The sequence below is a fragment of the Capra hircus genome, chromosome 11 (assembly GCF_001704415.2).
Source record: "Capra hircus breed San Clemente chromosome 11, ASM170441v1, whole genome shotgun sequence".
Taxonomy (NCBI): Eukaryota; Metazoa; Chordata; class Mammalia; order Artiodactyla; family Bovidae; genus Capra; species Capra hircus.
The window spans coordinates 104,871,564-105,010,808 of NC_030818.1; the positions used below are offsets into that span (position 1 = coordinate 104,871,564).

The 139,245-nt window shown below is 59.4% G+C and overlaps 1 protein-coding gene across 2 annotated transcripts; it reads right to left on the reverse strand.

Annotated features, from left to right (window-relative positions):
* On the reverse strand, positions 31,791-70,545 carry OLFM1 (olfactomedin 1). 2 transcript variants are annotated; one of them, XM_018056196.1, is made up of 6 exons: positions 70,154-70,545; positions 56,137-56,286; positions 49,644-49,799; positions 47,114-47,333; positions 39,940-40,046; positions 31,791-33,557 (listed from the first exon to the last, which is right to left on the reverse strand). In XM_018056196.1, exons 1-6 carry the CDS (start codon positions 70,217-70,219, stop codon positions 32,883-32,885), a joined length of 1,374 nt encoding a protein of 457 aa, XP_017911685.1. In that variant the 5' UTR covers positions 70,220-70,545; the 3' UTR covers positions 31,791-32,882. The 2 variants fall into 2 exon arrangements, with proteins under 2 accessions (XP_017911685.1, XP_017911684.1); XM_018056195.1 differs by lacking the exon at positions 70,154-70,545 and adding an exon at positions 58,154-58,404.

Sequence of the window (139,245 nt, forward strand, 5' to 3'; positions counted from 1 at the left end):
TGGCCGCTGCAGCTGTGTGTGTTCCTGAGAAGGGCTGAGCGCCTGCCTCCCCCAGGAAAGCTGTGTTGTGACATTCCTGACGGGCCCACTAGCAGCCACGGGAAAACATAATTAGCATGTCAGAGAGGGTTCAGCTTGTCAAAACTATTAATCCTTGAATTCCATCACCCACCCAGGCGGTGGGCAGGATTCAAGCGACGGTGGCCCTGTGGGAACATGGGCTGCGGTGCACGGCCCTGGGGGGCGTCTGGCCCCCGCCCACCCCCTGGCCAGTGCCTGGGGGGCCTTTCTGAGGACACCCTTGCTGGGGAGGGGTGAAGGGTGGACGTGATGGAGGGGCTCCCCGACCAGCAGCTGGGGAGAGACTGCAGGCTCTGCCTGTCCCTTGGTGGGTGTTCGAGAGCCACCTGGCAAGACCTCAGAGTGCTGGGCTCAGGGGCACCAGGAACAGGGTTGTCACCACCTAAGACCACGCCAGCTGAAGCCCAGTCCTGCCTTGAGCTAGTGCTTGTAAGCTTCACTGTGTACGCAGATGCCCAGGTGTTAAACGCCGTTCTGCTTGTCCATGGGCTCGCAGGACTGAGGGTGCCTCTCAGGCCTCAGTCCACTCGCCTCCAAAACAGCAGCCGTCATGCCCATCGCATCCACGTCTGAGGATTCGGCAAGAATGGACGTCCAAGGCCCGGGGCCCCTGCGACAACGGTTGTGTTAAGGGGACGTGCCTGGCTGGGCTGGGACTAGGGGCTCAGACGGGCACCCGTGGGAGGAGAGGCAGCCTGTCCGGGTGTTCCTCTGGCCCGGCGCTGACCAGGCACGTGGAGCAGCTTCTCAGATGCTCCTCCTGGCAGCCGGCACCGTCTCAGGTTCCGGCCCAGCAGCCTGAGGCTCAGGGGCCTTCGGGGGCGGGGGCGGTGGGAGCCAGGCCAGCTCATGTGCTACGGAAGGGCGGCCGGGGTGGCCCCTTTGTCTCCTGCTGGAGTCTGCGTGCAGCCCAGTGGCACCACTCCCGGCCCCCACGGCCCCACGCGCGCCTCTGCTCTGGCCCCCACCTGTGGGCTGGCGCCGGGGCCGCTCAGGCCGGGAGGATGGGCAGGGCTGGCGAGGGTGTGAGGGGCCATGCTCCTGAGGACAGATGGGTGGACACCTCTGAGGCCTCTGGGGGCCAGTGCCCAGCCCTGGCCGGCGGCCTCTTGGGCCAAGTGCACCACGGCGCCCGGCGAAAGAGCTCCTCCATCCCAGGCTGGGGGGCCAGGGGCATGTGTGCAGATCCCCGACAGGGTCCCGCACCACCTCTGTGCACCATCCCGTCCAGCTCTGAGTCTGACTCCAGGCCTGCAGCTCAGAGCTGGGGCCTCAGCCCCGGGCCTCTCCGTGGCTGCCTCCCTGACTTCCTGCTCAGCCTGCGCCCACCCGCCCACGGTCCTTCCAGCCCCTCACCAGCTGTTCCCACAGGCCACAGAGCCAGAGAAGGGGGTAGCCCGGCCCCAGGTGCTGAGGCAGGCAGGGAAGCTTCTGAGGCGTCGCCAGACAAATGAGAAGCGTGGCCCCCCCGCCATTTCTCCCCCGAACAAATGAGCTGCCTCCCGGCGGCCCGAGGGAGATCTGTCTCTCTCCCAGCCGGGCGGCCGCCAAGCTCTCGACACACGAATCCGTCTCCATCTAGGGGCACACACCTAAATTTATAGACCTCTGTGACACACCCCCTCCTGGGAACATCCGTTAGCAGCGATAAACATGGGCTCCCGCTTTGGAGACAAATGCCCGGGTGTGGAATTCAAAGCCACGGCAGTGGAGTCACAGGCAGACCTGGAAAGACAGCAGCACTCAGCACATCCAAGCCCACCAGGTCTGGCCCAGCTTCTCCAGCCCCATCTGTGGTTACTTAGCAACCGTGCTGGCCTGACCACCCATCGCAGGCTCAGAGGCCCTGGGCGAGCCAGGTGAAGAAGGTGGGAGTGGTCATGGGAGGTGGTAGCCTGAGCCTCAGGCCCCCCGATCCCCCACTTTCTGGCTGGGAGCCTGGGGCTGAGGAGGAGGATGGTGGAAGCGCTTCTCAAGACGCTGGCTACAGCCTCGCACGCCCAAAGGAGGTGGGAAGTCAGCCCACGGGGCTCCCAGTGATGCCTGGGAGATGCCCTTTGCCCCTTCCCGCCTTGTCAGGCTGCTCACGGGCCCCAAGAGCCTTGGGGACTGAGGCATGAATTCCTGAACCCTGGCCTCTTCCTTGGGCTTTGCAGACCCTCTGGAGGGGCTCAGGCTCCGTGGCGCCCTGGGGGACGTCAGCCTGGACCACTTGGGGAGGCCCCCAGATGGAGGAGAGCAGCTGTGCCCTGGCTTCTCTGAGCTGGGGGCCAGCAACCCAGGAACCTCGCTCCCCCTGACCTGGCCTCACTGCCCCACGCCCGCTGAGTGTCCCACAGGCAGGCACCTCCTCCCAGCACCCCCACGGCAGAGAGGCATTCAGGAGGCACAGCAGCCCCAGATCGGGGTCTGTCTGCCTCTCCTGAGCCTGTCCCGCTACAGCCAAGCCCAGGGTTTGCACTTCGAACCATCCTTTTCTCACCGGGACGTTAGCATTACCTGGTTCACTGGCACGGTTCTGACTAGGAGAGGTGGGTCTGCCCGAGGTGTGAGTTGGGGGCAGAGCCAGGGTGTGGACGCAGGACCACTCTGCCACTCCCCACCCCCACCCCGGACCCTCGGCTCCCGTCCCAGCTGCCACAGCACTGCTGACCCTGAGGGGCTCTCGCCAGGCTTCCAGGCCACAGACTAAAGCCTTCACCAGGATGGTGCTGGTGAGGCAGGCGGCACACGGCCGGCACCCGCCTCTGGTGGGAGGGGCACTGCCGAGCCTCGCAGCCTCTCCTGAGGAGCCTCCAGAACAGGCTGCCTGGGTGCCTGTCCCTGCCCGGAGCAGCTCTCGAGGAGTCTGTCGGCCTCTGGCAGGCCTCTCTGCGCCATCTTGATGGCAAGCGGGCTTCTGGGCTGGAGAGAGACTGCCTTCATCACCAGGATGTAAGGATGAGCTCCTTGGCAGACATCTGGACGCCCAAAGGCCATCTGGAGAAAGTTACCACGGGCCTGGACCCCTTCCTCAGTCCCCTCCCTCTTTTTAAAAAACATTTGTTTTGCTGTGCTGGGTCTTAGTTGCAGCATGTGGGACCTAGTTCCCTGACCAGGGATCGAACCCAGGCCCCCTGCATTGGGAGAGTGGAGTGTTCGCCACTGTACCATCAGGGAAGTCCCTCCCGAGTCCTCTCACAGGCCCAAGGCCCAGAGCTCTCAGTGGAGCCCTGTCTGAGGACAGGACACAGCCAGCCTCCTGGGCTGAATGAACAGCAGGAGCTGGTGTTCCCAGAGCTCAGGAGGCTCCACCCCTCCTCACACCTGCTTCCTACACGGCTCTGTGCCCACGTGGCCTGGGGAGGGAAGACGCAGCTCTGTGCACACGTGGCCTGGTGCCAGAGAGCACGGCTCTGTGCACATGTGGCCTAAGGAGGGAAGACACGGCTCTGTGCACACATGGCCTGGTCCTGGAGGGGCCACTTAGCCTCCAGTTTCCCCACTTCTGTCCCTTGCTTCCACACAAGCAGGTCTCAGACCTCCGTCATATTGCCCAGCTCAGGGACACCCTCCTCTTGAGGGGGGACCATTTCCCCATTCCACATGTCAGCCTGGGTTTCAGAATCAGAAGCGATGGCCAAGCCCCTCCCCTACAGGCTTGGCAGGTGGCTCTCAGATGGCCTTGTTGGCCAGCAAAGAAGCTGTCCTGTGCTGTGGCCCCAGGCGACCTCTTCCGCCCTACCAGCCTGCCCTGCCCGTCAAGCTGTGCTCCAGACGCACCAGAACACTGTTGGGAGAATCACATTTCTAGTTGAGTTGTGAGGTGTGTGTGTATGCGTGTGTGTGTGTATGAAAGAGCCTGGTTGGTTTGGGTTTTTTTTTTTTTTCTCGCATTTTCCGATTACCACCTTGGAAAACAAAGTAGAAACTGCTATGAGCACCTATTATAGCAAGACAAACATGATTCAGACTGCAGCGGCTGAGTCCTGTGTTTGCCTCCTGGCTCTGCTGCCCATCGACTCTGCAGCCTGGAGCTGGGGCTCATGCTTCCTGAGCCTCAGCCTTCTGATCTGTGAAATCGGGATGTGGTAACAGTGACTTCAGGGTAGTGGTGACAACTACATGGGATGAAGCACGGACGCGTTTGGCACGGCCCTGGCCTGGGTTTGTGCTTCTGAAGCAGCTGTTACTTGCGTTATTTTCATGAGGCATCTTGTTAGACAAAGAGAGAAAGAGGGAAGGGAGGGGATGGGGGTGGTGGGAGGGAGCTACCGTATCTCCAACTTGGTGGCGCAGCGGCAGAGAGCCGCCTGCCGATGCCCGAGATGCAGGAAATTCAGGCTCCATCCCTGGGTCGGGGAAGTGCCCTGCAGGAGGAAACGGCTACCCGCCCCAGCATCCTTGCCTGGAGAGTCCCACGGACAGAGGAGTCTGGTGGGCTACAGTCCAAGGGGTCTCAAAGAGTCAGACACGGCTGGACACGCAGGCAAGGAAGAGCCAAGCCCCCACTTTGTCTCAAATCCTGGAATGGGCTTTGAGCAGGATCCGAGCTCCAGTCCTCTCAAAGAGTCATGTCTTGAAGGCTGCATCCCTGAATGTGGGAGCTGAGATCGGACCCACAGGAGTTTCTAGCGCTTGCTCTGAGAGGCCTCAGGCGACTCTTTGCGCTGCTGCTGCCCCGGGCTGTGTCCGGGGTCTGGGGGCTGTGGGAGCCGCCCCAGTGACTGTCAGAGGGAGTCGGGGAGGCAGGCGGGGCGGGGAAGGTGCTGGACCCTCAGATGCGCCCCGGGACCCGAGGTGGACACGCCCCACTGTTCTCAGGGCTCCTGCCTGACTCTTTTAAAGCCGGCTCTCCCTCCTCCCAGGCGGCTGCTGGCACTTGGTAATTTTCAAGGGATGAAGAGACTGGTACTTTCCCAGAGAGGCAGGGAAAGGCCCATCCGGGGAGGGGGTGGGAGACGCATAGGGTCTTGTGGGGACTCAGCCACCAGGTAAAGAAGCATGGGCTGTGATGTGGGCAGGATGATGCAGCCACAGCCCTCCAGGGCTGCGTGCAGGCTCTGCACCCGGGGACCTGCGTGCAGGACCCCGCCCCCGAGGGCCTGCCCAGAGACCACCAGGACCTCCTACGACAGCCAACAAGGGAAGGAGCTGCCCAGAGTTGGGGTTCCTTACCAACTCAACAGTGCGTGCTCTGTGCCCCGAACCACCTCCCCAGGGTTAGGCGCCTCCCCGCCAGCCCTCCTGGCCTGTGTCCAGTTCTGTCTCGTGAGGCTGGAGCCAGCCCTGCGGCTTGCCTCCTCAGCACCCTCTTCCCTCCCTCCTTAGAAACTGTTTGCTTGGCACAACCACATGCTTAGCTGTAGATATTCCCAGCCACACGCCCCAGAGGCCAGGGTGGCTCTTGAGACCCGCTACCTATGTAAACTCAAGTCTGGCAGGTGGGGCGCCTGGAAAACTCACTGTTTTCTTGATCGTAGGAGGCTGATTCAGACACATCCCTTCTGCCCTTCACCCGTCTCCTTTCCTCCAGCCTAAGATGTGAATGAGGTCTGGGGCTGCGGCAGTCATTTTGTGACCAAGAGGCTGAGCGGGTCCCTGACGTCACTGTGGGGTACAGACGGCAGGCCCCAGGTGGCGCTAGTGGGAAAGAACCTTCCTGCAGTGTAGGAGACACAGGAGATGGGGTTCGATCCCTGGGTCGGGAAGATTCCCTGGAGGAGGAAACGGCACCCCGCTCCAGCATTCTTGCTGGGAAATCCCATGCACATAAGAACCTAGCGGGTGGCAGTCTATGGGGCTGCGGAACTCAGGCACGACTGAGCGGCTGAACACACACACGTGGCAGGGACGAAGAGCCTGAATCTGGATAAGTCGCCACAGTCAGGCTTCTGCGACCCAGCTCAGTGTCAGCTCCGCCTGGTCCCCACCTCACTAAAGCTTTAATGAAGGAGTCTCCTGAAGCAAAGTCTCTTGGTCTGTGTGTGATGAAGCCTTGGGAAATGAATTAAGATTGAACTGTTCCCCCTGCCAGTTCTTGGCCCGGTTCTTCTTGTAGATGGAAGGATGAGACGGCCAGTTTAGCTCTGGGCCGTGGAGCTCAGTGCAGCCTGCAAGGGAACCCAGTCTCCTTCATGGAAACAGCAGATTCGATGTTTGGCCTGGAAATTGAAGGGAAATCTCTGTATGTTCAGCTGGGAGCTGCCTGCATCACAATTGCCTGGGGAGGCTGTTGGGGTCCTGGGCCCCCTAGACTTTCCTAGTAGGGACCCCTGGAGCCTGGGGGAGGGGGAGGAGGCACCTGCTTTTAGAACAAGCCTCTCCCCCCCGCAGCTGAGTCCTTGCCCCTCCGCAGGGGCGAGTCCTTGAGCTGGTCTCCCCTCTTCACTCATTTGGGAAACACTGCTCCGGGCTCCCTCTGAGCCTCCCCTCCGTGGGCCGGACCCCTCTAGCCCAGGGCGCCTCCCATCTCAAGATTTCTCCAACCATCAAGGAAAGCGCAAGCTCGGCCTGGAAGAAGCTGCCGTTAATGACACAAGTGCGGCCACTGCAGTCCCGCAACCCGCAGCCGTCCATCTTTCCTCCCCGCCACCCGCCGGTCCACACGGCCGTCCACCGCCGCCGGGCCCCGGGCCTCACGCGGAGCCCTGCACCCTGTGCCCTCCGCCCTGTGAGACCACGTCTGTGTCTGTGAGCCAGCACACCGGCCCCTCCCCGGGCCTCCTCATGGCGTGTGCACGTGTGTGTGTGTGCACACGTGTACGCGAGCCCCCCACCCCGGCCTTCCCTGGGCCCTCCTCATGGGCGTGTGCACGTGTGTGTGTGGGTGTGTGCGCATGCACACGTGTATGCGAGCCCCGCACCCCAGCCTTCTCTGGGCCCTCCTCATGGGCGTGTGCACGTGTGTGTGTGGGTGTGTGCGCGTGCACACGTGTACGAGAGCCCCCCACCCCAGCCTTCCCCGGCCTCCGCACCTAAGCAGCGTGCTAGATGTGAAGTCGATTCAGGACACAATTCCTGGGCGTCAGCAGTCACCCCGCGAACAGTCTCTGCTTCTCTTCCAGGTGTTTAGCCGGGAGCCGGACACGTCACATCCCTCGTGTCTCAGGAGCCGCTCAACAGCGCTGGGAGGCAGGGCCTCGCTGTCACGCCTTCAGAGGCTGAGAAGAGGCTTGGGCTGGGGGGGGGGGGCCTGCCTCCTCCCAGCTGGTGGGGGAGGGGCTGAGATTGAGCCGGGGGTCTCCTGACAACTCCCCCACACCCCGGGGGCCCTCTCATTGGCCCCTGGCTCAGCTGAGCAGCCCGGGGCTCACGGCCGGGCACTGAGGAGCCCGGGGGGGCCTGGGTTTCTTGGGCTGCATTTTACGCAGATGCTGCCCCCACCCCAGCCTGATATCCGGCGCACCCCAGCCTGAGCCTGGATTCACACTCGGGCTGTGCCTGGGCCGCCGCGTTACCCTGCCCCCAAGGCGGTTTCTTGAGGCCACCGAGAGGAGCTGGGGACTGGGGACAGGAGAGGGTGACCAGCAGGGCTGGCAGCTGGGGGCGGGCTGAGGGCCCGGGAGCTGGCGTGCGTGACCCCCTCCCCCAACCGCACCCGGAGACGCCTCCCCATGGCCGCTCAGCTGGGGACACCAGGAAGGCGTGGAGGCTGGCGGGGGCCCGGCCCCTGCTCCCCCAGGGACAGGTGGGAATTATCCAGAAGCGGGACCTGCCCCGAGGGGAACCTCGGCCCGAGTGTGGAGGTGCTGACGGTCCTGTCGTCCGAGTGGGTATGACCACACCCCAGGGGCTGCCCCCAAACCCACGGGCGGAGCTTCCCTGGGGCTGCGCCTTGCAGGAGCCACACGTGGAGGGATTAGCTAAGTGAACAAACACTGAGCCCCTGGCCTGGTGCTCGGAGGGGAGGGGTCCCTGCCCTCGGGTCCCGGCTCCAGGGCTGCAGGCCTGGGGGGGGCACAGGCGGTCGTGGGGACGTTTCTGCTGGCCCCCATGGTGTCATCACCACGGGCCTGCACTGTCCCCATTCCCCTGGCCCCACGGTTGGCACTTCCTGGGTCTCTGTGGGTGGAGGGGCCGCGTGACAGCTTCTGACCAGCGAGCTCGGAGCGGGACGGGGTGTGGCACTTCCAGGCTGAGCATTCAGTTTCCGGAGCAGGACGCTCTGGGGCCAGCCTGTCCCCAGGGGGCGGCTTGGCCAGCCTGCCTCGTGTGCGGCCAGAGCCTGGGGCTGACCACATGGCCGCGCAAGCACACGGGCCCCACGCCTCCCTTTATTCAGCAGCACAGACTGTCGGGCTCTCCTGGCCAATCCAGGTGCCGGAGGCCCGACCCGTGGTCCCTCTCGATGCTGTGGGTTGCAGAAATCTTGGAGGATGGGTTTGGGAACCCCAAACCTGCCACCTGAGGGAGAGGGAGAGGGTGTTGGAGGTGGGGGTCTAGGGGGGGCCCCCCACCTTCTCTGCCCGCCGTGGGCATGTGCTGACGCTTGTGACTCCTGAGATGCGGGTTCTCCGCGACCCTGTCCCCCTTCTGCGTGCCCCTCCCAGGCCTGCCCCGGACGCCGGGTGCCCCCCCGCCACTGGCAGAGCTGCTCAGCGCCCGGTCCGGGGCCAGGTGGCCGGTACCCACGGGAGACACGAGGCTGGCCCAGCCGCCCAGGTGGCTGTCACGTGGCCAGAGGACCAGCTGGCGTGGGGCCCGGGAAGCGGGGGGGAGTTCACAGCTCTGATTCATAGCCCCGCCCGTCCCAGGACCTGGGTAGGTCTCAGGCCTGGAGGCGCAGCTGGCCTGGGGGGCGGTGTGGACAGGCTCCTCTCACCTGCAGAGCCAGCTTCTCCTTCTCCCAGACAGAGGCAGAGGTGAAGGTGTCTGCTCCCCATGAATCTTCGTGAGAGAGCGCCCTGGGCTGATGTAATTAAGCCCGTGCATCTGGTTGCCATAGCGTTTCTGCCAGCGCTGTGCCCATCAGCCGCAGAAGTGGGTCACACGTTACCTCCTCCTCATTTGTGAACTTCTGTAAAATAAAGATAAATCCGATCCAAGAGTGCGCCCCGCTCGCGGCTGTGAACTTGCCCCCCCGGCTGCTTCCTCCCGCCCCCCGTCCCTGCCCTCCTGTGTCCCCTCTGGGCGCCAGGTCATCTTTGCTCCGAGGCCTGAGCCTCTCCACAGTGGAGGCTTAGGCGGCAGCCGTAGGCTGTCCTGGAGGGCCAAGGGAGACAGCGCGCAGCCGCCTGAGTGGTCTGCGGAGCTGCCTTGCGATGAGTGGGCGCCGTGGTGGGGAGGCGCGTCCCGCCTGTAAACATCCACGCTGAACCTTCACCAGCCTGGGGCAGGGGGCCCAGAAGGGTGCCCTGGTCTGTCATCACACCCTGCCTGGGGTGGCCCGGAGCACAGCGCCACTGTTCACAGAACGCCTGCCTGCGCCAGACCCAGAGGACGCGGAAACGACTGGGCGGGAGCGGCGCCTGGCGGAGGCGCTAAAATGGGGAGGAAGAGCGCGCTGTGGTGGAGGCTGCAGCCCGAAGCTGTGCCCTCCCCGCCCGGGCCCCCGCCTGCGGCCTGACTCGTAGGGTCTGCAGCCGGCCATCAGCTGGGACCAAACCCTTAGAAGAGGAGGCCGGGGGACAGGAGGCCGTGCGAGGAGGGAGCCTCCAGCCAGGGGACCCAGGGCGCTCGCGGCTGGAAGGATCCTTCTGGGGAGCCCCCAGGGAAGCACGGCCCTGCCACGCCTTGGTCCTGGACTAGTGGGCCCAGGGCCGGAGAGAACACAGCGCTGCGTCTTCAACCGCCCGCTGTGGGGACGGGTCGTGGCAGCCCAGGACAGTCACCCGCCCCAACACACATCGGGTGTGCCTCCCAAGAGCTGGGCTGATGGCTAGGGCATCTCAGTGGGTCAGGAAGGGGCTGCCCAGAGCTGGGGGCCAGGGTCTGGGATGCACACCGTTAAACTTCTCTCTTTTTCTGCGTTTCTAGCATCTCTGACCCCTGTGGGAGGAAGGTGCCGGCTTGGGAGTCACAAGACGGATGCAGAGCATGAATCCAGGGAGCAGGCGAAGGCACGGCCTGCCCTCCAGGGGCCCTGGGCGTGCGGAGACTGCAGCAGGAGGCCCCAGGGAAGCCCAGGCTTGGCCCTCTCCCAGGGGTCCCGGCGACACTCAGTGACAACACGGGGTGGCTGCGGGCCTGGGGGGAGGCAGTGAGTGAGACCCCCCACCTTGCTCCTGTGCAAAGCTTTCCATCTGGTGTGTGGGGTTGGGGGTGAATTAACAGGAGAAGAATCGGGGAAGACCACGCTGGGAGCCACCGGCGGGGAGGCAGGCGGTGAGAGTGTATAGGGTGGGGGGTGGGGGGCACGCGGCCTCCGAGGAGGGGACGTCAGGCCGGAATCTGATGACGGGAGCCAGCCCCTCTGAATCCGGGAACGGAGATCCCCCAAGGAGGGGCATTCCAGGAGGAGGAGTCCCCCCACCGCCCCCAGGGGGGCGCTCAGATGGACAAAGCCGGCGGGCAGGAGGGCGCCGGGCAGAGCCGAGGGGCATCGGGGTGCCGGGCAGGGCCGGGGTGCATCCGGTGTGCTAAGGAAGATGGGGGCGTGTGCAGCCTGGTGTCAGGGGTGGAGGTCAGGGAGCAGAGGGAGGCAGTGGGGAACTCCCAGCCCCATTGGCTCACGTCCAGGATTGAAGGTGGAACTAGGGGGGGACCCGCATGGATTTGGAGACTGCTTGAGAGCCGAGTGGACACCACTTCACGTTGGCTGGAATCAATGATGGGGAGAGGAGTCTCCACCCAGCACCTCCCGGGATGGTGGCCCGAGCGGTGGGGCAAGTGTGGTGGCCGGGGGTCTTTGGGGATGGGGGCCCTGTGAAGCGCAGACATCAGTGGGCAGCTGAGGTGAGGGCCTGCAGTGAGGGGGAAAGCTGGGCTGGACAGGGTGAGTGGGCCCCGGCAGACCCCAGCTCATGGTGGGCGCCCAGCAGACCGCAGCCAGCCTGCCACCTGACTCCCCCCAGCTGGAGGGGGTGTGGCAGGAGGGGAGGCAGGCAGGGGGCAATGCTCAGCCTGGAACTGGGGAGGCTCCAGAGAGGACAGAGGCCTCCGGGCCAGCCTGTGGCCCAGGGACATGCTGGCTGGTCACGGGGGGCCAGCGGGAGGCAGAGGCCCCCATCCGGCGTCCCCAGGACCGCCCTCTGGGCCCCGGTTGGAGCCTGGGGACCTGACATGGATGAGCCACACTGTCAGCCCTCCGGGGCCCTGGCAACCGCCCGCCCCCGGGACAGGAAGTTACATCAGCCTGGGGTCCAGCTCACGTTTGCCCTTGCTCCCGAGGCCCCAGCATGCTGCCTCCTGCCGGCATGTGTTTGCCACTGGCTGCCTCCCAGCTCGGTAGCAGGAAGGTCGGGTTCCCCGTGAGTGACCTTGGGGAACCACGGGGCTGCCGTGGCAATGTGGCCTGGAGAGCCTTCCGGAAACACAAGTGAGTTTGTCTCCAGGGAGACACCCAGCACGCCTCATCTTGGGGCTCTCTCTGTGTGGGCGGGGCTGGGGGGATCCTGAGACACCCAGTCCAGGGTGAACTGTCCGCTGTCAGCACGCCTCCAGGCCGGCTCACTGGGCCTGCCTGGCAGTGGGAGACACGGGCAACCACCCCCCACCTTGAGTTGTGGGCCTCCCTGGATTCCTTGATCACCAGACAGGGTCCCCCCCTTGGCTGGACTAAAGAGGCTTTTGTAGGAGCTCGGGCTGGATCTGGTGGAGGGGAAAACACCCCTGCATGTGCCAGTCCATTCATGAACTTCATCTGATGCCCTCTGGGTGCCCAAGGCTGTGCCATTCCAGGGGTGGGTGCTGAGGGGTGAGATGGGCCCTGAGCACCTTCGTGGGAGGCCAGGGAGTGTCCACGGGGTAGCTGGAGGGTGGTTTGGGATGGACGGAGCAGGAGGCATGAGTGTGAGGTGGGAGTCAGGACAGGAGGCAGCTTGGCAGGGGTTGGGTCAAGTCTCCCAACTCCCTATGTGGCGTCCTCACCCCGGGAGCAGAGGTCACCTCATCTGGAAACAGGGTCTTTGCAGCTGTGACCGCCTGTGGCATCTCCCTTCGTCCCCTTCCAGATTCTGGGCTCAGTGTGCGGGGCCTTGGCTGAGGCTGGATATCAGTCCCAGCGGAGCTCAGCTTCACAGACTCGGAGAGGGCGTCTGCAGGACAGCACAGTCCTCAGAGCTCCTGGTGATGAGACACTGTGCTCCAGACGAGGCCTGGGACCTAAACGCGACATCGCCAAGGACCAGCTGAGCAAAACACTGGCTCTCTGATCCTCCTTTTTCTCTTCCGCAGAAGACTCCCTTTCCTCCAGGAGACGGTGGAGTCTAACACACCGATGAGAGTGAAAACTCGGCTACAAAGTGAGGTGTGTGTGTATGTGTGTTCAATTGTGTCCAACTCTTTACAACCCATGGACTGTAGCCCGCCAGGTTCCTCTGTCCATGGGATTCTCTAAGCAAGAGTAATGGAAAGGGCGGCCAGACCCTCCTCCAGGGGATCTTCCCAACCCAGGGACCAAACCCACATCTCTTGTGTCTCCTGCATTCGAAGGCAGATTCTATACCAACTGTGCCACCTGGGAAGCTCAAAATGAGATGCTACACTTAAATATAAAATACGTGGTATGGCCATTGTTAAGAGAATCTAGGAAGACACACACACACACACACGCACACACACACACGCACACACTGCATTTTGTCCTTACGGCCCCACCTTTCAGTCCCCTCATTGCCTCAGAGTCAGAGGGGCCCTTGCCAGTGACCCAAGCTGCACTCGCCAGACTGGGGCCTGATCCCACGGTGCTGGGCCTGTGTGAGCACGTGAACGTTGTTTATCATCCTACAAAGTCCATTTCACTCAGGGATCTGCAGGGAAGGGGGTGGAAACATTGCTTTACTAACACAGCAGACACCGATCTATTACGGAATAGAATTTACAGCACCCTGTCATCTGGAGATAATGAGACTTCAAAGGGCTACTGGACCGGGTCTGGCCACTTCAGGCCACGTCCCTACAGGCTGCGTCCTCCTCTGCCTGCAGGAGCCTTGATGGCAGAGCCTGGAAGACCAAACACCCCAGTCTTCAGCAGAGAAAACGTTTCCCGGCCTCCCTCGCATGACAGACAGTCTGGTGGCTGAGTAACCACCACTGGGACAGATGCGTGTGCCCCATGTCACCTCCAGAAACAGTCCCTAAAAGGCAGCTTGGTAAGTAGCCTGTGACCCCTTTCTCTGTGACTCCTTTGTTCCATCCTCCATCCTGTTGACTGGAACAGAAATGTGATGGCTTGAGCTCAAGCTGTTATTTCAGGCCATGAAGACAAAGGCCACACCCTAGGGAAGGCAGACTGGATGCCAGAAAGGTCTGGGTCCTTGAGGCAGAGCTGCCAAACCATCCCTGGGTTGCCCAAGCATAGTCCTAATGGAGAGACTCTCCTTGTAGTTGCCAGAACAAAAGCCCACCAGTCAGAGCATGACATCAAGGGGGAGAATGGCTGGGGCGTGGGGAGGAGAGTGTGAGGGGCTGAGGCTGGGAGGTGGTCAGGGACGGGGGTCCCTCTTGCCTCCTCTCTGCAAAGGCACCAGTCCTCAGGAGGGGATTCCATGCTGGTCGTCTGCACCTGTCTGTGACGTCAGCAGAAGTCCTGTGATGATCACCCCAAGCTGAAGGAGAGGGTCTGTCCCCTGGGGAAGGGCTCCAGACACCACCAAGGTGAAGTCTTTGAGGTGGGGTGTCTTTCTGCCTGAGCCCCATCACTGGCAGGACTAGGGGAGCCCCAGGCGCAAGGTCTGGGCAGAATCCTGGGCTCCAGGCTCTAGGGTACCCCTCAGGGATTATATGAAGTGCACCCCTCCTGATATCTGTCCCCGCTAGCTGGGCTGTGTGGGGACCACTTTCCAGGTACAGAGGGGCTCTCAGGTCCCCTGATGCTGTGGCTTGCGAGGCCCTCCCCCTGGGAGGTAGTGGAGGGCATCTCCTCTCATGCTGAGGAGGCTTGGTAGACAGGACCTGTGGGATCTGGGCCGGAGGTGGGGCTCTGGATGGATCAAGGGAGCAGAGACCAAGCGTCACTGTCTCATCCTGTCTGCCGCGTGTCTGCTCCAGGTCCCCCACTGGACGGGGCTCTGGGAGGAGGGGCCCCACCCAGCGTCACCGTCTCATCCTGTCTGCCACGTGTCTGCTCCAGGTAGAGGGCCTTGATTCTGTCTGGGCTCAGCTCCCAGCAGTCTGTCCCAGATGAGTGCCCGCAAGAATTTGCTGAGGGAGCCACTCAAAGTCGCCCCTGTCTCCTTTGCTCAGATCTGGGTTCTAACCATCCCTGCCTGCCTCCTGCAACCTGGCCTTACCCGTGAATTCACTTGCTTCATGGAACACCAGTGTCTGCCAACGCACCACCACGGTGTGGCTCAGCTGGCTACCCCCTGCCCCCCAGACCATGTCTAGGCCAGACTGAAAGCTCTGAGGGTCAGACTTGGCCAAGGGTGCCCCTGGCAGGGAGCAGATTCCTGGCTCAGACATGCTCCCTACATGGGCTGTAGATGAAGGAGGGACGGTGCTGGAAACCCTAGTTCTGTCCCCCCGGGCCCCCCAGGACTCGCCAGGCCCCCTGAGTTTTCTCCTCCTTCCTCTTCCACTGGGGGAGGGGGTCCGGGCTCCTCCCTGCCCGGGGTCTCACAGTCTGTATCATGAGGGGCCGCCCTGTGATCCCAGCCCCCTTCGGAGAGCTTGGCCAGGCCTGGGGTGGGGTGGGTGCCGGCCATGGGGGTCAAACCCCCCGGGCTGATTCACGGTCCTCGGGGAGCCGCTCGCTGCTGGTTACGGCAGGTTTTTTCCTCTCCTCTGCGGCGGCCTCTTCCTCCCTGGCAGTAAGTTAATTAGCTCTCTGTTTTCCAAACAGCAAGCGTGACTCAGCACTTTCGCACGGGGAGGGGGTGTGTCTAGGTCTGTCGCTAACCCCCCAGGTGTCTTTTAGCCCAGTCCTGCGGGAAATCAGATGCTGGGGTCAGAACAGGGGTTAGTGGGTGGTTTCCAGGGCTTCGGGCTTCCTGGTCCTGCACGGTTGGGTCTGACCTGCCTGCTGGCCGGCTCTGAGCTGGGGTGGGGCCCGCGGATGCCAGAGGCTTCTCCCCCTCAGGAGCTCAGGCCCCAGCAGTTGCTGGAGTTCAAGAACAAGGCCGTCAGCTCTGCAGATATTTCAGTCTCAGGACTGAAAGGCCATCGGAGCTCTCCTGGGGCTCCTGGGGGGCCGGTGGGGTGTCAAGGGCCGCCTTCTCTGCAGCCACGCGGGCTGGGGGGCCAGGGCACCGTTCCTCCCCCCAGCTCTTTCCCCTCCTCGTTGTCTCTCCTTCCCTCAACCCTGCCCCCATCTCCACCCCCCACAAACACCCCTGTTTCTCCGTCTGTGCCAGGCCTGTCCTGGGCTCGGGGGACACTGCGGGGGAGGGGTGCCTGTGGCTCCAGCCCTCGCGGACCTTAGCAGGGGGGCATAGAGGAGACCAGCTGCCCGCGGCGGGGGAGGCGCTCTGGGGCCCGTGGGAGGGGCTGGGCCCTCCCTCCCCACCTCCGACCCCTGCACTGGGGTCCTCCAGTGGTGTCCTCACGTTGGTGTCCCAGCAGCACAGGGGCGACCCAGCACAGGGTCTGCTAGGAGGACAGGGGACCCCAGCACCCAGACCCGCAGGGGCCCCTCCCTGCCTGCCTCCCTCGGCCTCCCCAGGGCTCACCCCTTTTTCCCTGGAAGCGCCTGCTCCCCACCAGGTGCGGGAGCCGCTGTGGCTCTGGCAGGCGCAGCCTGGGCGTCCCTTCCTGGGGAGCAGTCAGAGGCGGTGTCCGAGCCGGGCGTTTCTGTGCCTCTGGACAGAGCCCCCCTTCCCTCCTCCACCCCTCATGGTCCATCTCTCTCTGCAACAGCCCCTGGACCTGCGTGGGCAGCGGGGACGGGCTGAAGGGGGCTGCACGAGTGTGCCGGAGCCACAATAACAATCCACGCGAACTCAGTGCTTCAGTCACAGGACGCGTGAGCCTTAAATCCAGGAGGTTCTCGGGGCAGTCCGCTGCTCGAGCCCCCAGCTCTGGAGGCGCCTGCGGTCCTCGGCTCCGGCCCTTTCTCCATCTCTGGGCTGGCAGCATGTTCCTTCTTTGACCTTGGCCTCTGACCTCACGCCTGCTCTCCGCCCTGACCTCCTCCCGCCTCCAGCAGGAACCCTGGGGATGGCACTGGGCCCATGGGCATCTTCCGGCATCGCCTCCAGCTCCAAACCCTGCCCTGGGCCCCGTCTGCAGAGCCCCTTCCGTATGTGGGTTCCCTGGTCACAGGCCCTGGGCATCAGGACGTGGGTCTCTGTGGGGGGAGGGCTGTCACTCTGTCCCCCAGAGAGTCACCACCTGACCCCGGTCACCCCAGCTCTGGCTCGGCCTGGAAAAGGCGCCCCTGGGCCTGAACAACCCCCTGGCAGAGGCTCGGTGGGGCCTGATCCTCATTAGGGCCTGACGAGGCCGACCACCAGCGCCGATAAGCTGGAGGCACGGGGCTCCTTCATTACCGGCTGCAAAACCTAATTATGGATGTGGAATAAATTACGTGTTAACATGGAGATGAGTCCCCGCTTCTCCTGCCATCGTTAAGCAGCTAGATAATAAGGCCAGATGCTCGGAGATGGGAGACAGGCTGGCGACGGCGGCGTCAGCACTGCCAGGCGGAGGCGAGCGAGGCAGGGGCGCTTCTCCCCCTGGAGCGGGCCCCGGGCCCATCACCCCACCAGGCCTGTCCGGTTGGTTTTCCGGCTCTTCCTGGGGGCTGCGGCCTCCCAGCGGGGCCCGGCTTCCTGCCACCTTCCAGGCCTGGCTCTGGGCCGGCTCCAGCTGCTCCCTCCTTTCCTGGTCTGGGTTCCTGGAGAAGCAGCCGGAGTCCGCTGGCCTGTGCTCCTGCTGCGGGGGCCCTGGGGCGAGCCCCTCCCCAGCTTGTCTGCCAGGCCGGGCGGGGGGCGCCCCCGGCCCCGGCTCCCGCTGGACCCCCTTTTATTGGGGTTTCAGGAGCCGCTGACCTTCCATTTTCCGTGGTGGAAACCAGGGCGGTGGTCTCAGGCTGCCCGCTTCACAGCCTCGCCCCGTGGGCCCTGGCGCCGCCTCCTTGAGGACCGGGTGCGGCCCAGTCCCTGCCCACTGGAGGTCCAGCCCTTGGCGGGGGACACCCTCAGATGGGAACCTGGAACACGCCAGCGCGCTCGCCTGCACCCGGGGGGCGCACGGAGGCACCTGGCTCAGGGTGGAGGGTGTGGCCGAGGGAGGCCCACAGCCAGGGTCTGAGGACACTGCGCTCTTCCCTCCGATGCTCTGCCCCAGGCCAGCTGCCTGGTGTCCTTAAGAAACCCGAGTCTTCTCTGGAGGGGCTGCCTATGACTGCTTACCCAGCGTGTGAGTGCTGCGTTGGAGTCAGTCACTCCTGGCCCCGCTTTAGGGATGTGGGTGGGGGTGGGGGTCTGCTGAAGCTGTCCATGGGGGTTTGTGACATGCATGAAGATGGACTGCCCTAGCAGCACACACACGTGCACACACACACACGTGCACACGGTGGCCGAGCCTGGCTCTGGCCGGAGTTGGGGTCCGACCCTCCCTGCCAGCCCGGGTGGGCCTCTCCACCGTGGCGGTGCAGACAGAGGCTCAGAGACTTTCTGAACCCAGAGCAGTGTCTCCCAAGTGTGGTCCCAGATCCAACTTTATTTCAGCAGCCGTGGCTGGTCCCCATCACCGCTGTTTCCTGCTTCCCCAGAACCCAGGAAGCTACATGGCCCAGGATCCCCTGCGCTGGGGCTGGGGCCTCGGGCTGAGCGAGGTCAGGGTCAGCCACAGGGCGTGGGCATGCCTTCCCCTCCTGAGAAGACCCTGAGGCTCAGGAAGGGAGGGACAGCGATCCTGGCTCCCTGTGGCGAGGAAGGGAGAGAAGGCGGGGAACCTGGGCCCAAAGGCCACTGCCCTTCCTCGTTAAGTGTCAGAAAGACCGATACAGCCTGTAGGTCGGGAAGATGCTCTGGAGGAGGAAAGGGAGTCCCATGGACAGAGGAGCCGGGTGGGCTACAATCCACGGGGTCGCGCAGAGTCCACGGGGACACATCGGTCTGTCCTCGGGTCGGAGGCTCGGCTGCTTCACACGAGGGGTCCCTTTCCTGGAAATAATCATCCAGGAGGTGGGTCCTCGAAGCTTGGAAACGCCAGTGCTTCCCGGTCCCTGGGGCTCAGCCACAGGGGGCTGTCTCCTCTGCCTTTTAAAGACGCCAGGTAGGCAGGTGCCCTTTGGAAAATCCACCTCCCCTCCCCAGGCTCTGCCCTCTGGCAGCCTCAGGGACATCTGGGATGATTTCCCTCCCCATTTAGAGCTCAACCATTTACATCCCGAAAGGAGACCAGGCTCCAGGGCCGCTCATCCCCCTGATTTATAAAGTCAGCGATTCGCGGAGCTCGCCGGCCAGTGTTTATCCCCTTTTATACGCGCAATCCATTTGATGACTGAAGGAGCGACAGAAACATCGGCAAGCCCAGCATCTCAGTCGATACAGTCCGACTCCGCTGACTTTGAGACCAGGCTGAAAGGTCATCTCGGGGTGTGCGCTCTGGCCGCGGGGAGCCGCAATGCTGAAGTTGTGGAAAAACGGTCTGGCTCTGTACTCTAGCGGATGGTCCCAGGGTGCGGCCGTGCCTCTCGGAGGAGGCCCAGTGCCAGGGAACCAGCGCCACCCAGACGGGTGCTGCAGCCTGCAGGTTCCCCCTTAACAAACCGAGCGGTGAGGCTGCCAGAGACTCAGATTTACACCCTCAGGGGCTGGGAGGGAGGCAGAGGTCATCGCCTTTGCGCGTCTGCCTGACACCCGGCCTCTGCTTGCATGCTGCCAGCGCTGGGGAGCTCAGCACTGGGAAAACTCCTCTGACACCAGGTGACACCCACCCCCGAACCCCTCGCTGAGCTGCCCCTGGTGGCTCCACCTCTGAAGGCTGAAGCCTTCCACACTCAGAAGTGAGGAGGGTCCTGAGGCTGGAGGCTGCCAGCCCGGCCCCTGCCCGAGTCCCTGGGCCTGTCCGCTGTGTTTCTCAGCTGCCTCCTTCAGGTCCACACCCCTCTCTCCTCTCCCTGTCCTAGCTCTGGGCCTCGGACCCCTTCCGCACACCTGATGCGACCCCTTCCCCCACCGGAACCCGCCCTGGTCTCCACGATCCTTCAGTGAAGGCTTGAACCAGGGCCGGCCGGCTGCAGCCCTGGGGAGAGCCGGTGCCCGCGGATGGAGCCCTGGACGTCAGATCGGAAGGACCTGCCATCTTGGAGCTCAGAAAGGGAGTGAGGCTGACAGAGCCACGGCCTGGCCTGGGCCCAGCGACCCTGCCCGGGCTGGGGTGACCCGACCGTCAGCTCTGGGTCCCGGGCACAGCCGTGCCTCCACTGCCCGGGGCTTCAGTGCCCGCCCCACAGCTCTGCTGTTGGTTCTCACAGGCGATGCCCGTCTCGGGGCAAACAGGGGCCCTAGCAGGAACGAGCTAGGAACTGGAATGAGCTGGAACGAGCCGTGGGTGGGGGCGGCTGTGCAGTGACGGGGTCACGTATTCCAAGGCCCCCGTCCCGCTGCCGGGGCGATTTGTCCAGAGGCACGTTGGTGAGGTCAGGACTGGGCCGTATGGGGGTGCGGGGAGGGGTCGGAGACACAGTCTGGGGTCAGGGTGGGTACGTGTCTGGGGGGCTCAGGAGAGCAAACTGGAAATCCAACTGGATCCATTCCAAGCTGATCTCCTGGGCACCTGTGACGTGCCGGCCCTGAAGCCAGCCTCAGAGACGGGGTGGTGGGAGTGTCTGAAGGGGCTTTTTCCTCCTGGAGGCCAAACGGGGGCCTGGGAGGCGGGCGCCAGCCTGCAGAGCAGCGCAGGCTGAACCTGAGGAAACAGCTTATGAGACTTGTTTTCCAGACAACCGGTTGCTTCTGATCAAATAGTGTTCCCCCAGCTCACTGCTGAGCCTTCCCTGGTGGCTCAGCAGTAGAGAATCTGCCTGCAACGCAGGAGACGTGGGTTCGACCCCTGGGTCGGGAAGATCTCCTGGAGAAGGGAATGGCGACCCCCTCCGGTATTCTCGCCTGGAGAATCCCACGGACAGAGGAGTCTGGCTGACTGCAAACCATGGGGTCAAAAGAGAGTCGGGCACGACTGAGTGACTAAATGCGAAGTTACCATCAACTTGGTCTCAGGATCAACCTTCAGAGTCTTTCCAAACCAGGATCTATTTTCTGCTTTTCTATCTGTACACGTTGCCTCGGTTGGTTCTTCGTTTCATTCTGTGGCTCCGAATAATTCACACCCTCCAAACTGCTTCTGGCTCTGACTGCTGGGCGGCTGCAGTGGGTGGGGGTGAGGGGAGGTGGAGAGTGGGACGGAGCCCCCGCCTCCTCTCGAGGTCCCTGGGGCTCTGAGCGTTTACTGACCGAGCAGGACTGGAGGGGACATGACATGCCTCCGCAGCTCCTGGAGGAACTCAGGGCGTCCTGGGTCCGTCTATATCTCTCTGTGGGACGAGACACGCCTCCGCAGCCCCTAGTGGAACTCAGGGCGTCCTGGGTCCGTCTCTTCCTTCCTGCGTCGTGGGGGCGTCCTGGGTCTGTCTGTATCTCTCTGTGTTGGAGCCCAGCTTGGAGATCTGAGAAGCAGAGAGTGGATGTGCAGAGACCCCTATCTGAGAGTCTTGAAGCATCATCACTGGATGGATGTCCCCTGGTCCACGATCCCCTGCTCAACCGGATGGGCGTGCCCCGAGGGGTGTGCACCCCTCTCTTCGTTCCCAGGGGTTCTGCACCCAGGGCACACTCCCTGGAGGTCTGGCAGGATTGGCTCTGTTGGAGTGGAGGAATGACTCCGCCCAGACCTTGGCTTGCGTTTGGGAAGCCCATTGCCGAGGTGAGCAGCACGGTCCTGTCCCAGATCCTCACGTGTGCTCGGAGCACACAGATCAATCACTCAGCACCTACTGTGTGCAGGCCCAGCGCTCGGCCCTGAGGACACATGCAGGGGGATATCCCCATGCTCTCATCTGTGGAGGCAGGAGAGACAGACGGACACCCCAGCCGGCGTCTGACACAGACACCCCAGCGTCTGACAGATACACCCCAGCCGGCGTCTGACGCACACACCACAGCCGGCGTCTAACACATACACCATAGCCAGCGACTAACACATACACCCCAGCCGGCGTCTGACAGATACACCCCAGCCGGCGTCTGACACACACACCCCAGTCGGCGTCTAACACATACACCCCAGCAGTGGGCTCACTGGCGGGTGGAGAAGCCCTTGGCCAGGTGAACATCGGGGCCAGTGCCCAGGAGGGAACAGTCAGCGGGAGGGCTCGAGGCTTCAGGCGCGTGCCCGGGAGAGGGCCGCCTGCAGACCGCCACGGGCAGTGTCCGCTCCTGTGCTTGGCCCATCGTCTGCGGTCCGGATGGCTGCGCCATGAGCACAGTGGGGGTCTACACGGCACGCCGCCTGCGGGGGCTGCCCTGGCTGCTCCCACCTGAGCCACCCAGCCTGGGCCATGGGGACTGCGGTGATGCCCAGCTCAGGTCACGAACTCAAGGGCCGGCCCGGAGCCCTGCACCTTGGGCTCTGAGGAGAGGTGGCCGGCCAGCTGCCCCAGCGCCCTGCCCCCTGGTCCCCCCACTGCACGGTCCCAGCCCCGGCCCCAGCCTCCGTGTCCGGGGCCCTGCCTGCGTCCATAGGCCTGGCGGCTCAGAGGTCCCTCGGGATGACGCAAGGGTGGGTCCTGTGGGGCCAGGGGTGTGGCCGCCCCTGCGCTGGAGCAGGGATTTGACTAGACCGCTCGACCTCCAGCATCTACCGCCTGTCCGCTGTCCCCGGCTTCTCCCTTGGTGGGGGTTCCGTGACTGTTTGGTTCCTTTGTGCAGATGGCTCCTGCGAGAGCCTGTGCCGGCGGGAGAGCCGGGGCGCGGGGGCCTGGGAGCAGGACGGCGGGAGAGCGGGGGCGCGGGGGCCTGGGAGCAGGACGCTTCTCACCCAGCAAGCCGCCTTCAGGCGACTCCAGCCGTGCACTTGTAGAGCCACCGAGGCCTGGAGAGTCTGCTTGAGTCTGCCACAGGTAGGCCCAGTGTCCGAGACTCGGAGCCTCCTGACGCCTTCCGGACCTGTCTCCGTCTCCCCTCTGCTGGACCCAGAATGCCTTGAGGGCTGGGCGTCCGCATGGAGCTCCAGCGGCAACTGAATTAAGGGCTCATCACCCAGGGCGCTCACGCCAGCCTTCCGGGACTAGCTGGTGCCGGTGGACGGCGGCCTCCTGGGAGCTAGCACCCGAGGAGCTTCTCCGCTGGGCGTCACACCTGAAGCTCCTTGATTCGCAGGCCCGGCCTGGAGCCGCTGAGCTGCAGGAAGGCTTGAAAGGAGCATCTCCTTTCTCGGCTCTTCCTGAGGCCGTCAGCTCCTCTGAGTGTCCCAACGTCTTCTCTCTCAGGACCTGCCGCTGCCAACATAGAGGCAACCCCGGCGCCCATGTAGGTGAGATGAGCCCCGAGAGGAGACCCCGTCTGGCTGTTTGCAGGAGGCAGTGGTGGGACCCTGGAGCTGGACTGCGCGGTGACGCAGCGGGAGGGTGGGCACCTTCCCGGTCCCTGGTCCTGGGGCAGCCTGGTGGTGGGCTGGGGCTGCTGCTGGCAAAGGCCTTGCTGTTCAGGAGGTCCTCGAGGGCCGCTGGTGGGAGAAGGTGCTGGGGATGGGGGAGGCTCGCGGGGAGGGCAGGGAGGTCCTTCAGGAATAGCCTGAGGCTCAGTAAGCAAAAATGAAACAGAGAAAAACGCGCCCAGCAACGTCATCCCGACAACCTTATTTTCCAGCCCATACCGGGAAGGGAAAGACACGTAAGGAAATCGCTGTTTTTTCCGGAGTCGCTGCTGGAGCCGCCTCTGCTGTCACGGCCCTCTCTCCCCGGGGCCGGACTGAGGAAATAAGAACCAGCTAGGGGTAAGGGGCAGCTTGCGTCCCCCCAGCAATCCTGGGGACTCGGGCCCATTAGCAGAGAATGCGTGTGATCCCACTGACCTCGCCAGATACGGCTCTCCATTCGGCAGGAACCCGGGCCCCGATGCCCTCGCAGGTCGGCCACTGAGCTGAGCCCGGCTGTCCAGGCGGGCCCTGGTCTGCATGAGCTCGATGCCTTCCAGGAGGAGCAAAGGGCTGAGCGGCCATCTGATGAGGACATCGGTTTCCTGCAGAGGGGGGTGGGGTTAAGAGGGCTGCCGGCTCTTTGCCTCAAGGCTGGAGCCCCTGGTCTTCCCACATGAAGCCTGGTGCTTCCGCCGGCCTCAGTGGAGCGTCACAGACAGGGCCGCCTGCTTGGGAGCCCGGAGGTGCTTCCTCCACAACCCCCCATCCCGCCCCAGACTGCAGCCCAGGTCCTGTGACGTCACCGCCCAGCTGTGCCCTCCCTCCGAGCTGGGAGGCCTGGACCAGGGCAGGTGGGGTGCTGTCTCCGGTGGAAGCAGTAACGTGAAAGTGCAGTGAAAGTGTTAGTCACTCAGTCGTGTCTGAGTCTTTGCGACCCCGTGGACTCCAGGCTCCTCTGTCCAGGGGATTTTCCAGGCAAGAATACTGGAGTGGGTTGCCATGCCCTTCTCTAGGGGGTTTTCCCAACCCAGGTATCGAACTCAGGTCTCCTGCGTCGCAGGCAGATTCTTTACCATCTGAGTCACCAAAGTGGAGATGGAACCTTGAAGGAGCCACCAAGGGGCTCGCAGGCTGGCCTGCTGACCTGCAGCTGCTCTGAGACCGCTTGGAATTAGTCAGTGAGTGCAGGTGCGTGCAGGTGTGTGCAGGTGCGTGTAGGTGTGTGAAGGTGTGTGAAGGTGTGTGTAATTGCGTGCAGATGTGCAGGCGTGTGTAGGTCGTGCAGGTGCGTGTAGGTGTGTGTAGGTGTGTGAAGGTGTGTGAAGGTGTGTGTAATTGCGTGCAGATGTGCAGGTGTGTGTAGGTCGTGCCGGTGTGTGTAGGTGTGTGCAGGTGCGTGCAGGTGTGTGCACGTGGGAGGCAGTAGGATGCAGGGCACACCAAGGAAAGGCCCGGCACCCCGCCCCAGCCTCCCCTAGCGAGGAGGAGCAGAGATGATGCCAACCTCCACCTTTCTTGGCCAGGGCCCCGCCTCCCTCCGCCAGGGCCCCGCCTCCCTCCGCTGCCTTGCTGGGTGCCTGTTGCACTGCCTTACCAGCCCCGAGGCCTGGGCTGCGAGGCGAGCCTGGATCCTTGCGGGCGCACCGTTCTGGCACCTTTCGCTGCCTGCTGTGTGATGAATAAGCGTCTAGTGACTCACCAGCTGGAGGACAGGCTGTGTGTGCCGACGGCCAGCGAGGGCAGGGAGAGAAGTGGGGGGGACGCAGCGCCCCAGTTCCACCTCCGGTCAGCCCCTGGGGTGGGCAGCCAGATGGCTGAGCAGAGGCACCACGTGGGGTGAGGGTTTCCCAGGGACCCTTCGGAGGGCCGGACCTCACCTTGTGCCCACATCCTGGCAGCGTCTCCAGATAGAGAAGAAGAGCTTCACAGAGACGCAGCCTCCCCGAACCGCTTTAATCTTTGCTGATCTGACAAGATCAGTAAAAGCAGAAAGTCCCGCTCCGATTGGACAGTCGTCCCTGGGGCGAGCCTTCGCAAACATGGAGATTAGACGTCCTTGTACACAAACCTTCGGAAAAGCACTTTAAAAGGCAAGGGAATAAGCGGCCACGTCATAGAGCCCATGAATATTCACCTATAGGCAAATTTATGGAAATTTATGTAAATAGTCGAATTTTCAGTGACAGGATCAAACACAGGAAGAGCAAAGCCAAGAAATGGGGTCTAAGTACACGGGGCCCTCAGCCTAGGGTTCAGCTGGGGGTGGGGGGGAAGTTGGGCAATTTAATAACGTGTTGGGACAGCTGGGAAGGCTTTCGGAAAACAGTAAAAGTATGGGTGTGAGAGTTGGATCATAAAGAAAGCAGAGTGCTGAAGAACTGGTGCTTTTGAATGTGGTGCTGGGGAAGACTCTTGAGAGTTGCTTTGACTGCAAGGAAATCAAAGCAATCCATTCTAAAGGAAATAAACCCTGAATATTCATTGGAAGGACTGATGCTGAAGCTCCAATACTTGGGCCACCTGATGCAAAGAGCCCACTCATCGGAAAAGACCATGATGATGGGAAAGATTGAAAGCGGGAGGAGAAGGGGAGGCAAAGGATGAGGTGGTTGGATGGCATCACTGATTCAGTGGACATGAATTTGAGCAAAGTGACATGGTGGAGGATGGAGGAGCCTGGCATGTTGCTGTCCATGGGGTGGACCTGGGGGGGCTTCCCTGGAGGCTCAGATGGTAAAGAATCCGCCTGCAATGCAAGAGACCCAGATTAGATCCCTGGGTCGGGAGGAACTCCTGGAGAAGAGAATGGCTGCCCACTCCAGTATTCTTGCCTGGAGAATCCCATGGACAGAGAAGTCCGGTGGGTTATGGTCTGTGGGGTTGCAAAGAGTCAGACACAGCTGAGTGACTGAACATTTTGACTTCATTTTTTCAAAACGGGACCTGCCTTCACACAAGCCCCGAAGGTACCCGCAGCAGAGGAAAGTGAGTCCATTAGTTACAATAGCCTTACTGTGACTCAGAGACAAAGGCTTCAGAAGGGAAAGTGACAATTCCAACTACATTTACAAAAAGCCCACTGTAACCCAAATCAAGGCTGACAGACCACGTGATATTTGCAACCCCCTGAAACACAAAGGCCGACTTCCCGCACAGATGAGGAGCTCCCAACATTCGTGTAGGAGAAAATTCTCAGCAGCTGAGTAGAAAAACAGTGGGCAAAAGATATGAACTGAGAGTTCCCAGACAAATTAAGAAAATATATTTATTTATTCAGCTGCGCCGGGTCTTAGTTGCGGCACGTGAGATCCAGCTCCACGACAGGGACGGAACCCGGGCCCCCCGCACTGAGCGTGTGGGGTCTCGGCCCCTGGACCCCCAGGTAAATGTTGCCAGTGGCCTTGAGACAAGTGAGAGATGCCACCCTGAGTCTTCATAAGAGAAGCGAAAATTCAAAGCGCTCGGAGACACCACGTCTTACCTCCCAGGCTGAAAGTCTCCGAAAGGTTTCCCAAGCACCCCAGGAGGAAGCCTGCACTCTCGCGCTTTGCTAGGAGGAAGGCAAAGTGGCGCGGCCTCCGGGGAAGGGAAGTCACCAACATCGGGCAGAATAACAGAAGCGTTTGCCCTCAGATCCTTTATTCCAAAGACACAGCACATACAATATGCAATGTGATTTTACACAAGGTCATTTGAAACGAATGGTTCTTAAGAACAGACTCTAAGAAACAACCCACATACCCACCATGGGGTGCCAAGACACACACCTTGCGGCATCTGCATGTCGGGATACACACGTCGGTGAAGACGAAGAGTCCACGTCCCTAACATCACCTCCAGGGGGAAGTATGTGACGACAGCGAGAGGCAGAGTCACACACCAGCGGGGCTTGCACACCAACACTCGCCTCTCCTGGCTGTTGGGCTCAAAGGACTCGACCTCATTCTTATAGCCTGTGAACATAATGTCTAACAGTAGATTTATTAACGCCAAACCCTGCTTACAGGAGACCCTTTTAGAGACAGTACACCCCCAGGAAATGAAACGGCGATGGTTCCCATGAGAGCCGCTCCTCAGCACCGCAGACCTGGGCCACCGAGGAGGGGGCAGCTTACCTGCTGGTGAGCAGACTGCCTCCTTCACACCTGGAGGGTGCTGCTCGGCCTGGGCCTGCTGACACAGGGCCCCAGAGGGAGCAAGCCGATTCGAGCTCCTGAGCCGGGGACGTCGCCTCGCTTCTCCCGGGCCGGCAGCCCCCAGATCACGCTTCTCTCGGGCAAAGGCCACACCAGCACAGGTGTTTGGATGAGGACTGGACCCCAGCCCCCTCCCTCCCATTCCAGCCTCTCGGGCCTGCTGCGGGGTAGGTGGGGGGGGGGGTCCTTTCCCTTGAGCCTGGAGAAACCGCTCGCTGCCCACGGGCCGGGCCCAGCGGTGACCCAACCACTGCCCACCTTCTCCAGGGACCCTCAGGTCTTCTGACGTGTCCCGTGTTGGCCTGGACTGTACTGTGGCTGTGGGTGCCCTTCGTGGGTCGGAAGCTCAGTCCTGAGCGACTTTGTATCCGAGGATGGGGAACCTGGCGTCTCTCCTACACCTGGCGTGAGGTGTCAGCCGCCAACTGGCACTGCCAAGAGCGTTGTCAGCGACTGACGGACAGGGCACCTGGTGTCCGCCTGGGCTGCTGCGGCTGCTGACCTTCGACACCTCCCTGAAGGGGGTTCAGGGCGGCGGGGGCGCTCTATGCCCCAGGGACACTGGCGGAAGAGGTCTGCAGACGGCTGGATATTTTCAGGAACTGATTTCATGACACCAGTCCTGACATCTCCTCATATCTGCTGCTGCTGCTGAGTCGCTTCAGTCATGTCCGACTCTGTGCGACCCCATAGACGGCAGCCCACCAGGCTCCCCTGTCCCTGGGATGCTCCAGGCAAGAACACTGGAGTGGGTTGCCATTTCCTTCTCCACTGCACGAAAGTGAAAAGTGAAAGGGAAGTCGCTCAGTCGTGTCCGACTCTTAGTGACCCCATGGACTGCAGCCCACCAGGCTCCTCCGTCCATGGGATTCTCCAGGCGAGAGCACTGGAGTGGGGTGCCATCGCCTTCTCCTCATATCTAGAGAAGCGCTAAACCCCTTCCTGGTGACACCAGCTCCTCGTGACGAACAGAAAAGTCTTTGTAAAATAAGCGCTCGGCTGTGTGGAACTCCCTTCGTCACCCAAACCTTATCTGTTGGCCCCCCACGGCCTCTGCGGAGCAGTCTCTCAGCGCGCTCTGAGCTCCGGTCTGGGCTGCAGCCCCCATGTGGCCCCCATTGAGCCCGAGCTTCCACTCCCACGCTGCGCGTCTTCTTTAGTGGACAGAGGCCAAGAGGTGCGGGGAGCCAGTGTCAACCTCGGCTTCTGAGTGGCATCGGGGCCCAATCTTTACCACTTAATCTGGAAACAGGATTAGGTTAGATGTTCCAATTAGAAACAGTCACTACCCCCTAGCCCCGGCAGGTTCAGCTACCTGAGGCAGCTTCACCTTCTTTCCCCTTCTCCCGGGCGGAGCTTGGCCTCGGTCTGGAGACCCCGGGCTTCCCCTCAAAAACCACGAGATGCCTGCTTCCTGGTCTCTTGTGAGAGCTTGGCCACCCTCATCTCTCGCCCCCTGGAAGCTGCACGGGCATCGTAACTCCGGGAGCCAGAGGTGAATTCCATGGGCAGCTGTGTGGGGTCAGCCATCACAGGCCTCCCGCAGGAAGAACTCTGCAGAAACCAGGAATATTCCAGGCCCCTCCAGCTGCACCCAGGCCTGGGCGTCTCACGCTCTGGCCTCCAGTCCCTCCTGAGGAACTGCTGGGTTTTGATTCTGGGCCAAACTTTTAATAAAGAAAATTCATCTACAGATGTTCTGCCATCAGCCAATATATTCAGTTATTGGAAGCCGGGAGATTTAGTGGCAAGCCGGTTGTTTTATTTGCTCTCTGGATGAAACCATTTTTCTTGCGTATTTAATATCCTGGAGGAATATTTTCCCCGGCAAACGCTCAGAGGGAGACAGCAGATCCATTCTGAAGCCACAGGGTCGTTATTCTGCCTCCTGGTGACTCGGAGCAGGCATTTGAGCGTTTGTTGTCTCCTGCGTCATTAAGGAGAAATTAGGATGAGATCGGCCTGTAATTGCAGCTGTAATCACCTAACAATCCTGGCCTGATTGTCCCCACGCAGACTCCCGCCGAGGAATACAGTCGGTGGCCGCTTAGACTGTCTCACTGAAGCTGGGGCTTTTCTATGACGAGCCAGCCCCAGGCTCTCTGGCAGAGGACTCTGCGTGGCTCCCCCAGAGGTAACTTGCAAGCATGAATGGAGAAGGGCCTCCCACTTCTAAACGTTTTAATTGCAGCTCGTCCTGCGGTGGTGGAGCACTTCCAGCCGATGAGACTCTAATTAAGCTCAGGCATCTCCTACCCTCCCCACCTCATTAGGGGTCAGGGCATCTGGTGAAGGAAACCCAGTCACATCAACGAGAGAGCAGGAAAGGATTTGGGGGATTATTTTGTCTTGGGCTTGATGAATAAAAATGCCCAAATCTCACAAACGTCAGATTTCACTTTCTTGGGCTCCAAAATCAAAGCAGACAGACTGCAGCCTCAAAATTAAAAGACGCTTGCTCCTTGGGAGGAAAAATATGACCAAACTACACAGCAGATTAAAAAAGCAGAGACTTCACTTTGCCAGCAAAGGTCCACATAGTCAAGGCTGTGGTGTTTCCAGTATCATGTACGAATGTGAGAGCTGGACTATAAAGAGAGCTGAGCGCCCAAGAATTGAGGCTTTCCAACCGTGGTGCTGGAGAAGACTCTTGGGAGACCTTTGGACAGCAAGGAGATCCAACAAGTCCATCCTAAAGGAAATCAGTCCTGAATACTCACTGGAAGGACTGATGCTGAAGCTGAAGCTCCAATACTTTGGCCACCTGATGCGAAGAGCTGACTCAATGGAAAAGACCCTGATGCTGGGAAAGATTGAAGGCGGGAGGAGAAGGAGACAACAGAGGATGAGATGGTTGGATGGCGTCACCGACTCAATGGACATGAGTTTGAGTAAGCTCCAGGGGATAGTGAAAGGCAGGGAGGCCTGGAGTGTGGGGTCCATGGGGTCCACAGTCCATGGGGTTGTGGGGAGTCAGATGCAACTTCATAACTAAACAACAACAAGCCTCCCAGAATGTGTTAGGTGTAAGAGACTCACAGACTGGGAGGAAGGGCAGCCGGAGCCCGGGACGAAGGGAGGGCACAAAGGGACACAGAGAAGCGATGCCCTGCCTGGGGATGGGGAGTGAGAAGCTTCTGGAAGGCGGAACCCTGAGCTGGGGAGGGGAGGACGGATGTTGGGGGCGCAGGCAAAGGTGTTGAGGTTAGCCTGGAGGTGGCCTGCTTCGTGGGTCTCACGGGTGGGCAGAGGGGGAGGCTGCGGGGCGCTGGGCTCAGAGGGGACCTGAGCCAGGAGGAGGAGGCCTGTCCACCCACAGTGCAGTGTGTGGTTGTGAGCCGAGGGCCCAGTGCGCGTGGAGACGTGGTCCTGGGGCGGGGAGGGTGAAGTGGTCCCCGACCGTTTGAGGCTTCACCCCTCCCGCAGGCTGCCCTGATGGCCAGCACCCCCACCCCACACTTTTCCTGGGTCCTCTGACTCCGTCTCTCCCCTCCCCGTGGTCCAGGGCCCACCCGATTTCTCATGGGGGCGCTGACCTCGATCCAGGGAAATGCCCAGGAGACCCCGCCAGCAGGTGAGCCCCGGCCGGGGGTCATGCCTTTCCTCCTCGGCGTGTCCCTCACCAGCGGGCTCAGGGGTTGAGCCGTGCGCCTCTGCCCTCCGTCTCATCTCACATTCTCCTGACCACGGGCCAGAGCCCAGGGGCATCGCTGTGACCGGCAGGACCTGGCCCCACACCCCCGCGGTCTCCTTGCCCAACCGGCTCCCCGTCTCATCTTGGCAGCTCCAGACTCTGAGGGGGCCCGCGGACGGGGCTGGACGTTCCTGGATGCCCTCGTGCCGACTCCGAGGGCACGTCGGCTGGGCCCAGCTTGCGGGGGGCACACACCAGGCCCACACCACTGGCCTGCCGTCCACCCTGCCAAGGAGGCCAGCGGCCTCGAGCAGAGCAGAGGGTGGGGGCCGGGATGGAAGGCCAGCCCCTGCCTTGACCGCTAGTGCTGAGGCCGGCCCTGAACTCTGGCCCGTGTCTCCTGTGGGCCCTTCAGGTGGCGCTGGTTGTCAAGAACCTGCCTGCCACTGCAGGAGACGTAAGAGGCCTGGGTTCGATCCCTGGGTCGGGAAGATCCCCTGGAGGAGGGCATGGCAACCCCCTCCAGTGTTTTTGCCTGGAGCATCCCAGGGACGGAGGAGCCACAGTCCGTGGGGTCGCAGAGTCAGACACGCCTGAAGCGGCTTGGCATGCACGCAGCACGTGCCTCCTCTGGCCACGCGAATCCCCAGGGCACTGCAGAACAGCCCTGTCCTGTGCAGACCTCAGGTCCCCTCAGAAATGGGGCCCGGCTTGGCAGCTGCAGGCCTGGCCATGTGACCTGGGCTCCCCCGAAGTGTGAGGGTCTCTGTCTCAAGGGAGCCCAGGTGGGGCTGGCCACTCGTCTCCTGGACCCCCTGTCCTCCTAGTGAGCCAACTGGCTGGAGGGGGCCTGGCTTCACCTTCGCCCACTTCTCAGCAGGGTCTTTGCAGACGCCTCCTGCCACGCTGGAAGTGGGTGCTTGTCCCAAGTTTCTTCCCAAGGCAACTTGGAAGAGCCTGGCTGGATGGAGTGGGTGGGACTCCCAGTGGGGCTATCCTTGGACTGAGACTCACCCTAGGGGTAGGAACCTCCAGGGCGATTCTCGAATTCTGACTTTTGGGGGAGGGCGGATGCCGAGGGACCCCGTGGGCCTTGTGTCCCAACCACGCCCCAACCTCCTCCCCCAAGAGGGACGCTCATACTGGAACCCGGCCTCAAGGATCCGGAAGCCTTGGTCATTTTCAAAACCTTCTGAGATGACAAACGAAGCAAGAAGGTCTCCTGATACTTTTATTGTTCCTTAATCGGATAGCACAAAGTTTCCCTCTTTTTTACTTAAAAAATGCACTTTCCGCACACTGCTGCCCACAGGAGCACTTCTTTCCCTTTGGAAACCAGAGTTTCCCGAGAGGAGCCCTTCCCCGTGGTTGCACTATTTAAGGTAATTTAACGAGAAGAGGGTATTTCCTTTAATGATTATCAACCTCGATCATGTCTACTAGGGTGAACACTGATGTGTGTTTTTTTTTCTTTTGAGAAACAAAAACCATCCACTTATTAATCCAAACTACGGCACTGCACTTACAACACCCACGGCATCAACTAAAGAGACAGGTCACCACCTCAGGGGAGCAACAGACGGACACCACACAATGGAGCTACGGGGCACGGGGTCTGGGCGGCGGGGCACGGGGTCTGGGCGGCGGGGCACGGGGTCTGGGCGGCGGGGCACGGGGTCTGGGCGGCGGGGCCCTGCGCCTGTCCACGCAGGCCGGCCGCCGCTCTGGGGCAGACGCGGGCCCACGGGCTTCTCGGAGTCTCGGCTCGGTTCATCTAAGACACAACACACGGTTGAGGACGGCGGTGGTGACGGGATGCAGCTACAGAGCCTACGTCGCCCCTCCGTCGCCGAGCACAGCCCGGGCGGGGGTGGGGGGGCGCTTCAGTGAGACACGACACTCACGTCCATCGAGCTGACCATGATCTACGGACAAGTCCATGCGATCCTAACAGCAGGCTGTTCTCGGTGAGAGCTGGCCAACAGTCATCGCCTTATATCTTGAGTATATTGACCAGAAAGGGGGACCGGGTGGGGGGACCGGGGAGCCCCGGGGCTGTGGTTCCAGCCGTCGATACGGGGAATGTCAGTTCTGTCCACGGCGGGCGCCCTCCGGCTGGAGCTGCAGAGACGTGGGGGCGCCGCCTCCCCGCCCCCTCCCCGCCCCCGAGACGCCGGAGTCCACGTTGCTGACGCGCTTTCAGAAGGAGCCTTGCTCGTCTCCCCCAGGTCGCCTCGCAGCTGTCCCACAGGCGCTTCCGGGCGGGTGAGGGCGCGGGGCCGCGGCCCCCGGGGGCCGGGGCGGGACTAGAGCTCGTCGGAGCGGATGACGTGGAAGAGCGTGACGTTGTAGAGGACCTGGTGGCCGTTGTTCCAGGCGTACAGGGCGCGGTCCTTGGGGTTGTAGTCCAGCATGGAGATGTGGGAGTACTTGTTCTGGAAGGGGATGTCGATGTACTCGTAGGCGGAAGCGTTGGTCTGGTAGGCGTAGTGGACCTTGGTGCCGCCCGAGTAGCCGTTGGTGACGTAGAGCGTGCCGCAGATGATGAAGGCCTCGCCGGCGCTGCGCTTCGGGTAGCTGGTGTTCCAGGTCTGCAGCGCCTGCAGGGACACGGGGTCCAGCCTGCTGATGACGATGTTGCCGGCGTTCTGGTTGGTGGCGTAGACGGCCCACAGCCCGCTCTCGTCCACCATGAGGTCGATGTCCGAGTGGCCGCCCCAGGCGTAGTGGTACATGTTGTTGTAGCCTGCGTAGTCCAGGCTGCGCGTCTTGAGGATGGTCTCCGTCTTCAGGTCGAAGCGGATGATGATGTGGCTCTGGAACTTGTTGAAGTAGATGGAGCCGTTGTAGACCACCTGCCCTGTGCCGGACCAGGGGTGCGGGAGGCGGTGGGACGTGAAATTGTCCGTGGTCATGAAGTCCAGCATGGATTTGTACTCGCGGACGAAGCGGTTGTTGTGGTAGCCGTCCATGTACCAGACCTGCGGGGACAGCGGACCGGTCAGTGGTGCTGAAGGAGGGGGACCCCCCACCCCGGGAAGGCACCACCTCCCGGACTGGGGATCTGGAGACTTGGTGCCCAGGGAGAGAGCAGACGAAATGAGGTCACGCCCCTCCTCCACACCCACGGGGTGCTTCCGCAGGGGCCACCTCCCCATCGGGAAGGGAGCGTCCAGTCTGGGGAAGGACACCATGTGCATGAACGTGGGACCCACAGCCTGGCTGCGGGCGTGGCCGGCAGGCGCCCTCTGCTGTTCCCGCCAGGCGGGTGGTGGCAGAACCCACTAGAGGTCCCCGAGAGCGTCTGTCTGGGTACCCCTGGGCTGTGGGCCATCTGACTGCTCCCTGCTCTCCCGGGCGAGGGTGCACAGCAGGTGGTCCGTCTCGTCCGGGAAGGCTGGCCCCCATCAGCACGGGACATCGCCCTCCACAGGACACTGGGTGGAGGGCATGGCCGCCTGGCCCACGCGAGGACGCATGCCCACAGCGCCAGCCAGTCGGTGAGGCTGACCATTCTCAAGGTCACCAGGAAGGGCGACACCGGGCGCCCTGGGGGCACGTGCGTCAGGCCTCTCCTTCCGTGCCGGCCTCACAGCGGGCCGGCCTGACTCACCGGCCGGTGGGGGGACGTCATTAGTCTGGCAGGAGGGACGCTGTGTGTACAGCCACGCCCAGTCCCAGGCAAGCGCCTCTCCCTGAGGAACCCGGCTCCCCGGGCTCTGAGCGCAGTCCAACCACGGCAGCAAGCCCAGCGAGGCCCGAGTCAGGGGTGCGGAGGAAGAGCCTCCCATGATCGCTTAAACGCCGGTTGACTCGAAAACTGTCTAGACTTTGTACAAAACGCTTTAGTCATTTTCAACCAATCTGGGAGCAAATTAGAAAGCGATGCAGTTAGTCAGAGGAAAATCTGCCAGGCAATGCCATTCCCGGTGCATCTGTCTGGCAATAAGACAGCTGCTTTATCCGTCAAGGGCTCCGCTGGCTGCAGGGGAGATTAAGGATGTGGGAGCTTTCAGACGTGGTTTTACACATGCGTTAAATATTTTAAAAAACAACCAAAAAATGCACCCTTGCTCCTGAGACACCCATTCAATGCTTAGAGACAGATGTGCTTTCTGTTTTTAACAAGATTCAAATAAACCAAGAGCTGGGTCTCATCTGAGGCTGTTCATTGCCTTTGGGCTGTAGGAGCAGCCCTCAGTGCTGTGGGTTAGAGGGGTGCGGGGCTGGGTGGGGTCCGTGCTGTGGGTTAGAGGGGGCGCAGGGCTGGGTGGGGGTCAGTGCTGTGGGCTGCGGGTTAGAGGGGGCGCGGGGCTGGATGGGGGTCAGTGCTGTGGGCTGCGGGTTAGAGGGGGCGCGGGGCTGGATGGGGGTCAGTGCTGTGGGCTGCGGGTTAGAGGGGGCGCGGGGCTGGATGGGGGTCAGTGCTGTGGGCTGCGGGTTAGAGGGGGCGCGGGGCTGGGTGGGGGTCAGTGCTGTGGGCTGCGGGTTAGAGGGGGCGTGGGGCTGGGTGGGGGTCAGTGCTGTGGGCTGCGGGTTAGAGGGGGCGCGGGGCTGGGTGGGGGTCAGTGCTGTGGGCTGCGGGTTAGAGGGGCGCGGGGCTGGGTGGGGTCCGTGCTGTGGGTTAGAGGGGGCGCGGGGCTGGGTGGGGTCCGTGTTGTGGGTTAGAGGGGGTGCGGGGCTGGGTGGGGTCCATGCTGTGGGCTGCGGGTTGGAGGGGGCGCGGGGCTGGGTGGGGGTCAGTGCTGTGGGCTGTGGGTTAGAGGGGCACGCGGGGCTGGGTGGGGTCCATGCTGTGGGTTAGAGGGGGCACGGGGCTGGGTGGGGGGGTCAGTGCTGTGGGCTGTGGGTTAGAGGGGCATGCGGGGCTGGGTGGGGGTCAGGGAGGGGGCCAGAAGTGCACAGGTGACGGGCGGGCACTCCTCTCACACTGCGCCTCCTCTTGGTTGCCTCCCGGATGGGGAGCTCACTGCTTCTCTCAAGACTGAGCTCAAGTGACAGCCCCTCTGCACCTTCTCCTGAGCCCCCATCACAGCTCTTTGAATATGCTCCCTTCTCCGCTGTCCCCATGAGTGGTGCAGAACTTGGTTGGGTTCATGCGTCCCTGGACGTCCATCCTGTGGGCAGAGCTGGGTGAAGTCAGCATCCAAGTTTTAAGGACTTTTAAACTATAAAGAAAGCTGAGTGCCAAAGAATTGATGCTTTTGAGCTGTGGTGCTGGAGAAGACTCTTGAGAGTCCCTTGGACTGCAAGGAGATCCAACTGGTCCATCCTAAAGGAGATCAGTCCTGGGTGTTCACTGGAAGGACTGGTGCTGAAGGTGAAACTCCAGTACTTTGGCCACCTGATGGGAAGAGCTGACTCATTGGAAAAGACTCTGATGCTAGGAAAGATTGAAGGCGGGAGGAGAAGGGGTTGACAGAGGACGTGATGGTTGGATGGCATCACCAACTCAATGGACATGAATTTGAGCAAGCTCCAGGAGCTGGTGAAGGACAGGGAAGCCTGGCGTGCTGCAGTCCATGGGGTCACAAAGAGTTGGACATGACTGAGTGACCGAACAACAACTCTTTTAGTTTTGGTACTTAATTCCCATCAGACCAGTTGGTGTATAATTGTTTCGGTAATTAATGATAAGCAGAATATCTTTTGACATGTTAAACTGTTTTGAATTATTTCTACAACATTAACTTTTCAAGTAATTGTCTTGTTTCCGTATCTTAATTTTAAATATTTTGAGATCAAGAATGATGTCTATTTTCTTTCAGTTTCACTGATTGTGATTAACAAATTGACAACTTACATATATTCCTAAAATGTATAAAGGTAGTATTCAGATGGAAGGCAAGAGATCCCATGAAAAGTTTATAGGATGATTCTAACCTGTTTGCGTTTTTCTTTACATTTAGAACCACAGAAAATAAAAGGTCATGAAATGTACTGCCTGTGACCATAGCTGAAAAAATAAAAAGAAGTATACGGGCCGGTCACTGCTGAGAAAATGGCTGCTTCTGGGCTGGGTGGAGGACCGCGGGAGCCCGGCATCCGACTGGCGCTTAGCACAGGCGCTAACCTGCTTCTAACAGCTCAGCACAAAGGCAGGGGGACAGGAAAGCCCCCTCGAGGGCTCCTGGGGGGCCCAAGGCAATTCCCCACCCCCACTGTTCGCCGCAGCCCCTCTTATCTCACCCCTGTGGCCTGCACTGAAGCTGACATTGATTTATTTTTTGGAGCGAGTTACTGGTCTCCTGTGTGTGTGTTTGTGTGTGTGTATGTGTGTGATCAAAATCAGACAGAGAAGGAAAAGATCAAAACACAACACAGCAGTGTCCTCCGGATCACTGGCCAGACCTGGGGATGCATCGCTGTGAGCTGGCGGCTGTGCTGAGCTTACGGCTTGAGGCAGGGCTGCCAACTGCCCAGCGTCATGGAGGGGCCCCAGCGCGCCCTGCCAGGAGCAGTTGCCCTCCCCAAGGAGCCGGCTCCCACCAAGGCCTCTTCCCACCTTCCCGCCTGCCCTCCGTCCATCACCAGGGCCCCCTTCCTGGAGGGTAATCAAACTCATCAAGCAGAAAAGAGATATCTAATTTCCAAAAGCCTCCCTCACCACATTGATGGCTTTGTGAACCGATGTCTTCGATAAGGGGGCTTCTAGGAGCCCGGATACTTGGTACCTGAGACAAGATAATTTGACAAGTACTCACTACAAAAAAAGCCAACTTATGGGAAAAGATCTTGATTGCTGGGAAAGATTGAAGACAGGAGGAGAAGGGGACGACAGAGGGTGAGACGGTTGGATGGCATCACTGACTCAATGGACATGAATTTGAACAAATTCCGGGAGACAGTGGAGGACAGAGAAGCCTGGCATGGCTGCAGTCCATGGGGTTGAAAGAGTCGGACACAACTGAGCAACTGAACACCACCACACAAAATAAAACTGACATTGACCTGGGGACCAAGAGGAACACCACCTGTGGTGTCAGTTGGGGTAGAATCCTCCAGACTGGAGTTCGTCCTCTGCAGCACCAAAGTCACTGGTTCTGGCTCACGGACCCCAATAGGTCTGCTGGGTCACAGGGTATGTGTGACCCAGCAGGAGGTGGGGAGAGGGCATTGGAGGGGAGGGTGAGTTGGGAGACAGCCTGAACCTCAGAGGTTAATAAACGGTTAATAAAATCATTAACCAGCCTTTCCTGAGACCTTGGGCAGCTCACGTGAGGCTTCTGGCCCTGGTTTTCCCATCAGCATAGGGGAGACAGATGATCTCCGGCTGGAGGGCAGCTGCGGGACTCAGCGAGGCCAGGCACGGGACCGCAGCTGAAGGCTGGGCACAGCCGTCGCTGCGTCCGGGAAACCACTGCTTCCTCTCGTATTCCAACATGTGCACACGACGCGCTCTGCCGGCCCGCGGCACACACGGCCCGCCCTCGGGGTCCGCCGCCATCACCTTGTTTCCACGTCGGCATTACTGATATTTCCACCCACGTCTGTGACAAGGGCACACTCCTAACCGAATTCAGAACCACGGCGGCATTTTCGGGGAGGCGGGGGAGGGGCAGAGGATGAAATTGAAGGATAGGGTAACATTCGGCCAATTAAATCGTTCACTGGTGATTGACTGGTAATTCATTGGCCAATTAAGCTGTTAGAAAACGTCCAAGCACCAGCTCCCTGTCACGACTCAGAAAATAGAATGAAAACGAACATCGCCCCCAGAATCCCGACTCGGTCGTTTCCCAGGTTTGCAGCCTGTAGCCGGCCCCGCCCCCCAGAGCCCCGCGCCTGTGCCCCCAGGGATGAGGTGTGGGAAGGGGCTGCTGAGGAGGTGGTGGGGAAGGTGGAGGTTGTTGCATAAAAAAGATGCACAGGCCGCTAGGAAGCGGGAAATGGTCCCTCAGGCGTCTCCCCCAGAAGGAGGACTGTGCCAGAGGCACCGTGCAGATTCCGGACTGAAACAGAAGCCGTCATGCCCTCTAAAGGGGGCGGGGCCGTACAGAATCCAAAGGGGCGGGGCCGGGGAGGTAGAGCGTCCAAAGGGGCGGGGCCGGGGAGGTAGAGCGTCTAAAGGGGGCGGGGCCTGGGAGGTACAGCAGCTGAAGGGGCGGGGCCGGGGAGGTGCAGCGTCTAAAGGGGCGGGGCCGGGGAGGAAGAGCGTCTAAAGGGGCGGGGCCAGGGAGGTAGAGCTTCTAGAGGGGCGGGGCCGGGGAGGTAGAGCGTCTAAAGGGGGCGGAGCCTGGGAGGTACAGCAGCTGAAGGGGCGGGGCCGGGGAGGTGCATCGTCTAAAGGGGCGGGGCCGGGGAAGCAGAGCGTCTAAAGGGGCGGGGCCAGGGAGGTAGAGCTTTCAGAGGGGCGGGGCCGGGGAGGTAGAGCGTCGAAAGGGGGCGGGGCCTGGGAGGTACAGCAGGTGAAGGGGCGGGGCTGGGGAGGTGCAGCGTCTAAAGGGGGCGGGGCCCGGGAGGTACAAAGATCAAGTTTCAAGATTCCTTCCCTTTAAAAATCCTCCAGACCAGGCTTAGAGGAGCTCACATTTCTAACCTCCTTTCTCAGTCTGCCTGCGAAGACTTCTAAACGTCTTGTAGGCAAGGGGCCAGATAAGAAAGGCCCCGGGCTGCTGGATGGTTCACTCTGGGTGTCAGCGGTTAGGCTGGTGGGCCACCAAAGGACAGGGAAGCCACAGCGCCTCCCCTGCCAGGAGAACCAGAGCCCGGGACGTGCGGGAACTCCCCGCGGTGGAGGAAGGCTCCCCCACGCTGCGGTTAGGGTCGCCGTCCGGGCTGAGGCAGCCCTCTGCTCCCCACACCCCGAAGGGACTCCAAACACAGAACTCGGCTGCCCCCTCCCCGCACCCCCGCATCCCCATCAAGACAAATGTGGCGCTTGCTCGCCTCTCTCCTTTTATGAGGTTTTCACCCAGGGGGAACAGTCTAGAAAAAAAAGAGCAGGCTTTTTTCCTAAATCAAAAGAGGACATGAGTTTCTATCAGCCATGAAAGGAATGGCAAATGAAACACAAATGAGGAGTCATTAAAACAAGAAGGCCCGGCCACGCTCTTCTTGAGGGGAGCGGGGGCAGGGCTGAGACTGGGAGGTTTCAGCCCAGAGGGCTCCCTCGGCTCCCAGGGGCACAGCGGCGCCTGGGGAGGGGGTCACAGGCCTCCCCACCCCACACCATCCCTGCCACGGTCATCCTCACATAAGACCCGCCCTGCAGTCTTTGACTCGGGGTTAGCACAGGGCCCTCAGCAAGGGACCCAGGCCGCTCCCCCAAGCCCCCGGAACCCCCGCCCCCTTACTAAGGAGCACCAAACTTCGTTCATCCACAGACTCCACAGACCCAGGCCAGACCGAGGAGTCACTTACCCTGTTATCACCTTCTGGGGCCAGGGGGTCGGTCATCCAGGAGCCAAACCTGGAGCCGGAGGTCTTGACGGTCACAGGGTCACTTATGCCGGTCAGCTTGCCACACGCTGGAAGAGAGGGCCCGGTGCAGGAGGGTGAGTGCCTCGCCCGACCACCACGCCCCCATCGCTCGGCTGTGACCAGGCGCGCCCGCCCTGCTCTTCCCGGGACAACCCCAGCCCCAAATGGCAGAGAGCAACTGAGGCCAGGGCGGGTGGGGAGAGGGGGGCACAGCCCTCCAGGTCTCGGGCAGGGGTGGGATGCCAGAACTACATCTCTGGGGTGGGGGTGTGGGCTGGCCTTGCTCAGGCGCCGTCTTCTCCTCTGGGAAGTGGGGGCAGCAGCAGCTGCACCTCCCAAGGCTGTTGGAGAAAGTCTACCCGAGCCCGGGTGCCAAAAGGAAGGTGCCGGACGGTCAGAACCAGACCGGGAGAAGGCTGGCTGCTCCTTCCTGCTGGAGGGCCTGCGAGCTTCCCCACAGGGCGACAGCTCCTTACTGCCTGGAGGAGGCGCCCGGGGGCAGGGGGCTGGAGTGTGAAGACATGACACATGGGGGTGACTGCGCCCTGGGCATGCCCTCAGCGCCCTCCTGTCACACAGATGGAGGCTGGAGGCTGACCGACCGGCTGGGATGTCCTTGGGGTCACCCTGCCGCTCGGGCAGGGCTGAGCTGAAAGCCCGCACTCCTAGGCATCCAGCAGAAATCCCCCTCCTGCCACCTGGACGCCAACCTGCGCACATGGCCCTGAAGTCTTCAGGAAAAAGTGAACTCAGGTGGCCTCACAAGGACAGAAGGTTCCTGAGCCACTGAAGCCCAGGGGCTCCTGGGCGCAGGCACGCGGGGTCCTTGCCATCTGCAATGACCTCCTTTTCCTCCAGGCCTGGCCTGCATGAGGCCCACTCTGCTACACTGCCGCCGTATTAGCAGACGCACAGGTCAGTCTGCCAAGCTCGCGTGTTTTCAGAAGATCGCCTGTGACTTAACCCGGGGGACTGTGGTGTAGCCAGGGGTCGTCCCACCAGGTGAGGTGGGACCAGCCTCGGGAGCTGGTCCCAGGGGGAGGCCCACACCCACTGCTGCAGTGTCTGGGGGGCCTCCCACTTTCTCCTTAAAATAAAGCGGGGTGAGTACATCCATAAACATCACTGAACCAGACTGGAGAGATGGGCCCCCCCCACCGCCAACATCCCGTCTCGGTGTCCTGACAGCTTGCATCTGGGCACTGCAGAGGCTCTGGGCAGGGATCAGGGACCGACTGCAAGCAGAAGAAACGCAGCTTTACCCCCAAATTCCGTCAAGTCACGCGGCCCCGCTCCCCAGGCTGCTGCCTCTGGCCCAGATTTGAGAAAGAAACTCAACTATTTTTACTTGTCCATCTCTTCCCAGGATCTATTTTGCCTGTTCCCCTTTCAGGAGTAATTCTGAATTTGCCTTTTTAAATACTGTCCCCTCAGGGCCCTGGCCCTCGCTGGCCTCACAGGGAGGTGAGTCTGCAGACAGGCCGAGGTCACTGCAGAGAGCAAGTCGGCCCAGCCCTATACACACCCCCATCTGTGGAGGACAGACGGACGTTACATCCAGTTTAGCCCGCATCTACAGCGCCCAGAAGTGAGGAGAAAGTAAGTGGGTCCTTGGAAGTCTCGAGAGAGAGTGTGCTCTTCCCTGAGAGCCGCAAAGGTCTGGAGTCCTCCCCACTGCTGAGCCGGGACAGTGGTCCCATCGGCCCCTGGAAGGAGAAGTCTCAAGGCACCATGACCAACCCCAGGGCACCACGGTTCTGCCCCGGGGGGACGCCCGCTGGCACTCATCACAGCGCACCTCCCAGCGAGATGTCCCTCTCACCAATCCTCTGCCCCACCTTCGCTGGCCACACCCGGCCTGGAACGCGCTCCCCCAAAGGGGTGCACTCCCCGGAAGGGGACAGACTCCCCCGAAGGGGACGGACAGCCATCCTCTACAGCACAGAGGGTGAGCACGGCGGGTGGGCCCCCAGCATGGCCCGTTGCTGGCCCAGTTCTTGGCTCCCCTGCGGCTGTGCCTGGGCCGAGCCCCCAGCGGGACAGCCAGACCACCCCCCTTCTTCCCTGGCCACCTACACTGATGCCGCTGCAGGGCCTGCCTCCTTCTGGACCGTACCCACCCCGCCTCTCAACCCAGGTGGGGCCCGCACACCCCTGGACGTAGACCTGGGCGTCTGGGTCTCACCGGCCCGAGAGGACACCCCGGGATGCCCGTCCCCCACAAGGCTCAGCCTGGAGCTGTCCAAACTGAATGGATGAATGACTGACTCGCCTCTCAGGAGCTGAGAGGGATAACTGTGCGCCTGCCAGAGTCCCCCTCCTTCCCCGGCAGAGGGACCATAAACGTGGGCCACTTCTGAGTGTGCCCTTCTTATCCGTCAGGAGGACACCCTCCTCAGAGGCGGGCGTGGGATGAGCCCAGGAACCAGCCGTCATGAGTCATGTGCCAGGGAAGGCCGTGGGCACAGGCTCACACTGAGATGGCGGCCAAGTCCAGGCGGGGCTGCCCTGGGCGGTCCTGCTGGTCTGGCCCCCCGTGGCTGCAGAGAGGGGGAGCCAGTGGTGGGGGCGTCCGCGGCGGCGCAAGCCCTGCCCCACCCTGGGCGAGGTCTCCTCTGGCCCCTCGGAGGGAGCCTTACAGTCACGGGGAAGGATGGGCGGAGCAGGGCCCCGCCGGCCAGGGGGCCCGCTTGCCCAGCTCCTGGTTACAGGCTGGCTCTGCTCTCCTCCGGGGCTGCAGGCCGCCTGCCCTGCTTGAGTCACGGAGTTATTTTTGGTTCTCCATCCAGACTGCTTCTGCCAAGACCTGGGGAACTGACAGGATCTAAAAAAGCCCCACGGCAGAGCCGCGAGGCCGAGTCTTGGCACATTCAGTTCACGGAAGTGTCCCTCACCTGTCAGGAGCGTTCGGGCTTCGGGCAGGGGGTGGAGGGTTGGGAAGGGGGCAGGCTTGGAAAGCCAGGCAGGGTCAGCAGCTGCGTCTCAGAGGAGGCTGGTGCAGGGGCACAGCACCCCCAGCTGGGGCCCCTGAGAGCCAGGACGGTCTCGGGGGGGTGCCTGACCCCAGCAGCCCCTCTGCTGAAACCCTCGGGGGCCTGCTCGTCCTAGAAGGACGTCACTTCTGAACATGCGCGTGGTCTCCGAGGGGCGCCTGAGCAGGCCCCGGGTGCCGTGCCCACCCAGGAATCGGGCCAGAGGCCAGACTGAGGGGCTGATGGCCGAGCGGCAGGCGGACAGGTCCCCAGACGGCCCATCGGGTCCGTCTCCCCCAGTCCCAGCTTTTATCCCGCGCAGACTGGGAAGAGTGGAGCTGGCAGAGCTGGCCACGCTGGGCCCTCAGACAGACAGGTCCCTGCGGACAGACCACCTGGGCGGGGCTGCCTCCCTGCACATGAGCCCCGAGGGGCCGCCTGTCTCTCCTCCGCACCCAGCAGGGCTGGAGTGCCGGGAGACCTCTCACCACGGGAATCCGGAGCTGCCCCGGAAGGAACCCAGTTGGGGGGGGACACCGGCCTGCATGGACCCCACTGAGGTCACTGCCCTGAGCAGCGCTTGAACTTGGGTTCCCCCCGTCCTCGCCATTCTAGTCAGTCCCCTGCACAGTGAGACACCCTGAACTCCCCTCTCAAAGCTGCATGTAAATCCTCGTGTGCTCATTTACCCTCTGTCCCTGGCTCTGTCCAGGCCCCTGGGGAGGAGGCAAGGGCCCCTCTCTCCGTCTCCTTGACCTTTGACTCAGGACGGATGGTCTGACTGGGGGCAGCCCTGAAATTAGCTAGCTCCTCTTATTTTGGGCTTCCCGGGTGGTGCTAGTGGTAAAGAGCCCGCCTGCTGATTCAGGAGACGTAAGAAACTCAGGTTCGATCCCTGGGTCGGGAAGATTCCCTGGAGAAGGGCATGGCAGCCCACTCCAGTATTCTTGCCTGGAGAGTCCCCATGGGCAGAGGAGCCTGGGGGGCCACAGCCCAAGGGGTCACAGACAGTTGGACGTGACTGAGAGTGCACACACGCACCTCTCATCTTACAGACAGGAGAATCCTGGCGCTGACGGGACACGGGGCGAGTGGCGCTCTGTGCTGGATCTCGAGTCTCTGGCTGCAGCTGGTTTAGCCGCCGTGGTGTCTGACTGCAGGCTGTCTGGGGCCGGGGCAGGGGTGGGGGGGGGGTGGGTATGCGGTGAAAGCTTGAGGGCAGGGCTGCCAGGCATCCCTGCCTGGGAACCAAATGACTCCTGAGAGACACCGAGCCCAGGGTCCAGTTCCCGAAATCAGAGTTTCAGATTCAAGTTCTGGCTGGGCCATTAGGAAAAACACCCAATCCCATTGAGAGAAGGATTTAAAAATGGAAACAGAAAACCAATGGGACCAGCAGCCCTTGTTCTTTTTTTTTTTTTTCCCTCCCCTGTGCATGTTCTGGGCTCAGGAACTGTCAGCAACATTGATGTGGAAAGGAGAGACCTATTTAAGAGGACTTTGGGAAACTGCAGGGAGACCCTCATCCCCAGCCTCACAGCACGAGGGTCACTGAGATGCTCTTCACTAGAGCAAGAGGCTTGCAGGCAGAATGAGACCCAGGGCCAAAGGGCGAGGTGGAGGGGGGCAGGGTGTGGGGTGGGCAGGGGGCCGGGGGAGAACTGCTGGCCCCTGCCTGAGACGCTGTGTCTCCAGGAGTCCTGCCCACCCAAGATGGCACTGTGTGGGCAGCTGGCTTACTTGTGCTATGCTCAGAGGCTGCCTCCCAGCAAGGCAAACAGCCTGCTAAGAGGGCACCTACTTGTACCTAAAATAAAGACTAAATGAAGCGGCCACAGGATAGTAGCTGGGGTTTAAGCCGCCGAGCTTGAGTGAAGGCTAGGGTGTGGGCGAGGCTGCAGCTGAACCTACAGCCTGTGGTCGGCCCTCCGCCTGCCTCCCTGCCGGCCATCTGTCTCATACTCTGTCTACCTGCCAACCACACTATCCCTTACGACCTCCTCACCTGCCCTCGTGTGCTTCCACCATCTCCTCCGTGCCGGGCTCGCTGCACAATCCGTGACGTGAACTCACACACAGCGACCCCAGGGCACAGGGACTCTGCCTTCGTTGTATAGATGGAGGGGAGGTTGGAACCGGAAGTGGTCAGTGCCCTGGTTGAGCCACACGGCCACCGAGTGGCACTTCCTGCCTCAGGATGCCAACAGGCGGGGCCCTCGGCTGCTGCCCTCCTGAATCGCCTGCCAAGCGCTGGTTAGAGACAGATCCCCACCCCCGCCCCCGCTGCCACTGGCTCAGCACGTCCATCTCCGGGCCAAGGTCTTTCTGAAGAAGGAATTAAGCACAGAAGCGGCTGCACTCCACGGTGGAGAGCAGGGCTCCGGGGGCCTCTTCGTCCTCTCTCCTCACTCCCGAGAGGACCATTTCAGCGGCCCGAGGGCAGCCACGTGAAAGCCCCAAGATCGCTAGCCTGAAAAATGAATTCAGCCGGCTTCTAAAAATAGGCCGAGTTTGGAGGGGAAGGCCACCCGCCTGGGACAGGCAGCCTTCTCCTGGAAAGGCGCCTGGCGCCTCCTCAGCGTAACTTCTCTCCGAATTCCCACCTTACTGCTTGGTCCGTTAATCAGAAAATGTGGAGGGTTAATCTTGGTTTCTGACTGGTCTACGTGGCCTGTCTACCAGGGAATGAAAACAGTCCTGTGCGGAAATGAGTAACAAGAGAGAAGTGCCGGGGAAGTGTCTGGAGGGTCTGGAGGGTGGGATGGGAGCGTAGCGCCTTCACAGGCAGGAGCCAGACAGTGCCCGCCAGAGGTCACCACACAGCCCGTAACCACTGAGAAGCCCGACACCCAGCAATACGCCAAACACTCCTGCTGCCTCCTGGACGCTGATGTGGGAAGGGCGGGTGGAGACCGTCCAGCCCAGACCCGTCCTGAAACTGTCCCAGGTCACCCGGCCCCGGACACACCAGGACTTGGGCACCAGGCACCACATGTGAAAAACAGTAGCACAGAATCCCTCACAAGACGCGGACGAGTGCACACACCACAGCGGACTCCTTCCAAGCCTCCAGCATCGCTCACCGCCCTCGCTGGGCCTGGGGGACTTTCCTAGGGCACCTAGAACAGCGTTAAAAATAACCCAGACATGGGAACCTGTTCACACAAAAGGTTGGCTGACTCTGTCTCCTTGCCCTTTGAACGTTTTCTGTCTCCCACCTAATAGCACTGGGTTGTTTTTTTTTTAAAGTACTTGTTCTTTTGGGATGTTTTAAGTTTAAAATACGGCATTTGTAGCGTGCAGGGGGCGGGGGGTAGGGGATGAAAAGAGGACCAAGTGAAGCGCCAGATAAAACCTGAAGGAAACTCGTGCATAAAGCAGAATCACGCTGTTACTCTAAAAAGTAAACAATAAGAAAATGAACCACCTTTGCGTTAGAAAACAGTGAGTGAGAAGGGCCAGCCAATCTTTCCTAAGAAAACCTAAAAATGGAATTGGGATTTAACATGTGCTATATCAAAATGGACTCCGACGTGGACATTAAGATTTGCTAAATTAACCAGAAAGTTGATAAGGTGATGGGTATCTACCACAGACAAGACTCGGAAGGAGCCTCGGGGCCACCGGCTCCCAGCCCCGCCCCCTCCAGGTGCCAGAGGGATCCCCTCGCTTGTTAGGAATGGCGAGCCTTCCGCCTCGATGCGATGGAATTTTCTGCATGGTTCGGTTTCTCAGGGAGCTGTGTCAGCCCTCTCCTGAAAGCTGGAGGGGATGAGATGTGCTTCCAGCTCTGTGAAACTCGTGTCCTAAAAAGCCAGCCAACACACAGGGACCCAAGCGCACACACACGCGTGCACACACACTCTCTTCAGATGCTATGTAACATCTAACATCAATTTTCCAGATGTGCAGCTCAGTGGGGTCTGTGAGCTGGCCTCTGCACGGGATTGGACAAGGCCCTAGGACAGGCGCGGCCTACACTCCTCAGCTACCTGTCCAGGCAACCCTACCCAGGGGCCCTAACCCAGCCACCGCTGGGGAAGCCAGGCGGGCGCTGTCCAGTTCAGCACCACTCCCTGAGCCTGAGTGAGCCAGCGGCAGGTGGGCGGTGCAGTGCCCCGCCCGCAGGGTTCTGGGCCTACCTAGTTTTTGCATGCACGCACGGAGCCTCTCTTCAAGATTGGACACTCTGCTCTGCAGTTCATCGTAGTCATAGGCGCCAATTTCCTCTTGCAGCTCGTTAAGCACTGCCGTCAGATTCTGGACCTCCTCCTTAAACTGCAATACCAATTTGGCATCGGCCTTGTACTCCTCCAACACAGGTATCAAAGGCCTAAGTTCATCCATTTTCGCTTTTATCGCCTGCAAGGTTAAAATAAGCTGGGTTCAGTGCGATGCGTGCAAAAACTTCTAACACCCTGCCTTGGCCTGGCTTCTCCCTAGGTGAGGGAAAATGTCCACACTCCCGCTTTCTTTATAGATTGATTTATTCTGGTCCACAGGAGTTAGAAGAGTATATTAAACAGTCTTCAGAACACCAACATATTTGGGAAAGGTCTTTATTGTCAGTTTAGAATGCAACATCTTATGGTTACATGCTTTAAGTCACATACACAAAGTATCTCTTTTTTTGTTTGTTTTTGTTTTTTCAAAAAATGCATTGACAAGGGTTCAAACTATTCATGAAATGCATCTACAGCCACATGCGAAAGAGATCCTGGTTGTGCTCAAGGTTCCTTAGGGGCAGGTGCTAAGTAACGGGAAATAACAGTAAAAATGCAGGCTGCAAAAAAGCTCTCTGGGTCTCTGTCATGGTTACATGGGAGTGGACTGCTTCTTCAGTCTGCAGCATTGAAAAAACTCTTTTAAGTTAGCCCTGCAAGCAAGAAAATGAAAACTGTTGAAGAGCTAGCTTACTAGCCTGCCTGAAACAGACAGCCATTAACAGACAAATATTTTCACCGTCACTTAAAAAAAAATCACGCTTCAAGGCTAGAGTCAGTCCAGACAAACTGCTTTCACAGTCATTTAGGTGCCCTCACAGGAACTGCTGCTGCAAGTGTTCAAGGCAATTAAAGTGTGGTCAGAGGCAAGGGTGGCCTGTCTCCCCCCCGCCCCTCAGAGCCATAGCATTCAAGATCTGAGGACTAGGAGAGCATGCTTGCAAGGAGGAGCTAGCCCACAGATGCTGGGACATCCCTAGAGCAATCTGAGTCCACCCCCGGAAGAGAGTGCTCGCCTGATGAGGAGAGACAGAGGCTCTTCTGGGTCAGGCAGGTCGAAACCTCTTTCTGAGATAGTTCACGGTGACATGCCAGAAGCAAGGACTGGCCCACCTGAGCCCAGCAAGAGGGACTCCTCAACAGGGTCAAGCTGCTATTATTTCATTTACCGTACAGATTTATAGCTTCATTAGCTTGCCATTTCGTCTATATAATGTATGGCTTTTACAAGCGAATTAGTTCTTGCAGCACGCAGGGAGAGCATCAAAGGAAAACATTAGCATAAAAAGGCCGGAAGACCCAGAGCATCAGCAGTTTGCAGTCCAGCGGGGCTGTGTAATTTGACCCGTTCACTTACATCTGGGCTTGGTTTCTAATTAACATGCATGTATGCCTTAATTAAGGTGCATATCGTTTGTCAATTTAATGATTTTGAAGCTGAGTAAACTCTAGGTGTATATATACATATTTGTACATATGTATATATAATTTTAGGTCAAACCAACTCTGGCTCTAACAGTGGAGTTATGTGGAGGAAACAAGAGTAACTGGGAGGTGAGAAAGATGCTGGTGTCTCTCTGCCTTCCCTGCAAATCTACAGCGAGCCTTGCTGCTGCTAAATTAGGTCAGATGTGAAGAACTGCCCTGAGCGATCCCTGCTCAGAAATGGCTCTAATCAATTAAGCTAATCCTTGGCTAATGTGATTCACCTGCAGCAGCTGTGGGTCGGGAAGGACCAATCATGTCCCTTCCCAGCTAATCTGTGACTTGGCTGGAGAAGCTGGGGCCTGGGGTCCTGGCCTGGGAAGCTAATAGGTGTGAAAACCGCTTCTCAACTCTGTCCCTTTCAAGGTGAATTTCCTCCAAACCAGGGCAAGGGTAGGTGGCCTCTCTACTTCCAAGGAAGGCTGCCATTGGCAAGAAGAAGAGCAATCCTTGCTGGGGTCCTCCCTGGGTTCAAACTGCTATTCTGGAGGGAAAGTGGGAGCAGGAGCGGGAATCACAGTCTCAGAGGAGGGGAGGGGGCAAGGAGGAGGGGAGGGGAGATAGGGGAGGGGAGAAAAGGGGGGAGGGGAGAGAGGGGGGAGGGGAGAGGTGGAGGGGAGAGATGGGGAGGGGAGAAAGGGGGAGGGGAGGGGGGGGGAGGGGAGAGATGGGGAGGGAGAGATGGGGGAGGGGAGAAAAGGGGGGAGGGGAGAAAGGGGGAGGGGAGGGGGGAGGGGAGAGATGGGGGAGGGGAGAAAGGGGGAGGGGAGAGAGGGGGAGGGGAGAGATGGGGAGGGGGGAGGGGAAGAATAGGGGAGGAGGAGAGGTAGAAGAGGGAGGGGGAGAGGGAAGGAAGGAGGGAGGGAGGAGGGGGAGGGGAGGGAGGGGGGAGGGAGAGATGGGGGAGGGAGGGGAGGGAGGAGGGGGAGGGAGGGGAGGGGGGGCCGCGGGAGCCGCACGGTACCTTGAACTGCCTGGCCAGGTGCTGCCTGTGGCTCTCCTCCACCTGTCTGAACTTGGACTCCAGCCCCTTCATCTGGCTCTCCATCTTCTCCACGTACTGCAAGTCCCTCTGGGTCCGCCGGTCCAGGACCTCTATGGACTGCGACATGTTCTGCACCTGCCAGAAGGCAACAAAGAGGTTCAGGGAAGGCGTGCACGGCGGGTGCCCAAGATGGCATTTGCCAGCGCCGGGAGCCAGAGGCGGCCTGGGCCTGGCTTGACTCGTCTGTCAGGAGTATCGGGCTGTTATGAGCAAGAACCCCGGAACAGAGCAAACAGTCTGGCCAACACTTCCTCTGCCATCTTCCAGGATGTGTTCTTACAACCAGGGTGCAGGGGCCTCTGGCTCCCTGTTGGTCAAAGCTCCAGGCTTACGGCTTTGGGTGGCTTTTTCCTTCGGGGGGACAGGCGATTGCGTCTATTCTGCGGGGGATGAAATCCATCAGGCACAATCGCCAACAAACGTGAACAGCAGGCGGGGCTCCTCTGCCTCCAGGCACAGCTCTCTCCCCCTGAACCCCAGGGTGTCCCGCTGAGAGGGCTGAGGGCACGGCTCGGTGCTCGGCGCAGGGGACGGGCTGCCTGCTCCCGCGTCTCACACACCATCCAGCACACCCCACGGTATCAGGCACATGGCTGCTCCGCAAACATGCACATTCAGAACACAAAGTCAGGGATCACTCACTCAGCAAAGGAAGAACCGCCGTTCCACATCTTTACAGGCAGATCTGAATTGAGTCTAGCCTCGAGATGAAACTTTAATATTCAACAGGGTTCCAGAGAGCTTAAAAGAAAAGCTACTGCCAGAGCATTCTATTTTCAGGAAACTGGCTTGCCCTTCTGCGCCCATGCATTCAGGGTGGCGGGGAGGAGGAAAGCGGTGCACAGTTGCTGTCTGGGTCACTTTCTCAGAATTGAATCCAATCACTAGCGGGAAGATAACTCCATAATCGCAAATCTTCATTTCTGATTTTATGTTTTTTCCTGAATTTGCAGATACCCGCCCTTTTCGGAACAAAATCGTTTGGGGTGTGAGGCTCAGCTTTGCCTGGTCAGTAAAAGAAGTCCCCCCACCAAATAAAAGACCAAGAGGCTTCTCAGTGGGAAGAACTGACGCCGCTCAACTTGGCGCTGAAGAATGCCTGGGGTTCTATGGCTTGTTACTTGAGAGTGACACACAAGAATTCGGTTTAAAATTTCAGGTTTATAACACACAGCACGTAGATGACTATGACGCCCTCTGACCCTTTCTCTTTAGATGCTTCGGGGGGAACTGAAATATATTTGCTCTACTGCCTCAGGCTTCCTGTCCCCCATCTCCCCCGACCCCAGCGGTCTGTTCTGTTCTGTCTCTTTGAGTAACTGTGGACTTCTGAGGAAATCTGTATTTCCTTTATCCTTCCAGGCCCAGCCCAACTGCCACCTCCTCCAGGGAGGCCTCCTTAATGTGCCAAGCCAGAAGTGGCCACACACCACTTGGAAACACTGTCACCTTGTTGGCACCAGGCCTGCACAGCAGCCACTCACATCCCTGTCTCAGCCACCAGGAGGGAGGTGTAAGGGCCTCGTTCACACCTGTTACCAGCACACAGGGTCCAGCCTCTAAGGCGCGGCCACAGCGGGAGGAGGGAACAGAAATGGCAGCTGCAGTCAAGACCGCTGCTCCCCCTCCCTCTCCTGGGTGGACTCTTGAAGCCACAGCAGAACCCACAAGGCTGCTGACTAGACTCTGCTGCACAGAAATGGCCAGGCCCTCGCTGGCTTCAGCCTGGCCTTCTCAGGCCACACATAGCCCTCCCGGCTGTTCAAATGCCAGAGAAGGGTGCTGTTAACGTGTCTGTGTGTGTGTTAGTCGGTCAGTCAAGTCTGACTCTTTGCGACCCCACGGACTGTAGCCTGCTAGGCTCCTCTGTCCATGGAATTCCCCAGGCAAGAACACTGGAGTGGATTGCCATTCCCTTCTCCAGAGGAACTTCCCGACCCAGGGATCGAACCTGGGTCTCCTACATCACAGGCAGGTTCTTTACTGTCTGAGCTACGGGAAAGTCCTGTCTTAATGAATTTAAATGGTTTTAAATCAAATTTTAAATTTGGGAAACACATTTTAAAGATGTCAAGCTACTCATCTGCCCTATAGAGCCCTCCTGCCCACTGCCAGTCCTTCCCAGGCTGGGCGAGCGCCTCCCTTTCCCTCCAATCAGAGCAGATGATCCAGCCCCAGGTGGCAGTCAGGCCCCTGGGCCTCAGACCCGCAGTCTGGAGGCCCTCCACTGAGCGCGCCCATCCCCCCCTCGTAGGACGTGTCCCCAGAGGCCAACTGAGGAGCTCAGGGTCACATGGCTGCCAACGGCACAGGGTACCCCTTCCCCATCCCGCCTAAGGTGGCCACAGGGGCTGAGACGGGCAGGGCGGCAGCAACCCGAGGGGCAGACACCTCTGGCCTGGAGGGGACCCCGCCCACTAGTGTTTATGGGACATTTCTTGGTCTCAGGCACTGGGCTCTGGATCTCATCTGATCTTTACAAAACCCTGGGAGGCAGGCGCTATTTCAAGTCTCATCACAGAGGAGAACAAGGCTCAGAGAAGTTAAGTGACTTGGCAACTGCCACACAGCAGACAGCCACCAGGCAGGGCCTTGACTGGCTCCAGAGCCCACTCTCTCAAATTCTGGGCCTTGAGCTTCTTCACAGACAACAGGGCCTGAGGCTCTAATGCAGGGGGGTGGGCCGGGGGCTGCGATCAGGGGACACTGGGGTCAGGCTCCTCCGAGACTGCAGGCCTCAGCAAAGCAGCAGCAAGGCTCCCCTTTCGGAAGATCTGGGGTGGATTTTAACAGGACCCCAGTCCCAGGGAGAGAACAGACGCTCAGAAGGAAAGAGGAGGAGGGGTGGGAGGCCCCCCACACACTGAGGACGGCTTCTGCTTCAGAGCACAGTGCCTGCCAGGACACTGTACAATCGGGCTCTAAATTTTTCAGCAGCTGTGCTGGGCAGACACACGGGCAGGAGGCGCCTCTGAGGCCAGGGTTCCCAGCAGGGCTCGAGCGGCCGCCCGCCAGCCCCCACGGCCCCTCAGAGCTCCACTCCCTCTTCCACAATCATGAATAATTAAAGGCCCAATTAGGCTCTGGTCTAGTTTGCTGGTAATAAATGTGTGTGAAACCTGTTACATGCATTTTTGTTTAATTCTTTTACCGTGACTTACTGGGGTGGCTGAAGATGGTGGAGCAAAGCGCACGGGGTCTTCGAGGGCAGCCAGCCTCCTGCCCGGGGCGGGGCGCCGAGGCCCCTCCCCAGCCCCTTCCAGAGGGCAGAGCTCCAGGAAGCCCCCACCCTGCCCTCCTGATTTCCAGAGAGGGCCTGCTTTGCCAGAACCTGTGTGAGGGGCTGTAGATGCGCTGAGCCTGCACTGAACTGGACAGATTGGGCAGGCTGCCGGGCCTCCAGTGCCCCCAAGGAAGGCTCACCCCCCAAGGAAGGCCCGCCCCTCAAGGAAGGCCCGCCCCCAGGGCAGGCCCCCGCGCCCCCCAGGCAGGCCCCCGCGCCCCCAGGGCAGGCCCCCGCGCCCCCAGGGCAGGCCCCGCGCCCCCAGGGCAGGCCCCGCGCCCCAGGGCAGGCCCCCATGCCCCCAGGGCAGGCCCCGCGCCCCCAGGGCAGGCCCCCGCGCCCCCAGGGCAGGCCCCCATGCCCCCAGGGCAGGCCCCGCGCCCCCAGGGCAGCCCCCGCGCCCCCAGGGCAGGCCCCCTGCCCCCAGGGCAGGCCCCCGCCCCCAGGGCAGGCCCCCATGCCCCCAGGGCAGGCCCCGCGCCCCCAGGGCAGGCCCCCATGCCCCCAGGGCAGGCCCCGCGCCCCCAGGGCAGGCCCGCGCCCCCAGGGCAGGCCCCGCGCCCCCCAGGGCAGGCCCCCGCGCCCCCAGGGCAGGCCCCGCGCCCCCAGGGCAGGCCCCGCGCCCCCAGGGCAGGCCCCCATGCCCCCAGGGCAGGCCCCGCGCCCCCCAGGGCAGGCCCCCATGCCCCCAGGGCAGGCCCCGCGCCCCCCAGGGCAGGCCCCCGCGCCCCCAGGGCAGGCCCCGCGCCCCCCAGGGCAGGCCCCCATGCCCCAGGGCAGGCCCCGCGCCCCCGCGCCCCTCCTCCACAGCTTGTGCTGCCCAGCTGACGGGGAGCCACGGCTTTCCTGGGGTGTGTGGTGTATGTGTGTGTATAAGTGAGCGCTCGTATGTGATGTGTGTATGATGTGTGTATACGTGTGTGTCTCTGCGGTGCACGTGCGTGTGTTTACGTGTGATGTGTGTGGTGTGTGTGTGTCCTTGTGAGGTGTGCATGTGACCATGTGTATATGTATGTGTGTATGTGTGTGGGGTATGTGTATATGAGTGTGTGTGTGTGTGTATAGCCACATGTGGTGTCCGTGTATCTGTGTGTACAGCTGCATGTGGTGTCCGTGTATCTGTGTGTGTACAGCCGCATGTGGTATCCGTGTGTATCTGTGTGTATAGCTGCATGTGGTGTCCATGTATCTGTGTGTACAGCCGCATGTGGTGTCTGTGTATCTGTGTGTGTACAGCTGCATGTGGTGTCTGTGTGTATCTGTGTGTACAGCTGCATGTGGTGTCCGTGTGTGTGTGTGTGCAGCTGCATGTGGTGTCCGTGTGTGTGTGTGTGTGAAGCTGCGTGTGGTATCTGTGTGCGTGTGTGAAGCTGCATGTGGTGTCCGTGTATGTGTGTGTGTACAGCTGCGTGTGGTGTCCGTGTATCTGTGTGTACAGCTGCATGTGGTGTCTGTGTGTATCTGTGTGTACAGCTGCATGTGGTGTCCGTGTCTGTGTGTGTGTACAGCTGCGTGTGGTGTCCGTATATCTGTGTGTACAGCTGCATGTGGTGTCTGTGTGTATCTGTGTGTACAGCTGCATGTGGTGTCCGTGTATGTGTCTGTGTACAGCTGCGTGTGGTGTCTGTGTGTGTGTGTGTAGCTGCATGTGGTGTCCATGCATCTGTGTGTACAGCTGCATGTGGTGTCCGTGTGTGTGTGTGTGAAGCTGCATGTGGTGTCCGTGTATCTGTGTGTACAGCTGCGTGTAGTGTCCATGTGTATCTGTGTGTACAGCTGTGTGTAGTGTCCATGTGTATCTGTGTGTACAGCTGCATGTGGTATCCGTGTGTATCTGTGTGTACAGCTGCGTGTGGTGTCTGTGTGTGTGTGTGTAGCTGCATGTGGTATCCGTGTGTATCTGTGTGTACAGCTGCGTGTAGTGTCCATGTGTATCTGTGTGTACAGCTGCATGTGGTATCCGTGTGTATCTGTGTGTACAGCTGCATGTGGTATCCGTGTGTATCTGTGTGTACAGCTGCGTGTAGTGTCCATGTGTATCTGTGTGTACAGCTGCATGTGGTATCCATGTGTATCTGTGTGTACAGCTGCGTGTAGTGTCCATGTGTATCTGTGTGTACAACTGCATGTGGTATCCGTGTGTATCTGTGTGTACAGCTGCGTGTGGTGTCCGTGTGTGTGTGCAGCCGCGTGTGGTGTCCGTGTGTGCCTGTGTGCAGCTGCACACGTATGTTCATGCGTGCTGCATGCGTTTGGTGAGTGAGGGTCCCGAGGTGCCACACGCCGTCTCTCTGGGGCGGGTGGTGATGGAGCAGAAGGGCTGTGCTCTGCCCCCGCCCCCAGGAGCTCCCGGGAAACCTGGCACTCAGGTTCTGAGACCCCAGGGCTCCCGTGTGGACTGTCCTGGGAGGCGGGATGGCCGTGATCCAGGGCACCGGCCTCCATGGGGGGCAGGGGGCGCCGGGGCAGGCTCAGAGCTGGCACCCCTGCTCGCCGGCTGTCTACCTTGGGGTAGTCAGCCCACCACCCTGCACCCAGATTCCACGTCTTGAAATGGGGAAATGGTGAAGATCTCACCAGCTTCACCCGGCTCTTGTGAGGAGCAGCCGAAAGAGCAGATCAGACCTGCACGTGCTGTTCCCAGGCGGGTCACAAAGGTGGTGACTTAACCCGCTTTTGCAGCAGGAGGGCGTCCACAGGAGTGATCACCTCCTGGCCATCTCTCAGTCCAACCACCCAGAAGCAGGGAAAAGCCCCCCACCGTGGCCCTGCTCCCGGGAGCACGGGAGTGCTCCAGGTGTGGCTCGGGGACAGCTCTGGCCCTCTGGACCCCAGGCTGTGGGCGTGAGCCCCAGGTGGTGGTGTGGCAGAGAGGCCCGCACACCCCCTCGCTCCGCCCGTGTGGCTCTGGGCGGAGATACTCCCCCGACTCGGGGTAGGCCAGGGCAGTCTCCTCCCTCCCTCCCTCCCTCCATTTCATCCATTCACCAATATTCCCAGCGGGCCGTGCGGGGGGAGGGCCAGGCCTGGGAGCTGGGAGGCACTCTGCAGGCTTGCCACGCCTTGCTGCCAGCGCGGGGGCACACGCAGACACAGACACACACAGAGCCACGCGCCCCACAGACTCACCTTTTCCAGTAGCTGCCTCAGCTGTTTCGTGCGGGCATCCCGTGAGCACATGGTCTGCTGGGGGGCGACCACTGTGCAAATACACCTGCCCTCACTGTCCTGGGCAGAGCTGTACACCTGCCAGCTCTCCTCAGGGTTGGTGGGCAGCACCTGGGGGGCAGGGGGCGAGGGAGAGGGAGGGAGAGAAAGTGAGACCAGAGAACATCGCGCCGTGCATGACCGTCCACGCCCAGCCCCCCGGGAAAGGGCAGAAAAAAAGCGGCCCAAAGACAGCTGCTGGCCGTGGCGGGGTGGGGGGGAGCGCACGGGGGGAGCAACCCAGATAGTCTTCCATCAGGATCCCCAGGGCTGGAAGGGAGTCTAACAGGCACGGCTCTTTCAAACATATTTTTTAATTCAAGGGATTTTTAAACTTAGGGGATGTTTAGAGTTTTGGCGCCTGACCCAGCTGACAGGTTCGGTGGAAGGGAGGGGAGAGCAGAGGCCGCGAGCTGGGTGAGGAGCGAGGCAGGGAAGCAAGGGAAGGCTGGTTGAGTCACAGCCGCACGTAATTCAGAAATAAGATCTCCTCCCGTAAGGCCAGCAGGGGCGGCTGGCGCAGTCGCGCTCCGCTGCTCCCTGAAGCTGGAGAGGAACAGCCAGGATCCAGCTGCCTGTTAGCTGCGAGCTGGGATGACCCCAGGCCCCGGCCGCGTCCGCTGCCCAGCTGGCGAAGGCCCCCGAGGGGATGCTGGGCTTCCACCCCACGCAGGCTGCCGCCCACGAGCCATTTGGCAGATGCCGCCAAGCTGCTGGTGACACCCAGCCTCAGCCCCGAGGTGCGCCCCAGCACCCTCACAACCCCTGAGCTGCACACGGCCGCTGACACGCGGACATAGCTGGTGTCACCTCGCAGCCCAGCTCAGGGGGTCCCGACTGCCAGGTACCCGGGGCGGACACTACCGTCTGAAAACTCACCCCTGAGCACAGATCCTGCGGCCTGCCGGGTGGCCGCAGGTCACCTCCCTGCTATTTTTAGCGTGGGGATGGGGAGAAGTTGGGTGGACGGAGTCCAGGGTACAAACATTGCCATTTCATTCATTTCCAGCCCCAGGGGCACAGGACCTCGGGGCAGGAACAAAGTCATCAGGAAGGAGACGGCGGCGTGCAGGCCTCAGGAGGGCAGATGAGGTGAACGGGCGCCGGCGCCAGAGGGGTCACCGGGAGACCCCCTCAGAGCACGGCGCCCTTCACCGCCGAAGGAGGAGCGGGAGAGGGGCGCGTGTCCTTCACCTCTCCTTTCCGCCGAGAGAGCCGGCCTGGGGCGCGCCCTCTCCTCCGCCCGCCCCGCTCCCGCCGCCACCTGAGTCCGCCGAGCCCAGGGCCGGCCCGCCGCTCGCCCCCTCCCCCAGGGCACCGAGAAGGGACGAGAAGCGCCTGGGGAGGCAGGGCGGGAGGGGACGCGGAGGGCGAGGGGCGAGTCCCGCGGCCGCGCACCCCCCACGCCCGGGCCCCGACCGGCCCCTTCGCACCCTCCGCCGCGGGGACCCGGGGACCTCCGCCTGGGCTGGGGAGAAAGGCGCCTCGGGACTCCGAGGGCTGGAGCTCCTAGCCCGCCCGCCCGCCCGGACCGCACTCCGCCGGTCCAGTCCGGCTTTTGCCAAGTGGGGCGGGCTCAGCTCCGAGCCTAGACCGGACCCGGCAGGACGGGGGCCACCGCGTCTCCCCCTGACTTGCGGAGTGACCTTGGACAAGTCCTCAAGACCCCTGCCTCAGTTTCCAAACCTTGTCAACAAGGGACGTATTAGTTGAATGCGGACTCCCAGCCTCTTGAGTCCCTGGCAGGCTCTCGGGAGGCCCCTGCGAGGGGACCGGACCGAGGCGGGAAGCGCCACACAGAGGGGCCCGCGACCGGCAGAGTGGCCGAGGCTGCGGGTGCGGGGAGCAGGGTCGCCACCGCGGCGCGCGCTCGCCCGGGGCTGGGGAGCGGGAGGGAGCGGGGAGGAGGCCCGGCAGGGCGGGCGGCGGGCGCACTTACGCCGGTGCTGCGATCGAGCGTCCCGCCGCTGGCCGCCGAGAGCTTGGTGGTGTTGAGGCCCACCAGCGAGGGCAGCGTCTGGGACATCCAGTTGGTGATCATAGCCATGGTGCTGAGCACAACCCCGATCTTGAGCAGCGGCACCGACATCGCGCCGGGAACGCCTCCTGCGCCCGCGCCGCGCTGGCGCCGGCTCCGCGCCCCGGGCAGCCTTCAGGCGGCGGGCACCGCGGCGGGCAGGGGCGCCCGGCCGTGTCCCCGCGCCCCCTCCGCCCGCCGCCGCCCGCCCGCCGCCGCCGCCGCCGCCGCCCCGCGCGCCCCGGCCATGGCCGCGCCGCCCCGGGCGCCCGGGAGAGTGGCCGCCTCGCCGCTGCCCGCCGTCCGCTGCCGCCCGCCCGCCGCCGGGAAGGGCCGCCGGCTCGGGCTCCGGCTCCGGCTCTGAGTGCCGCGCGGGCTGCGCGCGGGGGCCGCGGCCAGGAGGCGGGGACACGGCCGGGCGGCGGCCGACGCAATCTGCCCAGGAAATGGGTGGATTTTTCCTCTCCACTCCGGCTCCCCGCCGCCCCCTGGCTGCTGGCAGCGAGGTCTGCAGAGCCCCGTCGACCGCGAGGAAAGACAGACCACCGCCCCGCAAGTCATCAAAATCCGCCCTCAAACACGGCGGCCTTGGCGCACGGGCTGGGCGGGCCTCCGCTCTTCCACCCTCAAGGCCGCCGGCCAGCTAGGCCCGGGCACGGTTCTGAGACCCCACCCGCCCACCCACCCACCCAGCCAGGTCGCTCTTAGCCCGGCTGCTGGAGGCCTGCTAGGTGGTGGTTCCAGGCCCCCTCCAGCCCCGCAGCCCCCCCGAAGCCCAGCAGAAACCCAGACAGCCAGACACTTGGCTCCAAACGCAGCTCGTGGCGGGGGTCTCCAGCTCTGGTGCTGGCAGAGGGGCCGAGGGAAGCAGAGAGGCCCCTCTGGGAGTCCTGGGCAGCTGGGACCCCGCAGGCCTTTGCTGGCAGCCCTGGCTCTGCCCGGTGCGGGCTCCCGGGTCAGGTTGTGAAGGGTGTGGGCATGCGGTGGCGGGGCAGGAGCTGGGCGTGGGTTAGGGGCTCAGGCCTCCGAGCGGGGTTGCTAACGCGGCCCCACCCGGGGTGAGTGTGGTCCAGGTGGTGGGGACCTGGTGGTCAAAGGCCTGGGGGCCAGGGGCGCCTTTTCTCACTGGTTCCTCCTCAGGGTTGTGGGGTGGGGGGAGCTGGTGCCCAGGCAGAGGGGCAGGGGGGCAGGGCAGGCTGGCACCACTCCCCAGCCCTTGGCAGCATCCGTGCCGGGACTTGTGAAGGCCCCTCCGCAGCACAAACGTGAGTGGGTCATACGCCTTAACAGGGCTTCAGAGTTTGCAGGCGGCTTCCAACGGAGAAGAAAGGCACTCCTCCAGGCCACCCAGCTAAGCCTCCCTGCCGTGTGGGGAGGACAGCGCCCCGCGCCACTGTCTGCGTGGAAATCGATCTCCCTTCCCGGCGGGCCAGACGGGCGGACAGAGGCGGGAAGGGGCGGGCTTCCCGGGCCACCGTGGAGGGACGCTGCCTTCCCGGGCTCCACTCTGCTCCCAGGGACAGAGGACTCTAAGCCAGGGCGGCCTTGGCCTGAGCGCGGAGCCGAAGGGGCGCCTTGGGCTTGTTTTTCTGCTTAGAGCAGGGATCTGAGGCAGCCTTCGGGTGGCAGGCAGAGAATTTCAAGAGTTGGGGAAGGGCGCCATCTCCCAGTGCCGGCGGGTACTGCAGGCTCTGCGGGCATCCAGGCCGCCAGTGCGGCCCGCCAGGTGAGGGGGCGGCCGTCCTCCACGCCTGCCTCCTCTCTCCTTCAGTGAACGGTCAACACCGATTTAGGGCCGCGAGCTGTGCCGACCCAAATCATTCACACCCCTCTTCCCGCTGCAGAAGGACACGCACCCCTGCTTTGTTGGGACCCTGCAGATCCCACCCGAGGCTGGTGTCTGCAAAACCCTGACAGTCGGGAAGCAGCAGGCTCTTATCACCTCCCTGTGCACGACGCGGTGCAGACCCCAATCACGGCCGCGACGCGCGGTGCAGCCGCTGTAACCCCCAGCTCAGAAACAACACCAGCGCGGCGGAGCAGACTCCCAGCACCGTGCAGGAACAAAAACCTCCCAACAACCGGCCAACTGACCGAGACAGGTGGCTCGAGTGGTCTCTGTGTGTTCAGATTCTGCGGCCAGACAGCCTGGGTGTGGGCAGCCTGGGTTCTCTGCCTCTGACTGGTTGTGAGACCTGACTGGTTGTGAGACCTCAGCCAAGGTAATTAGCCCTCCCGTGCCTCAGTTTCCCCACCTGTAAAGGGCGTAACAGCAGGGTGTGCAAGGCTTCAGTGAGTCAGCGCAAGAGCAGACATGGTGGCCAGGAGGGGTGCCCGCCCTCGTCACGCCCGCTTTGCAGAAGACCCAGCGCTCGGAGGGGACCCTCAGTGGGGCAACTGACGCGTGGGCATGGGACCGAGCTGGGATTTGACACCCCCAGACACCCCCGCTGCCTCTCCTTAGAGCTGCTTTTTGCTAAAGACCACCCACAAGAGATGCCGTTGGTACAGACATACGAAAACGGAGGAAGCGCTGCTGGAAGTGAAACAACTCGCAACACCCAGAGCTGTTCTAGGAAGGTGAGCGCCAAACGTGCAGACGCAGAGGGTGAAAAAGAAAAAAAAACCTCTTCTGATCTTGAAGAACTTCTGATCTGATTTCATGACAGTAGTGTCCCAGGGGATTTACAATGGGTACTCTAAATTAGAAGAGAGCCAGCCTGGCTGGGCTGTTCAGTGGAGGAAATGAAATCCAGGTCATTTGCACCAATGGAGCCAAGTCCTGCTCCCAAGACCTGCTGGGACTAGATCCGCCCCCCCCCCCCCCCCGCCCCAACAAGGTTGAGGGGCCAGCCCACCCCTGCTCTCCTGGCCCTGGGCCCTCCCAGATGCACCAGAGGGCAGTCAGTTAGGGCCAGCCTGGAGACTTGAAACCCCCTTATCATATTTCTCCTGAGCCTGCAGTCCTGAAGGGGAGCCTGAAGGCGTCCATGGCATCCCCATAAGACATGGCTGACAAGAGTCCTTTAAAAAGCTTTGGGTTACTCACACCTGCTTGTCAAACGCGGGCTGCACCTTGGAATTCCTACAGCTCCCTGGGAACTAAGCTGATCCCCCAGAGCTCAGAGCATTGAGAGGGACGAGAGGAAAGCTGACTCACACCCACCGGACGCCCTTAAATCCTAGCCATCATCTCATCACCGGTCAGCTCGCTACATAGACTCGGATAGACGCACTGCTCCAGCCTCCCCTCCCAGAGTGTGTGGACGGCACTGGGCTGTGCGGTGGACGCAGCCGGCTCCCCCGCGGGGACCCTGCACCCCCGCTGCTCTGAGCCACACCTGCGCTTCTGCAGCCGACAACGTGCGGCTCTCACCACTGGGAGGGTCAAGGCAGGTCACTCCCATCTAACCCCCACCCGGGTCCTCTCCAGTGTCCGGGATCTGTGATTCAGTAGGAGAGACGACTGCTTTTAATGCATTTGGAAAGGGTCACGTGAGAAGCCTCAGCAAGTGTAATTTGATTTAGAAGCTACACAGCATTTCCAAAGGCACACTGTGGCTTGTTGAAGGGTGGAGGCCTATGGATTAAAGGCTCCGTGGCGCTGGCCAACACCGAGTGTTCCTTACAAGGGACCGGAACCCCAGCTCCTACACAGCCCTCCCTGAGCCAGGGCTCACTCACACTCGCAGCCCTGAATAGCCGTCTTTGGACTAATAGAGCAGGTACTGCGCCCCAGACACCCTCACACGAAGCAAGCGGCTCACAGAATCCTTACGGATGCCCTCGGGATGGTGCCAGGGTGGCTTGGCTTTACAGAGAAGGCGTTTGGGGCTTAGAAAGATGACAAGACCTGCCCAAGGTCACATGAGGAGCCCCTCTCCCAGGGTCAGGGTCAGGCTCAAAGACACCGTCCACCTCCACCCCTCGGATGTCACGGTGTTTGGGGCAGTCTGAGACCAGCAGCAGGGTGGCTGATGAACAGCGGATGTTTCCTGCTTACAGTCCTGGAGCCGAGTGTCCGAAATCAAAGTGCCGTGTGGTCACGGCCCAGTGCGGGCCCTCCTCCCTGCGTCCTCACGTGGCGGGAGGGGTGCGGGGCTCTCGAGCTTTGTCAGGAGGGGCCGATCCCATTCAGGAGGGCAGAGCAACTCCTGAAGCCCCCATCTCCTTGTGCCCTCACTTCTGGGGGTGAGGATCTCAACATATGCAATTTGGTGGGCGGTGGGGGGCGGGGGACACAAGCATTCAGACTGCAGCCTGAGCCAGGTGAGAGCTCTCGAGGCGCAGGAGCACCGTGTCTTCGTGGCCACAGACACCTGCCCAGCGCACCATTCCGCGGGCACAGTCCCCTGCTGCTCCAGCCAGAGCATGGCTGGGCTCCGGTCAGCTAAGCCCGGGGGAGGGCGGGGAGCTCTGCCTGCTCCCCGATCCCTGCGGGGCCTGCAGGCTGGGTCATCTGTCCTCACGCCAGCCCGTCCCAGCCTTGACCTTGGTGGGCTCCTTGCAAAGGCACCGGCAGATGGGAAGCAAGGATCCCCGGGCCTCCCGGCTTTGCAGGCGGGGACCGGCGTTACATAACCCTGGACGCGCCCTCCCGCCTCTAAGCCTGTCCTCCTTACGAGGGGTGTTCGCAGGCGGGTCCGGGTCGCAGACAGAGGACCCCCACGGCGGGCCGCGGGGCGAGGGAGCGTGTCGGGCAGGCGCCTCTGATCACCTCCCTTCCACGGACAGGAAACAGGCCCATGGGGCTCGCGGGGACTTACAGGGCCAGGGGCCAGCCTGCTCCAAGGCAGGCCCCAGAGGAAAGTGTGGAGGCCTTTCTGCTGTTTAAGAACATCCTACTTCCCTCAGGTATATGCGTGTGGCTGGGGGTGGGGGCGCGGAGAAGGAAGGGGAGAGAGAGGGAGAAGGCGAGGGGAGGCAGGGGATAGCGGGGGCACGGAGCCTCTCTGCTCCATCCCCCCTGCCTTCCTCCTGCTCTCCTGGGAGCTCTGGGGGCAGCAGGACCTGGCCCTCCGCTGCTGGAGGAGGCCGCCCTCCCAGCGGCCGCGGGGGACCACTGCAGGGGCCCACCACGGACCGTCCTTCCTCTACCGCCTGCTCAAGCCCGCGTTCCCGCTCTACCATCAGGACACACAGCCTTCAGACCCCAAGCCGGGGCCGCCTCCCCGAGGGCGAGCGGGGCTGTCGCTGCCCGCAGAGCCGGCTGCCCCAGGCCCACCCTGGGCCGCCCACACTTTCTCTGCTCCCGCTCGAGAAAGTCCCACACTGCTTACAGACCCGTCGCCTCAGACCGTTGGCCCAGACGGGGACAGAAGCCACGGCCCCACCTTGTGTGAGGCCCCCCAGTAGAAGTGGGGCCTGGTCGCAGGAGAGGCCTGTGAGGGGCGGGGGAGTTCAGAGGGCGCCGGGGTCAGGGCTGGGCTCCAGGGCTGCGGATGCCTCCAGGTCCCCGTTCCTGGGCAGGGCCCCGTCACCCCTAGTGGAGGACAGCCTGGCTTCTGCTGAGTAAGTAACTGACCCTGGCCTGAATTAGAGGGTGATGTCATTGTGAGGACATCTAAGAGGCAACTCTGGGGTCTGCCTGGGAACGCAGGAAACACCCCAGGATGTAACACTCGCTCGGAGCAGAGGCCTCCCCGCAGGTGGATTCTAGAGGCTTCCGCACGCGGCCACTCCGGGGAGCACACGCTCCGCTCTGCGCTCCTCACCAGCATCTCAGGCTGACCACAGCCCCTGCCTGGGGAGCCTGGAGTTGGCCTCAGAAACTGCAGCCCCGCTGCTGACGAGTGGAGCTGGCCTGAGAAATCCCTCAAGCTGTTTACGGGGGGCACTCAGCCAGTGCCCTCTCCCCAGGGGCCACGCGCCACTGACTCCAGCCGTGCAGAGTCACCCGGCGAGATTCAGGGGCTGCCCAGGGCGGGGCGGGGCGCACGCCCACCCGTCACAGAGCAGAGCAGAAGCGTTCTCAGCCCTTTCTCAGGGTCCTGCCGTGCTGCCAGCGCACGGGGTGAAGAGCCAAGTCATCGATAATAGCTACGGACACACCTCTGTTCTTTCTTTGACCTTCAGTCCCTCAAAGCATCCTGTGAAGCCGGGGCCCCCTGTGAGGGCCGGGTGCGCCTGGGGACGCCTGGGCTGGGAGGGTTAAGCTCCCGGAGGGCGTGCTCACCATGCTGCGTGCACTGAACGCCCTAGAGGAGCATCGCCAGGGCGAAAGCTCCCCCGAGACAGAGCCTGGGGCCTTGGCACCTTCCCTCCTCTGCCCTGCACTCCTCGGGTGAGACGCTTCTTACTCACCCCCTCTTACTGAGGGTCTGCTTTTAGATGCCGTGACCTGAACGTCAGGAACACGCAGGCCAAGCGCCCGCTGCTGAGACCTGGGCAAGGAGATGGGGAAGCCCAAGTCTTCTAAACGTCGCCATGGCCCACTGTCAGCTGGCGTTTGTCCTGGGGTTTAACTGGGGGCAGGAGAGGGGGGGCGCCCTGTTAGTAAGGAGGAGCCCCCTTCCTGCAGCTGTGCTGTGAAAGTGAAAAGTGAAGGTCACTCAGCCGTGTCTGACTCTTTGCAACTCCATGGACCACACAGTCCATGGAATTCTCCAGGCCAGAATACTGGAGTGGGTAGCCTTTCCCTTCTCCAGGGGATCTTCCCAACCGAGGGATCGAACCCAGGTCTCCCGCACCGCAGGCGGATTCTTTACCAGCTGAGCCACCGGAGAAGTGCTGTCTTCCCCCCAAATTACAGATCCCACCAAACGCAACAGTGTAACCGGGTGTCGGGGGTGGTTCGGAGATTCAGAGGGGACATGGACCAAGAAGGGCCGTGTCCTGTTTCTCACTTCCCGGAGCTCAGTCCCTGAGCAGATGCTTGCAGAGTCGGGCAGTGCACAGCTCCCTGAGTGAAGCCTCCCTTTAGGCGGGAGAGAGCAGTGCTCCCTCGAAGGCGCCCTCCCCTTCCCGGGATGAAGGGCTTGCCGGCTCTCTCCAGCTCAGGGGCGGGAAGCAGCTGACCCTTCACAAAGCTCCAGGTCCAGAGCGGGCTGAGCGCTGGGCCACACAGTTAGAGACCCGGCTTTCAAACCCTCTTCCAAAGGCCACACGAGCCGGCGTGACGGTGCCCCTTCCTTGCTGGTTCTCAGCGATGCCATTCTCTGCGCTTTGTGTTTCTCTCTCTTTTGTAACGAGAACACAAACTCGGGTGTCCGGCAGACCTGGGCTGCATCCGGGGTCTGCTACCTACTCGCTGGGCCACTGGGCAGGTGACTCAGCACCCGCCGCCCGCGCCTCGGCCTCCTCGTCTGGAGATGGGACAGTGGCTCAGGGTGCTGAGGCGTAGGCTCCCGCGGTGGGGAGGGGCCGGCGCTCAGCGACACGCAGGGATATTAACCCCCACGACTGGTTCCCCCCTAGTGCCTTCAGCTCCTGGCCAAGTTTCTGACATGTAACAGTGTCAAAACGTGAAGACGGCGCATCTCCCTCTGTGGTTTCTCCCCCCTTATCTGGGCCGCCGTGGGAGGGACCTCAGGCTGCTGCCCGGGGGTGAAGAGTGTCCGCGGGGCACCCCCCAAAGCTGAGAACAGTTCCTGTCCCCACTGCCCCGCCCGCAGTGGCGTGCATCTAATTCAGTTCAGCCAGGTATTAGTTTTGCACGACTTTACACTGGGTGTGAATACTGATTACAGGGCCCGGTAACTCTTGTAATAAATACAACCCAAGGCAGAACATCACCTTTCTTCCCACTGGGGAAGGCTGGAGTCGGTGGGACGAGGGACACACTGCTTTCAGAGAGGAAGCAGCTGCCTCACAACAGGGATTTACAGCCCTGCCCCTGGGTGTCACAGAGGGTGTCCCGGGGCCTTCCCGCCCAGAAACGGGGGCACCTCCTGGGCAGCCTCTGGCCAGCCCCCGAGGCAGTGGCCAAGCTCACTGCAGAGACGGAGTCAACTCCACGCATTCTGAACTGCCTGGTAGAGGGAACGAGCCCAGCCGTCCTGAACCCCCCACTCCCTGGACCACTAACACCCCAGCACAGGTGCACCAAAGAGCTGGGGGAAGTGAGGGCCTGGGGCAGATGGACAGGACGCCAGTGGGATCGCCGAGCCTCAGCTCCCATTCAAGCAGGTGACAGAATCCATGCTTCTGTCTGAACGGACAGCTTTATTCTTGTTTGCTTTGTTCGGGGCGCTGGGTTGGGGTCTTCACTCTGGCTGGATGTGAGGAGGTGAGAACAGGTTTGAAGAGAGAGGGTCCTGATAGTCAGCTCCATGCCAGCCCCGCTGCGACACCTGCCTGTCGGCTCACAGAACCCACCCCCACCCCACTGCCGGGGGCCACTCAGACCTCTTCTCGGACCAAGCCCCGGGCAAGCGTCACCAGTCACCCCATAAAGCCTGGGGGCCCCCGACGGCCCAGGGACAGCTGACGCTCCGAGGCGCCCTGTGCTCCTTTCACAGATGGAACCCCCACCCCAAGGGGTCCGAAAGGCCGCGCCCGGCCTGGGGACTAATGAAAAAGGCTCCACTTCGCCCCTGAGATAAAGCTAACCCCTCAGTGCTCCTTTGCTGTGCGCCGAGGTTCTGGGCCCGTCTGCGTGATGTGGCCTCTGTGTGCAGCAGCCCTGCCCACCTGTCCCTCCCCATCTTCCTGCCTGGGCTCGGCAGGTGCAAACGGCACCCTTTCTCCAAAGCACTCTCAGCTCCCTCCACTCCGATCCCAGAGTCCTTGGGCCTCTCGAACAAGCCGGCTTGGCAGCGTCTCAGTCCCCCCACTAAGCACCGTGGCCCGTGTGCCAGACGGCCAGGCCTGGACTCAGCATCGCCAGCCCAGGCGTGCCGGAGTCAAGCCTGAGCAGCTGGTATCAGAGAGGGGCACTGGCAGTAAAGGAGGACAGGCCGGAGCGGGGGGCAGCGGGGGCGTCCTCGAGCCTCACCAGGCTTCACGCTCCTCTTTTAAAAGGGCAGACATTCAGGCTGAAGCTCAGAGCCCTTCTCAAGATCACCAGAGAGTGGCTGGTGGGGCCGGGAGGGGAGGGGCAGCTGGGCCCAGGGTCACTGTCAAGAGCTGCCCTCCTCTTCCGGCCACCTCTCACGGCGGACCATGTGCTTCTTGCAAGGGAAGGTGAGCTGGGCTGGGGTGGGCAGGGCGCCTCCACCAAGACGCCGGTCGGGCTCTGCATTCTGCCGGGAAGCTTTGGTGGTGCTTCTCAAGGAGCTGGGAACGCCAGCCTCTTCCTAAAAACTACAGCACAAGGCCCAGTCAAGCGTCTTTCCTTCTGGGGACAGAGTTCATCTGGGCCCACGAGCCTGGCGCGTAGTAGGCCATCGATCACTAGCTGGCGTTTGACTGAGTGGCTCATCGTAAGCGCGCTGTTGCGAGAACAGATGGCCCGGCCATGTGCGCTCCTCCCGCCCCCCGCCCGTCTGCCTGAATCCTTCAAGCAGCACAGGTGACACCCACACGGGCGACTTGCTCGCATTCGGACGGGCCCTAATCCACAGACACAGCGGCCCTGGAACCTTGTGTCCACGTTCTTCGGAAGGGCCCTGAGACGGAGGGTGCGGGCGTGGGGGCAGCTTACTTGAAGCGGGAGAGGAAGAGGGTGGGGGCCGACGGAGCCCACCCAGGCCTGTCAACACTGCGCTGCCCCCCTTGTCCTGAAGCCCAGAGGGGATTCACCCATCACACGTGCAGGGACCATCGCTCCTGACGCCAGGCAGTGTGGCTTCCCAGAGTCGGATCCCTTTGGGATCAAGAAAGCAAGGGTCTTGGGTAGGGGTGTCCCTGGGGAGCGCTCAGATTCACAGCAGCCCTGTACCTACACCCACCTCCAAACCCAGTCCCCGCCTTAGAGGTCTGACAAAGGAGAGAGGCGCCTGGCCTGACCCCAAAGAAGCCCACCTGGGTGGGGCCAGGGCAGCCGGGGTCTCTGGAGACGGGGGCCAAGCCAGCCACCCTCTGACCGCTTCACAGACGTGGACCGGTTAAAGCAATCTCTGCCAGTTGGGCCTCGGTTCTAAAATCCCATTCCCATTAGGAATACTAGGCTTCTGACGGAAGATTCTCACAGCACAGACTCAGAGGCAGGCCGGGAGGGTAGGGCCCTGCCCCTCAGCTGTGTTGAGGGAGGCATTCCCTTGAGGGATCCTACAGCTCCGCTTCACAAACAGGAAGCTTCCAAAGAAAACAACATCGTTTCCCTTCCTGGCCCAGCGGCCTCGGGGAGCTGACCAGGGTCCTGAAGGGGTGGTGTGGCTGCAGGTGTGTGTGTGCAGGGGCTGGCCACGCTCGGCCGTCCAGCGCCGACAGCGTGGACGGGCAAGAGCTCTCGCCACCCAGACAAAGCTTCCAACCCAAGCTAGACCAGAAGTTTCTTCCAAGGACAGGGGACCTTTAAAAAGGCTGAGGAGTGAAGCCCTGGAGGAGGGCTGGAAATGGAGACTCAGGGAGCCTGGAGCTGAGGAGGCCGGTAGGGCTTGGAGGGCCCGAGGGTGGTCACTTCCAGGGCACCCAGACCAGCCGTCCCCTCCCCGCGATGTCTGAAGCAGGCACATGCCTCCTGGCTCCTTTCTGCTGTGTGTGCTCGTGTGCGTGGAGTGGGAGCGTGTGTGAGCGTGGGCACGCGCATTCATGCAGCGTCCACTCACAGAGCCCGAGTCTGCCCCTCGGCCAGGCCTTCCCCACAGCCAGGAAAACTCTCTCGGAGACTGGGTGGACCCTCTCCAGGGGCCCTGGCTGATTTCCTGTGTGGCACCAGCAGGGTCTCCTAGCGAAGGCAGACCCTCCGCGGCTGGGGCTGGGGCCGCACGCACCTCCCGCAGAGCCAGGGAACCAGCAAGCGCTTCCCGGCGAAAACAAGGGCCGCTTATTCCAGAGCCTTCTCTCCTGCGATCCACCTCTCACCCTCTCTTCTCTCTTTTGTTTCCTCTTTTATTCTGAGAGGGAGGGAGGTGCAGAGGCAAGAGGGAAGAGAGGAGGGTTGGGGGCAGCTGGTGCCTGGGGCCAAGCTCCTGGCAGCACCCTCAGCACCTCCCGGACTCGCAGCTGCAAAGGGCATCTCCCGGCTCAGATCGTGGCACAGTGGCACCGTGGAAAGGGCATTTTAATGTCACTCTGAGCGGCCTGGCTCCCGAAGCTGGCAGCCTCTTGCCAACACCCCGGTGCCAAAGCAACACCCAGCCCGCCTCCCCAGACCCGCCAGCTGCCAAAGTGACACCCCGCCCGGCGCCCCAGACCCGCCAGCTCTCGGATGCATTTGAAAATGGAGAATGCCAGCCCGAGACAGGCTCTCTATTGATACATTGTTCAGGGATGGCTGGTCCACTTAAAATGCCCAGCGGTGCCCACACACGCTCGCCACTCACTTCATGCCACGCATGTGGCCACAACCTCCCCCCGAAACCTCCACATGGAGCCCACAATGCACCCAAGCCTCAGACACGGTGGCTTGCCCTCCCGGGTCCGGTCTCCCGGCACCATGCCCACCGCCAGCTCGGGAGCCCCAAGGGCAACAACTGTAGCCAGGGACAGGGATGCAGGGGCGGGAGTTGGGTCACATCCGCCTCCGAGCGCGCCAGCGGCTCCGACCGCCCGCTCGGTCCTCCTCCCCGATGACAATAGCTGCCCAAAGGCCCCCTGCACTGCCCCTTGAACTTCTCAGCAGGGAGTGGGCAGCCGGGGCGTCCAGGAGGAAGGGGTCAGGGCTGAGGGTCCTGGGGACACAGCAGCAGTCTGGGGTCAGCCTGCGCCCCTTCCTGCATCCCAGGTGCAGCTGGTCCCCTCCCCAATCCCGCGGCCGCGCCCGGGCCGGGGCGGGGGTGGGGGGCGCCGAGCTGTGCGGAGCGGCTCCCCGACTTTGCCGGCTCCGGGCCGGGCGGGCGCCTCGCGCGCAGGGAGAAAAATGGCGTTGGATGCACGTACTTGGGTGAGTTCGGTGCCCATCAGGATGAGGAACAGGAGGCTGAGGAGCTTCCGGGCCGGTTGCATGTCTCGCGGCCGCCTCCGACGTCCTGGCGTGCGGGGAGCCCTGGGTGCTCGGCGGCCGGCGGCTGCGTGGACGCGGACGCACTCCCGGTCTGCGGGCTCCGCGGCGGCGCCCGGCCGTGTCCCCGCGCCTTCAGCACCCGGAGCAGGCGGCGCGCGGGGTCTGCTGCGCGGAGCCTCCGCTCTGCATCTCCTGCGAGTCGAGCGGCTCCGCGGTCGCCGGGCGGGGCAGGCCGCCCCTCCGCCCCTCCTCGGCCCCTCCTCCTGACGGCCCCGCGCCCGCAGAGCTCGGGCGCGCGGCTGGGCAGCCCGGGTGCCAAAAGTTTGCGGGGAAGGGGCGGGGGCGGGGAGGTGCAGGGGGGCCCGCGCACCACGCTCACGCGCGGGGGGTGGGGAGGGCGGCGGCGGGGAAGCCGGGACAGGATGTGACATCAAGCAGGCGGGGGAAATTTAACTGGGAGGGAAAACTCCACCCTGGCTGGCCGGGCGGAGTGGCTCCAGGCCCCCTGGCCTCTGGGATCCGGGCCCCCCTGGACTCAAAGAGTGGACGCAGAGCAGGGAGGGGCGCAAGCCGAGGATGGAAAGGCTGGCCATCTCCCGGAGGTGTCCTTGGAGGCCACGCCTCAGTGAGATAAGCTGAGGAGCCGGGAGGGGGGATGGGGGAGAGCTGAAGGGGGATGGACTCAGAGCTGGAGAGCGGGCCCTCACGGGTCTCCTTCCTGTCCTTCCGGGTGCCCAGCAAGAGCGCAAAGAGGGAACAGATGTCGCCTGCAGGTGCTTCTGCCCCAGGCGGGCCTCTTGGCTGAGGGTCTGGCCTTGTGTTCGTGGTTCATTTGCACACATGGGGGCAGGTGTGCACGGGCGTGTGCGTCTGCACTGGGCGTGTGCACGTGTGTTCAGATGGAAACAGACCCAACTCTGCCCACCCAGGATGCCTTTGCTGAACTGGGAGCCTAGGAGAGTTCGGTGGGCTCCAGACCCCGGAGCGCAGGCTCCTGTCTTACCCAGGGGCGTGGACTCCACCCTCCAGCTGTGAGGAGATGCGCTTTCTTCCTGGCCCCTCTCTGTGTCGGCACTCCCAGCCCAGATCCGAGTCTTGGAGCCCGTAGTCTCCATCATATGCCCATTCGAGGGGAGAAGTCCCGAAGCACCGCTGTTCTCTGAGAAGCTACCCTGGTACTGGGTGTTAGGGGTGGAGTGGCCCAGGCCTCTTGCACCACAGGTGGCAAAGCTGGAGCCTGGGGTGTAACTCACACGGGTCGCCAGAGCGGGAAGTCCCGGAGCGAGGCTGTCGCTGTTTCAGCCGCTTAGTCGTGTCCTTCTCTTTGCAACCCCGTGCGCTGCAACAACAGGCTTCCCTGACCTTCACTGTCTCTCAGGCTGGCTCAGACTCATGTCCACTGAGTCAGCGATGCTGTCTAACATCTCGTCCTCTGCTGCCCCCTTCTCCTTTTGCCTTCAGTCTTTGCCAGCATCAGGGTCTTCTCCAATGAGTTGACTCTTCACGTCAAGTGGCCAAAGTATTGGAGCTTGAGCTTCAGCATCAGTCCTTCCAATGAGTATTCGGCGTTGATTTCCTTTAGGATTGACTGGTTTGATCTTGCAGTCCATGGGACTCTTTAAGAGTCTTCTCCAGCACCACAATTTGGAAGTATCCATTCTTTGGTGCTCAGCCCACTTTATGGTCCAACTCTCACATCTGTACCCGACTCCTGGAAAAACCACAGCTTTGACTACACAGACCTCTGTCGGCAAGGTGATGTTGCAAATCAAGGCATCCGTGCATGCTAAGTTGTTTCACTTAAGTCTGACTCTTTGTGACTCCACGGACTGTAGCCCACCAGGCTCCTCTGTCCATGGAATTCTCTAAGCAAGAATACTGGAGTGGAAATATATATTTTACTATATTCAATTTTTACAGGTAAAATGATAATGTGATATACCAAAACCATCGGCTTGTATACTCTAAGTGGGTGAATTGTATGGTTTGTGAATTATATCTTAAGAAAGTTGTTTTTGTTTTTGTTTTTTTTTTTTTACTTTATTTTACTTTACAATACTGTGTGGGTTTTGCCATACATTGACATGAATCCACCACGGGTGTACATGAGTAAGAAAATTGTTTTAAAGAGTTACACAGACTCATTATTTTTATTGCTTGAAGAGTTAACATACAAAGAAGAATGTAGCAGGAGAGACAGAAGCCGCTGCCCGGGACGGGGTGCTGGGGCCAGCTCGGGGTGATGCAGACGTTTCCTGTGCGTGCAGACGAAGTACTGGGAGGAAGTATTGGGTCTTGTTCCCTAAAACCAAACATGACTTCTGGCCGTGGGGGTCACCCTTCCGTGCCCACGCGTTCTGCGGGGGCGTCAATGAGGCGGCCCCTACCTGCCAGCTGTGAACAGGGAGGGAGCCGAGGCCTCAGGAAGCGCCCAGGACGTGCCAGGCCCACAGACCAAAGGCAGGGGACAGGTGAGCAGAGCTGATGTCACTCCCGCGCGCTTTGCAACTTGGAAATCCTAGCTTGTCCTTGAACCTGACAGAGGCTGGGAAGACGAAGTCAAACTGAGATGTTGCTGACTGAAAGCTCGTTTGTCTTCGCAGCACGAGCTAGGCTCTCCCGAAAGAGCCCTGTGATATGGAGAAAGGAAGCGTCTCTGCGTTTCAGGGCTTGGTTCGCATCATCAGGGTGTATATCCTCATTCCCTCCTGCAAACCGAGTCCCTTATAGTCGGGCCTTGTTCTGCTCCAGTGCCCACCCCGGCACCCCCAGCAGCCCCTCCTCAGCTTTCTGCTCCCGACCACTGCTTTGGGGCTGGCCAAAGCTGGGGTGCGAGGTGGCCACACCTCTCTGCTGACCAGCGTAGATTCCAGTCTCCTCGCCCAGCGACTTTCCCGCCTGGCAGACCGTGAAGCCCCCAGAGCAGTGGCTGCAGGTAGAATCAGGCTGGGGGCTGTGTCTGTGTGTCTGGCAGCCGGAGCAGCCTCTTGCCCCCTTGTGCCAGCTCTGAGCCCCTTCAGCTGGTGCAGCAGGTCCTGGGCACCCCCTCTCCTGCCATCCGTCCGTCTGGAACTCAGGCCTGAGCTCGGAAGGAACCGACTTCCTGCCGAGATGCCTCAGGATGCCGCCAAATCAATGGGGCTCGTGCTCCTTTAAGACAGGCCTCCTCCTCCCTCTGCCAGGCTCCTTAGAAGGTGACAGAGCGGTTGCCTAGGCAACGGCATTGCCTCTCCCTCCTCCTCCCTGCAAATTTCCCAGCAAGTGGGGCCCAGCCCACGCGAGCAGCCCGGCCTCGGTGCTCAGAGCTGTGGGCTGCCCACTGCCCGTTCGTCCCCCTCACCAGACCTCCACCCTCCCTTCTCAGCCCCCCTGGTGCCCACTCTCCTTTTTGGACTGACCCTCATGGATGGTAGCTGTTGACCAAGACCTACTGTGTGACAGGCCTGGACAGACAGGGTTGGTCTCCGGCTGCAGGCACCAGCGGGCACTCACTGGTCAGCCCTTGGACCAGGCGGCCGGCTTCTAATCTTGGGAAGTTGTCTGGGCAGAAGCGGCAGCCGGTCCTGGATGCGGGGCAGTGTCAGGGCGGAAGTGAGGAGCACGCAGATGACCCCTTTCTCATCCCTGCGGTGTGCCCAGCTGTCCCGGGGCTTATACAGCTTCTCAGGAAGCCCCAGCCTTGTGGGAGGTGACGGTCACTCTGCTGCTGACCATCCAGGAGCCGGTGGCACTAAGACCCCCACTCCCCGGGCTGCAGCCCCAGCTACGCCCCCCACCCCTGCCTCCCCTCCCCTCTGCCCAGCTGGGCTTCCGGGAACCATCCTTGGAGGCACTCTTGGCCTCCAGCCCCCTGGCGGTCCCCATCCTGCCTGCTCCGGGACAGCTCCTGGGACCGTTCGGATAGTTCTTGTGAACTCGTGACCTGCCCGCAAGGGTGCCCGGTGCTCCCAGGGGTCCTGCCTCAGCCCCTCTGCAGCTTAGACTCTCCCAGCTGCTCTCACTGGCGTGGTCCCCTCCTCACACGGCCTGCACTGTGCGTGGGGCTCCCACCTGGAGGTCCACGTCCGGGCTGAGGCCTGCTCTGTCCCGGGATGGTCTGCCTCCAGCCCCGCCCTTCCCCCGCCATTCCCACGGGCACCGAAGGGCGGCCGTGCGACCCCGCTTACTGAGGGCGCCCTTTCTCTTTCTTCCGTCCCGCATCGGGCCCCCTCTCGGTCCCCTTCACAGAAACAGGCTCTTCACTCCCCGTGTCCACGGCTCTCCTGATCTATCCTGGCCCCCAGCTCAGGCCACCAAACCCAGCTGCTGAACGAGGGCCTTCATCTCACGTGGAGACGTCAGCGGCACCCCGCTGTGGTTGGTGCCCCCACCTCCCCTGGAGCCCGCCCGCCCTCTGGACCTGCCGCCCACTCCCCGTGGCCGTCACCGGGCCCTGTGGCCCTCCCCGTCTTCCTGCCTCCCGAAGGTCTCCGCCGGGTGCTTGCTCCAGGCCACAGCAGCAACCACACGTCTGTGATGCCCTCAGACTCTTCCCGGAACCCCGGACTGGGAGCCGGCTCCCAGCCTGACAGCTCCCCGGCTGCTTAGTGAGAGGGGCCGTGACACAGCTCCTGGGGCCCTGAGCATCCCAGCCCACAGTCTCCCTGTTTCCGGTAGCAGCAACCATGCCCTGTTTCCACCGCTCAGACTAACTCGCCAGGAGTGATGCTGGCTCCCCCCGGGGGCTCCAGGGTCCTTCCTGGCTTTCAGTTGCTGGCGGCCGGCCACCTGAGCTCCTCGGCTTGTAGCCGCATCGTCTCCGAGGCCCGCATCCTCACGCTGTCTGCTCCATCTTCACCTCCCCTTCCCCTCTGTGGCTGCGAATCTCCCCTGGGTCCCTCCTTCAGGGACACTTGAGATTGCATCAGGGGCCACCTGGATAGTCCAGAATGGTCTCCCACGGCAAGATCCTTACCTTGATCCCAGTTCCAAAGACACCTTTTCCGTATGAAGTAACGTTGGCAGGGACGGTTACTACGTGGACATCTTTTGGACCATTGTTGTTCAGCGGAGAGCAGGGACAGAAAAAAAGCGAATGAAAAGCTGGGCGAATATTGCCTGTGGTGGGTGCTGGGGGGGTAAGGGCCAGGATGCTCTGGGGAGGGCCTTTGGGAGGAGGCGGCCAGGAAAGCCCTCTGAGGGCCTTTGGGAGGAGGCGGCCAGGAAAGCCCTCTGAGGGCCTTTGGGAGGAGGCGGCCAGGAAAGCCCTCTGAGGGGCTTTGGGAGGAGGCGGCCAGGAAAGCCCTCTGAGGGCCTTTGGGAGGAGGCAGCCAGGAAAGCCCTCTGAGGGGCTTTGGGGTGGGAAACAGCATCCGGTGGTGACTTTGTGCCGGGGGGGGGGGGGGGGGGAGGGTAGAGACGTCGGGCGCGGGCAGAGGGAGCGGGGACTGGAGATGGAGCACAGGGGCGGGAGCTGGCAGGACCGTGCCCGCCGCGGAGATGCGTTTAAAGTCTGTTCTTGGAATGGAGTGGCCAGGCTTGGGGGACGGGAGGTGACCTGATCTGGGTGCATTTGGAGAGCTCTGCCTCCCTGTGGAAAAGGGAGGTGGGCGGGGGTCGAAGTGGGACCCCTGAGGCTGTTTCCCTGGGCTTGGCTGAAGGGGACGCATAAGGCATGGATGGAGGCATGGATGGACAGGACCTGCTGACCGCTGGGTGTGGGGCTGGGGAGCCAAGGGTGGTTTAGAGGCTGGCTTGGGGCTCTGGGTGCCAAGTGGGCTTTCCCTGCAGGGGAGATGTGGAGAGAGCAGGTAGCGGAGTCAGGGGCTCTGGGTGAGAGGCCTGGGAGGAGGTGCTGGGTGTGGGGCGCGCTGAGTCAGAGGCTGGGGTGGGCTGCCTCGGGGTCCGATGGGCAGAGGAGACAGGGTTGCCAGGACAGGCATAGGGAACCGGGGTGAAGCCAGATGGGCGGTCCCCTCCCTGAGGCCAGGACGCACCGCGCTGCCGCTGTGGGGTTGGGTCCAGCCCAGCGCCCCTGCTTCTCACCTGACCGTCCTGCCCAGGCCCCCAGCCCGGGCCTGGCTGGCTCCCATGAGGGGTTCCCACCCTGGTAGCCCACCCAGCTCCCAGCTTTCCTCCTGGTCAGAGAAGAGCGGGGGACGGTGGGTTCCCACCCTGGTAGCCTGCCCAGCTCCCAGCTTTCCTCCTGGTCAGAGAAGAGCGGGGGACGGTGGGTTCCCACCCTGGTAGCCCGCCCAGCTCCCAGCTTTCCTCCTGGTCAGAGAAGAGCAGGGGACGGTACAGGCGCTAAAGCTGCTGTGCTTCTGTGTCCTGGGGCCACGTGCAGTGAAGTGCGTCTTCACTGTATCTGTATCAGTACTGAATATTCATTGGAAGGACTGATGCTGATGGGGAGACAGTGGAAACAGTGTCAGACTTTATTTTTTTGGGCTCCAAAATCACTGCAGACGGTGACTGCAGCCATGAAATTAAAAGACGCTTACTCCTTGGAAGAAAAGTTATGACCAACCTAGATAGCATATTCAAAAGCAGAGACATTACTTTGCCAACAAAGGTCCGTCTAGTCAAGGCTATTGTTTTTCCTGTGGTCATGTATGGATGTGAGAGTTGGACTGTGAAGAAGGCTGAGCGCCGAAGAATTGATGCTTTTGAACTGTGGTGTTGGAGAAGACTCTTGAGAGTCCCTTGGACTGCAAGGAGATCCAGCCAGTCCATTCTGAAGGAGATCAGCCTTGGGTGTTCATTGGAAGGACTGATGTTGAAGCTGAAACTCCAATACTTTGGCCACCTGATGCGAGGAGCTGACTCATTTGAAAAGACACTGATGCTGGGAAAGATTGAAGGTGGGAGGAGAAGGGGACGACAGGATGAGATGGCTGGATGGCATCACCGACTCGATGCACATGAGTTTGGGTGACTCCAGGAGTTGGTGATGGACAGGGAGGCCTGGTGTGCTGCAGTCCATGGGGTCGAAAAGAGTCGGACCCGACTGAGCGAGTGAACTGAGCTGGCCTGACGTTTAAGCCACGCTCCTTCCACCTTTTCAGCAGGAGGAAACCGAGTCCACAGACGCCTAGCATGGCCCGGGGTGCCTGCAGAGCTGCCCGGCGCGGCTCGGCCTCCTGACCCTCTCGTCCCCCACACTGCCCCGCTGGGATCCGGTCAGCACCTTCCTGCACCCCGTCCGAGCACTGGCGAGCTCCTTCCCAGCTCCACCCTTGCGTCCGGGAGCCATCGGGACACCGGGAGGCCTGAGAGCTGCTGCTGCCGAGCCTCGGGCCCAGGCCAGCTCGGACGACGCGCCGTGTTTGTCTGCTGCTGTGGCCTCCTTTCACACGCGGGGAGACTGAGGCAGGAAATGGGGGATCCCTGCCTCAAAGCCAGGACCCTCAGGATCCAGTTTGCCCCCCAGCCCGGCTGCCCCGCGTCCACGCCTGTAGAGACACACTCAGACGCGCTCTCGAATCTGCAGCTTCACCTGATTGTCTGGCTCCCCCGGGTGCAATTTGAGAACGAAGACAGCAAAGGAAGCAAACAGACCCGCGAAGCTCGCGGCTTAGAGAAGAGGCGGAACGAAACAGGCACACCTGCGTCCGCGGGCTCTCCCACTCGTGTTTTGTCAGCATCGACAACCAAACTGGAGGCAGTGCAGCATGGCCTTGAGAGCAGGAATCCTCGCCTCATTCCCGACTTAGGGGAAACCTTCACCACCATTGAGTACGACGTTAGCTCAGGTTTCACGTACCCACCCTGTATGGCTCTATCTGAGGTCCCTGAGAGTTTTGTTCTGATTGGATCTTCAATTTTGTCAAATGCGTTTTTCCTGTATCTGTTACGATGATCCTGTGGGTGTTGTTCTTTATTCTGTTAATATGGTAAATTACATTGATTGATTTTTGAGTGCTAAACCATCCTTGTATTTCGAGATAAACCCTACTTAATTGTAATGCGTTGTCCTTTTTAAATGTTGCTAGATTGCCCGAGTTGCTTCTATTTTGTTAAGGACTTTCCTGTCCACAATCATGAGAAATATTGGTTCACAGTTTTTTGTTTGTTTGTTTGTTTTTTTACAATGCCATTGTCTGTTTTTATTTCAGAGTTATGCTGGCCTCATAAAGCAAGTTGAAAAGTTTTCCCTCTTCTTGTTATCTGAAAGGATTAGTGTAAATCTGATGTTACATCTTTTTGAAAGTTTGATAGAATTCACCAGGGAAACCTTCCGGGCCTGGAATTTTCCTGGTGGGAAGGTTTGTTTGCTTTTATTTAAAAAAAAAAAAAAAACTAAAAAGATAACTCTAGCAATAGTCACATTCTCCCCTTGGTCGAGTACGACTCTGGGTAAGAGGTATTTCTGGGGGAATTTGTCCTTTTAACTAAAGCCGTTGGATTCGCCAGCATGAATTCCCACCTGACGTCCCTTTCTTTGCCACCTTCATTCATTCCACTTGTTTATTGGGCTGCACCTGCCCTCGGTGGCACGCGGGGCTCCGTCTCACCATTGCAGCGTGTGAGTTCTTAGCTGGGGCACGCGGGGTCTAGTTCCCCGACAGGGACCAAGCCTGGGCCCCCGGAACTGGGGGTGTGGAGTGTTGGCCACTGGGCCACCAGGGAATTCCCATGGTATGCTTTCATTAATTCTCAATGTTATTTAATTTGTCAGCATAGAGCTACTCATCCTGTCGTCTCACCTTTTAAGATCTGAAGTAGCACCTGCTCTGTTAATCCTGATATTGACGATTTGCGCTTTTATTCTCATTTTAAGGGGCTAGTCTTACTAGGGTTTTGTCAGTTGTTTGATCTTCTTGAAGAATCAGCTTTTGGTTCTGCTAACTGCCCCTGTTTTTTGTTGGTTTCTTGTTTCTCTGATTTCTTTCCTCATCTTTGCCTTTTCTCCCTTTTGTTTACTCCGGGTTGGTTTTGCTCTTCTTTTAGTTTGAGGTAGACCCTTAGGGCACTGACTGTAGTCTTAATTCACCTCTGTTACAAGCCCTTTAAAGGCATACATTTTCCTCAAAGCACTGCTTTAACTGCAGCCCATAAACTGCCATAAGCTGTCTTTTCATCATCGTTCAGTGTGAAGTAGTTTCCACTTCTCATTGCGACTTCTTCCCTGAGCGTGGATTGCTTAGATGTTGCTGGTATCCGTATGTTTGGGAGTTCCTTAGGTATCTCACTATTTCTTGATCAGGACGGGATGCCCTGGGGACTAAACGGTGAGGAATCTGCCTGCCAGCGCAGGAGACGTGGGTTTGATCCCTGGGCCGAAAAGACTCCCTGGAGAAGAGAATGGAAATCCACTCCAGTGTTCATGCCTGGGAGAGCCCAGGGACAGAGGAGCCTCGTGGGTACAGTCCATGGGGTCGCCAAAGAGGCAGACACGACTTCGTGATTAAACAACAACAACGATGGTCAGGAAACAGGTTCCGGCTGGCATCGGGGCTCCGGCTGGCATCGGGGCTCTGGCTGGCATAGGGTCTCCGACTGGCATCGGTTCTCTGACTGGCATAGATTCTCCGACTGACATTGATTCTCTGACTCGCTGTGTGGCTCAGAATATTGTCTGTCTTGGTACGCAGACCGTGTGCCCTTAGGAAAGAAACATGTATTTTTCTTTGTTGGGCCAAGTGTTTGATACACATCAACTGTGCCACGGTGATAGATAGTGTTGTTCAGGTCGTCCAAGTTTTTATTGATTTTTTTCCCTCCAGCTCTTCTCTCAGTTGTTGGCAGAGGAGCATTAGAACATCTTACTACAGCCGTGGAATTGCACTTTCCTTCAGTTCTATGGGTGTTGGCTTCCTGCATCTCGAGGCTGCTATTAGGGGGACATGCGTTCGCGATTGTTCTGTCTCCCTGATGAACTGGCCCTTTCATCTTTATGATAAAGATATGTGTCCTTCCCTTGTGCCCGCAGTCTTTGTCTTGGTGTCTGTTTTACCTGATGTTAACGAAGCTGCTGCGGCTTCTTACTTGTATTCTGTGTGGGATATGTGTTTCATCCATTTACTTTCAACCCGTTTTTGTCTTTTTTAAAGTACTTCTCTTGTCAACAATATAGAGTTGGGTGGGTCTTGTTTTTCAAAAAAACCCATTCTGATACTTCTAATTAGAGCACTTACTCTATTAATATTCACATGTATTGTTCTATATTTTCCTGTTTTTCCTCTTGTGTCTTATTATTGTTCCTTTCTTTTGGATTATTTGAGCACTTGAAAAATAATTCCATTCTAAGTAACCTTTGGGCCTTTGAGTTGCACATCTTTGCATTGTTATTTCAGTGATTGTTTGGGGACTGTGACATGAACGCCCTAACGTCTCACTGTCTATGTGGGTTAATATTGCGCCGCTTTACACACTATGGATCCGTCCACACTCTCACCCTCGGTGGCACTGCTGTCGAGTGCATTGCCCCCCATGCTCTATAAACCCCAAAGACAGTGTGTTTTTCCTTTAACCAGTCACGTGTAGTTTAAAGAAATTAAGGGGAAAATGGTCACTTGTGAGAGTTGGACCATAAAGAAGGCAGGGCACTAAAGAGTTGATGCCTTCAAATTGTGGAGCTGGAGGAGACCCTTGAGAGTCCCTTAGACAGTAAGGAGATCGAACCAGTCAGTCTTAAAGGAAATCAGCCCTTAGTACTCATTGGAAGGACTGATGCTGAAGCTCCAGTATTTTGGTCATCTGATGTGAACACCCAACTCGTTGGAAAAGTCTCTGATGCTGGGAAAGATGGAGGGCAGAAGTGGATGAGGGCATCGGAGGACGAGATGGCTGGACGGCATCACCAACGCAATGGACAGGAACGTGGGCCAACTCCGGGAGATGGAGAGGGCCAGGGAGGCCTGGCGTGCTGCAGTCCATGGGGTCGAGAGAGTCGGACACGACCTGGCAGCTGAACAGCAACAGTCACTTTCCACTGACTGGCCTGATACTTGCCATTTCTGATGGGCGTCATCCATTCCCAAAGGTTCACATTCCCCCCCGGTATCGTTACAATCTACCTGAGGAACTCCCTCAGCGTTCCTTGTGGTTTAGCATCTGGAGAAGGGTGTTCTTTGTTGTCTTGTAACAAACCATGTCTTTATTCTTCACTGTTGCAGCCTCTCTGGTCGGATGTAAACATCTTGGCTTAGAGGGTTTTCTTTAAGGATGCCTTCTAAGATGCCATCTATTTTCTTAGTGGTTTTTCTCTCTCTCCTTGGTGTTGGAGGATTTCTATTATTCCATATTCAAATTTGCTGATTCTTTCCTCTGCTACCTCCAAGCTGTTAATTAAGCCCATCTGGAAAAATTTTGAAGTCTGATGCTTTATTTTTCAGCCCTAAACTTTCCACTTGGATGTGTTTGCATTTTCTGTTTCTCTGTCCGGGGTCCTCTCTCAGTTTCTTGTGATGGGATTTCCCTTCCCCCATGGACATAGTTAACAAAGATTGCCCTTGCCCACTGGTGCCACGTTTGGTCCGTCTCTGGATCTTTTCCTTGTAAATATATCAAATTTTCCTGATTTTTCATCGCTGAATGCCTTTGGAAACTACTATTGCTTTGTTCTGAGACTTTGGATTCTGTTGTGTGGCTCTGAAGGGGTGATAGTTTTAAGGCAATTTACTTGGTTAGACCCAAACTATGAACTCTGCCATGCCTGCGGACGACTAGGCCTAAGTTCCTGGTCACCCGCTGTTTTCGGCTCCATTGGTGTGTGTTTCAGGGTCCAGCCAGGGTCCCAGGTGGAGCCTTTGTCGAGGATATGGGCTCCCCTTCCTGGATGTTCGTTTCTGGGTTACTCTCCGTTGCCTGGGCTCCTTCCCGAGGTTCCTCCCAGGAGGACAGCAGATCTTCCCATCAGAGCCCTGCCCTGTGGTCACAGCTGCGGAGACCCAGGACTCGCCCACCACGCTCACTGCCTCCCGCTCTTATTTCTAGCCCCATCCTATATTTGCCTGCTTATGTCCGTTCCTCAGCCCTTTCAGCGAATTGTTTTCTATTTTGTCCACCATTTACAGTTGCTTTTTGCTAGAGGGCTGGTTTATCAGGAGCGTCTCTCTCCGGGGAATGAAACCCTGGAAGTCATTTCTTACTTTTAGAATCATTTACCAACCAGAGAACCAAAGAAAGAGAGCCTGTTTTATTTTCAAATGCAGCTGATCCCTTTACAGCCAGGCCAAACTTTATCTTCTCTTTCACCTCTGGCATTTTATTGCGGGCCTCCAGAAGAAGCCAGGTGGTGCTTTGAATATTCTGTCTGGAGACGCCTCAGGTAACTCACTGAGATCAGCAAGCTTAATTCTGATTTTCTGGGCGACAGAGGTGCCAAGCTTTCTGTCCAGCATAACGAGGCTCCAAGCCCCAGAGGGCAGTCACTGACTTTCCCGAAACTCTCACTGTCAGCCTCCTCCTGGCCCTTTAGATGCCCACTGATGCTACCATGCGCCTTCTGTCTTGACCAAAAGTCTCCTCCGAGCTTTTCCAGCTTCTTGCCACCTGGAGTCTAAGCCAGCGGCGTATGTTATGGGTTTTGGTCATAGCTGTAGGTTTTGGTGATGGAAGCCCCCATCCTCTGCCACCACCCCACTGCCTGTCATGCTTCATAACTCTCTCCAAACCTAGTGCTTAAGCAGTGACAGTTATTTGCTTTGCTCACAAGTCTGCCCTTTCCACAGGGCTCAGAAGGAACAGCTCTCTTCTGCTCTGGACAGCCTCAGCTTCGGTGGCTTGCAGGCTGGAGATGACTTGAGTGCTGGGGGCTGGACTCACCTGCAGCCTTGTCACTGGCTGTCAGCTGGGGCCACAGCTGGGGCTGCTGGCTGGAGAGTCTGCACGTGGCCGGTCCAGGGGCTGTCTGGCCTCCTCCCAATACGGCGGTTGGGCCGAAGGAGGCCGTGCGTGAGGACAGTGTGGAAGGAAGTGTGGCCTCTCTGTGGCCGGGCATCACTTCCTCTGCTGCTGGAGGCGCCACGAAGTGGGCCCAGGTTTAAGGAGAGGGGACACGAGCTTGGCCCCGAGATGAGAGGAGGGCCGCCGTCACAGTGTGGAGAGTGTGGGAGATGGATGCCGAGGACCAGCTGCCTTCGGGAAAATGCAGCCTGCTGCGGGGAGCGTCTGGTGAATGGGTGAAGGTAAACACTTATCAGTGAAGAAGAGGCGACCCTGTCTTCTGCTCTTAAGGGCTCTGAATGGACGAAACCGTTCATTTTCTAAGCACCTATTTCGTTGGCTGCGTTGTGTTGGGAACCCTTTAAGGTTCCCGGTCGGTAAGTAACAATAATAGCCATTGTTATGATACAAAACAGGGTTTACGTAGTAATGATCACGTGCCAGGCCCTCTCAAGGGCTCTGTGGGTATTAATCCATCTAGTCTCCCATCTGACAAAGACAAGCACGCGTCCCAGGATAAGGTCTGAAGATCGTGCCCAGATGAGAGGGAACCGCATGGGCCGGGATGCTGTTTCTCCCGTCGCGGTCGGGCCCTCCAGCTGCTCCCTCCTCACCGCCTGATGGCTGCGCCCCTGGGTGATCTGCGGACCCTGGGCATGACGGGGTCCCACGTTACAGTGGGAGCTGGTGCTGGGGAAGCGGTGGCAGGGGGCCAGGACCGCCCCGGAGGCGAGGGGCACAGGACAGGTGAGCAGGGGTCAGACGGCAGCAGAGCCAGGGCCCTGGGCAGTCACCTGGCTGACTATCCGGGGAGTCCCTCCAGCTCTGGACTCTGCTGTGGTTCAGGACGACAGAGCCCGGCTCTTTGCACGTCCACTATGAGTCAAGGGTCAGCCTCCACGTCCAGCCCCCGGCCCCTTAGTCTCCTGCCTTGGAACGAACGGAAGGTGGCCCTGTCCTCTACGAGCATTGGCCTCTGGGGGCTGGGCGCCCCCCGCCTGCCAGATCTTGCCTGTGTCCTGCCCAGCCCTGCGGCCGCTGCGCCCCAGGGAGGGTTTCCGGCTTCCTGCTCACAGGCAGTTTCCACCTGGCTGTCTCACCCTGGCCCACACACCAGCGGTGAAGGTGGCCGTGGGTGGCGGGGCAGCGTGGGGGCGTGCCTCCTGGGCTGGCAGTGCCCGCCACAGACCACGGGGGCCCAGGAGGACTCTTCTTCCCGCTGGGCTGTCACGGACAGCATGCGGAGGGGACGTTTTTGGACAGAACCGACGTTCCTGGAAATGAATGAATGAGCACAACATCCCCCCATGGCCCCTCACAGGGGAGGGTGAGCTGCGCCAAGATGGAGATGGAGACAGAGGTGGGGATGGCGCTGGGGAGGCACAGCTCTCCCGTCTGCAGACAGTGCTGCCAACCAGCGTTCGGACGCGCGCCTCCCCAGCACGCAGGGTCCAAGGCCTTACTCAGGGCGGGGCGGTGGGTTCGTGTAACACACTGTACTCTAGCAGAGGAAAAGGGTCGATTGAACCGCTCAATTCTCTCAGCGGGGGCTGGGCCATTGGCCTGCATTTGCTGAACAGGGAGGATTTATTCTTTAGACAGACGGCGCTCTGCACGGGGCCCTGCCGGCCCGGGGCTGCTGGAGGAGACACGGGCGTCCTGCGTCTGGAGGTCGGCGGGCTCCTCCCCCGTCCTTTCCTGGGGCACCGTGCTCCTCCAGCAGCCTCCAGCCCGCCAAGCAGCAGAAGAAAACAGGCCCATCAATTACCCATCCAGGCAAATTGGGGAGTGTGACAAGAGGTGAAACAAGAACATCCCATACTTAGGCCAGTTCCCGGTGAAGCTGGTTTTCAGGGCTCAGTGCGGGGTCCAGGGCTGTGGAGACGCGAGACGGCTGTTCCTCGGGAGGAGCACGAAGGCGGTGACGCAGGCTCGGGCTGGCTCAGTGGCGTCTGCGTCCCTCAGGGTGGGTCTGCCTCTGGGTCTGGGACCGGGAGTCCAGACAGCAGGGCGGAGTGACCTCCCTCCGGGCCCAGAGGCGCTCCTGGCCCAGGAGGACCCTGCTGTGCCTTTCATGGAGCTGTTGGGTCCCATGGGGGCCTGGAGTAGGGCAGGCAGGCTGCGAGGGGAGTTGGCCTCCGGGTCGTGCAGGAGCCCGCCTGGCCAGGGAGCCCGGGGGGCCCTCGGGGCGGAGCAGCTCAGTGTCCCCCGCTCTCCCCTGACCTCTGAAGCCTCCTCTGAAGCCAGAGGCAGGGAAGCTCTTTGGGCGGGGCACACCCTTGTCTCCCACCCCCGCTTGTCCTTTTGGCCAGCCCAGTGCACAGGGGGGCGGGTCTCACCTGAGAAGCAATAGGGATGGTCCCTCACGCCCCCACTTCCCCCGGGGTCCAGGCGACCGTGACCCCAAGATGCTGGTGGCGAAAGCCCAGCCTAGCAGAAGCTCTGGGAAAGCCCAGGGACCCAGAGTTCAAAAAGCAGCTCTGTGTTTACACAGCACAGGGCGTTCAGCTCGTTGTGGCCGCCCTGGATGGCAGCTGGCAGATGCTGAATGGCCCCTGTATCCTTGGCTCTCAGCTCAGCGAGCAGGCGGCAGCCATCAGCATACAGCCCCAGGCCCTCGTCCCCTTTCACCTGCCCTCCTCAGGGCCTGGGGCCTGGGCAGCCTCCGTGCCTGCAGGCCTGACCCCGGTGCCATCTGCTCCCCACCACACACGGCGAAGCCTGTGTCTCTGCCATGAGTATGCGCCCCAGCGGTGAGAAGCCGAAGCGGACACTGTCTAGTCCCCGGGCCCTGCTGACCCCACTCCGTTCCTCTGCCCCTTTTATCCCCAACCGATTCCAAAGAGCGTCCCACTCCAGCTCCCTCCCTGCCTCCCCCGCCTGCACCCAGCAGGCCCCACCCCTACGGTCATTCCCGCTGGCATCTTACTCCATCTGGTGGCGTTTAGCGCTGCCCACGGCCACCTGATACAAAGAGCTGACTCACTGGAAAAGACCCTGATGCTGGGAAAGATTGAAGGCTGGAGGAGAAAGGGACAACAGAGGATGAGATGGTTGGATGGCATCACCGACTCAATGGGCATGAGTTTGAGTAAGCTCCAGGAGTTGGTGATGGACAGGGAGGCCTGGTGTGCTGCAGTCCATGGGGTTGCAGAGTCGGACCCAACTGAGCGACTGAACTGAGCTGAATGGAACTGCTGCCCCTCTGAATGCCCTGCCTTCTCCGCCTCCCGGGCTCTCCGGACAGGTTCCCCTGCCTTTTCCGTTTCTCTCTCTCTGCCGTCCTGTCCTCTGCCCGAGCATCTCTCTGTGTGTTTGCCTCATCTCCAGGCCTTCGACACCACGAGGTCGTGAGCACCATTCCAGGCTTGTCTCCCTGCATGGCCCATCCAGCTCCACCTCCTGGCCTGGCCCCTCTCAGGGGGCTGTGCTCCGTCTCCCAGCTGTTCAGCCTCACACCAGGGCCTTGTTCTTGCTGTGTCTCTTCCCGCATCCAGCCTGACACCACATCCAGTGGCTCTGCCATCCTGGAGTACTGAGATCCACGGCCCGCATGGCTGTGTGGATGGACGGCTCCGCGAGGGGTCCAGGGAGGCGGGTGTTGGGGCCCAGGCAGCCTCCAGGGCCTTGCACTCAGCTTGTTAAGTTTGGGGGTTCTGCATGATTTTTGAGGGTCCCTCCCTGTGTTTTTACTGGCCCTGGGTCCTCTAAGCGAGGTAGGTGCACCCACGTGCCTGCAGAGATGTGACCTCCTCCTTCTTGATTCATTCAGGGCCTCCTGCTGCCTGGCCCTGTCCCATCCAGGCCCCGTGCAGTGGCAGAGTGGTCCTGTCTGCCCAGCCTGTCCCCTGCTTCTCCCGCCGCTGAGGGAAAGTGCTGGGCAGCCCCAGGCTTTGCTCCCGAAAGTAAAAGCGCTAGTCGCTCAGCTGTGTCTGATCCTCATGACCCCGTGGACTGCAGCCCGCCAGGCTCCTCCGTCCATGGGATTCTTCAGGCAAGAGTCCTGGAGTGGGTAGCCATTCCCTTCTCCAGGGAATCTTCCTGACCCAGGGATGGAACCTGGGTCTCCTGCATTGCAGGCAGGTTCTTTAAGTCTGAGCCACCCGGGAAGCCCCCTGCCACCCCTGTGCTCCCTTCGAATGTCCCCTCCTCAATGGCGCTCACTGAAGAGTTACTCTTGTCCTCCCAGCGGTCCCTGACTTCCCATCTGACATCAGTCACAGCATCAGTGACAATCTGATGTGCCTGCTGGGCTGGAAAACGGCCCCTGAGCTGCCCACGTCTGAATCTCTGGAACAGTGAGTGCCACCTCTTACGGCAAAAAAGGACTTTGCGGATGCAGGAAGGATCTTGAGATGGGAGACGGTGTGCGCACAATGGTCTCCTGAGAGGAGTCGGGTTGATGTCAAAGGGTGCCGGACGTTGGAGGGCTGCACTGGACCCTGAAAAGGCTGGGAGCGACTCTCCCTGGGGCCTCTGCAGAGACCCAGCCCTGCCCACACCTGGGCCTTAGCCTGATGAGACGCACCCCAGACTTCGGCCCTCCAGGGCCATAAGAGAACAAGCATGTGTGCTTACCAGCCGCCGGCGTGGCGGTGACTGTTACAGCGGGAAGCTGGCAGACCGCTGGTTTTACTGTCTGCTTGTCCTGTTTTCTCCACGGCAGAGCAAGCTCAGTAAAGATGGGAGCTCCTCTCTGTCTTGTTCCTGGTTATGTGCCTGGTGACTAGAAGGCCTGGCTCTTGGTGAGGACTCAAGAAAACCTTTCTGTCATTCTGAGGAGAAATGCAAATGTCCCTTAAACACATGAAGAGATGCTCAGCCACATTTACCGTCCGAGCGAGAGACGCCGACGACAATGGTAAGGAGATGCCCTGTCCCAGTCACCGGATTGAACAGTTCTGAAAGTGTGACTGCCTGCTCTCCTGGTGGGACCGTGGGCGAGCTGGCATCTGCACTGGTTGCTGGCAGGAATATGTTCGGGTTTTGACGGGGTCCCCCAAATAGAGACCGCAGTCCTGAGTCCTGATCCCTGGGGATGTGCCCCCAATGGGCCTTCACAGAAGTGGTCAAGATGAGATCCCTAGGGCGGCCACAGCCCTACATGACTGTTGTCCTTTTAAGAACAGGAGAGAGACCCCAGGAAGGAGTTGCCAGGCGATGGTGGAGGCAGAGACTGGAGTCTCATGTCTACAAGCAAAGGAGCACCAAGGGTCACTGGCCATGCCAGAATCTGGAAGAGATAAGGCAAGATTCTCCCCCACACATTTCAGAACGTGAGCTGTATCTTGTGTGTCCTTCTGATGAACAAAAAGGCAAAGCGATCAAACTCCTGGCTTCTCTGCTGTCAGTGAGAACATTGATGTTGTTATTCTGAAAATATTAGAAGTGTGTGTCGCAGAAGCACACACTCATAGTGGGACAAGCTATTAAGATGAAGACAATCAGTGCAAGAGAAAAAACCACGGTCAATGAAGTAAATTACATAAAAACCAGTGACGTCGCGATGTATTTTCTCGTGCGTGTGAGTGAAAAGGCCTGGAGACAATGACTACATCTTGCGCCCAGCTTGTGATCCGTGTGGACCGTGTTCCCACCAGAAGGACTCAGGGTTCTTTGGGCTGGTCCTGTGTGGGGGCCAGAACCGTACGAGCTGACCCTGGGGCATCTCGTGAGGCCACAAGCGAGTGATGCGTCAAGACAACTGGGCTTCTGCTCAAAGGGCCTTGAGTCACACTGAGAAAAAGACCATTTTTAACTACAGCTGTCCTTTTCTTATAAATCCTCTGCAGGAGGCACACTTGTCCGCCCGCCCTCCGTGGCTGCACCGCCTCGCCTCTGGGAGCGACCCTGAGCAGGGATTGAAGCTGCTGCCCGTGGGGAAGGCGCCTGGGAGAGAGATGCTGGCCCAGCGGCGAGAGACATTCAGTGGAGGTTTCCTGCGAGCTGGGGAGAAGCATCTCAGCCAGCAGAACCCCTCCTGGGGGGCTGGGAGAAGCTTCCAGAGGAAAGCCGTGGGACCCACGGGCATCAGTGCGAACACGCTGTCTCAGCTCAGTGGTGCACAGGCTGAAAGAAAGGGACCCACGCATTTCTGCGGCTGCACGGTGCGGGCAGATTTTTCGAAGGAATTGCTGATGAATAATGAATGCCGACTTTTCCAGTTTTACGCAATGAAAATGTTTTTAAGTCTGTCCTCTTTTCCCATCCTGTTTGTTGAAGCAGGCTACAGACTTTTAAAGGCATGCGTATCCGTAGCTCCCTGGTGGATGCATTTTTCATTATACTTAAGGGAGGGGCTGTGGCACAAGCGAAAGGCAGCGGCTTCCAGCACCTTTCAGCTTTAGATAAAGGACGCTTGCCAGCGCCGCACGCACCCCTGCCGCTCACTTGCGGGTATGCACAGCCCCGTGTGCTCCCTGCGCAGAACGAGGCACCCGGCGACATCTGGTGACCCCTGAATAGCCGGGTCACCTGAGAAAAATACCATCTGGAAATGCTGGCGTCTTGGCCGGAGTCTTGCGTACCCGGGGGAAGGGTCAGCCTTATTCTGAGTGAGCTTTCATGGAAATCCAACCCAAGGCGAGAGTGGCTGAGCCAGGCGGAAGACGCGGTCTTATCTTTCTAAATGAAAGGTCAGCCTGGGCTCCAGGTGCCTTCAGGATTGGCTCCTGAGGGTAGGACCGTGAGACAAAAGCCTGCAGGCTCACCCTGAATGTGATGGCAGTCCCCCGTCCTGGGGGCTCCCAGACCCTCCCGTGAGCCATGCACTTGGCTTCTGTGTCGGACCCGTCACCTCCAAGGTGATGGAGTTCACCGAGGCTTTTCACCTGCCCGCCCGCTGAATGTTCTGCTGAAAGAAACACACCTGGGAGAACGGGGCTCTGGCAGCAAGGAGCCAGCCCCGAATGTGCGAATCCACCCGGGATGTGGAAGCTCTGTGACCGGAGGCCTGGAGCTTGTGGTCAGCGTGATTCTGACTCGACTGAGCCTGTGCATCTGGGCGCTGCGGTCTGGCTCTGCTGCGGCCAGAGGCTCCGCACGTTGACCCAGGCACGTCAGGGGCGGGTGCATCCGGGGCCCGCCTGGGACCTGAGACACACACCCCGCAGGGCTCCCTGCCCCCCCGCCCTTCTCTTCTGCCTGCCGCCTGGGGAGGCTGAGCCGCGGAACGGACTCGGGGGTCGGGGGAGGTATTCAGGGAGCTCTCACACCCTCGAGGACCTTCCCGGAAACTTCCGACCTTAGATCTGGGTTGTGAGTCTCGGGGGAGCTGCCTCTGTTCTCTTGGGGTCCGAGCCCGCGGGTGGAGTGCTCCTGGGCTGTGCCCTGTTGGTGGCGGGGGCACTCCATCTGTGTGTGTCCCTGCTTTCCCCAGCGACCCTGGGAGAGGGTGAGAAGAGCGGCCTCTGGACACTTATCCTGAGAAAGCTACAGATGCTGCCATCTGACCACAGTCCCCTGTGGAGGAGTCCACAGAGAGGAGGGCAGGGCGGAGGCAGCTGGACGGCACCCTGGAATCTCCTCGCGAGTCCCAGAAGACCATGCCGCTCTGGTTCTGAGAGTAAAACCCTAGGATCAAAATGGTGATCCTTCTACCGACACACAGAAGTCATTCTTGGGAGGTCTGACCTACTTCTAATCGCCAGGCCCTGCAGGGGTGCAGGTGGGCCAGGCCAGGGCCCTCAGCTCACACGGGGCTTGTGTCTGCCCCTTGTGCATTTCCCAGGGGCCACATCCAAGGGACCACGGAGCTGGTTCTGGGGCAGCTCGGGTCAGATCTTCTCGGGTTCACCCTTGAGAACACGGTGAAGACGGTGTCACTGGCAGAGGCTGTGGAGAAGGAGGACCAAGAGCCCGAGACATTCAGAGGGTTAGGGTTAGGGTCAGATGTAGGGCGTGTGGGGATTGGGACCCACAGGTGCCCATTGGAGCTCGGCTTTGTGCAAACTGAAAATTGATTCCTGAGAGATGGATGAAGTTGTTTCGAAAGCAAAGCATTTTTAAAAGGACACTGGGTGTAGAGGCCCCCACTGAGTCCATGACGGGACAGTCTGGGCATAAAAGTAACAAGTGCACGAGAAACACACTGAGTGTGCTGAAACTCCAGGAGCTCAGCTTCGGCTTAGAAAAGCCATTCTGGGGGCCGGGAGGACTCAGGATGAATCCCAGGGACAGTCAAGCGCCCCTCTTCCCTTCCCCATGGAGGCCTCTTGGTGGGAAGTGCTTTCTTCCTTGGGGGACAATCCCCCAGCTCAGAAACTCAGGGCAGGGGTGAGGGCAGTCCTTGTATAAACCCCCATGAATTGGCAAAGGGACAGAGGCCCCACTGGTCAGTGAGGCCGGGACCGTTGAGAGAATCTGCAAGGGCAGGTGAGGCCCCCTGAGAAGGGACACTGAGGCCTTGTGTGTGCACCCCCGCCTTCCAGTGTGGTGGGGTGGCCACTCCCCAGGAGCAGGGCTTTGCATAAAGTGAGGCTGGCCGTGTGCTGAGAGCTGCTGCGCCCGGGCCACGGGTCCATGGACGTTCATCAGACTCTTTCTATTTGACATGTTTGAAAAATTTCATAATGAGAGTCTTCTTTCATTAAAATTTGGAATGAATAAATATGAGTCTTGAACGAATGACCTTATCGGCTTCTCACGTTTCTTCCTCCGCTTAGCCTGGCCCCGGGTCAGAGTCTGGCTGCCCCCCGCACCGTGCCCCGTGCCCCGGACGGGATCTGACGCCAACCCTGAGCAGAGCACCCAGAGGCCAGCACCCTCCCCGCCCCTGCCCCTCCCCGAGGCCGGCAGAGAGCTCCAGCCCTCCCCTCTCCGGCAGCTCTGACTTGGGTGGGCGGGCTGAGTTCACGTCCCGGCCACGGACTGTTTCTTGACCTTGAGCCACGGTGCCTCCTGGTCGCTCAGAACTGCCTGGTGAGTTAAGGCTTAGGAAGTGCCTGGAACAGTGCCTGGTACGGAGTGGGTGCTCAGGAAGATTAACGGCTGAGACCTCACAGAGACCACACGAGAGGGCATGTGCGTGTGAGCACATGTGTGTGCATGCATGTGTACGTGCGCACACACATGTGCATGTGAGCACATGCAGTGCGTATGCGTGTGTGTGCACGCACGTGTTGTGCACTGTGTGCTTGTGTGCACGCATGTGTGTGCACACGTGTGTGCGTGCGTGCACACATGTGTGCGTGCGTGCACACACACGCGTGTGCGTGTGCATATTCGGGTGTGTGTGGCCCTGGTTGCCATCCCCCTCTGACTCCTTGCCTTCCCAGACCAGCTGCCTGGTGCCATCTGCTCAGTGTGGTCTGGGGTGGGATGGAACCTTTGAGATTTGTGAATGGGCTTGAGGCCCGTGTTTAGATTAGAATCTCAGAATCTTGCGAGCCGGCCAGGCTCCCAGGGCCACCAGACCCCTCCTCCAACCCACCCTGGCTAGCATCCCCCTGCAGCGTCCTTCCCGACCCCAGAGGGCCTTCCTGGCGAGGGGTCGCAGCCTTGCATGGCCCCAGGGCCCACAGGGACCCGACGTGGAAGTTGGAGGGCGTCCTTGTCCAAGCCTGAAGCCCACAGTCAGGACTGCAGGCAACTGGCCGGCTCTGAAGGGCGCAGGAGTCTAAGTCCTGGGATGTGAGAAGGCCAGGCGTGCCCTGGGGGTGCAGCCAGATGACTCAGGCTACCGTGCGCGCACGTGTGTGTGCGCAGGCCCACGTGTGTACATGCGTGTGGGCACGAGCACACGCCTGGTCTGTGGGGTATCGCACAGCCGTGCGTGTGTGTGAGCATGGCAGGCCTGAGTGTGTGCGTGAGCGTGCACATGTGCCCACCTCCCAGAGGGAGAGGGCAGTGCAGCCACCGCTGCTCACTTCCCCGCAGTGCCGGCTCCCACGCTGGGTCAGCTGGAGCTGCCCTGGCCCTTTCACTCCGTCCTTGCCCTGTGCTCGGTGGGACAGGCTCCCAGGTGGCACACGGAGCACGGGCTGAACACGCCAAACTCTTGGGCAGGGAGGGGCCCCTGGAAAGCCCGCTGGCTGAGGAAGCCTGTGACGGCACCTAGGCCGAGGGCCAGGCCGCCCGAGGCAGGTGCCCTAGAGCTCATGCCAAAGGCAAACGTGCCCACACCCGGGGGATGGGGTGCGCGGGGCTTTGGGCACAACCCGCTCTGGAGACAGGTAGCGTCTCATCTTCCCTCACGACGGTGTGCCTCCCTCCGCCTACCCAGCCTGAGCGGGGCTAGGCAGCCAGCAGAGCTGATTAATGTCCGCCAGGCAAATGGAGGCTGGGAGGTTTGCAAATCAGGGTCGACTAATTCATTTATTGATCAAAGAGCTGTCTCTTACTTTTCCTTCCACCAAAGAGCCTCCCCTACCTTTCCTAAAAAGTCAGCCCAGGGCCCCATGGAGGAAAGTGAGAGCCACTCTGCCAGTGGGCCCCTGACCACCTGGGGTGGGCTCCCCCAGCCTCTGGCCCTGAAGACCTAGCCTGGCTCAGTGACGGTCTGGCTCCAGCTGCCCAAAGCCACGGAGGTGGTTTTGCTCCCTTCTTGCAAAGCAGAGCATCTACTCTCTGCACCCCTCCTTCCCGGTGCTCTTGAGGGTCCTCCCAGGACCCCTTTTTAACAACTGAGCCTCCCCCAGGAGGAATCACCAGCCATGCCCCGTGGTGACCGCTGGTTGGTCCCCACATATGCTGCCTCTCATTTATTCATTCCCCTTCACCCATCCATCATTTGTTCACTTACTCACAGAAGTGTTTGACAAGATCGAGGGCATCCTCGGTGAGAAATGAGGTGTCCCCTGCAGACCAGAGTGGGCCCTGGCTTGGGCACACCAGCCACAAGACATGGAGTACAGAACTTGGTCCTTCTGCCCCCAACTTCCTCATCCTTACATGGGAATCATTGCAAAATAGAAAGTTATTATTTTCCCATTTTTGAGGAGTAAAAGAATCAGTGTGTAATGCCTAAAATGCTAACACAGACATGTGGGTAACTGTCACCCGAAAAAGGCGGCAAACAACGCGTGTCAGGCAGCACGTGGAGAAACGAGGTCGCTGGTGCCCTGCGCAGGCGCGATGGTGCAGCTGCTGCGGGGAAAGCACGGGGCTTCCTCAGAAAACCAGGAGTCAAACCACTGCGCGATCCTGGAAGCTCACTTCTGAGTCGCAGCAGGGTCTTGAGTGGATATTTGCGCCCCCGTGTCTACAGCGGCCTTATTCACAGCCGCTAAAAGGTAGAAGCAACCCAAGGGTCCGTCAAGGAATGAGCGGGTGGATGAGATGCGGTCGTCCCTACGCTGGGACACATTCAACCGGGAAAGGAAAGGAAACCCCGAGCCAGATCGGAGCGCGGATGAGCCCCCAGGCCACTGTGCTGCGTGAAATAATTCAGCCTCAGAAAAACAAAGACTGTAGGATCCCCGGATATGAAGAACCCGGAAAAGGCAGATCCACAGAGACAGGAAGCAGGTGGGAGGGCGGGGAGCTGGGGGAGGGGACGGGGGTTAGTGTTTCCAGGGACAGAGTGTCAGTGCGGGGACGGGAGACAGCTCTGGAGATGACGGTGATGGTGGCTGAACGGGCCTGGTGCCCAAGCTGTGCACGTAAACGCGGTCACGATGGCGGGCTCACGTTCGTTAGGTACCTTTTATGACAGTCAAGTGCAGGTGGTCTGGTGGAGGGTGGATCTCAGCAAGTGAGATCTCGGAACATTCTCACTGGCGAGAAGGAAGGGGGTCAGCCCCACGGGGCAGCCCCGGGCCGGCTGCCAGGAGCAAGGTGAGCACGCGTGAGCCCAGAGGACCTCAACCTTGGAGGAGCATCTTGCGTTCCTGCCAAAACCAGTTGGAGAAAGAAACGCCTGTTTATTGGCACCTTCGTTTCACACAAACAAAGATTCTAACGCTTTAACAACCCAGTTCTCAAGTAAACTACCCTTTTTTACAAGGATCTTGCTCTTTTCTGGCCAGACCTCACCCCAAAATGGCCCGCTGCCTTCATCTTCTTTGTTAATAGCTCAGCAACCTCAGCCTGCCTGCTGTGTGCCCAGCTGGGCCCAGGGGGTCTGAGGACGGGGGAAGACCCTCCAAGCCATGCGGGGAGGCTTCCCCTGGGCAGGTTGACCTGCAACCCCCTGCGCCTTCCCCCCGGTCCTGAGAGGCGTCCTCCCTGCTGTGGGGTCTGTGAGGTGCGGGTCACTCTCTCCAGACCGCCACAGGCCTTTCGTGCCATTTCCAAAGGGCTGTCACCTCTCAGGAGTGCGCTCCTGGCAGGAGGCTTTCGCGGAAGGGAGTCAGGGACACAGTCTTCTAGAAGCTTCTGGAAGGGCAGTGAAGGCGATGAGAGGTGGGCCTGGCTCTCAGCGCAGGGAGGGAACCTGGCTCCAGGGGCCCCACGGAGTGACAGGCACCAGTCTTTGGAGTAACAGCCCAGTAAGGCGGGGAGATGTGGGCGCGCGAGGGATCCAGGGGCCTGGAGCACCACCCGCCTGCTCCCCGGGGTGGAGGCTGGCTCAGCGTCCCGCCCCTGGTGGGTCCTGAGGGCACGTGGGGGCAAAGGTGGTCGCCTGCGGGGGGTCAGACTTGGCAGATTGAGTGTCTGTGCCCACATCCACCCACAGGCGTGAGCACACGTGCGTGCACACACACACACACACGCCCGCGGGCGAGGGAGGGCAGCGTGTGGCTGGGGGGCATGGACTTGAGGTCAGGAGCAGCGGAGTTGAATCTGAGGCTTGAGCAGCCTCAGGTCTCAAGCTCAACCCCACCCCCCAGGTGCCGCAGAGGCCCAGGAGGAGGGGTGAGAAGGTTCTAGAACCCCCCACCCACTCTGAGTTGTCGGGCAGCCCTCTTGGGGTGGATCAAGGCTGTTTTGTGGACGCGCATGCCCCAGGGGCTCCGTGTAGGTCTGTGGGAGGCAGCTCTTGGGGCTCTGGGGCCCACAGCCCCTCATCACTGGGTACCCAGGACATGCCAACCTTTTTTGCTGCCGTGTGGATGCTGTGAGGCTGTGTGCTGGGTGGGGGGCACACCCAGGTGACCTGCCGGGCCGGGGGCAGGCCTGCGGGGTGGCCAGGGCTCCTTGGGGGCTGGCTCAGCACCTCTCCCCAAGGATCCTTTCTGCAGAAGGAGGGCAGCGAGGCAGGAAGACTCCTTCCCCTTCCTGAGATGGTCCTTGGTGGGAGGCAGCCCAGGAGAGGGGTCAGGCAGGCCTGGCCTTCCACTTCCCTCAGCCCTCCCTGTGCCCCCCACGTGGCACCCTGTCCCGAAAGCTGTGGAGGCCACGTGGGCCCCAGGCCCGAGCATCCACAAGGACACGAAGAGCTGATGCTTTTGAACTTTTGGAGAAGACTCCATCTTTTGGAGAAGACTCTATCTTTTGGAGAAGACTCTTCAGAGTCTCTTGGACTGCAAGGAGATCAACCAGTCCATCCTAAAGGAAATCAGTCCTGAATAGTCATTGGAAGGACTGATGCTGAAGATGAAACTCCAATATTTTGGCCACCTATGAAGAACTGACTCATTTGAAAAGACCCTGACGCTGGGAAAGGTTGAAGGCAAGGAGGAGAAGGGGACGACAGAGGATGAGATGGTTGGATGGCATCACCGACTCAATGGACATGAGTTTGAGTGGACTCTGGGAATTGGTAATGGACAGGGAAACCTGGTGTGCTACAGTCCATGGGGTTGCAAAGAGGTGGACACGATTGAGTGACTGAACTGAACTGAACTGACTGACCACTTCTAATCTCTTCTCATCCCTGTAATTTTGCCTTTTGCAGAATTTTGCATCAGATTAATTATACAAATCACTTTGCATGAAAAGGACTCCTGTGGACAGTGATCTCTGGGTCCCTGCAGCTCCCAGCACTTGGCTGCTGAACAGACACCTGCTCATCACAGGCAAAACACTCAGGAGGGATCTGACCCCCGAGCTGGCGCTCCTCAGCGTGTGACCTGGGGACTCCAGCATCCCCATCTGCCTGTGGAATGCAGGTTCCCAGGCCCCATCAGTGTCTCCAAACGAGAGCCTCTGGAAGAGGCGTTTCGAAGCCAGCAAGCTGAGTTTACACAGTCTTGGGGTTTGAGGATCACACTGAGCGTCTGCTGAGTCATGCGGGAGGGGCCCAGGGCACAGATGTGCTGTCCCAACAGAGACCCCAGGACTGACGCCCTGCCCTCACCTCTAGGCCCGCAGCCTGGCTCCTGTGGAGTCTGGGCACACGGCCCAGAATCTGCAGCTCCACCTGCTTCCTGCTTTTGCTCCCACGACTGGTGGTTCTCCTTCTGCTCTGAGCAGAGGCCACCCAGCACCCTGAGCCTCCCGGGGTCCCCTCCCGGGAGCGCTTGTCCCACATCACCCTTAGAGCCTGCCCCTCCCTCCCAGGACCTGCCGTAGCCCGGCCCAGCCTCGTGTGTGACCCTTTCTGGGACCCTCGGCCAGGGCAGTGGGCGCAGAGATGAGACGGTCAATCTGTCAGATGTTCTGGGAACAAGTGCCCTTCACAGGGCTTTCAATGGTGCAGGCCCGGCCCTAGTGGGGAAGGCGGCTGCAAACCCCTCTCCTTGCTTCCTGGAGCGTGTAGGTCAGTATTTCCATTTCAAGGCTGCAGCCATCAGCCTGCCTGCTCTTGAGTGAGGCATGTGGCCCGCAGATCCCAGGCCCCGACGGTCAGCGAGGGGAGGGCTTCCCTTCGCATCATGGACAAAGGGCCCCCATTTGCCAGGGTGCCAGGAAGCTGATCCTGCTCTGCCCCGGGAGGGGGTTGGGGGACCCACCCTGACGGGCTGAGGGGCGGGGGGATGGGCCAGAGGGCAGGGGCAGCCCAATCCTGGGCTCTCAGACTCCCCCCAGCCCCTGTGCCAGGCAGGGCTGCAGGCCTCAAGCTGCACAGCGTCCTCATGACTATGAAAGTCGTGTGTGGAGGAAACACGGGCCCAGTGGACAGACGAAGCAAAGGCCGGTCACCCCGCCCAGCAGAGAGCATCGCGGGAGCTGCCGTGGACCGAGGTGGGCACCGTCGGCTGGTCCTCCCCAGACTGTGCACGTTTCCTTTAACCCTGTGACTGGTGCCACTGAGAGCTGGAGGGCGGGCATCAATGCCCCATGGGGGGCCCGTGCTACAGCCTGTGATCACAGCCCTTCACCTCGCCTACCTCCCTCCACCTCCTGGGGTGGCTGCCTTCAGAGCTCTGTCCCTGGCTTGTTCTACTGTGTGTGTGTGTGGGAGTGTATATGTGTGTGCATGCATGTGCATAAGTGTGTGTGTGTACATGTGTGTATGTGGGTGTGTATATGGATGTGTGTATGTGTGTATATGGACGTGCATATGTGTATGTTGTGTGTGTGCATGTATCTGTGTGTATATGTGCGTACATGTATGAATGTGTATGTGTGGATGTGTGTGTGAATGTGTGCACATGTGTGTATGTGGATGTGTGTGTGTTCGGATGTGTGTGTGTTCGGATGTGTGTGTGGGGGGCGTGATGTGTGTGTGTGTGTGTCTGGATGTGTGTGTGTGTGTGTGTGTGTGTATGAGCTGAGCTCGCGTTGCTTACACCTCTTGTCACACGACATCCTGACATCTCCGCATCCTCCCCAAATATGCTGCTCAGTCATCCCGCCCCCCGGAGCAGCTGGCGTGGGGTCAGCAGCTTCTTCCTGCCTGGACGCCAGTGCTCACGTGATCCCGCTTCCTCTAAGACCCCTTGGCTTTCCTCCTGCACAGGGACAGCCGCTCACGGGGCTCACGATGGGTCAGTGGTGAAAAGATGAGACCAGCTGTGTCCCAGGAATCCTCTTGGGCCTCGGGCGCCAAGGACTAGCTTTGGGAAATGCTTCATGCAGGGGGTCCCGCCGTGGCCCCTGGAGCGAGAGAAATCCGGGTGAGCCTTCGGGTTCTGAAGATGCATCTTCTCAGCTGCCAGAGAGGCACGTCTCTGAGGGCCTCCAGGAGGGACACGCGGTCCTCCCCAGATCAGCGGTCCACAATGGAGGTGCAGCCATCTCCAGGAAGTGAGAGCATCTCTCCAGCACTGGGCTCACCAGGTAGAGAGAGTGGGCTCCTGGCTGTGCCCTGGGTAGAAGGAGGGGCGTCCAACCACAGCCTGGCTTCTTCTGGGGCAGCAAGGGTGGTGGGGAGGGAGAGGAGGCAGGTGCCAAGACCACCTCTGCCCCAGGCAGCCTTCGGACGCCTCAGCCCTGGGAGGGCAGGGAGGCCGCGCACCCAGAAAGAAGGAGTCTTCAAGCAACAACACCCTGAGGGCTCGGCTCTCAGAGCCCTGGGGAGCCCAAGGCCTGGGGGTGACAGGGAGCCGGAAGGGAGGTCAGAGCGTCTGTGGTTCTGTCTCCCTGCCCCTCGGTTCTCTCAAGCCTGAAAACTGCTTTCCAAGATGCTGCTTTCCAAGAGGCTGGCTCCCAAGATGCTGGCTCCCAAGATGCTGGCTAAGAAGCACCACTGGAAAGGGAGTCTCCAGGGCCCAGGGCCACCAAGACCCTTGCCTGGCCGCCGTCGTTCATCGCTCAGTCGTGTCCGACTCTTTGCGATTCCGCGGACTGCAGTCGCCAGGCCTCCCTGTCTATCACCGTCTCCTGGAGCTTGCTCACACTCATGTCCATCGAGTCAGTGATGCCATCCAGCCATCTCAACCTCTGTCGTCCCCTTCTCCTCCTGCTCTCAGTCTTTCCCAGCATCAGGGTCTTTTCCAATGAGTCAGCTCTTCGCATCAGGTGGCCAAAGTATTGGGGCTTCAGCTTCACCTCCTTCTTTGGCGTGTTGCAGGAAATGATGGGGGTGGATCATGAAACAGAGGCTGAGCAGCAGCAGCTAGAGATGTGGGAAGCCGATCATGGAACCCAAGAGACGCGCTGATCAGGGTTCTGGGAGGGGCGGGGGTGGGGTGCAGGCCTGGGCCCCGGTGCCGAGCAGATCATCCCGGCAAGGGACCCAAAGCCAGGGCCACAGTCGGGGTGCAGCGAAGGCCTGAGCTGCCTCCTCTGCGATGGAGGCCCTGCCGCCTCCCCCGCCATCTCCAGCTTTCTCTAGGGTGAAGTGAAGGTGACGGACGAGGAAGGGCTTCTGTCTGCCATGAAGCACCTACAATGTGCACTAATACTGTTATTATTGCTGTAATTATTGTTATTCCAAGTGCATAAGGATGATGGACGGCCTGCGGGGGCGGGTGGGAGTCCAACCTGCCAAGAAATTCTCATATTTCAGGGCGAAAATGCTTTGAAATCCGAGGAGGAAAGAGGCTTAGAACCAAAGGCATTTGATTGTCATTGCATTTGAGTCTACACACATAAGACCTGACTTCATTCAGAAAAGTCACCCACGAAAAATTAAGTCGAGATTTCCCCCATCCCTTGCTGCATTTACCAGCTCTGGGGCTTAGGAGATGGAAAGTACAGACTCCAGTTGGGAAGAAGCCTTCTGGAAGTTCTGGTTCAGCAGGCAGCCAGCAAGCACCCCTCCCCTCTCCCACCAACAGCCAGGAGCTTAGAAGAGGGAAGTTGAATTGTTATGCAATGTCCTTCCCAGCCCAGCTCCCACGCAGCCCATCCGCGTGCCCGTCAAGGTTGGCTGGAAGGTCAGGCCCCTGTGGCCCTGTGACTACGGGTGCCTGGAACCCAGGTCAGCGATTGCAGAGGCTGGAGAAGGTGCCTGCAGTTCCTGTCAGGGGCGGCGGGGCCAGGCTGGGGCACTGGGCCCCAGGCCCGCCGCTCACTGACCCCGCATGGCCGAGACCACCCGTGACCGCCTGCCCTCCCTGCAGGGCGAGCTGCTGGCTCTAGTGAGTGAATGAGCCAAGGTGCCCGTGGGAAGCTGGCTGTGGGTCCTCAGACGGTGGTCTGGGCGATAAGGAATCCCTCCAGCAGGGGTCCCTCCAGTCGTCAGCGTCTCCCACCTGAGGGAGCTGGGCGAGCGGAGCCCGTTGCTGGAATCAGGCAGCGCGCTCATCGCCCACCTCAACCTCCAAAGCTCCTTGGCCCCTTAGGCTGCGGGCATGGCTCCAGGTCCTGGAGCTGGGCTCTGCTGTCCGTCCTTGTGGCCGGCTGCACAGGCAGTGCTCAGCTCCTCCAGGCTTCCAGGGGAAGTGGGAAGCCCTTCACGCCATGTGGCAGGTGACTCGAGGCCTGGGGCCCAGTGACTGGCCAGGGCATGATGCAGGGCCTCCCGAGACCCCCACCAGGAGGCTCATCGAGCTCCCGCCAACCCCACTGAAGCCGTCGACTCAGGGCTGCTGGCTGGCGGGGCGCCTGGACCCCAGGACGGGGAGTAGAGCTTTTCCCCGACCCCTCTGGACAGCAGACACTGTCAGGGCTGGGTGTGCAGGCGGCTGGCTTCCCAAGACCTTTCTGAGTCTTATTGGAGGAGCCAGCCTCCTAATCAGGTGTGCGTGACATCCTCTTCTCACGTATCCTGGAACGAGGCTCTGCTGAGGTCTCACCATTCCCAAGCAGGCGGGCAGGACCGGTGTGGCCCGGAGAAGCCCCCTTCAGCATGCTCACCTGCAGCTGGGAGGCCCCTGGCCCTCAGAGCAGGAGAGACTTCCGCCCAGACCCCAGAGGCTCCTTCCTGCAGGGTGGTGCTCTGGCTGGCGCAGCGAAGGACCACAGGTGGGCGGGATTCATTCTCTCCCAGGTTCCCCTCATCAAGGGGCCGGCAGGACCTCGCCCGCCCCCGGAGGCCCCTTCCAGCCCCTGGAGGCTTCAGGCGTCCCCGGGCTTGTGGCCGAGCCACTGCGGTCAGCGTCTGCCTCCATGTCTACGTGGCTTCTCTTCCAGCTGAGTCAGATGTCCGCCTGGGCCGCTCGTTCGAGGGCTCCCGATACGACATTGGGCCCCTCGATAACCCGGGGTCTCCCTCCCACCTTAGCATCCTTCGTCACATCTGCAGACATCCTGCTTCCATGGAACTTCACACTTACAGGATCCCGGGGTTGGGACCCGTTATCTTCAGGGGCCACAAGCAGGCTGAGCAGACCCAGCAGGAGGCCCACAAAAGCTGGACCCCGGAACCCAAGGCTGACAAAGCCACAGACTCTCAACGTGCCGTGCTCTGCAGCCATTTTTCAGTTTAATTGGCTTGAAATGCATTTGGCTGGGAGGGATGTCCCAGGAAATAGATGGGTTTAGTAACACCTCCCATCCGTGCAGGGCATGCCAGCTCCGGAGCCGGGGTGCGTCCGCACGCATCCGTCCTCTCGACATGGCCCCTGGAGGGGGAGGGGGCGAGTGACACCAGGGCTCAGGTCACTCTGCCACCTAGCCACGGAGGGGCCACCCCTCCAAGCCCCGGGCTGGCTTTGCAGCTGAGTCGCCAACCCTCAAACGTCCACCTCCAGCCCAGACACAGGCGGCTGGGACCCAAAGAGATGGCCCTCTCTGGACACGCCCTTCTGAGCATCCTTCCGGGAGCAGAGGGCGCCCCTCGCTGGCACCTGGCACCCTCACCTGTGGGCAGCCGGGGTGGCTGTCCTCCCTGTGACGGGCCCGCATGTCTGGGCAGCAGACGGGCACTGCTGCTGGCCGCAGGCACGGGGCTCCGGCCCCAGGCCTGGTGTAGGCACCGCCCCTCGTCCTCCGAGGTGCCTGACCTCTGAGTCTTCTCAGGGGAATCCTTACTCCCTTGCACCCCTCACGCAACAGAGAGAGGCCGTGGGATTTCAGCTCGGGGTGGGGGCTGGTGGGGGTCTGCCGCTGAGAGCCTGTAGCTTCACCCCTAAGGGGCTGAAAGTACCTCCCCGGTGAACATGGCTGGAAGGGGGCTAGAAGCACCTCCACCCTTCCTCTGCCCCAAGAGCGTGGGCTGGCCCGGGGCGGGGGCTGGGCAGAAAGGCTGGGCAGCCCGGCCCTTGTCCACCCCTCCTGAGTGGGGGTGACGGTGCACCCAGCCTGGACCCAGGACCCTCTGGACAGCAGGCGCTTCCGAGGCTCAGGAAGAGGCGGCAGGCGGGTCTGGAAATGCTGCCTGGGCAACTCACGGGGGTAAAGGCAGGTGGGACCCCCGGGGCAGTCCCCCTGGTGACCTGAAACGTGTGTCTGATGACAATCGGAAGCATTGAAGGGCCTGGCCCACAGCAGGATGTGGCCCCCTGGACAGGGTCCCGGCCCCGGGCAGGGCGGGCTCGGGCAGGGTGGGGTGGGTCCCCATGGACAGTGTCTGGGCCCCAGGCAGGGCAGGCTTGATCAGGGCAGTGGGGTCCCCATGGACAGGGTCCAGGCCCCGGGCAGGACAGGCTCGAGCAGGTCGTGATGGGGCCCCATGGACAAGGTCCGGGCCCTGGGCAGGGCGGGCTCGGGCAGGACAGTGGGGTCCCCGTGGACAGGGTCCCAGCCTCGGGCAGGGTGGGCTCAGGCAGGGCGTGGTGGGTCCCCATGGACGGGGTCCTGGCCTTGGGCAGGGTGGGCTCAGGCAGGCCGGGGTGGGGCCCCATGGACAGGGTCTGGGCTCTGGGCAGGGGGTGCTTGGTAAGGGCAGTGGGGTCCCCGTGGACAGGGTCCTGGCCCCGGGCAGGGCGGGCTCGGGCAGGGCAGTGGGGTCCCTATGGACAGGGCCCGGGCCATGGGCAGGGGCGCTCGGACAGGGCGGGCTCGGGCAGGGCGGGCTCAGGCAGGCCGGGGTGGGGCCCCATGGACAGGGTCTGGGCTCTGGGCAGGGCGGGCTCGGGCAGGGCAGTGGGGTCCCCATGGACAGGGTCTGGGCTCTGGGCAGGGGGGGCTTGGAAAGGGCAGTGGGGTCCCCGTGGACAGGGTCCGGGCCCCGGGCAGGGCCGCCTCTGTTAGGGCAGTGGCGGCGGCAGTGGCGCCGTCAGCCGGGTCTCGTCTTGGTGAGCACAGGGCCGCAGGGAAACGGAGAAACAGGTCTTATTGTTTCCGAGGGATTTGTCGTCCAGGTAACAGTGTCAGGAGCGCTCGGCTGGGAGCGAGACGCCTGGTCTGGATGCGGGCTGTCGCCTCTACGGCCCGTCTGCAGAGCCCTCGCCTCTCTGGACGCCTGTTTACTCGTGTTTGTAGAGCTGCTGGGGGGAGGCAGCCGTGAACTGGCTGTCAGCCATGCTTCCGTCCCTCTCCAATCTGTGGGCTCCAGAGTCAGTCCTCTCCCCAGCAACGGTGTGCGGCAGATCCCCCACCAGGGTAGACCCCAACTAAGGCAGACCCCCCACACTGATGCAGACACCTCCACACTGCGGCAGACCCCCCGAACTAAGGCAGACGCCCCACACCGGGGCCAACCCCGCCACCGGGGCCAACCCCACCACCGGGGCAGGTGTCAGGGAGGGAGGCGCAGCCAGGGGCACTGGAGCCCAGAGGGCCTCTCCAGGGTGGGGTTCTGCAAGCGCAGAGGAGTTGGGGGTCAGATCTCAGCTGTCAGCGAGCACACTTCCCTCCTTCCTGTATCGGTGCTTTTCAGGGAAGCACCTGGCGTTTCACTTCCCTTTCTCTTCGAGGAGCTCAGGCCACGCTTCCTGAAAGCTTCGCCTCTTATCCATGGGGTGTTTGTGCTGTGGAGCCTTGGAGGCCCTGGGTCTCCAGACAAGGACGCAGCTCCACACTCCTGGGCCCAGCGCCCCCCACCGGGGCCGCCTTTACACCTGCTGCCTGGACCCAGGCCCGCTGTGCGCCCTGCCTGCCCACCTCTGCCTTCGAGTCCCACCAGGATCCCAGGACCTAGAATCCAACTCTGGTCCCAGGAGGCCAAGGAGGAGGGGTCCTCACACCTGCCAGGCGGCCAGCACAACCTCCCGGACGCTCGCCGGCAGACACAGGGCCGCGCCCGGCTGGCATCTCTGACTCCTTTCCTCTGTAGGGTCCCTGAGCTGGTGTGATCTCACCCACCACCTGAGGATCGAGTCCATTTCCGCAGCTGCCCTGAGCTTTGTTTTCCTGCTTCGTGGGAGTCTGATTGGGGTTCAATGAGACACCCCACCTGGGACATTTAACCAGATGCAGAGCCCGAGGTGAAGTCTCAACAAACGGCAGCCAGTATCAGCCATCTTCGCCTTTTTATGTTGCTCACGGTGTTCTTGCTGCAAGAATACTGGAGTGGTTGCCATTCCCTTCTCCAGGGGACCACCTGAATATTCACTGCAAGGACTGATGCTGAAGCTGAAGCTCCAGTACTCTGGCCACCTGAAGGGAACCGCTGACTCATTGGAAAAGACCCTGATGCTGGGAAAGATTGAGGGCAAAAGGAGACAGCCGCAGAGGATGAGACAGTTGGATGGCATCGCTGATACAGTGGACATGAACTTGGGCAAACTCCAGGAGATGGTGAGGGCAGGGAGGCTTGGCTGCTGTAGTCCGTGGGGTCGCAGGGTCAGATATGATTTAGCGACTGGACAACAGCAAGTCCGTTGTCTTAGGTGCTGTTTCCCTGGCTGTGATTTATTATTACGGTCGCTGTTATCACCGGTCCATCCTATCAAACCAGGGGCTGCTTTCTGGAGCCTGGAGAGCAGAGTGCGACTCCTCCAAGACTAGGATGGGCTGGAGGAGAGGTTCCTGAACCTCCCGGGCAGCCAGGGCCAGCCCCGGACAGGCGGGTGGACATCCGGAATGCCTGCCCGTGTGACCTTCAGCTGAACAACCAGTACCCGTGGTACTTTGTTATGCTTAGATTTTTGTTGACCTGAAATTTAAATTTTTTTCGGGATAACGTTGACACCATTCAGGGGAAGCAGCTGTCAGGTGGGCGACTTGTGTGTTTCATGTGCTGGGTGGACATCTAATCCACCTGTTTTCTTTTAAAACATCTTTATTGACATACACTCACAGACTCACAATGCGTCCGTTTAGAGTGTGCAGTTCCACAGTTTTCAGCATATTTGCAGATGAACACAACCGTCACTATGGTCATTTTTAGGAACTTTCATCAACTCAGAAAGGAGCCCCGTTCCACTGACTGTCACTCACCGGCCCTGCCCCCCGCCCTTAGCACCAGTCGCTCGGCTTTGGGTCCCAGGGGAATCCCCTCTCCTGGGCATCTCGCAGGAGTGGGATCATGTGAGGCATGGTCCATGGTGGGCTTCTTCTCTTCCCGTGCTTTCCAGGTTCATCCATGCAGTCCCATGTGCCAGGGCCTCACACCTTGTCATGCTAATAAAACCCTTCGTGTGGATGAAACCGATCTGTTTATCCAGCCATCGGAGGTGGTGGTAAGGGCTGTCTCCTCTACCTCAGCCTGCTGCCTGCCCTTGGCACGGCCAGCCCAGGTTTAGCAAAGAACTCTGATGAAAACCAAACAGCATCCTCCCCTCCCCCAGCACCGGTACCCGATCCAGCTCTCTGCTCCATCCTCGATGTCGGCCTTTAGCAGGAACCCTGACAGGCCAGGTGAGCAGACTTCCCCACCTGGCTACCCAATCAGCTCCTCTTTGTGACCTCCACCCACTGACCCCACCTCCTGTCTCCCCCGACCCTGGGAGTCCATCCCCGGCCGTCCTGCTCTGTGCAGAGCTGAGCTCATGCCTGCCCCAGTCTCTCTCACCTACTACAGTGACTTGAGTCCGGTCTGCCTTGCTAGTTTAAACACGTGCTGGGTGCAGACTGACGTTCTTTACCAGCGGACATCCGGTCTGCTCCCCCGTCTAGGCCGTGTTCCCACCTGCTGCTCTAGCATCCAAGTACAGGATTCGGCGTGGACATGTGTTCCCGTTTTTCTTAGGTAGTTGTGTAGGAGTGGAATTTCTGGGTCCTACGGCTGAAATTCTGATATCACAGAATATCTTGGATTTTATCTGGCAACTCCAGGCCCTGCCCATGCGCGTGTCTTATGGTAGGGCAGGGGGCGACCCCTTCCACTTCACTGAGGGCTAGGGTTCTGGTGCCCCAGGGGTGGAAAGAGGCCAACGTCAGGGATCACAAGTCACGGCTCTGGGTCACGGGCTGCCAGTCTGCACACGGGTCATTCGGTGGCCTCTGCCACCACCTGCATCAACTCTGGGCCGGGTGGCCCAGTCCTGGGGTCCCAGGAACCCTGGAGGACCCAGGCAAAGCTTGCAAACAGGAGGGGAAACGTGCTTTCAGATGCCCACCCTGGGCCCCCAGCCCCAGTGAGGCCAGGCAAGTAGAAACAGGACAAGTTTCTCAGGCGCCTTTATCGGGGGTCTGCCCCGGGCAGCCGGCACACAGCTCCCCAGATGGGCTTCGGCAGCAGCGAAGCCTGAACACTCCACCTGCTCAGAGGCTGGACGTCCAGGCAGGCGCGGGCAGGGCTGGCTCCTCCCGGCCTGCTTCCTCCTCGCAGGGCCTGCAGACGCACCTCCCTGCCCGCCTCCCACTCCGCCTCCATCTGTCTCCACACCTTTCCGGTCCCTCTCTGTGTGTCCACGTCTCTTCTCATAAGGACGCCGGTCAGCTGGGTTCAGCCTGCCCTAAAAACCTCATTTCTAACTTAGCCACCTCTTTTGACTTCATCTCCGAGTCCAGTTACACACTGAGACCCTGGGGTTAGGACCTCGATATGGGAATCTTGGGGACACGCCGTCCTGTGCGTGTGTGCTAAGTCACTTCAGTTGTGCCCAACTCTTTGCGGCCCCTCCAGGCTCCTCTGTCCAAGGGAGTCTCCAGGCAAGCATGCTGGAGTGGACTGCCATGCCCCCTCGGTTCATCCTGGAGCGTGAATCAAACCTGGACGTGCCGCTGGGCGTCTCCCTGGGGACGGGCTGCTCTTCTGGACGGGAGAGGCCTCTGGTAAAGACCCATTTATGCACAGGAGGAAGATGAGAGAGAGACTGGGGAGGAAGGAAGACAGGACGGCAGCCCATAAGGGGTGGACACGGGTGAGCCAGGCCTCGGGGTTCCCAAGAGGAAGGGCGGCCGGCCTGCCTCCCAGCTGCGGACGTGGCTCCAGGCACCCTGGCGAGGCGGCTGTCTGGGCCCCCGGTTCTAAATCAAGACTGTAACAAGGGCAGCCCTGCCCCTCTTCTCTAATTAAGGCTGCAGGGGAACAGAAAGCTCCCCTGTAATTCAGCCCTGGCCCCTCCTCTGTCATCTTAATTAAGGTTAGGGCTACCGTGGCTTAGACGGCTGCCATCGTTAGCACTAAATCAAATGCCGTTTTAGGATACAGGCCGCTTGAGAGTGAGGAACAGCAGGGCTGAGAAATAAATATTTGAAAAGGGCAGAGAAGCTGTGAAATTGCCTGCTTTGGCCTCATCAGCATGGATCCTGACTCCACTTGTCTGAAGCCCTCGCTCCGCAGGATCCTGCCGTGGAGGCGCCCCCGGCAGAGGCTCCCATGGAGGTCAGTGCCCCGGGGTGTGGAGAGCAGGCTGGGCACCAACAGCCCCTGGGGGAAGCGGGGATGGCTGCCAGGTGGAGAAGCCGCCATAAGCGGGCCTGTGGGCCCTCCAGATCTGATGCCTGGGTTCTTAATTGTAATTTCCTTTTTGGGAGAGGGTCATGAGCCCTTCTTTGGGGGCACTGAGAGGGTGGCCCACAAGTGCACCCCAGCGTCTCACGAATAGATGGCAGGTGCTAGATGCGTTGCCCATGGCGTTTCGGGAGAGTCTGAGCCCCGGGGAGAGGCCCCTTGCCTGCTGAGGCTGCAGGAAGCACTAATAATGAAACAGGTCCCTCTCGGAAAAATGAAAGTCGTTGTCAGCGGTGAAAACTGACGAAGCCCAACTCAGCCAGGTGGTCAAGGTCAGGGTCAGCAGAGATGAAGGTGGTGAGTTGTGCTGACAGCAGGCACCCTTGATAAGACGGGGAACCTCACCTCTGTGGCCTTTCTCCCCAAACTCACCACCCAAGTGCAAACTGGAGACGGAGGAAGCTGGACCAGTGACCCGAGGAACATTGCCCCAGAGCCACTGATGTGAGAATATCTGACCAGTCCCAGCAGAGGGGCAGTCTGTGAAACTCCCGCCCAGCCCTCCTGAACTGCCCAAGGTTACGCCCAAAGGCAACGAAAGTCTGAGGAAACGCACCAGCCCAGAGGAGGCCAAGGAGACGTGAGAGCTACCAGCCCCGTGGGTCCCTCGGGGTCCTGGGACAGAGGGGGACACTGGGGAGACACCGGTGAGACCTGAGTCAAGTCTGAAGTCTAGTTAGGGATGGCTCTGTGGAGGAAAACAACTCTCCCAGCCAGAACCGATTGCTCATTATCTTTTTTTTTTTTTGGGATTGTTTGAAGAATAGTTGATGCGCAGTATTATATGAGTTGGGGTCCCAGGTGGCGTTAGTAGTAAAGAACCCGCCTTTCAGTGCAGTAGATGTAAGGGACCCGGGTTAGATCCCTGGGTCAGGAAGATCCCCTGGAGGAGGGCATGGCAACCCACTCCGGTGTTCTTGCCTAGAGAATCCCCATGGATAGAGGAGGCTGGCGGGCTGCAGTTCATAGGGTTGCACAGAGTTGGACATGGGTGAAGCGGCTGAGCACAGCATAGCACATTATATAAGTCACAGGCGCCGGCATAGTGACTCGCAGTCTTTAGAGGCTGGACTCCCCTCGCAGTTATTATCCAGCATTGGCTGTGCTCCTTGCACTGTGCCCGGCATCTTGTAGCAGGTCTTCCATAAAAGTCTGTACCACTGAACCCTCCACCCTTGTATCCCCCACCCCCGCCTTCCCTCTCCCCTCTCTAACCGCTGGCTTCTTCTTTTCTTCTGAGTCTGTTTCCTTTTGGTTATTTGTTGTCGTTCCGTCACTAAGTCAAGTCCGACTCTTTGCGACCCCATGAACTGTAGCACGCCAGGCTTCACCATCCAAACTAAGTCCTAGAGTTTGCTCAAGTTCATGTCCATTGAGTAGGTGATGCTATCTGAACATCTCATCCTCTGTCGCCCCCTTCTCCTCCTGCCTTCAATCTTTCCCAGCATCAGGGTCTTTTCCAATGAGTCGGCTCTCCACAGCAGGTGGAACGTATTGGAGCTTCAGCTTCAGCATCAGTCCTTCCAATGAATATGCAGGGTTGATCTCCTTTGGGATGGACTGGCTGGATCTCCATGCTGTCCAGGGGACTTTTGTGAGATTCCTCTAGCACCTCAGTTCAAAAGCATCCACTCTTCAGGGCTAAACCTTCTTCATGGTCCAACTCACATCCATGCATAACTACTGGGAAAACCATAGCTTTGACTACGCAATCCTTTGTCGCCAAAGTGATATTTCTGCTTTCTGCTATGCTGTCTAGGTTTGTCGTGGTTTTCCTTCCAAGGAGCAAGCGTCTTTTAGTGTCACGGCTGAAGTCCCATCTACTGTGGTTTTTTCGTTGCTGTTACATCCGCCAGCTTGTTGTATTTTCAGATTCCGTGTACAAGTGACATCAGGCAGTGTTTGTCTTTCTCTGTCTGACTTGACGCTCCCAGCCCATTCATGTGGTTACAATGGGCACATCTCCTTCTCTTTTAAACGGCTGAGCCGTCTCCCACTGAGTGTGTGTTCTTGATTTGTTCATCTGCTGAGGGACACCTCAGTTGCCTCCACATCTTGGTACAAAAAATGCTGTTGTGAACTTCGGGGTGCATGTACTTTTTCAAACAATGCACTATGGGAAAGAGAAATTAAGGAAACAATCCCATTCGCTATCACATCAAAACAAATACAACACCTGGGATGAAGCCTGCCTGAGGAGGTGTAAGATCTGCATCAGGAAGGCTGTGAGACGCTGATGAGGAAAAGCTGGAAATGGCACAAACAGGTGGGAAGATGCACTTTGTCCTTGAAATGGAAGAACTGATATTTTGAAAATGACCACACTATCCAAGGCAACTTACAGATTCAGTGCAACCCCTCTCATAATACCAGTGGGATCTTTCACAGAACTAGAACAGATAATGTGAGAAAGTTTGTATGAAAATGCTAAAGACCCCCAAGAGCCAAAACAATCTTGAGAAAAGAGGAACAGAGGCAGAGGAATCATGGTTCCTGGCTTCAGACGACACTACAAAGCTACAATAATCAAAGCAGTGTGGCGGCAGGGCAAAAGCAGACGCACGGTCAGTGGAGCAGGACAGGGGCCCGGAGAAGAGCTCACCCCACGGCCAGGCAACCCACAACGAAGGAGGCAGCAACAGCCAGGAGAGAAAAGACAGTCTCTCCAAGAAGGGTGTCGGGAAAAGGAGACGGTTACATGTGAAAGAATGGAATCAGAGTATTCTCTAATGCCTTACACAAAAATAAAGTCAAATGGCTAAAGGTCTAAACGTAAGATCTGATGCTGTAAACTCCCAGAGGAAAACAAAGGCGCAACACTTTTTGACTTAAGTCCCTGAGGTTTTTTTTTTTTTTTTGGAACCACCTCTTAGAGTAATGGAAATAAAAGCAAAAATAAACAAATGAGACCTAATTAAACTTAAAAACTTTTGCACAGCAAAGGAAACCAGCAATAAAGGGAAAGGCAACCTACTGGATAGGAGAAAATGTTTGCAAATAATATGACCCATAAGGGGTTAATATCCAAACTATATAGACAGCTTTTACAGCTCAACATCAAAATAAATAAATAACTGAATAAACAATGTAATTAAAAACCAGGCAGACGATCTGAACAGATGTTTTTCTAAGGAGGACATGCAGATGGCCAATCAGCTCAGCTCAGCTCAGTCCAGTCGCTCAGTCGTGTCCGACTCTTTGCGACCCCATGAACCACAGCATGTCAGGCCTCCTTGTCCATCACCAACTCCTGGAGTTCACTCAGACTCACGTCCATCGAGTCAGTGATGACATCCAGCCGTCTCATCCTCTGCCGTCCCCTTCTCCTTCTGCCCCCAATCCCTCCCAGCATCAGAGTCTTTTCCAATGAGTCAACTCTTCTCATGAGGTGGCCAAAGTACTGGAGTTTCAGCTTCAGCATCATTCCCTCCAAAGAAATCCCAGGGCTGGTCTCCTTCAGAACGGACTGGTTGGATCTCTTTGCAGACCAAGGGACTCTCAAGAGTCTTCTCCAACACCACAGTTCAAAAGCATCAATTCTTCAGCGCTCAGCCTTCTTCACAGTCCAACTCTCACATTCATACATGACCACAGGAAAAACCATAGCCTTGACTAGATGGACCTTTGTTGGCAAAGTAATGTCTCTGCTTTTGAATATGCTATCTAGGTTGGTCATAACTTTTCTTCCAAGGAGTAAGCGTCTTTTAATTTCATGGCACATGAAAAGATGCCCAACACGGCTAGTCATCAGGGAGATGCCAATCAAAGCCACACCTGTCAAAACGGCCCTCGCCCGAAAGAACATGAGCAGTGAGCCTGGGTGAGGACGTGGAGGAGAGGGAGCCGCTGTGCGCTATTGGTGGGACTGTAAACGGCTGCAGCCACTGTGTGAAAAACGAGGTTCCGGAGAAAATTCAAAAGAGGGCGACCTCGCCATCCAGCAGCCCCACTGCTGGGCACGTGCTGGTCACGCCTCATCGTCCTCCATGGGTAAAGGGACCTGGTAAACGCTCCCAGAGCCGCTGATGTAAGCTCTGCAGCTGGCGTCTGAAGGTGTCGTTTATCATCGCCAGTGCCTTCCTAGTTTTTAAGGGCAGGCTCCACTTTCCAGCAGCAGTCTGCTCCTCGTCACAGCCGGGATGTTTCGTCAGTTGCCCGCGCGGCACCGCGCGTAGGCCAGGTGAGCGCAGGTGTGGTCTCTGAGCTGCTGCAAGCGCTCTGCGTGGGCGCGTCTGATTTCCACAGGGATACCCTGAGGCTGGGCACACACAGGGTCGCCGAGAGGCCTGAAGGGAACATCGGAGGGCCCACACGTGCAATCGCCAAACCGCCCAGGAGCGGGTCGCTGCCGGAAAGTGGAGCCTGCCCTTAAAACACAAGAAAACACTTCAGACGCCAGCTGCGCCGCTTATGTTGGTGGCTCTGGGAGCGTTTATCGGGTCCCTTTAACGACAGGTGCTGCAGTTCCCGGCCCCGAGGAGCTGAGAGCAGCTAATGGGCCTGCCCCAGGGCAGCCGTGGGAGCCCCACCTGCACGTGGGTTACCTTGAGGCCCAGACCTGCAGATGGAGAGGCCGCAAGGAGCAAATGGGAGAAGCCAGGTCCTCAGCTGCCAGAGAGGTGGGAGGGAATGAAGACGCAAGGCCACGCAGCAAAGGAGCAGCTGCTGGGGCCACCCAGCCTTTCTGAGCCGGAGTCTGAGGCCCAGGAGTCTGCACGTTTAGGGGGCTCCCGAGGTATCCTCACACTGGTCGGCACCGAGCTATGGGTACCAGCCACGTGGATTTCAGCCCGGTCTGATGCTGGGGGCGCCTGCGTCCAGTATTGGTGCTTTAGCTGGGCATCGCTCTCCCACATCCAGCCACTTCCCCCCCCCCACCCCACTGGCTCCTCTAGCCGCAGGACTGCGCGAGGCGGGCAGGGCTTTGGCCAGGTTGGATGGATGTGTGCCTTGCCCTGGGGAGATCCCAGAGTCCCCTGCCCCGGAGAGATGACCACCCGCAGCCCTGCCCCTCGGCCCTCCAGGGGAGCTTGCCATGGTCCCTTCTCCCAGTCGTCCAAATCTGCCAAACTTCAGATGCACCAGTTACCAGCAGGGCATCTGGGTCCTGGGGACCCTGGCTAGGACCACTGCTAACAAGTCTGCCTGGAAGTGCCACCTGCCTTGGGCCTCTTGCAGACCCAGGGCCGCCCCCCTCCACCATTCCCTTCAGGCCTCTGGGTAACCGTGTGTGTGCACAGACCCCCCCACCACACCCCCGCACAGATGGAGCGAGGGGGCCAGGGCATGGGACCTGCCAGCTGAAGGGCTGCAGGCAGAAGCTGGGCGTCTCCTGCAGAGCCCAGTCCTCCAGATGCTTGCTGAGCTCTTGGCTGACCTCTCCACGCTGAGCAGACACCAAAGTGGGGGGACCTTCACCTGGAAGAGCTGTGTCTGCAGTCACCTACCCCAGAAGAGGGACCACGGTCACGGCTGCCCAGACAGAGGAGCCTGCCCACGCCCCATGGCTGCTGAGACGAATTACTACAAGCTGGGGGCTTAACACGACAGAAACCTCTCCTCTCACAGTCTGGAGAGCGGCAGTCCCAAGCCAAGGGGTCAGCAAGGGTGGGCTTTCCCGGAGGCTCCGGGGGCTGCCCCCTGCCTCCACCAGCGCCCAGCTGTGGGCACGTTGTTCCAGCGCCCGCTCAGGCGTCATGTGGCTGGCTGTCCTCCGCGGGCCTCTTCTCGTCCCCAGGCCTCCTCCTGAGCCCCCTCTTCCTACGACACCAGGCACGTTGGCTCAGGGCCCACCCTGTTGTAGAGTGGGCTGCTGTAACTAATCGCATCTCTGAGGAGCCTGTTTGCAAGTGAGGCTGGGCTCTGAGGTGCTGGGCGCGGGGCTCCACACGAGAATTTGCGGGGGTGAGGGTACAATTCCTCACAATGCTGGGGGGGGCGGCGTCGGCTTTGAATTTCTTTCGTGCTGAAATACCTACCGGCAGTTTATCAAATGCAATTCTTCTCCTCCCTCTTGGCGACCCAGCACAGGCTGATTCTAATCTCCTTTGTTAGCACCCCGGTTCTGTGGTTCTGGCTTACCTCTGGGCTGGGGGAGGGGAACGCGGCCGCCGTGGACCGTGCCCTGCTCGCTGGTCCGCGCTCCCGCCCCCGGACTCCTCAGCCTCCGAGCAGTCACCTCATCGCCCCCCACGGCAACCTGCCTTTGTCCCTGTCCTGGCACGACACAGCCCGTCAAAGCTGCGGAGCCCAGGCTCTCTGTGCACCGGAGGATATTTTCAGCCAAGAGAAAAAAATCTTTGGGAGAAGGAATTTTTAAGATCTCAGAGAAAAATAATAATTGCAGACTGCACTGTTATTAAGTCTATTTTTAGAGAACTTTGCGGGCTGTTCCTCCCACCCTAACTATCAGTTGTGAAAAGTGATGTGTGTTTTCACCTGCAGAGCGCAAACCCAGCAAGATTCCGGGTCTGATTTATCTATTCAGGGCAAGCGGATCTTCAGTGTCAGCTCCGCTCGCCTCGGCAGAGAAGGACCATGGAGTCCTGGAGTCAGAGGTGGAGTTAAACCCACGCTGAGGGTGCCAGCTGCCATCACCCTGAGCGCTGGACCGCCGCCCAGGGAGAGAGCGGCTGCCAGGCCAGGAAGGGGGCATCGCGGGGCCGGACCCCCGCAGTGAGGGCATGCATCTGGCTTTGGGCGGCCCGGAGGGAGGGTCACCTTGGCTGGCACGGCCCGCAGCCAGCAGGAGGCCCAGGGAGACTCACGCCCTGCACCGTCTCTCCGTGACCCCGAGGAGGAAGAGCCGGGCGGTCTGCGGGCGTCTGTGTGGCCGTGGTCACTGTGGGCCAGCCTCAGCCGTGCATCCATGCTCCCCGACCTGGCCTCACGCTGGAAGCCCCTGGAGCATGGGGTCACCAAAAAGCATGGCCCGGGGCTGGGGCCCGAAGCTGGGCGTGGTGGGGTGGCGGTGTCCCACACTCCCGGACGGTCCCTCTGGCTGCCCCACTGGTATCTCAGACCTGCCGTGTCCAGAGCATTTCTCCCGAGTGCTGCCCTCCCAGACTCCTGTGATCCAGGGAACAGTGCCCCTGCACCTGGCCCGCAGGACAGAAAGCAGCGGGTCACTTCTTCCTCCAGCCCCGCTGGGCCTCCACCCCACAGGGCAGAGCCAGCTTCTCCACCCTGAAACTGGGCCTTCTCCCGGCCCCCCACGAGCGGTGTCCCACTGAGACTCTGACACCTCCCTCTCGCCGCCACTCAGACGCTTTTCAGAACTCAACATAGAAGTCCCCTTCCCAGGGGAAGCCCCCTGACGCCCTCAGGCTGAGTCATGCTCCAGCCTACCCCCGTCTGGCTCCCGAGGGTCAGGGGCCCAGAGGAGGAGTCTCCCAGCACCTGGCAGGTGTGGGGAGGGGGCCACAAGGAGTTAATGAAGGGTCAGGGGATGGGTGAGATCCCAGAAATCCAGGCGCTGCCCTGGGGTCTCATGGTCTCGGGTGGAGGGGGCGGGGGCTCAGGCGGGACCGAGGACAGCCTCAGGATGCCTCCGCTGGCCGCGTCTGCGTCCTCAGGCAGCCCCCGCCCCGCCTGGGCCCTCCGCTGGAGCTGGCTGCAAGGCCCGTGAGCTCTCCAAACCCTTCTCTGTCGGCTTCCCAGGACGCAGACAAATCCACAAGCAAACATGAGTTTGCGATGGGTTCTTGCTGTTTGCTTTGCAGTTAATGACTTTATCTGTCATCTCAAAGCAGAGCCGGGACCCACCCCAGGGAAGGGGTCCTGGAATCATCCCCAAAAGGCCAGACCAAGGAGGGCTGGAGGGCTGGCCTGACTGAAAGGGGCCTCGAAGCAGGACAGCACAGCGCGGGGCGGGCCGGCCGGGAGCGCAGTTTCCCTGTTGCCATGCGTCCTGCCCAGGCTGACGGAGGCCCGAGGGACGCGCGGGAGGCGGCAGCCCCTCTGCCAGCCCCCAGAAACCCCGGGGGCTTCCACGAGGGCCTTTAAGGTCTTTCCTGCCAGCAGTGTCCAAACGCCGCACCAGAACCTCGCAGCGTTTGTGAAGGAGAAAAACACACGAACTTCCCTCCCAGGCAGGGTCCCCAAATAGAAGTACAGACCCAAATGCAGGGTGCCCCCTTAAATCTGACTTTCAGACGAACAGTGAGGGCTCTTCTAGTGTAAGTGTGTCCCATAACATTTAAGATAAACTTACACTAAAAAGGCAAAGTGATTATTCGGATCAAAAATAATCCAAGTAATGAGGAATCCTGTATTTTATCTCTTTGAACACTTCCCTCAGGCGTCCAGCGTGTTCCCAGCACATCCCAGAGGCCACCTCCATGCGGTTCTCAGGACCTCCCAGCGCTCCCGGGAAAGGAAGCGCTGCCCTCTCTAGACAGGCTACTCAGGCTGTTCAGAGCTGTCCAGTGTGCAGACTTCTGACCTTTCAAGAGGCAAACAGCCAGCTGGTGGCAGACAGGCCTGCAGCCAGGCCTCCTGCCCGTCCATTCACTCCTCCATGCCCCGTCCATCTACCCATCCCCCACTCATCCCTGCCCATCCTTCCCTCCATTCATTTATCCATCCATTCATCTTCCCAACACCCCACCGCCCAACCATCCACCCTTCTACCCATCCATCCATTCACCCCCATATCCATCCACTATCCACTCAGTCAGCCAGCCAGCCAGCCAGCTACCCAGCAAACATTTATTCAGAGCAAACGAGGCTCTGGGGCCTTGTGCAGCTGCTGGGAAACAGAAAGAACAAGACGGAGTCGATGTGCGCAGCGGGCGTCGTGACCCACCGAGAAGCTGGCACGTGTTCTAGGGTCAGTGCTCTCACCTAGTGCTGGTGGAGCACCCAGGGCGCCCTGATGCAGGCAGGCATTGTCCTGAAAGTGGTCCTGGGGCTTGTCTTCCAGGAGACCAGGGCGTTTGCTAAGAGAGAAGCCGGGAGGCGCTCCAGGGAGCAGCAGAGCAGACGCGGAGCCGCGCGCGCCACTCCCCGCCCACGGACCGAGTTTGCTGCAGCCTCAGACCTGCGCTCCTCCTTTAGCGCTACTGACATCTTTGGACAAGTCAGTGCTCTGCTTGGCTACATCCCTGGCCTCTACCCACTGGATGCCCGCAGAAACTGACAGCCACAAATACCTCCAAGCATTGGCCGATGCCTCTTGGGGGCCAAAGTTGCCTCAGTTGAGATGCTCTGTGTTAGAGGCCAGAGGGACAAAGAGCATAACAGTGCACCTCTTCAGAGGAGCTCGCGGCCTTCCCAGAACCTCGGTGGCACAGATGGTGGTGGGGACGGGATGGAAAGCAAGCCTGCTACAGCAGCCCCTCGGTGGCAGTGGCATCTGAGACTCTCGAAACCACAAGCAAAGGCCTGGAAAGTGTGAAACTATTCAGGCAGGGTTAACAGTGTGAGGTACATTGCTACTCTTAAATATATATCAATAATATATATGTGTGTGTGTATATATAAACGGTCAATAGCATATTGAATTTTTTCACAGTTTATCCAGCATAATTTGCAGCTGGTCTGTATTTGATTAAATGCCGTCATCTTTTATGTACGAGTTACATAAGTAAATAGAAAAATCATTTACAGTCCAACACCCCATGAAAAATTAATCTCAGGTCTGTCCCGCACGGCCTTTCTGAGTTGAGCCCTGGGGCTCACAGGGCGCTGGGCGGGGGTGGGGGTGTCATCCGAGATGCTCTGCAAACTCCGTTTCTCCATCTTAATCAGCTGGAATCTTCAAGAATGTTCCTCGAGTGTATGGATTCAAAACTATAGTTGATGGTTTTTTAATCAAGTAAGTCTTGCAGAAGTTTCAAAACAACAAATTATTTAGCATGTTGGCAGACCGGAAGCTTCTCCTGGGAAATAATTTCCTTGGTTGTAACATTACCAGAGTTTGAAAGCAAATCCGCTGCACCGGGGGGCTGGCACAACCCAAGGGGCTCTAGTTCCACCCCTGGAGGGTCTCTGGAAAGAGAGGGGCTGACTGTTTCCCTCTGAGCCTCGGCCTGGCTCTCAGGCCAGGACACCCTCTGGGCTGGCCCTGCGCCCTACCGTCCACACACACCTCTCCAGTGAGCTTTGGGTATGCCCGCCCACCCGGCCCCATTCAGCAGAGCCCACAGCAGAGCCCCCCGGGGCCAGGCAGGGTGGTGAATGCAGAGAGAAACCATGCTGGTCCTCTTCCCAGGAGCTTTCCTAGCGCCTTCAGGAGACGCCCACTGCCTCCAGCATCAGCTCACTTCGCTCCCCGCCCCCATGGTAGTGGCCTGTGACTGCCGTGCCAGAGGGCCACAACCGGGTGACTTAGGGCAGGAGAGCTGCATTCTCCCCCCGTCCTGGAGGCCAGACGTCTGAGAGCAAGGGAGGGTCTCCCACCGCCCTCAGTCCTGGAGGCCCAGGCCTCCTTGGCTGCAGGCACATCACTCCTGCCCCTGCTCCGTCCTCTCCTCTCCTCTCCCCGCTGAGTCCCCCCCCACGTCACTTATAAGGACGTTCGCCTTTGGGTTTAGGGCCCACTGGGGTAATCCTGGGTGATTTCATTTAGAGACTCTCAGCTTAGTGACATCTATAAGAATCCCGGGACTCCCACCTATAAGGTTTCATTCACAGGCCCCAGGAGGGCACCATTCATCCCAGGACACCTTCCCCTCCAACAGAGGGCCCCGCTCCAGGTCAAAGGCTTTGTTGAGGTCTTTCCTTCCTTGGTTCCCAGGGTCTCAAGTGTTGCATCCTGTCCCCTGCTGGACAGTCAGCTCCTTCCCCCACCAAATTCTGCTTACACGTGGGTGCTCCAACATGCCCCAGGGGCATCCCTGGACTTTAGGCAGGTGCCTTCTCAGCTCCTGGGCTCACTGGCCAGTACTGCCTCCCAGGCTCTGCAGCCTCAGGAGTGGCCATGGGATTGGGAGTTTGCAGTGGTGCTGAGCTTTCCCCGTGTAGGGCCATGAAATCCCCCAGTTAGAGCCTCTCTGACTTTATTAGGGGCTTGCCTGGCGGCTCAGAGGGTGAAGAGTCCACCTGCAATGTGGGAGGCCCGGGTTTGATCCCTGGGTTGCGAAGATCCCCTGGAGGAGGAAATGGCAACGCACGCCAGTGTTCTTGTCTGGAGAATTTCATGGACGGAGGAGCCAGCCGCATTACAGTGCGTGGGGTCACAATGACTGAGTGGCTAACTATTTATCTTTTCTTTCTTGACCTTATTCCTTCCCAGCACCTCCCCTGGCTCAGTTCGCCCTCCGTTTCTGTATCCCCTTCCAGCAGGTTGACTTTGGAAGCCATGGGTAAAGGGACACGAGGGGAGGTTCAGATGCTCCTGAGTCTCTGCCCAGAGAAGGCTGCCTCCCAACAGGAAGCTGCGTGGGGCTTCCTGTGAGTGGAAAATAAACACATGTGGGGCTAGGGTATCATACTGGAACTAACACTCTAGTCAGGGATCCCAGGCCAGCCCTGAAAGTCTATTAAGAGTTGCTCAAGCTTCTGGGATTGGGGACTGGGTGCCAGAGATTTCCTTCCAAAGGGTAGTTTGAATTGTTAACCGAAAACAATAAAAAGCCAGTTATTTTATCAGCAAAAAGGAATTATTCAGGACAGGCAAAGAATTTCAATTTGGGACATGCAATGTATGGCAAACCACATGCAAGTTTGGCAAAGGAAAGAAAGCTCTTAGAAGAGAAGGGGAAGTGGGAGGGCTGTTCTAAACAGAGTCCATTGGAGGAAATCGGAAGTTGGAAGTGTGGTGGCTTTCCATTGGCTGTGCCGTGCTGGTCCCTCATTGGCTGAGCTGTTGCCAGGTGGGGAGAAAATCTTCCTTTCCCTGCTGGGTAGCTAAGGAATAGCTTTCTCCCTGTTGGAGACTCAAGGTAGGTCTCTGCTGCGGCTGCTGCTGCTAAGTTGCTTCAGTCGTGTCCGACTCTGTGCGACCCCACAGACGGCTGCCCATCAGGCTCCCTGTCCCTGGGATTCTCCAGGCCAAGAATACTGGAGTGGGTTGCCATTTCCTTCTCCAATTCATGAAAGTGAAAAGTGAAAGGGAAGCCGCTCAGTCATGCCCAACTTTTAGCGACCCCAGGGACTGCAGCCCCCCAGGCTCCTCCGTCCTGTTAGGATCTGTACCTACGTTGAGCGGTATATGCATGAGAGCTCCATTTTAGTAAGATTTCCCTTTATTAATTTTCACAGATCATGTTGTTCTTTCGCTTTAAAAATCTAGTAATGCTGAGAAGCCATTACAAAGACAACATTAATAACATGGGAGACATGCTCGTTGTAAAGATCAGTGAAAAATGCAAGATATCTTTAAAGAATAAAAGAATCCTGTATAAAAGAGCTCTGTGAGGCAGAAGACTAGGTGGGAGGCATGTTGTTCGGTTGCTCAGTTGTGTCTGACTCTTTGCAACCCCATGGGCTGCAGCAGGCCAGGCTTTTCTGTCCTCCACTATCTCCTGGAGTTTGCCCAAACTCTTGTCCATTGAGTCAGTGATGCCATCCAACCATCCCATCCTCTGTCGTCCCCTTCTCCTCCTGCCTTCAATCTTTCCCAGCATCAGGGTCCTTTCCAATGAGTCAGCTCTTCACACCAGGTTGCTAAAGTATTGGAGCTTCAGCTTCAGCAACAGTCCTTCCAATGAATATTCAGGGTTGATTTCCTTTGGGATTGACTGGTTTGATCTCCTTGCGGTCCAAGGGACTCTCAAGAATCTTTTCCAGCACCACAGTTTGAAAGCACCAATTCTTTGGCACTCAGCCTCTTTCTGGCTGGAAAGTAAGCAGTGGCCGCCATGCTCTCCATGATCACCCCTGCTACATTTTGATGTCTGTGTTATTTCCTATCGCTGCTGTGAGCAGTCATTGTAAGCACAGTGGCTTAAGCCGATGCAGATCCATTCTTTCAATGTCTGGAGGTCAGAAGTCTAAAATCAAGGCATCAGCAGGGCTGGTTCCTTGGGGAGGCTGTTTCTTTTCTTTTTCCAGCTTTTGCCAGGATTCACAGGTTCTGGGATTCACAGGTTTGGAGGATTAGGACACTGCCATCTTGGGGGCCATTATTCAGTTCACCAGCGTATTTTCTGATTTTCCCATAATAAATACATAGTATCTTAAAACAGACAAAAACATTTAATGCATGTTGTATCGCAGAACTGGGGATGCCCTAGCAGTGTTGGGCTTGTGTACTTATTTACAGTTAAAAGTGCTTAGCAAGGCATCCAAAGTCCCCCTAGTCCAGCTCACTCTTCCACTTCAGCTCCAGGAGCGCTCAGCCCCCATCTCTCCAGAACCTTCTCTGCCTTGCGCTCCTGACTTTTGCGTCTCCTAATCCTTCAGCCCACCGCTGGGGCACGTCCCGCCACGATCCTCCTAATCCTTCAGCCCACCGCTGGGGCACGTCCCGCCACGATCCTCCTAATCCTTCAGCCCACCGCTGGGGCACGTCCCGCCACGATCCTCCTAATCCTTCAGCCCACCGCTGGGGCACGTCCCGCCACGATCCTCCTAATCCTTCAGCCCACCGCTGGGGCACGTCCCGCCACGATCCTCCTAATCCTTCAGCCCACCGCTGGGGCACGTCCCACCACGATCCTCCTAATTCTTCAGCCCACCGCTGGGGCACATCCCACCACGATCCTCCTCTCTCCGGCTGCCAGCACTCTTGCCTGGACCACCAGGAAGAGCTGCGCTCCCCCGCCCGACCCAGGGAATGCCAGGCGGAGCTCTGGAAGCTCCCAGGCCACTGCACGCCTGCTCCTGCCTGCACCCTCCCCTGACGGCGCAAAGCCCCCACTCCTGCCCCCTCTCCAGGGGCCCTGCCACCCACAGTCACCCTCCAGCCAGCCCCGTCTCCATGTCAGCCTGACACGTCGTCTCCTGGACTCTGAACACTCTGGGAAACGACTGCTTTATCCCCTGCCATTGTCTCTTTCCCAGCCCACCCTCCCGCCCCCACCGCTCCCAGCCCACCCTCCCGCCCCCACCGCTCCCGCCCCCCACCGCTCCCGGCCCACCCTCCCGCCCCCACCGCTCCCATCCCACCCTCCCGCCCCCCACCTTTCCCATCCCATCGCCCAAAGCATCCTGTTCGTTCGCCACAGTCTCTCCCACTTGGCACAAAGCGGGGATGCAGTGAACACCCATTGTACTTCAGAGTCAGTTAGGAAAAGAGAACTGAGATGCCAAGTGGTGAGTGTGCCTGGACAAGGCCTCTGGGAGACCCTCTGAGCCCAGGCTTAGGACGTCCACCTGCCTGGAGGAGCTCCGCTCTGGCCGCGTGGCCCCAGCCCCGCGGAGAAGACGCCTGGGCAGTCTCCCTCGCCCCACTGCTCATCTGCTCCCCAAAGCTGCTGAGGAAGGAACGGCCTTTGATTTGCTAGAAAATGATTGATTTGACTCAGTTTGAAGCAGCAGGAGTCATTTTAATTAGCAACGTCTAACGCTGTTAGAAACGATTGCTGCAAATGTTAGCAGCTCCATTTGTTGTCTCTCGAAAGTCACTGCAGTGAAGACCCAGACGTGGCCCCGCCAGAGCGCTGGAGGGACCCTGCGGAGAGCCCGGCCCCTGGTGAGTCACGCAGACCCTGGCGGCCTCGAGGGGTTGTCCTGGGGTACGGCCCGCCCCCGTCAGGCCTCCGGGGAAACACCACCTTGATGGCCGCCGGGGACACCAGGCTTGGTCAGTGACGTTCCACACCTGTGGGCGACTTGCGTGCCTGGCACGGGGTCCTCTTGGACTGGACTTCACTCAGCACATGCAATAGCTCGGGGACCCTGGCAGCGTCCCCTCCCACCTGTGAGCTGGGGATGGGCGAGAGGGTCCAGGGTCCACCCTGGTGAGTGGCCAGGTGGGGTGCCCACCCCTCCTCCAGGGCTGGTTCCAAAGCACTGAGGGGCTGGACATCGGCCATCTCTGGGCTGACAGAGTCCCTGTATTTTGTCCAAGCTCGGCCTTCTGCTCAGCTCTGACCGACACCCAGACAGGGCCTTGGCTGGGCCTGTACTCGGGGCTGGTGGCATCCTTACTGTTGCCCTCACGCCCCATGAGGGCAGGACCCCTATCCCTTGGCACAGTGTCCAGGACTCAGGAGGCATCTGTAAAAAAAATGAGCAAGATTAATTCACAGGGTGATGCTAAGGATTGAGTCTGCTACCAACCGGGGTTGTTGGCCTTCCCCAATCAATAGAAATTGATCAGAGGCCAGACAAGAAATTCAGACAAGGCTTTATGCGGCCCCTGCTGCAGCAGAGGGAGGCGAGAACAAACAGCTGCCCTCGCTTGCTCGCTGAGGGGGTTGAGCTGGTTCCTTACACGGGTGAGCAGGGCTGTGTCCAGGCTTTGGCCCAGAGGGGTGGTTAGGAGGCCTGCCCACCCCTTCGGGGGTGTTGAGTGCAGGGGCCATGCGCAGCACACCCTGCTTCTTTGGCCGCTGGTTGTTCGGAAGTGGCCGTGGGCTTCTGGGCTTTCGCAGCCTGTCCATGCGTCGCGCACGCTGCGCACGAGCGTGCTGCTGCCGCGTCAGTCCCTCACCGTCTCTCGTTTTGCTTCTGGAGGAGACGTGTGTCCACGTGCAAGCACTGCAGCAAAGGGCCCCAGGTCCCAGCTGCCAGAGCCCGGCCTCCCCTCGATGCCTGACGGCTGCTCAGCGAGCGCTGCTGCAGAAGGAAGCGGGGAGGGCGGGCTGTTCCGTCCAGACGCCGTGCCACTCTCTCCAGTCCGCTCAGCCCCACCGAGGGCACTGGCGCTGCAAGCCTCGGGCCACGCCTGGCTCCCAGGAGCAGCCACGGCACCACGCGGCAACAAGCGTGCTCCCAGGAGCAGCCACGGTACCACGCGGCGACAAGCGGCCTTTCCTCCGAAGCCGCACTCCAAGCCCTGACAGGAGGTCTTTAAGGGCCGGGCTCTGGAGCGGATCACACCTTCTCCTGCAGTCTCTCAATCCCCTCCACCCCTCACGGTCCATGGTGAAGAACGCCACCACTGCATAAGTCTGCCCGGATGAGAGGGTGCCCTGAGGCTGAAACGCCTCCTTCCCAGGGCAGGCCCGCAGCCCAGACTCCCAGACGCGCCACCCTCAACCACCTGCCCTTGGGTGAGCTGCGCTGCATCCAGCCCTCTTGCTGCCCCTGAGCCAGGGAGGGTCTGGGCTGTGGGGGGAGCACGGAGCAGAGCTCGATCCCTGGGTCGGGAAGATGCCCTGGAGGAGGGCATGGCATCCCATGCCAGCATTCTTGCCTTAAGCGTCCCATGGACAGAGGAGCCTGGCGGGCTACAGTCTATGGGGTCGCAAAAGAGCTGGACACGACTGAGCGACTGAGCGCGCACACGCGTGCTCCCTGATACAGGCTGGAGATTCAGGTTCTTCTCCAACAAGCCAGGGAGGCGATCAAGGGAAACAGGAACTGAATCTAAGGTGGGGATGAGACCCCCCCCTGCCCTCGCCCAGTGTGTGTCTGCCAGGACTAGGGGCATCTGCTGTGCCTTGCTGGAAAACGGATGACGCTTCCTTCCAAGCTGATCACAACCTGCGATCAGGCCCAGGCAACTCAGCTTTCCAAGAATCCTCCAGGCAAATCCTTCCCAGGCACCGACTGCAGTTTTCAAAGCTCTCTCATATCTGTTCTCTCATAAAAGAGAAGAAAAGCCACTGCTTGTTGAGCGCTTGGTGTGTGCGCGCCAACTGCCGAGCAGCGGGAGTTAGAGGAGCCGGCTGTGCCGTGGGTGAGGCCTTGTCATGGCGATGGTGCCCATGAGGAGACTGAGGTGCAGAGAGGTGAACCCACCTGCCCAGGGCTCCCCCCGTGGCCCAGATGGTAAAGAATCTGCCTGCCAATGCAGGAGACCTGGGTTAGATCCCTGGGTCGGGAAGATTAAGATCCCCTGGAGAAGCGGCATGGCAACCCACTCCAGTATTCCTGCCTGGAGAACCCCATGGACAGAGGAGCCCGGTGGGCTGCAGTCCACGGGGTCACAGAGAGTCGGACACAAGCCGAGCAACTGGCGCGACAGCACGGGGTCAGACAACAAAGAGGCCGAGATCTCGCCGCTCCCAAACCGCACCCTCGAAGGCTCCTGACCGCCTGCCCGATCGATGACCCAGAGCTCAGCTTTCCAGCAAGAAGAATCACGTTGCTGTGCAGAGGTAAGGACCACTGGGCGTTGGCGATGGGGGCAGCAGGCACTCTTTACCTTCTGGGATTTCTGAAGATGTTCACGCAGAAAAGTGAAAAGTGAGTGATGAGCTCTAAAGGTGCCCAGGCCAGGCCTGGAGCTGAGGACCACGTCCTCCAGGCCTAGGGCCTCAGTGTCCAGAGCCTTCAAAACTTCAGCGAAAACAGCAAAGGGAAAGGTAAAGCCAATCTTTGCTGCAAAGGGAATTTAATCTGTACCTTTTCTCATCTTCTCCTCGGCTTTAGGGCTCAGACGGTGGGGGTGAGGGGTGGGCGGCAGGCAGACAGGCAGGCATCCTGCCTGATTCACAAACAGACAGCTTGGTGGTCCGCACTCCTGGACGCCACTGTTTCATCCTTAGAGGCACCAGGGTGGGTGGGGCACCCGGAAATGCTCACCGGTGCTCCAGAGACAGCCGGGTTGGGTACCAGGCAGAGCTGGGGGTCAGGACCTCACAGCAAGAGGCTCCGAAGACGCTGGGGTCTCAGGAGGCCCTGGCCCTTTCCCAGCATGCCTGGCAAGGTAGTGGGGGGGGGGCTGCCGCCCAAAGAGTGCACCCTTGGGTAGGTGACAGCTCCTCTGTGCCCCAGCTGTCTCATCAGTGACACCAGGGCGTCCTGAGGGTGAGATCACATAAAAGATGGTCTGACGCACAGTAAGGTGAGCCACTCAGTCCTGTTGACTCTTTTCAACCCCCTGGCCTGTAGCCTACCAGGCCTCTCTGTCCATGGGATTCTCCAAGCAAGAATACTGGAGTGGGCAGCCATGCCCTTCTCCAGGGGATCTTCCCAACCCAGGGACTGAAGCTGGGTCTCCTGCACTGCAGGCAGACTCTTTACCATCTGAGCCACCTAACACTTGGTGAAAGCAGTCACTCTGAGCGTGAGCCGGCTGTGTGAGCCGGGAGCAGGGGGGGTCAGGGGAGTCTGTGCACCACTTTTCTCGAAGTCTCTAGAGACGCTCACGTGGCTGACGCCCACATCCAGAGCGACAAGCCCACCCCTGAGGAGACCCTCCCCAAGGTCTCTGGGGAGGCCCGAGTCGGGAGGCAGCGGGGCCCCGTGGGTGGACCTCACTCCTGCCCCTTAGCCAGATTCTCCCAGTGCACAGAGCCCTGGGGCCCCCGGGGAGGCTGAGGAAACGGGGCTGCTCCCTCTTCTCAGGAGCCTGGAATCTCACCTCGAGATCACATGACAGTTCAAGGCGTGTCCAAGGCAACAGCAGGCCTGGAGAGCGATGCCCACACCCCAGGCCCTGCAAGAGGCACAGTTGGAGGCTGAGGCGGGGAAGCGGAGCTGGGAGTCTAGTGGGGCACACCGCCGGCACGCAGCTACTCCCCTCGGATGCCCACAGTCCCGGCCCCGAGGCGGACGCTGCCCCCTCCCCTCTGGGACCACCTCGCCCCCCTCGTCCCTGGAGGCCAGGCTCTGCAGAGGGCGATCTGGGGCCTGTGTGTGTCCCTGGAGCCTGAAGCCCAGCAGGTGCAGCGTGCACGCACCACTTAGTCAATTCCAAATCCCCGGCTGCCAGGCCGCAGGGGGTAGGCACATTTTTAGAAATCAGAACGTTGATAAAAATAGGTAGTTGGTGGGTCCTGATGGCAGAGGATGTTCCAGGCTCTCCAGCAGGTGCTTTGGGCAGAGGGCGGTCCCTCCTAACTGTGCTCTCGCGTGAAGTGCAACGGGACAAAGCAGTCACGTCCCCGGGGAGAAAGTCTTTTTCCGAGGACCCCCTTCCTCAGCCTCAACACTCCGACATTCCAGAGCAGAGCCACCCGTCAGAGGCCTCTCATGCCCAGCAGAACCGGCGACAACTGCTGAGCGATGCACGCGCACCCTGGGCTCCACCTCCGCGTGGCTGCTCCAGGCGAAGAACGGAAGACTGCGAAGCTGAACCAGTGGGTCCACTGTGCACCAGGCCCCGTTCACCCTGACACGAGCCCCGCCCACCGTGACCCGGGGCCCGCCCACTGGGACCCTGCCCCACCCACTTCGCCTTGGCCCCGCCCACAGTGCCCGAGCCCCGCCCACCATGCTCTGGCCCCGCCCACCGTGGCCCTGGGTCCATCACCCTTCCCGTTTGCCCCCAGAGGCGGGGGCTGGCGCTCGCCTCTAGGCCACTGGTTCTGCAGTTCCAGTTCACAGGGGCCTTGGCTTTCTCCCAGACACCCGTGAGTGAGTCGCCTTGAAGAGCAAGATCCTTCGTTTTCGGCCCTCAGGCAGGTGTTAGGAAGTCGGGGCACCAGGGTCAAGAAAAACATGTCCCGAGGCTCTCTGCCGGGGGAGGGGGGACGGGGGAGGGGGAGAGGGGATGTGAGGAGGGGGCGGGGGAGGGGCGGGGGGCTGGGGGAGGAGCGGAGGCCGCCCCTGGTCTGCCCGGCCGTCTCATCTCATCGCCTAGCTCAAGGGCGAGAAGCCTTCGTGACATTCAAGGCTGTTTCTGTGCTGAAAGCAGAAACACGCTGCTGGGGCTTAATAAGCCTACTTAATTAAGCTGTAAGTCTTAAAATTAAATTACAGTGAGATCCATACATCCCTTTGAAGAAGTGTAAATGAGGGCGGCAGCTGAGTCCCTGGGCTGGCTGGTGGGAGCCGCCCTCCACCTCCCCTGGCTCCTCTGAGTGGCCCTCGTGGCGCTGACAGCCCAGGGCGCTGCGCCAGCCTGGGGGCCTCAACCGGAAGAGCTCTGCTGCCCACAGTGGGAGGACACTGGCCACGCCCCAGGGCTGCCCCGCGGCTTTGCGGGGCGGGTGCTCTTACCGGCCCAGCAGGGGAGACACTCAGGGCCACAGAGTAAGGCTGCACAGGTGAGCCACAGGTCCGTAGGCAACGCCTTCGTCTGTTTCCCACAGTTGTGCCGAGACCACTCTGCTTCTCCAGCCTGGAGCCTGCTCTGACTTCCACGACCAGGTCTGTTTTGCTAGATCAAAACCCTGCTGGAGGGACTTCCCTGGGGGTCCAGTGGTTAACGCTCCGCCTTCAATGCAGGGAGAGTGGGTTCAGTCCCTGATCGAGAAGCTACGATCTCATACGCTTCCCGCCAAGAAATCCAGAACGTAAGCAACAGAAGCAGGTACTGTGATGTGTCCAATAGAGACTTTGAAACGGTCCACATTAAAAAAAATCTTAGAAAACATTACTGGAAATGATTAGTTGCTCGTTCCCTAACTCTGTTCCCAGCTCCGAAAGTGCCTAGCCCGCTGGTGACCGCTGCAGGGGCCAGGGGCACCACCGTGCCGGCTGGAACTGTGGGCAGAGGGCAGAGAGGCCGAGCCCCAGCCCCCGGCAGAACGGCACCAAGCTCCAGGGGAGCAGCTGGCCCCACTGCTCCCCAGGTTCTGAGCAGGTGGTCAGGGCACCTGAGTGGGTCCCCGGGGATCTGCAGCAGAGGCTGGAAAAGCCAGCTGCCTGGGCTCCTGGAGGCCAGGGTCCTGGGGGTGCAGCCCCTCCTGCTGGGGAGATGAGGGGCCACCAGTTCCGGGGAAGTCGGGGTCAGATGTAGACTCTCTCAGGGGCATAAGGGCTCAGCCCCATCTCAGCCAGCCCATGACTCTTTAGCTGAAACCAGAGCCTGGAGCCAAATCACCGAAAACCTAAATTTCCAGGTTGAAAAGCTGTGTCTTGACGCTGTGTGCAGTCGGCCCAGACACCGTGAGGCCCGCAGGGAGCACCATCCTCGGTCGACACTGACAGCATTCTCGGCTTTTGGTGGGAGCAGGGTGGAGAGAGCTGAGGGCGGCTCCCGCAACAGCTGATGGGCGCTTGCGGTCAAGGGCCAGATCAGTACCGGCCAGGCTGCGCGGGCCTCCCAGACAGCGAGGGAGGAAGAGACAAGTGGACCTCAGGCTCTCTCCTTGCAGCCCCACTATGCACCTGTCGCCCCGCCTCTGTTCTCCAGCCACCTTTCTAGTGTGGGGCTCACTGCACCACGGGGCGGCCCTTCTCTCCTGGTGAGAGAACTGGGACCCTCCAGAGACTCCCCCTGTTCCCAGCCAGGGGGCTCTCTGCCCAGGACCATCTTGTTCTTCCTCTGATATGTGAAACAATAGCCTCACTCGATCATTCCTTTCCTAACACTTTGCAGTTGCTGTGCCAGCACGGGGCTGTGTTCACTGAAGCTCTTCAGGCATAATTTGATTAAGATGTTGAAACACCATCGTGGAAGCAAAGCTCCGGAATAATCCATATGGACAGCTGGTAGAAACACGAGCTGGGGCCCCTCACACCCAGGAAGCTAGAAGCAAAGCGGAAGGACACTGCCTTCTTCCCACCGCACGGTCAAACTCCTTGCATGCTGACCTCACGTGCAAAGGCACTGCGGTTAGCTGTGCTTGCCACTGAGGATGATGACCCCTGAAGGCCTATAACAAAAACGTGTCCAACCCTCCTGTTTCACAGCCGGGGGCTCTGTATTGCTCATAAGAAAGGTGAGTGAGAGCCGACAGCTACTGGTTGAGTTCCGGCCGTGCATAAATTCTCTGTCCTGGATTACTCACGGTCTGATTATGGAGATAACGCATGTGCCCGTTAAACAACAACAGAGACAGCACAGATGAAGGGGAATTAACTGGCAAACAGTGTGGTTCCTTTTAGGAAGCAGAGAAGTGTAGAGAAGGAGATTCGTGAGTGTGTGGAGGGGTGTGTGACAGGACTTTCTCGGGAGGGGTGGTTTCATACCGGACTTTGAATCAGCCAGTTTTACCTGCCCAAGCTTCTATGGGTCAGCAGTCTGGACTGGCCTCACCTGGGTGACTCCTGAGCTGCAGACAGCTGGCAGCTGGTGGTCCTGCACGGTCCCAGATGGCCTCACCCGCACACTGGCTGGTCGGGACTTACCGTCGGCTGGGCCTCCCTCCCCTCTGAGCCTGGGCTCCTTTATGTGTCGTCTCAGGGCAGTGAGTTGAGGGTGAGACCCCGCCCCCATCCCGGTTCCCGTAGCCTTGTCCACCACTGCCTGTTGGTCTCGGCAGGCCTAGAGGTCAGCCCTGGTGCAAAGGGCAGGAAAACAGCTCCGCAAAGAGCTGCGGAGTCATGCTAGAAAGGGGCCTGTGCTCAGGGATGGCAGGAATTGTGTCCTGCTGTGCAAACAATTGAACATCCTTGGGAAAACCTCCGTGTTACAAACCGCTAGCCTCAGATGGGACCTTTTTGTGTCTCTGGGTTTCCCAGGAGGCTCATGGTAAAGAATCCTTCGCCAGTGCAAGAGATGCAGAGACATGGGTTCGATCCCTGGGTCGGGAAGATCCTCTGAAGGAGGAAATGGCAACCCACTCTAGTAATCTTGTCTGGGAAATCCCATGAACAGAGGAGCCTGGCAGGCTACAGTCCGTGGGGTTACAGAGTCGAATGCAACAGTGTGACTGTCTATAGGAAGTTGTATGATACCCTTTCTATGCTGTAAAGAGCCACAGGCTAGCAGGCCTTAGTAAAGTCGCCGGTTGACACATGATGGTCCTGGGAGAGTTTGGGTGGGAAGCAGATGGCATCCAGATCACATCGAGGGTGTCAGTAGTCGGTGCCAAAGGGCACGAGCAGTCTGAGCTCGTGAAGAGCTGTCTGATGTCTGATTCAGAGTGGAAGGACCTCCATGCCTACCTGTCTCCAACATATTTGTGGAATGAATGAACAAGACAAGGGAATAAAGTAAGGTCCTGTTGGCACTCACACAGGTACCCCTGCCGCTTATGGGGCATTTTATGTACGTGACTTTCTTGACCCATCACATCTTTCAATGCCATTGTTATTATCTTCTTGTCATACACCCGTCAAGGGCTCCTTCTCCAACCTGTGATGTGCCAACAGGTAACCCTTTCTTGTACACTCCTCATCCCCTGAGGAGAGAGATTTCAAGGGTCTAAACTTGAGCAGCTCTGGGTGAACATGTTTAAAGCCTGGACCAAAATCACATGTAGCAGGGATGCCCGGCCTTATTACTCCCCCATTCCATCTTGTCCTCGCTCAACCCCAGGACAAACAGCCAGAGGCCCTTCTGTTCCCAATCAAGGCAGACTCCAGGGACTTCAGGATCCAGTGATGGACACAGAGACGCACCAGCTAGGCGCCCTCCAAGATGATCTGGTGGCTGGCTTTGGGGAGAGGTCAGCACGTAATCTCCAGCTATCAGCTCCCTTGCAGTTCTGTCAGCTTTTGCTTTGCTAATGTTTTTGAAACTGTTATTAGGTACACAAATGTTTAAGATTTTTATGCCCGCTTATGAATTGACACCATTATCATTATGAAAAGACTTTCTTCATCCTGGTGATATCTTTGCTCTGAAATATTCTTTGTCTTATAGCCAACCAGCTTTGTTTTGATCAGTGTTTGCATAATGTATCTTTTCTGAATTGTTTTCTTTTAGCCTGCTGCTGCTGCTAAGTCACTTCAGTCGTGTCCAACTCTGTGGGACCCCAGAGACGGCAGCCCACCGGGCTCCCTCATCCCTGGGATTTTCCAGGCAAGAACACTGGAGTGGGCTGCCATTTCCTTCTCCAATGCATGAAAGTGAAAAGTGAAAGTGAAGTCGCTCAGTCGTGTCTGACTCTTAGCGACCCCATGAATCCCAGCACGGCAGGCCTCCCTGTCCATCACCATCTCCCGGAGTTCACTCAGACTCACATCTATCGAGTCAGTGATGCCATCCAGCCATCTCATCCTCGGGCATCCCTTCTCCTCCTGCCCCCAATCCCTCCCAGAACCAAAGTCTTTTCCAATGAGTCAACTCTTCGCATGAGGTGGCCAAAGTACTGGAGTTTCAGCTTCAGCATCATTCCTTCCAAAGAAATCTCAGGGCTGGTCTCCTTCAGAATGGGCTGGTTGGATCTCCTTGCAGTCCAAGGGACTCTCAAGAGTCTTCTCCAACACCACAGTTCAAAAGCATCAATTCTTCGGCACTCAGCTTTCTTCACAGTCCATACATAACCACTGGAAAAATCATAGCCTTGACTAGACGGACCTTAGTCGGCAAAGTAATGTCTCTGCTTTTGAATATGCTATCTAGGTTGGTCATAACTTTTCTTCCAAGGAGTAAGCGTCTTTTAATTTCATGGCTGCAGTCACCATCTGCAGTGATTTTGGAGCCCCCCAAAATAGTCTGACACTGTTTCCACTGTTTCCCCATCTATTTCCCATGAAGTGATGGGAGCAGGTGCCATGATCTTCGTTTTCTGAATGTTGAGCTTTAAGCCAACTTTTTAACTCTCCTCTTTCACTTTCATCAAGAGGCTTTTTAGCTCCTCTTCACTTTCTGCCATAAGGGTGGTGTCATCTGCATATCTGAAGTTATTGATATTTCTCCCGGCAATCTTGATTCCAGCTTGTGTTTCTTCTAGTCCAGCGTTTCTCATGATGTACTCTGCATATAAGTTAAATAAGCAGGGTGACAATATACAGCCTTGACGTACTCCTTTTCCTATTTGGAGCCAGTCTGTTGTTCCATGTCCAGTTCTAACTGTTGCTTCCTGACCTGCATGCAGATTTCTCAAGAGGCATGTCAGGTGGTCTGGTATTCCCATCTCTTTCAGAATTTTCCACAGTTTATTGTGATCCACACAGTCAAAGGCTTTGGCATAGTCAATAAAGCAGAAATAGATGTTTCTCTGGAACTCTCTTGCTTTTTCCATGATCCAGAGGATGTTGGCAATTTGATCTCTGGTTCCTCTGCCTTTTCTAAAACCAGCTTAAACATCAGGAAGTTTACGTATTGCTGAAGCCTGGCTTGGAGAATTTTGAGCATTACTTTACCAGCATGTGAGATGAGTGCAATTGTGCAGTAGTTTGAGCATTCTTTGGCATTGCCTTTCTTTGGGATTGGAATGAAAACTGACCTTTTCCAGTCCTGTGGCCACTGCTGAATTTTCCAAGTTTGCTGGCATATTGAGTGCAGCATTTTCACAGCATCCTCTTTCAGGATTTGAAACAGCTCAACTGGAATTCCATCACCTCCACTTGCTTTGTTTGTAGTGATGCTTTCTAAGGCCCAGTTGACTTCACATTCCAAGATGTCTGCCTCTAGATTAGTGATCACACCATCATGATTATCCGGGTCGTGAAGATCTTCTTTGTACAGTTCTTCCGTGTATTCTTGCCACCTCTTCTTAGGCTAAATAAATTCCTTTTCTTGATTATAACCCCCTGCTCCCTCACCCTATAGGAATGCAACTTTATCTGGTACCTTCAGAGGGTGGCACCTAGTTTAAGAAAAAATCACCCCTGGAAAAAATAAGTTTTCTGGTTGACTGACCATTATCAGAAAGGGCCATGAAATGTCAGCAGGCCTCATGGCCAGAAGATGATGTAAAACCCCTAAGACCTTTGTATACATTTATATGAAGCACCTGATTTTGATAAAGGTCAGGTCTGCTGACCCCGCATGACTCTGTATTCATCCCTATGTATAACAAAAAGTATATAAGCAAACCTGAAAATAAAGAAAATGAATCAGTTTCTGGAAAGACTGATTCCCCCATGTCTTTCTGTCTTGTTCTCCGTTTTTCTGGCTGAATTCCCATCTGGAGCGTGGGTATTTGCCAAGCCTGCTAATTTTGCCCTGGCTTCTAAGATCCATGTGAGAGGGAGCCCAAGGTGGGGCACCCTCCACTATTCAAGTGGGCGCCGGTGGCCTATGTAGGTGGTGCAAATCTCTTGTCTTGCGATTTTATTGGTATTCCTCGTAAACCGAGTTACTTAGCCTTTTTTTCTCCACTAGTATTTTCCTACTACACTATTTCTTTCTAGTCTCCGTCCATATCTTTAATATAGCGATTAATTCCTGGGACGCTGACTCTGTCCCCACTTCGAATTACCCTGGATCCTCCGGGGCTGGACCCCGGCAGTTTGTCATAGCTTTTCTTCCAAGGAGCAAGTGTCTTTTGATTTCATGGCTGCAATCACCATCCACAGTGATCTGGGAGCCCAAGAAAATAAAATCTGCCACTGTTTCCATTTTTCCCCCATCTATTTGCCCTGATGTTAATGTTGGAGAACTGTGTTCTCCAAATGTGGTGTTGGAAAAAACTCTTGAGAGTCCTTGAACTGAAAGAAGATTAAACAAGTCAATCCTAAAGGAAATCAGTCCTGAATATTCATTAGAAGGACTGATGCTGAAGCTGTAATACTTTGGCCACTGGATGTGAAGAACTGATTCATTGGAAAAGACCTTGATGCTGGGGAAGATTGAAGGCAGGAGGAGACGGGGACGACAGAGGATGAGATGCTTGGATGGCATCACCGACACTGTAGACGTGAGTTTGAGCAAGCTCCGGGAGGTGGTGATGGAGAGGGAAGCCTGGCGTGCTGCAGTCCATGGGGTCACAGAGCTGGACATGACAGAGTGGTTGAACTGAACTGATTTGGCTTGAAGTGATGGGACTGGATGCCGTGATCCTAGTTGTTTGAATACTGAGTTTTAAACCAGCTTGAACTCCTTTCTCTCCATTAAGAGCTTCAGCTCCATGTCTATCATGTGGTTGTTTTTCTCGGTCATTCTTTAACCTCTGCTTCATCTTGTGAGGTTTCTATTGCTCTGTCTGAAATCTCACTAATTGTTCACTCTTCATTCTCCCGTATCAACTCTGTTATTTATTCTATTTAATGTGTAAGCCATCTTCAGTTCAGTTCAGTTCAGTTCAGTTCAGTTCAGTCGCTCAGTCGTGTCCGACTCTGTGAGACCCCATGAATTGCAGCACGCCAGGCCTCCCTGTCCATCACCAACTCCCGGAGTTCCCTCAAACTCAGGCCCATCGAGTCGCGCATCCAGCCATCTCATCCTCTGTCGTCCCCTTCTCCTCCTGCCCCCAATCCCTCCCAGCATCAGAGTCCTTTCCAATGAGTCAACTCTTCGCATGAGGTGGCCAAAGTACTGGAGTTTCAGCTTTAGCATCATTCCTTCCAAAGAAATCCCAGGGCTGATCTCCTTTAGAATGGACGTGGTAGTTTTCATGTCTAGAAGTTTGATTTGAGTATTTTTATATCTCCCATGTCTCTTTTTAATACGTCTCCTCTCCTGTAACATTTTGAATGTGTGGGATTCAATTAGACTAATTATGTACTCCTTCACTAATTCGAGTATCTGTGTCATTTCTGGGTCACTTTCAATTGATTGATTTTCCTCCCTAGTATAGGTTGTATTTTCTGGTTTTCTGCATGTCTTGCAAGGTTTGGTTAGATGCTAGATATCATGAATTTTGTCTTGCTGATAATAACATTATATACAATCCTATACATATTCTTGAGCTTCCTCTGGGATGTTAAGTTCCTTGGAAACATTTTATCTTTTTGGTGAGCTTTTTCAGACAAAAACAGAGAAGCATTTCAGTTCAGTTCAGTCGCAGTCGTGTCTGACTCTTTGCAACCCCATGGACTGCAGCACGCCAGGCCTCCCTGTCTATCACCAGCTACCAGAGTTTACTCAGACTCATGTCCGTTGAGTCGGTGATGCCATCCAGCCATCTCATCCCCTGTTGTCCCCTTCTCCTCCTGCCTTCAATCTTTCCCGGCACCAGGGTCTTTTCTAATGAGTCAGTTCTTCATATCAGGTGGCCAAGGTATTGGAGGAGCAACATTTAGTCGAGTGCTATTTTTTCTCAATACTCTTTTGAGTATGTCACTTGATGCCCTGTGACTTACGATGTCTTACACTCTGGTTGTGGAAACAGACATTCTTCTTAGTCCTGCATGAGCTCCCAGACTGTTCCCTGCAATCCTTTTGGGTGCTTTCCCCTCCAGCCTCAAGGAGTCTCCTCACTGACTTGCGCTGACTTGCTGAAAACTTGTGGGTCCCCCTGCTGATGTCTAAGGCTCTCTGCAGCTCTGTCCCCTGAAGACTCCAGCTGCCCTGGCCTCCCTGAACGTTGAGCTCCAGCTCCTCCACTGTGAGTGACCTTGGCATCTCTCGAGCTCCCTTCTTGCCTGCATCCTGGACATTCTCCATGGGCAGCAGCAGGAACAGTCACAGGACTTACTTCCCTTGTTCCACACCTTTCAGGGTATACTTTTTTGTTTTGTTTTGTGTGATGTCTAAAATCTTTGGAACTATTGTTTAATATATTTTGCCCAGTGTTGTTTCTGTTTTCAGTTTGGGTTTTTTGAATAGTTTGGTTTCTGTCAGTTCATCTTGGCTGGAAGCTGTGTTAATTTTTAATATCGCTCCTGCCATGAGAAGGTTTGCTCGACACATTAATTCACCAAGCACTTATTCACTGAGTGTAAGTATGCTGGGCAGAGGGTCACACAGGGGGAGATGAAGCAGTGAACAGGCACGATGGTTGCCCTCAGAAGTAGGGAGACACCAAATGAGTCTCACAATTAGCTATTTAATTATATAGCTGTGATCCCCGAGGGTTATACAAGCTGACAGTGTCCAAGCAGACGTGATCAAGTCAATGTGATGGTTCCTGAAACGTACATCTTTAGGTAATGAGTCATGATTAATTTCCCCTGCAGACTAGAGAGAGCAGCAGTGGGTCCAAATGGCCACTGGATTTGCCAGGTGGGAAGTGAGGGGAGTCCTAGCTAGAGGGGTGTGGGGACAGGGAGGGAGGAGGGGCCTCCAGAACACCTGTGCCCCAGGGAGATCCCACCTTCCTGCAGCTCGTCTCTGCAGCCTCTTGTTTCTGCTGTCAGACAGCAGCAGAGGTCACTCAGCTCCCAGGTGCCCAGCTGGTGTGAGGGGCTGAGGGTTAAAGAACAAAGAGGGCAGCTTGGTTCTTTCATGGGGGAGGGAAAGCAGGAAAGTGCTAATCTGAAACTGCAAGGAAGTGGGGGAGGAGGCCGCATCAGACTGTGTGCGTGGGGGGTGTGTATGGTTACAGGGAGGAGCGAGACAGAGGGTGGAGGGGCACTCCAGCCAGTGCAGGGAGGAGGGTGGGCACCATGGGGGAGGAAGAGGGGGCAGCACTCCTTCCTGAGGAAGGAAGCAGGCCTCCAGATCTTCCACCTCTGGGGTCTGCCACGCCCACCGTCTCCCTGGAGCTGAGTGCCATCCATCAGGAGGGCCCAGGACCTTTGCAGGGAGAAGACCGTTTCTGCTGTGCCAAACTGCCAGATGGCTTTGCATCGGGGCTGCTGGGGTCCAGGGACAGCGCCGGTGCATGAAGACGCTCCAACATACACATGCAGTCAGGACCACGTCTTTGTCCTTCCCACCCTCCTGCAGAGCGCAGATGCTCAGCCAGAGACAGATCAGTCCTGTGGCCTCGCCTTCTTCATCCTGACCTTTCAGACACGAAACGGCTCAGAAGCGGGGAGTTGGGAGCAATATAAGAAGTAAAGATGTGTTGACAGCTGGCCTTCAACAGCCAGATCCCCTGAAGTCTGGTCCCCGTGTGGGGGGAGGTTGGTAAGATGGCGCCAGTCAGGCTCTCTCACCCTATTCTCTCATGCCCCCTCACCCCATGTTCTGTACACAATGGCTTTGCAAGTCTATGCAGCCGCTAAATCACTCACAGCACTGCGCACGATGCCGCGCGGCGCTCACGTGGTCACGGGCTGCTCTGCGCCGGGTGCCTGTGTGTGTGGCCCTGGGGAAGGCTCTGCTGCTGCCCCGGGGCTACACTGCTGCGGCATCGCGAGCTCACATTGTGAGGTGATCTCGTGGCTACAGTATGTTATGTCACGCCTGCCCATCAGCCAAGACAGAGGCTGTGTTATGGAAGCCATGTCAGCCAGGAGGAAATAAATGTGTCTGGGGTTCCTGCCACTCCTGAGTCTTCTTCTAGCCTTTTAGCTCGAGCCTTGCCTTTCCTGGGTTCAGAGAGCAGTGTGGGCAGTGTGGACAGTGTGGGCAATGGGGGAAGTGTGGAGAGTGAGGGCAGTGTGGGCAGTGTGAACAGTGCGAGCAGTGTGGGCAGTGTGGAGAGTGTGGGCAGTGTGGAGAGTGTGGGCAGTGTGGAGAGTGGGCAGTGTGGAGAGTGTGGGCAGTGAGGGCAGTGTGGAGAGTGTGGGCAGTGAGGGCAGTGTGGAGAGTGTGGGCAGTGTGGAGAGTGTGGGCAGTGTGGAGAGTGGGCAGTGTGGAGAGTGTGAGCAGTGTGGGCAGTGTGGAGAGTGTGGGCAGTGTGGAGAGTGTGGGCAGTGAGGGCAGTGTGGAGAGTGTGGGCAGTGTGGAGAGTGTGGGCAGTGTGGAGAGTGGGCAGTGTGGAGAGTGTGGGCAGTGAGGGCAGTGTGGAGAGTGTGGGCAGTGTGGAGAGTGTGGGCAGTGTGGAGAGTGGGCAGTGTGGAGAGTGTGGGCAGTGAGGGCAGTGTGGAGAGTGTGGGCAGTGTGGAGAGTGTGGGCAGTGTGGAGAGTGGGCAGTGTGGAGAGTGTGAGCAGTGTGGGCAGTGTGGAGAGTGTGGGCAGTGTGGAGAGTGGGCAGTGTGGAGAGTGTGGGCAGTGAGGGCAGTGTGGAGAGTGTGGGCAGTGTGGAGAGTGTGGGCAGTGTGGAGAGTGGGCAGTGTGGAGAGTGTGAGCAGTGTGGGCAGTGTGGAGAGTGTGGGCAGTGTGGAGAGTGTGGGCAGTGTGGAGAGTGGGCAGTGTGGAGAGTGTGGGCAGTGTGAACAGTGTGAGCAGTGTGGGCAGTGTGAGCAGTGTGGGCAGTGTGAGCAGTGTGGAGAGTGTGAGCAGTGTGGGCA

Excerpts from the sequence above, each read along its gene's own strand:
- OLFM1 (XM_018056195.1), bottom strand. The coding sequence starts at position 58,303 with ATGTCGGTGCCGCTGCTCAAGATCGGGGTTGTGCTCAGCACCATGGCT. Across the intron at positions 56,287-58,153 it reads CGCTCGATCGCAGCACCGGC|GTGCTGCCCACCAACCCTGA; the intron begins GTAAGTGCGCCC and ends CCTGCCCCCCAG. Across the intron at positions 49,800-56,136 it reads TGAGGCAGCTACTGGAAAAG|GTGCAGAACATGTCGCAGTC; the intron begins GTGAGTCTGTGG and ends GCCTTCTGGCAG.